We start from the raw sequence: 136,909 nt of genomic DNA, 5'->3' as shown, positions 1-136,909 counted from the left end.
GACTTCCCCCTCAGGTGGGCTGCACACCAGAGCTATGCTACGTCACCCAACCATCGGGGCGGTGGGGAACCTATACACTGTGGGCACTTATTTTCAATGTGAATAATGAATGTTTGGAATGTTTGGTTTAAGATTTAAGCGTTCTTCCATTGACTTGAATGCAAGCTTTGGGACTTGTATGCACTATTGTGGTGGCCTTAAATTCAAGCATTGCATTGGCATTCAAGGCTGTTGCTTGTTGTTCCGTTCAGGTGCACACATTGATAAACCTGACACATAAAAACATGCCTTGAAGGAGGGGACATGTTTGTTAAGAACTTGGGTCACTTTCCCGGAACTGAACCCTACAAACATGGCCAGCTTAACCCTCTCTCCATGGGAACAGTTCACATGCGGCACAATAACAATAAACACAAAGCATATATCCACTAATGCATAAAAATGTTCTGTATACTGTTGTTGAAATAGTTTGTACTATTGTTTGGACCAGTGCCTGGAGTGATAAGCTGTTTATAGCAGTCCAAGCTGCTTCAGTCTGCTGTTTACTGCTGCATTACAGAGGAAGAACCATACAAGGTAAGGGAATGAACAGGACGTCGACTCCTTTTATTCAAATCCAGAGCTGCTGCAACTGCCCTGGCACATTGAGACAATGAACTTTTGGTTGTGGTGCGGTTGGGGGCTCTGCACTCTGTCCAATGTTTTCTTTGGCTGGAAACTTGGCGGCGCAAAAAGTTTTACATTTCTGCACTCCAAAAGTTCACCCTCTTCTTTGGTCGCCTTCAGCCCTCACTTATGAGTCACGTTGAATGAACGTGTCTTTAAAATGATTTAATTGTACACTCAAAGTTGTTTAATCATTCTGAAAACCCTGTCCTTGTGCGGCATTATGGGGACACCTCATAGTGTTGTGTTATAGAGATCCATAAAATGTTAAATGTGTTTAAAGGACTTCAACCCATTCGTTCTTATCCTGATTCTTAGGTTGATGGGCAATTGGACAGGGGATGGAAAATGCTGAGCCCTGAACGGCTCTGTGCGGGGGGATGGGTTAGTGTCTGATGATGCAGTCCTCCTGTTCCAGGAATGCTTCTCGTGCTGGTCTACGCTGCTGTGGTCGTCCTCCTGGGATCGTACGGAACAACATTGCTTGCCACGACACTACAGAGCTCTAGTATCCTAGCTTTGATTGCTAGCAAGGTAGTCTCACAAGTCAGACTCCAGATGAATTTGTTTCGACCAATCTTGTTGCTGGAGGTGGGGATCTGTAAGTGTGTAATTGGCAAACACAAACTCTGCCAGCAATTAAAAACTTTCTGTGTCAAGGTTCCAAAATGTACACCGTGCAGAGTGGTCACTACGGGTTAGAAAACAAGACGTAACTCCTCCCCTTGCAATCTTGGTTTCCGGCCCAGGCACTGTGCCCTGTTCCCCCAGAATTCTGCTACAACATGGTAGAACTGCTGCATCCCAGATTACAAGAGAGGGAACCGACAAGAAAGGGATGCACAATTTATTTTTTCTGGTTCTGTTAGGTAGGGCAATAAGAAAGAAATTATAACTTTTGGTAAATAAACTAGTCAAGGCCGTAGCCCTTAATCAGAGTTACAGTCTAAAAGGGCTTAACTGGCCACATTACATGTCACTCCTCTTAAAGGCAAACCTTGCCTAATTATTAAGGAAAAAACACGAGGAGAAAGAAGGAACCCTCCTTCCAGGGTTGGTAAGGAGGGCATAGGAGCATAAGAGCAAAATGGTATCGGCAAAACCTTTTCCATTTTTTCTGTTGTATCAACAGGCTGTCCAGGCTGGCACCAACTTCTCCAGCGGTCAGACAGGAGAGCTGTCCCGTGTGTCCGTATTGCTGGTATGGGCGGGCTCCCTGGCTCTCATCTTCGTCTCTGTGCAGGTGTGGATCTCTCTCTGCATCATCGCTTACCTCTAGGTGTCACAAATACACACATCCTGCCCAACAAATGTACCACAAACTCCTCTTCACTGACTGTCTCTAATCTCTTCCCCCCCGCCGCCTTGATTCAGGAGAAGGGCACCATTCTGGCTCATCTGGCCCACATACTATCTGCGTGTCTGAGCACTGTGTTACTGGCCCAGGTCCTTCGATATGGTCGGAGAATCAGTACCAGGAGCAAAGCCAAGAGTGAGTAGCCATCGGTCACATGGACACTGCTGCCATTCAGCTCGCATGCCCATCCACCCCTAATGTCTTATTCACTTCATACTGGTTTTGTGTGCGCCAAAGACCCCAATTGAGGTTGTGTGTTATTGGCAACAAGGTGTATCGTTGGTGGTCCTACAGCGCTGCATTTGTGTTGAGAGGAGAACACCCAGCATCTGTGGAAGACCAAGACAGTGTTGTTGGGAATATTCAGATGTTGGGTTCAGCCTCTGATGTTGTGCTCTAAGGGTTTCTGACGGTCAGCAGTGCTGTCTGTACGGATAAGTGTACCGTGTAAGTAGTAATACGGTTAGTTTAGGAGTGGGAAGTTTCAGCAGGCCTTGATTACACTGAGGATGTACTTGCAGCTATGTCACTCCAACATGTTTGAACTAGATATTTGATATAGTAATTTATCTCTTTCCACTTTCAACCAGTAATACCACTACCTCTGAATCAATTATGTTTGAATGTGGATGTTTTACATATATTATATTATACATATATTGCTTAGGTTAAAATTATCTTCACAAAGGAGAAGCTATTGTATTCATTGGCATGTGGGAAATTCAATGTGTGGTCTGGTATTATTTAAATATTATTTGACATGTTATGTACAGTTTGTGTTTAAAGTATTGTATATTGGAAAAATCAAATTAAACAATACCTTCATTGCTATAAGTATAACCATATAAAAAAAACATTCAACCAATTGGTCTTAATTGCTTATACACAAAAAAAACCTCTGTTCATCTTCTGTTCTGATTGCATGGTAGTCGATTCTGTAGGGGATTAGCTGAATAACTTCGTTCCTCTTTTCAACACTCACATGGTGATCTTTGACCAGAAACAGGGTTTAACACAGATGTCTCAACATATCTGACTCATATCTGAGGAACAACATATCTGAGGAAATTGAAAAAATAAGTGTTCTCTTCTGAACACATAGCTGAATGTGAATCATTCTGAAGGTTTGCTTGGTAGGTTATGGGATACACCCAACTTATAGCTCACCCAGAGCGCGTAAAGGCCTACCTACTAAGGGCGTGCGGGCGACATATAGAGTGTATACCACAGACTCTGTTGTTGAATGGTCTACAAATTAATTAAAATACATGTGCAATAAACATAGAGAAGTTATCATTCTGCAACCTATTGATTTGAAGCTAAATATATCTGTGATTTCCTAACCTATTGATTTGAAACTATCTGTGATTTGCTCAGGATAAAGCCGTCCACCAAAAGCTCTATGCCACTTGCCTATTAAACAATGATTCTAAATGACATATTTATTCAGTAAGCCTATTTTATGAATACTATTCATCGTTCTGACATGATTTTCCAGAAGAGGTAGACATGGAGACGGAGACATGCCCAGAAACTGACCAAATAAATAGCAAAAACTGCCTACAAAAGCGTCCTGGTGATCTACTGGTGTTATGAGAGGAACACACAAAAACAAATGCTACTCATGAAGCAAATGCTTAACATCTTAATAATTGTCCCCACTACCCAGCCAAGATATTTAGTAAATCGTTGTTTTTTTAATATGTGTATTCTAAATGTAAATGTGTCACATACATGAAATACCTCAATGTCTGCTAAAACGGTAAACAAATACAAAGCCGTGTACAGTAGAATTCCCTTCAGATACATGTAATTCATAAGCAGGTAGAGGGCTAGGGTTCTTACTCTGATACTTCAGCTACCACATAGGGCCACCCAGAGGGCTCAAATGGCACTACTAATCAAAACATAGTTGAATCCCCCACACAAGTCATGCAAAGTGTACAAAATACCAAAAGTATGGTATAATGATCTTCACATTTAAAAAAATTCTGAGACGAGAACGAGTGTTACAGATGGAGTATTCATTGGCATGTGGAAAATTTAATGTATTGATATTATTTAGAAAAATAAATAGAAAAATAAAATATTACACCAATTGATCTTAAGTGCTTAAAAACTCTGACATTCTGTACTGACTGCATGATATTCGGTTTGGTGGTTGATAAGCTGCATCAATTGTTGCCTCTTTTCAACTCTCCCATGGTGACCTTTGACCTCAAGAAGGGAGTAACAGATGTTTCAACATATCTGACCAAGGAAGAAATGAAAAGAAAACTAGTTCTCTCTTTTGAGCTCAGATCTACCGTGGCGCTGAGCATTCACCAAATAAAAAAAAGTTTCACACCTTATGTAGCCGTTAGCACACCAGGATCTTGTAATTACGACATCAGTATCTCGTAATCACGAGAAAAGATCTCATAATTACGGGATCTTTCTAACACGAATCCTTACACGAAACTGCATATGTCCGGATAGATTTGAAACCACCTCCGAGGGTGGTTTCAGAAATGTGCGGTTTCGGGCACCGGATTTGCCGGCTCCGTCTGGACAGTCGGCCGAAACGCACAAGACTTATGCCCTTTCACCAGAAAATCATCTTTGTGTGGACGGGGCCTTATTACTTGTGTTCCTTTTCAACCGATGACAGCATGTATTCCCTGGAAACATTAACCTTGAATGTAACAGAATGTCCATAAAACAAAATAAAATCTTGAAGTTGAAGACATTAAAAAGTTCAAATAGAAATATGAAGTAAGAAAGGTAAAAATATATTTTTATAACTTTTGGTAAATAAACTAGTCAAGGCCATAGCCCTTATTCAGAGTTTTACTCTTTATCCAAAGTAACTTCAAGAGGAATTTTGAAAGTGAGCCCGTAGGTTTTGAACCTAGTACCGTTCTGCTATGATAGCAGAAAGGGGGTACCGAAAAACGTTATATTACGAAAGTGCAACCGCACTTTCGTAATAGTGAGAATAGTGAAGACAGGAGATCAGAAAACTGCAGATTGTTCACAATTCTGCTATTATTACCAGGCACTTGTTCTTGAGCAAAGCTAAATTGCCCACTGTCTCTACGAGTTTGAAAAAAATAATCGACTGAGTTGTTACTAGAGTATTAGCAGACTACATACTTTGAAATAAAACCTCCTTGCGCGTTAAGGTACTGAATATTCTCAGTTCCTTCGAGATGAGAAAAGGGCATGGAAAACGAGACAAAGGGGAGAGGTAGTTGGAAGGTTTCAGCAACCAGGAACTGTTGGTAACTGACGCCTCATCCAGCCTTACGCCAATCATTGTTTTTAGGGTAGGGTTAGACAAGGCATTTCTTGTCAAAGCATTCATTTCATGCCAACCTAAAACCACAGTGGGCTTGGCTCAAGGCTAACCGTCTGAAAGTTCCATAACATCTTTCCTTGAAACATCTTGTGGGAATGAGGAAGTTATCATTAGAGGATGATTCATTAGGACCATGAATCATCATTTATGATGAGGACCTCATCATAAACTTTTCATTTCATTCAAGTCTCATACATCTCATTGTAAATCTTATTATCTTTGTCCTCCCATGTTACAAGGAAGACGAACAACGCAGGCTTTCTAGTAACTTCATCTATCTACTAGTATCAATCTGGCTTGCCCCCTCTTTGGCGATTAGTGATTCTGGTAGAGTTTGCGGAGTTCCTCCCAGAAGAACAGACTGAGGACAGTATGTGGTCCAAGCCTGAAATAGGACGCCCCCAGGCCTTTGTAGAGTCCGGTCAAGCCCTCCTTCCTCATTGTCTTTGAGAAGCAGTCCACGTATCCCCGGTAGAGCTGGCCCTGAACCGTGGACGACACACATTTATTTGAGTCAGCCCGGGGGGGTGGCATACCTTTTGATTGTTCTGGGATTTGACATTTAACATACTTATATGACATTAATAGTAATACATTAGATTTGTATAGCAATTTACAGCTAAAACATGAAAACACACAAAAAAAAAAACGCCCTACGAACTAACAAAATGTCAGCCTGCTCACCTTGCCCAAGTGGTCCACCGGCTGGTTGTAAAGGCGGGTGCTCACCACGTCGAAGGGCGTCATGGCAAACACCACCACCACGCCGGCCACCATACTGGCACTAAGCGACACCATCAAACTGTCTTTGGAGAATACCTTTTGAAAAGAAATATATGCATCAACATGTACGTAACCTTTAGACATTCATCCTCTAGTGACTGTGGAGGGTGAAGGGTTGCACGTTGCTTAATAAGTGAACAAGGTGTTTTTCTTTTAACTCAAGTCAAGCAAACGTCACTTATTATATGGCAGATTGTTTTGTTAGTCTGACCATTGTCTCATGCTGGTATTATAAGGGAAATAATACGAGCTCTGAAAACCACTTCATGTCATCCAGGTCATTGTGCTGAAATAGGAGCATTATTTTAACTGGCGTCTATTTTTGTATGAGGTCATATTGTTCACTAGAAATAACGGGTGTGGTGGTATTTTGGACCACGTCAATTGCTTCTCTCTCTAAACTGTTTAAGAATAAAGGGTCATCCAAACTTTAAGGTTTATATAAGTAATAAACATAACAACATACAACAAATACACAATAATCAAAGGCCTAACATACAATAATCCGAGACTCTAGATGGGAGTTCGCCCTGCGTCTCTCTAGGAGCTCCACAAGGAGAAGTCCAATTCATTGGCCAAAGCAAGGACTTCTTATACAGTGGCAGACGGGTCTCAAGATGCTGAGAACAGCTCTGGTTAACCAGATGGTTTACTACCATCTGGTTAACCAGATGGTAGTAAACTATCGATGACCTCCTCAGGATGTCATAAAGGGGGACGTAGCCAGGCCTTATCAGTTGGAGGCCTTGCTCTTCGACCTTCCCAAGGGGGTCAGGGAGCAGACCTCACCTGGAGCCTTTAATCCCAAACCAACGAAGGGCAGTTAGAGAAACAGAATGGAAAAATATAATTTTCCCATTACACGGGCAAACACAAAGAGCTGAATATCAGTGCATTGATTTCCCGCCAGTGCAGACAGAAGTGCAGACAAACTAAGCTGTGGAGGAAGTTTAATTGATTAGGATGAGTCGAGTAAGGATGATGAGTTGCATGGATGCCATTTGCTACATAGGCAAATTTTGAGCACATGAATGCGTGCCAACCTTGAGATCGACCACCAGCTCCTTGATAGCAGAGAAGGAGGAGAGCTGGGCAGCGGAGCCCACGCTGGTCCTCGGAACCGCCGCGAAGGACCCCCTCCACAGTCCCATGAAGCCGTGCTCCCTGCAGATGGCTGCGATGGCGTGTACCATGCCCTGGGCAACAGATAGGGGCCGAAGTGTGAGGGAGGATACACTGCAGACCAGTGGCGTAACATCAAACACAAACGTAACACAAACACACACCTAAAAAGGCTACATATTTACCCGGTGCTGGTACTGATGACCAACCGCGATGGAGGAGGTCGCCTGGGACTGAAGATGGGTCTTCACCTATCAGTTTGGATGTTTTGTTTATTTAAGTGACACCGTTTAAGGAGGGCGGGGCCATTCGTGCATTAAATAACATGAATTGAAAATCAACAGCAAAAAACTCGGGCAATATCTGGACAATGAAATGTAGTCTACTCACCAAGTATAAAGGGCTTCCCGTGACACCTCCTGCCACACCGGCTGCTGCCCCTGCTAACGTGGTCTTAAATGTGCTGACCCTACCGTCCGTGTATATATACCCGCTGGACTCAATGAGGGAGTAGGAGCCCAGTCTGATACCATTCATCACGAACTGATACACGAGTCCCGGTGCGAGTCCCCTCTGCAGCCCGGCGAGTCCTTCGACTTTGCCGATCGTGTAAAAGGCATGAAATACGTTCCGATAATGCACTTGGTACGACCCCCGGCTTCTGAGTTCTCCTTGTAGTTGCATACGTGTTTTCACCACCTCAAGCGGATTGGTGAACACACACGCACCGCAGGCTGCACCACCGCTGAGGAGGAAATCCATCGTCCACTTGTCACTTTACTTGGTGGACGGAACCTTGTTTTAAACCTGAATTGGACGAGTTGTGGTACCGGGTTGTGACCTCTCTTTGCGTCGAGATTTTCCGGCTCGCAGCAATTGAGTGTGTCCATTGTATGACGCTAGCTGCTGCTCGGCCAATGGGAGCAGCGATATGCCCCTCCTTTATTAAACAGAGACGAGCGGCCGCTCCTCCATCAATAGGCTGCTGTTCGCTGCAGAGTCGATGCGCTCCACCTCTAGGTCCTCAGGTCCAGACCCACCCCCAACTCAATTAAATTCAATATTAAATTCAGTTTTATTTGTATAACTCTTAATCACCAGTACAGCCCCTAAGGCCTTAACAGGCCATATTTATGACACGTCCCCGGCCCTCAAGAGGGCAAGAAAAAAGTCTTGCCCTCTTGGAGAAAATCTTGAGGAAGAACGCAGAGTTGGGGATCCCTCCTTCCAGGGATGATCAGGAGTGCAATGTAGACTGCTGCTCCTTTAGTCACAACATAAACAAGAATGAGCAAACACGCATCGATACAATCAGAAATGATCAGACAGACACTCACACATCATCCACGCATTCTGTATCATTAACGACATCAGCGTCATTTTGGCACCCCTTTGTTACAAACGCTTGTCCAGACTCTGGCATGATGGAAATTCCCCTGCCGTGAAGGAAGTACGAAGTACGAAAAAAACAACCATATTTGTTTAAAAAAATAATAATAAAAAAGGTTGGTGTCTCGTGTTGCACCCCTCAAAAGTGAAGCAACTATTGTGGGACAATTTTTACTCTACCCGTCGAAGGATTATGATGGATATCTTGCTTTATTTATATGCTATATGTTTACATAAGAGTGGAATAACACTGAGAGACTTCTGAAAAGACTATTGCTGCTTAAAAAAAAGGTCATCCGATGATCTGTGCCGTATGTACAAATATTTAGGGCTGGGAATCTAGGTGACACAATTGTGTCACCTTGATCTGGGTGCTACTGTCTTAACCCGAAGAGATTCAGGTAGACAAAGCATCCATACAGTTTGTGAAGCGTCTTGATTTGCACCCGACACCTGCATGGCAGGCAGTGTCTGATACGAGTAGGTTTAAACTTGAGGACTTCGATAAGTAAGGCGACAATGATACATGGCTCTAACCCCAGGATAACGAAAACAATGGAAGTTGGCGGGTGGTAAAGCAATTAATTGTTTGATCAGATCACTGGCTTGGAGCCTTTGTTAAACTGGTATGTCTTAAACTATATGTGGTTGTTTCCTGCCCTCTTTCCTGGTTAGAGTTGAAAAGTGTGGTACTTTCTACAACACTATCTCGTCCAAACTAAGGGGCAGCGGTGGGGGAAAATTATCTCACACTGTAATTCTTTGTTAAGGGAATGGGAGAGATGAGCACAGGCTATTTACACTCTGTAGATTTTTTTTATAGAGGTAAATAACTGATATTCTTCTCAACACAATATCCTTAAAACACATAGTTCTTAAAGGATAATAACAAACCCAAACCAAGAACTTTATTATCCCACGATAAAGCATTAGGTGGAGATATAGCCAAAGTGTAATTACACAATCCTTGCTTTTCTTAGCAATAGGTTCCAAAGCAGTAGTCACCAGCAATCAGGTTCAGGAATACAGAGATCGAGATCTCGGATTCTTTTCAAATGGATCAAAGACATAAGGCCTGAGACAATAACAGAAAGGGTAAAACAAAACTAAAGTGGATATCTACTGGTCTTGGTGCTGTGGGAGATGACCAGCCGCGTTCCTGTGTCGAAGCCACCACATCCCAGTGCCTCCAAGGATCACAGGCATTGACCTCCCACATCATGTAGACCCTGGGGAGATCCTTTCTGAAATCCAGAAGATGTTTTCTAACCACACCAGAAGAACCAATGTCAATATCACCTGTTAGTAACCTACATGAGTGAGTTTTGTGTGTGTGTGTGTGTGTGTGTGTGTGTGTGTGTGTGTGCAGGGGGTGCATGCAGCAAATGTAAAATAAGGCCTGCCATGGCATGAAGTCTTACATTTAAAACCTTACTTTGTTTCCTTATATTGGGTTAATTTAACAGTAGATAGTGTGGACTTGTTTGGGTCACCAGAGGGAGTTTCATGAATAATGGCCCTTTCCTCATCAGTGTAAGGCAAGGCATGCATTTCCCATGAAATGTGAAACAACAAGGCCTGCCATGACACGCACTCAAACGTGGAATGTCGTTCCTTTGTTCCCTTGCATCAGATGAATTAACAGTATAGGTTCAGATGGAGGTGACACTTTCCTAGTCCGAGTTAGGCATTTCACATGCAAAACAAGCCCTGCCCTGACATGCTCCCCACCCTGTTATTGTAAAGTGAACAATGGCATACAATACTATGTTGATGATGATAAAAGACAAATTACCACTTAAAAATAATAATAATTGGGTTTGGGTTCACTGACTCTTTAACAGCATGTTTGAAGCCAATACATGTATGTGTATTATTTTATTTATTTATGCATTTTATTTTCTTGAGCAACAGGATAAATATTTAATATCTAGTATTTGATGGTGAGTGCATGTCCTCTGATGTTAACAATAAGTAGAGCAAAATAGTAGATGACTGTCTAGTAGCCATTACAAATAAAAAGATGTTAACTCACTCGTCTATATCATGCTATAGGCGTGTGAAATTCTTTCACATTCAACCACATGACCTTTTCAGGACAGATGATATTGTGGATTAGAGGTCTATTGTTTTCTACCTATTGCCTATATACAGGCTTACAAGTCAAAGTTTTAGCAAATATCTACCTTATAGATATTGAGGAAATGAAGCACATGATCAAATTTGATTCATAATATTGTTTATTTTATTAGAATACCAATGCATTAATGATATAGGCTTAATGTGGAAATGTCTTAATCAGGGAGAAACACAATTTCCAAAAAATCTTGTATGGCCAAAGGCAAAGGTCAATCAGTCAATAAAGGGATGAAAAGAAAAATAAAGTACAATAGGCTACCAATATTTGTGAAAGGTGAACCTGTCCCCTACATCAGAATGGAACATCCAATTAGAACAAGAACAGAGCACACAACTTAATTGAAATGATTGGGTGACTGGAAATTATCAAGGTTTATGTGGTTGATATTATTGAATTGATTAAAGTCATAATTAATAATAAGTATAATAGGTATCCACAGATACTCTGTGAATACCTAAATAACAAGCATTTATTCCTGAAACTATTTTTCCCCAGTGATGTCCAAGTGAGGGTCTGGTGTTAAGGTATCAGATGTAATATCTTACTCTGTCCAGTAGATGTCCTGCTTAGTTTTGCTTTGCCCTTTCCTGTAATGTCTAAACGCCTTATGTCTGTGATCCACTTGAAAAGCCTTGAGATCGAGATCTCTATATTCCTAAACCTGATTGTTGGTGACCACTGCTTTGAAACCTATTGATGAAAAAGCAAGGATTGTGTAATTACATCTGGGCTATATTTCCACATAATGCTGTATCGTGGGATAATAAAGATATTGGTGTGCGTTTGTTATGATCGATTAAGAACTACGTTTTTTAAGGATTCTGTTAGTGATCAGGTATTTACCCTTTTTAAAAACCTTCAAAAAAAAATGCAAAATCCCTTAAAGTTAATATATCCTTTATAATTATAATACAGCCAGTTTGATTGACGTGTGATGAAAGATGGCAGAATTCAGAAAAATGAATATGAAATTAAACAAAATATCATCCAAGAAATGTACAGGAGACGGATGTCCCTCCCTCAGATGTCCCTCTATCTCTCTGGCCAGTATCCACACACTCCCAGCACCCTGTTCCAAGCACCCTATTCCAGGCATTCCCCTTTGTGAGATGAGAACGGTAACAAGATTAAATTATATTTCATTTTTGCAGCCCTTAATCACTGGTACAGTCTCAAAGGCCTTAACAGGCCATATAATTATGGCACCCCCCTGACCCTCGCTCGCTCGGTCAAGTAAAAACTCCCTGAATTAGCAAGGAAGATCCCGTCGTCCAGGGATCACCAGGAGGCAAGACATCCCTGGAAAACCGAGTCCCTACCTCTGTACATTTCCCTTGGTGACTTCAAACATGTTTCCTCTTGTGTCACTGTGACAAAGGTCCACATCTACAGAAACTGTGGAACCTAACATAAAAACAATAACAATAATCAACATGCATATGCATAAAGAAATACCAAAATAACCAAAATAGCATAACAAAAAGCGGACTAGTTCTACTACAAACGACCACACATCAGCCTTTATTCTACCCTGGCTGTCGTATTGCCTGGAGGAGTCAGCATTGGTATTAGACGCCCGCCTTCCTTACATGTGAGTGGGTAATCCAGTGCTTAGCCAGGCCATCCCTCAGACAGATGGTCCTGATTGGTTACTCCTCTGTGGCATTTCATCCATGCAATCCACAGGCCTTATAAACCCACAGACATGCTGCATGCATTTCTGCAGAGGGACGTTGCTAGGATTTAAGAACATTCAGGGCTGAAGCCCGGATCTCATTCACATCCAAAGTTCATGTCTTCATCATTGAAAAATTGTAATGTGTACCTCAATAATGTGACATGAATTGTGATGTTAAAAATATTAGTATTCGTTTGTAATAGTAGTTTTGAGTAGAGGCAGAATTGCTCTCTTTACTCATGTATTGACATGCAACATTAAAAGACAAGAGAAAATGGTTAACAGCACTTGTTACAATTATATTAGAATATTAAATGTTACACAAACATGCACACACAATTCTCCGATACAGTTGATGCAGTGCGACCTGTAACCTGTGATGAATAGATTCCAGCTTCAGATACGGGGCTATTCATGAAAACTCCTGGGCTGTAGCCACACAAACCCAGGCATCATGACACTGCTTACTTAGAGTTGCACTTGGCTTTCATAGATAAAGGCAAAAAAAAAAGAAAGAAAAAAATCATAAGAAATGCCATGGCTGTTTGGTTTGAATCGTATTACTATAGTATTCTAGTCTGATTATTTTTATGGTTATGTTTGTGGTTTCCTTAGGTTTCTTCGGCTCCCAGCTCAAAGGTTCTGGGTTCAACCATTAAACCAGCCTGCCCTCCAACAGATTAGGTTGGAGGGCCTAATGGACTGTTTAAAGAAACAATCATGCAACAACAGTCAAGTATGTCAAGGTTCTGTCTTGCCAAACCCCGATATTGGTTTAAGTCTCAGTCGAAAATGCAACATTCTTCAACATTCATTCTGCAGCAAAGTTAATTTTGAGAAACATTTCTGGCAAAAAATGTGAATTTTCTTTTCGTAATCTTCAGTAATTTAATGTATATGATGTTAAGTATGTTAGTTAATGCAAAGATTTCTATCGTTGCCATGGTGATTCATATGGACGTTCTATCCCTGAAACCACTAGTTTGTATTGTCTCTGCGTTGTCTCTGTGTTGTGTAGTCATCTGAGCGGTTGTGTTCAATGATATTTTATGTTTTTTTTGAGTTTCGAATTTTTTTGTGCTAATTTGGGAGGTTAAGAATGCAGTGTTTTTGTGTGGCAGGACGGAAGTCTATGTTCGCTTTGCTTACACCGAAAGAAATCCATTTGTTTAACAAGATAATCATGACACAATCATACCGCTGTTAGACGATATTGTTTCAATGAAAACATAGATTCCCCCATTGTATCCAACCATCGCGAACTAGACTCTGATAGATAGTTTGCCTAACTAAGGGTGGCCATGGCTGCAACTATGTGTTAACTTAGCAAACCAATTCTCCAAGACTTCCAAACGAAGTAGTCAACTATATTTCATAATGGATCATGAGCCGGGAGAATGGAAGATAGAGATCAGAGGCTGACACGTGACAGTGTCTCCCATAGGCTTACTAGGTCACCAGACTTGTGGACGCATTGATTTTCATTAGGGGTAATTGTCTGGCTGGAACAGCGGCTTCCGAGGCTGTTTTTAACAACATCTCTCTTTAATCAGCTGATGGCGACTTATGGCTAAGCACCTGGCAGAGGTCCCTGACATAGTTCCACCTTTCAAACGGCCCCATGACGTGAATGTAAATAAAATGTCAGCCTCTACTTCAAATTATCGCCAATGTGAGCGTTGGAGTATTCTAGTAGCAATGCATTTGTCAGATGGTAGCTTCTCTGAAAGCCCCCAGACGCCAAGAAGGCTGTATGCTTTAAATTCTGTTGGGCAAAAGGAATTGGCAGTTAGCTGTCTCATTTCCAGTAACATCCATGGCAGTGTTGTTCATGGCAGTGTTCAATCATGTGCCCCTTATTAACTTTGAGCATATGCCCCTGTAAAGGTCTTTGCACGGCCCGTTAAGAAGTCACATTTGTGTGAATCTTTTTAATCTATTAAGTATCAATTATGTCAATCGTTGTTTTAAGTGTTGATTTACATGTTCTTAGACTATATTAGTTAATCCCCTTTTCAGATAAACTATTATCTCAAAATGAACCAAATCAACCAAAATATATCCTTGCTCGTTGCTCCATATATCAACTTTCCGAACTTCGGCTGTAATCATTACCAGGTATTGGTACATTTGGAAATTGTATCAAAAAACATTTTGGTACCTCTGACTTTATGGAAAATGGTACGGTACAAGAGATTTTCTTCTGTACAGTAATCACTCCCACTGATCATTTAAACTAACAGCCTGAGACAAGACGCTTTCATCAGATAATTGTAATCCTCGCTCGCTAACTGAATCTCAGGCAGGACTTTAAGCTGACCCACCAACCAATCCCAACTTTTATTTTACGCACACAGCCTTTTCAGGGGCAAGAGAGGAAGTTTTGAAGAGTCTTTGATATACAAAGTTTCACAAGGACTCCCAACAGAACAGACAAGATGTGTTTGTGTCGTAATTGATAAGAGACCTTTACTCGTGGCAAAAAGGGATGGAAGTATATGGTGGATGCTAAACTTCTGGATTAAATTGACTCCCATTTGACTTCTTGCTTGAAAGAAACAAAGGTAAGTAAGCCTCCATGGGGCGACACTGTTCATATGAATATGCAGTAGCAAAGCAGCAAATAAAAAAGGATGCACCAATACCCCCATTTGCAAACAGATGTTCGCGATGGCTACCTTGCTGCTTTATCAGCGATCTTTTTTGCATCCAACTTTTTTTATTATCAGACTTTGAACCCACATTAGTACGTAAGCGTCAAATAATGAATCTTCTAATGATAGCTTATTGCTTCTATTGATTATATATGATTCTATTAGTATAATTTTGTTTTTAATCTGGTTTCATTCTTTGTTAATTATTCCCCAATAATAATAAAACATGCTAATAAATCAATAACAAACAAATAAATCAATAACAGTATGTCTACTAGTCCGAGTAATGTTTCAAAGTCCTTTGTTGGGAAAATTATTTAATTTATTAAATATGACAACATGCAGTACCTTTGATCACAGGTATTGGACAGAATAAATAATAATGCGTTTTCTATATAAATATATATATATATTATATATGTCTTGTATTTATGTGCTTTTACATATTATTTTTTTTATCTATTTGTAAATTACATTCATCCAGCTAAAAAAATAATTGTAATAATAATGGTTAAGATTAAGACTTCATAACACTATATTTTCTTATAAAGAAAACAAGACATGTTCATGAGTAAAAGTACCTTTAGTGTAAGTCAATCTCCTGTATTCAGGAATCAGGAAGTGAGTGATTCAAACTGCCTTATCACTTACAGTACTTACACCCTGACCAAGCAACTGCTTATCTAAATATTACAGAAACGGAAGGTTTCAAATCAGTCAAGCACTCTATTCACTTTGAAGCTAAGGTAAATGTACAATAAAGAATGCCATTTAAAGTCACAACTTATAACCTTGGACCAACAAAAACAGATGTGTTGTGTCCTTAAACACGGTACTGAAACCAAGATTCTGCCCTTCCAGGACCTCGTGAATCTCAAGGCCCAAATCCAACCATGGACATCGGTGGCTTAGAGACGGTGGTGGCCAACAACGCCTATGTGTCGGCCCGCGGCAGCGTCGATGGAGCTTCGGCCGCCGCCATGCGAGACAAGAAGATGCGGGCAAAGCTCAACCTCCCGCACATCAGGAATTGCGAGCAGATGAAGACCACGGTGGACTCTTCGTTCGACTCCATGTGCGTGGCACAGCCCATCGGCCAGCGGCTGTTCCAGCAGTACCTGGAGAGCGAGGAGACGCACAAGAACGCATCGCAGCTGTGGAAAGACATGGAAGACTACAACACAGCCCAGGAGAAGGACCGCCTGCAGAAGGCCCAGAGGACGGTCAACAAGTACTACGAGTCTGCGGCCAAGACCTTCTGCAGCTTCCTGGAAGAGAAGGCCGTCACCCGAGTAAAAGAAGACTACAAGAACATCCGAGGTGACCTGTTCAAGGAGAGCGAACAGCTGCTGCTCAAGCACCTGGAGGCCAAGGCCCTAGAGGGGTTCAAAAACAGCTTGTTCTTCCAGCGCTTCGTGCAGTTCAAGTGGCTGGAGAGCCAGTCTGTGAATGAGGACTGGTTCAACGATTTCAGAGTGCTTGGTAAGGGAGGTTTTGGAGAGGTGCATGCCTGTCAGGCAAAGGCAACAGGAAAGATGTATGCTAACAAGAAGCTTGATAAGAAAAGGCTGAAAAAACGTAAAGGATACCAGGTAAAGGTTTTTCTTCACACAGAGCACACACCTCCATAACCAAATGGGGTCACCTAAAGCGATTATAAAGATTGAAAGGGGCGGCCCCGAGATATCTCTAATTTAAAAACGTTGATCACATTGATCAAAATGGGAAACTAATAAATATTTAAATAGCTGACATGACGATGCAGTTTGGCTTCAACCCTCATCACCCACATTAATTAAAAGAGGCTTGTGACTCTCCCAAAGGTGTGAGAGTGGCTCTGAGCCAAACACAGGGCAAGTTCCACATGCTTGTCACTAACTTGATTAGCACTGGTGAGCACCATGGGATTACACTCCAGTGAGCCACTGACTCTCGATGGTCGGTTGCCAGTAGTGTGCTTGGCACTATTGCATTTAAAATGAGTCGCTATGACGCATTATTCTACTACACAAGCACTGACTGGAGAAATCCTGCAGTACAGAAATCTGTATACATGTTGCTGATACACACATTCATTTGAAGATGTTTTTGCATGTCTATGCAACTTAGATTAGAGGGTTTCATGCTTACATGCTTTTATTTAGGGAGCCATTGTGGAGAAGCGCATTCTGGCAAAGGTACACAGTCGCTTCATCGTGTCACTGGCGTACGCTTTCCAGACGAAGAGTGAGCTTTGTCTTGTGATGACCATCATGAATGGAGGAGACCTCAGGTAATTTGTGCAAAAAACAAAACTCAGACATCTCCACAACAGTATAGTTCTTTCGCTTTTGCTTAGCTGAAGTGTGCTCTTTGGTGCTGCTTCCAGCCACACCCCTAACGAGCCTAACATAGATCAACCTCACAGCTTATACACAGGCAAGCCGGTTGGTAATTCTATAAGTCTGACAATCACCTTTACACAAACGTCACTCTCCCTGAATATCCAGACATACTTAGACTTCGGTCAATTACAGGATTTTCGACCAGTATCTCCCATCGTCTTAATTGGGTTCAACCTGCTCCCGCATCGGTTCTAGGTACCACATGTACAATGTGGATGAAAAGAATCCGGGTTTTAACGAGATAAGAGCATGCTTCTACACAGCCCAGGTCATCTGTGGGCTGGAGCACCTTCACCAGCATAGGATCGTCTACAGAGACTTGAAGCCAGAGAATTTATTACTGGATGATGCAGGTAAGACCACTGAAATACCACTGTAATAGCATCGATTTCCCATCTAGAAAGAACATATCATATTATATAGATAACGTTTAGAAATAATAATCATATATTCCATCTTATAGAATTCCTTTAAAAGGTTCTTGGTCCCAGTTGTCCCGGGACTGGGAGGTGTCTGGGACCGCACCAGTGAGATTCAGTCAACATCCAGCAGGATAAACCACATTGTACAGCTCTCTCTATAACTAGACTTCTCAAACCAAAACCCAGTGTAGCACTGTAGCGAGTTCTGCAACCTAAATGCCACCTTCGACCAAACAGCTTTATTCCCTCTGTCATAAGACTCTATTACACATCGGTTATGAAATATTGTGCTACCAAAAATCTCTTCACCTAAATAATATTGCAATACTTGTATTTGATAATGTGCACTGTCCACTGTGCATTTGTGACAAAGTATTGATTCTGTAGTGAGGCACCTCTTCTAATTTATTGGGTAGCTCATTGGTGTGTGCACTTTATGCCATTATGGCATGACATTGTAATCATTGTGTGATTTATTTATATTTATATTGCATTTTATTTTATTTTGTATTATCTTATGTATGTATGTATGTATGTATGTATGTATGTATGTATGTATGTATGTATGTATGTATGTATGTATGTATTGTTGGATTCTTTATACACTTTATTTTATTATTGCATATTTTAGATTCCATGGGCTGTTGTAACAAGTACATTTCCCATGTATGGGATGAAATAAAGTTCTTATCCAACCATCCATCCATCCATCCATCCCTCCATCCCTCCATCCATCCATCTGCTAGCGTGAGGAACGAAGATGGCCAATAGGTAAGGCCTATTGTCTATCCCCTGCCTCACTGACAACTCATTGCATTTCAACACAGGTCACGTCCGACTGTCCGATTTGGGTCTTGCTGTGGAGCTTCCACCAGGAAAAGATACAACTACTGGATATGCAGGAACTCCAGGTGATTGATAAAAAAAAACATGACCTGTCCTTAGCATTAGCAACTATTAAAAGGTATTATCATTTCTGCCACTAGGCCAAACGTGGCACGGGCAACCCTCCCGTCTTTAGGGATTCTCAAGTATTTTATAATAACAATTTAAAAAAAGGCTGGCAGTGCGCTAACGTTGACGGTAGACATAACGATGTGTTTGCTGCCTATTTACCTCCGGTAGGGAATGTGGCAGTAGGAAGAATACTAGCTGTGACAGCTAGTGAAGAGAAATCATTCAATCAAACGGCACCACCAAAAAACAAGAAAAATAAGCGGGAGAACAAAATCATCTGAGGATTAAAAAATGGCTTAACGTGACGGCTCTGGCTCACCAAACGCGTGGTCTCTAAATGTGTGGCAATGCCCCGGCCCCACTCGAGTGGATAGAAGTGCTGAAAACCAGGAAATTAAATTCACCACGACTCTGTATGGTCAGCGCGTACCTATGGAAGCATATATGTAGCAAAATTCAAATGGCAATGCAATTTGCAATTTGCAATTCAATAAGTCATTACATAATGCAATTGACAATTCATTACGCAATTAAATAATGTAATTTGTAAATACGTTATTCAAAGTGTATTTTAATATGCAAAGTGACAATGAAAATTTGCAAAAGTTATAACAATAAAAATAGAATAACATTTTGTCAATTTTTTTGAGTTCCTTTATTCTAATTGAAAAGCTATAGCGTCCCCGTGATTGCAATGCACTTCGCCACGCTTCGTGTGTTGCAAAATTCAAATGACATTTCAATCCGCAAAACACTTTGCAAAAGATTTTGCTAAACGTTTTGCAAAAGATAATGCAAAACGCTTTGCAAAACGTCAGCCAATCGCGTCTGGGCGGGAACTACGTCCCTTCCTCGTCAGACCAGCTGATCATCCACGACCTAACACTTGGCACTTTCTTTTCTATGCCTAGCATTGGGCCAGGTTTGGCTGGGTTGACGTATATAGTAATAAGTTGAAAATGGCGGAAAAGACGGAGCGGAGCTGCTGCGGGAGGCCGCTGCACCTCTAGATAAGCAGCGGGATGCAGGGTCCGAAACAGCGACCAACATGCCTGCACCGGATCGCACCGGAGAAGGGCGTGCAAACCGCGTGTGCCACTTTTCTGCTCGTATAGGCTACTTTACTGAAATAATTGAAATAATTAGTCAGGGGCGTTATCTCCCTTGGACGATCTGTAGGTATGCTTTGTTGATCTGAATAAACGTTGTGTCTCGAGTGATACTGCCTTGTCTTACATTGATTCTCGAGCTCGCTGCTTTGCTTAGAGACGATCCAGAGCAAGAGACTACACCACATCAGGCGACCGAAATGATAGCGAAAGAGCGAATAACAACTTTTGGCTGGGTTGTAGGCAGTTGAGGGAAACACAACGTTAGGTTTTGAATAACTGGTGTAATGGCCTATTCTTTATGGAAACGAGACAAATACCATGGTCTATAATAACATGGACAGTCGGGTCACAAGTTGACCTGGCTGCCTCCTGGAAGTCTAGTTGTACTTTTTAGTACTGCAGCTGATTAAGTCTCTCTGGCTCAACGGCACAATGTAATGGAATCTCAGCTTGAAATAAGTCCCCCAATAAATGGTATGAGTTCGAATCCCGTATTTATTATAAAAAAACATTTTCCATTTATTTTGGCTTAAAATTTCCTCCAATTAGAATGAGACGGGTATGTTTCTGACATTTTATTGAAAACAAATCAAGAGGCATTGCAAGGACAGCTACGAGTCTTTTCCCGATTTCCAACCATGGACCTATTCCAACAGCTGCCGTAGCCACGACAACAAGCGACGCATTCGGCTGATGGTCACCAGTTAACACGGTCACTAGTCGAACTGAAACACCGGTTTGCGCACCCTCCGGTGCGATCCAGTGCAGGCATGTTGGTCGCTCTTTCGTACCCTGCATCCCGCTGCTCCTCTAGGCCGCAGCAGCTCCGCGACCGTCTTTTCCGCCATTTTCATGTTATTACTATCAACCCAGTCAAACCTGGCACAATGCTAGGCATGGAAAATAAAGTGCCAAGTACTAGGTTGTGAATGATCAGCTGGTCTAACGAGGAAGTGACGTAGTTCCCACCCAGACGCGATTGGCTGATACGTTTTGCAAAACGAATCTTTTGCAAAGCGTTTTGCTAAACGTTTAGCAAAATCTTTAGCAGAGCGTTTTGCATAATCTTTTGCAAAGCGTTTTGCAAAATATTTTGCAAAGTGTTTTGCGGATTGAAATGTCATTTGAATTTTGCAACACACGGAGCGTGGCGAAGTGCATTGCAATCGAGGGGAGCTATAGTTTTTCAATTTGAATAAAGGAACTCAAAAAAATTGACAAAATGTTATTCTATTTTTATTGTAATAACTTTTGCAAATTTCGTTGAGGATTTCATTGTCACTTTGCATATTAAAATACACTTTGAATAACGTATTTACAAATTACATTATTAAATTGCATAATGAATTGTCAATTGCATAATGTAATGACTTATTGAATTGCAAATTGCAAATTGCATTGCAATTTGAATTTTGCTACATATATGCTTCCATACATACTATCCACTGAGTCAATTGTCCAATCACATGGCCGAAAGCGTGCTGCACTACGTGCTAATTTGCATAAGTTAACTGAAGTTCAGCTTTATCCAGCCACTTCAGCAAAGTAATCGACGGCACGAGGTTCTTCAACAAAATAAAATAAAAAGATACCTTATTGTCAAATCCCAATGTTGACAGGTATGCGCTAGCGTCTCTCAATCAAATCTAGTGTTGAGCCCGATATTCATATAGTCATATATTCATTTGTTAGGTCGGTATTCTTATCTCAATTCAGTATTTTAATGCTTCGTTTTTGTTTTTTTTAAAGATGCAGTGGAACTCAAATCGTTTTATTTTGATTCAAACATGGTCATATTTCAGATCTTTCAGAACATTGGGTTTTATCTCACCCAAACATAAAACATGAACATGTTTTATCTCACCCAACCAGTTTGTGAATGTTCTACACTGCTCCGAACGCAGGTAGAAACATTTCTGTGACCTCCAGAAGTGCCTTTTAGTATACTTAACAACGTCACAACAAAGACGCACAAACAGACACACGTTGATGGTGGTGTTCGAAGGAGGGTAATGCTTTTCGGCACTCAAAGCACAACGCCATGGTGTGTGTGGATGTGTGGAGCTCGTTATGGCCAGCACTAGATTTTGATGTTTGCATCCAAGAGAAGGTTCTGCCTCTAGGACACTTGAAGTATAATTCCACAATGTGTGAAGATCCATTCTATGGCGGTCCATCACCCAAAATAACGCTTGTGGGATTTCTCTTCGGATTAATGCAATTTCGTCTTGTGAATTGCAATTTCATCAAAACCTTTTACAATGTTCAAACCCCCTATTTTTTGTGATATTTGGAAGTAGGCCTACTCTCATACAGAAACTCTCATTTCCCTAAACCGAGTCAGACTTGGACTGATAAGTGGCTCTGAAGGCCACTCGCGTCCACACAGCAGTCCTACAGTCCTAAATACTATTGTAGTTTTGTTTTTTGTGTTAAAAATAGCGATTTTATCGCTGCGTAGAAATGCTGGGCTGTGCAGGCCGTAGACGGACTGTAGTCAATGTATTTGTTAGGGAAAGATAGTGAATACAATGAAATAAGATTCTACCCATTTGAAATAGTAAAAAATAGCAAATGAAGGTGAAACACTATCAATTGCGGGTGGCATCGTTGACATTGTGAGCCAGACGGGCATAATAAAAGATTTAAATGTGTGCTCTGAACGCAGGCTTCATGGCTCCAGAGCTGCTCCAGAAGAAGGCCTACGACTACTCAGTGGATTACTTCACGCTGGGGGTCACGGTGTACGAGATGATAGCAGCTAAAGGACCCTTCAGAACCCGAGGAGAGAAGGTACTGACTGTGCTCACACTAGCAGTGGATCACGTCATTGAAAGATCCATAAACACATGAACACTTCTGACCGATCGCCGTCATGTTTCCCCAAATGTCTACTTCAGGTCGAAAACGAAGAGGTCACTAGGAGGATCCTCAGCGACGCAGTAGCCTACCCTCCCACCTTCAGTGCGGATTGCAAAGCTTTTTGCGAAGGCCTGATGGAGAAAGATCCAGCGAAGCGCCTGGGCTTGAAGAACAACGAGTGTGCTGAGCTCAAGAGTCAACCGTTCTTCAAGGAACTCAACTGGGGCCGCCTGGAAGCAGGTGAGAGGCCATGAAGCCCGCTATAATACATCAGCAGTAATACGACTATGGGGATAAGGATGTATCCATAGCCCTTTTAGACACCGATAGTGATTCTTTTTCAGCATTAGTGGACCTTAAGCATGTGAACACATCCACAAAGGCCAAAATCAATGATGTAATAAATTGAACAATATCTGCCGACGTACACATATATATTGCATCCACAATGAATACAAATAATAATAGTAATAGTATGTTATGGTCAAACTATAGTAATAATAAAGTCAAAAAACATTATTTTTGAATTATCTATTAAACATTTATTGAAAAAGGGAATAAAATAAAGAGAAGAGAATGAAAGAGACAGTGTGTGGTACGGTACCGAGGGGGTTGTTCAAACGACATGTGCGTTTCTCTCTCCCCCAGGCATGCTCCCTCCGCCCTTCGTCCCGGACCCAAAGATGGTGTACGCCAAAGACATCGACGACGTGGGCGCCTTCAGCACCATCAAGGGGGTGGTGCTGGACGCCACGGACACCGAGTTCTACGACGATTTCTCCTCCGGGAACATCCCCATACCCTGGCAGGAGGAGATGATCGAGACGGGAGTGTTCGGGGAGCTCAACCTCTGGGGCGCGGGCGGCAAGCTCCCCAACGACCTGGACCCAAACTTTGTGGAGGCCAAAGGGGGGGGGTGCGTGCTCCTCTGAGAGGGGGAGACGGAGGCGGGCCGGGACGATGAGGGAAGGCTGGACGAGAGAAGTAGTGCAAGCAAAAATATAGATATATTTCGGAAGAAAATTGCTCATATTGTAGCGTTGACATACAATGTATGAAACACTTTGTAACTATTGAGAGGATATTTATTTTATTTATAGCGATGATCCATTTTTTTAAGTTTAAAGCATTTAGAGTGGATTCTGTATGTGTTTATTTTTGTCATGTAAATATTATAACATTAATAATACTATATTGTGACAAAGGGAATATCAGGTATGTCAGAGATACATTTTTGTGAACAAATGTAAATAATAAAAAGTAATAAAAGCAATCGAATTAGCAAAAATGTATGTAAAATTCTAAGAAATTCTGTTTAGTCTTAAATTGCTTGTATAGATATGAGTCAAGTTAGGCCTATGTACAGTATTTGCAAACTATGTAAAGGACATTGATATTATAGCTTAGAAATTTTGAGAAACAAATACCATGCTCAACTGGTAGAGCATGGCATTAAGGGTAAGGGATTTGATGCCCGTGGAGACCAACCATGCTATTAATAAAAAAAAACATTCACGATAGGCTCTGTGGTTAGAAAATGACCTGACTGCCAACTCTCTTCCTATTCTGAAGGTGTTAGTGAGTGTGGTAGGAGAAGAGTTCTGGAGAAAGAGGGAGATTGAGTGAGGTACAGAAGAAGCCTTTACTTTCGGACGACATGTATATACATATATACATATAGATAAGAATATGTTAAGTATTGACTCCGTGACCCGACCGAAACTACATCATGTGTCACAAACTTCAACACAAGGCAACAATAGCAGCCATTGTTAAATGTTCATGGGATTTTATTTAAAGCACACTAAAGCACCTATACATGTCATCCCTCAGGTACGTTTGTTTGAACACAGGACCAAAGCAAGAAGGTATTAATTATTTTGATACCACATTGATAAATACTTAGTCAATAACGTTCCGAGGGTGTGCATCATTTTTCCATAGCGGGATGACTCTGCCTTTTATAAGTCACTGCCATACAAATACAACGTTAATAACGGTGAAATACAACTTTCGACCAGATTTTTCAATGACAAAACAAACAAATCTATCTAAAACAAAATGGCCTCTGATTACTTATAAACAGGGTTTATATCTTTGCTATGCTCCAAATTCAGTTTGGATGTTTATTTTATGGACCTATGGATTCTTTCCTGTGTTTGGTGGGGGGGTACGATGGAAACACAAACCTTGAAATAAAATCAACTCTGGGCAAAATTCACCCAAAAAAAGTAAAAATTCTTCTCATTTCAATTGACTAAAAAATGCTGTAACATAAGTAAAACAAGGCTTTCTGAAAACAACGCTATTCTATTACACTTAGAAGGGCGACATCGAACAGCATTATTTTCCTCGTTGAACATTTGCAGTGAGCTGAAGAGGTGGCAGTGAGTAGGTACCAGTGGACCATATCCAAACGATCCTGGGTTCGATCAAGACTGGCGTTATTATCTGATACATTTGATACTAAATTGTTGCCAAATAAACTTTAATCGTATCACGTTTATGATTTTGTATAATTCTAACTTTAGATTTGCAAGTCGAAGATCGAATCAGGAGATATAGTATGTTTGATTTTAATTGGCACTTTAAACTTTGTTACTGTCCCTTTAAGAAAAAGCCAGGTCAATGGGGACACGCTCAAAAAGATAGATAAATTGACCGAGGTAAGGGAAATAAAACATTAACAGCGTCAAGAACAAAGCGGAATATCGGTTTTGTACGCCGCAGAACTTTGTACTGGACTTGTGATAGCTCACAGGCAATACTAAACTTGCATTTGATAAGATATTAACTGGAATATGCCAGGTTTAAAAAAAAAACCTGTAATAACCATCAAACTACTTCTATGAAGAGGATATTTCCTAATGAACGCATCTGCTAACTTTAAGAACGTCAGTTGATGCGTACTATGCCAGGCATGGGTGCCTGAAGTATGGCTTCTAAAGGAAGACATTTGCAACAGGGATTTAAACAGACCAGAACTATTTCTTAGTTGAGTATCGCTGAGGTGTTTCAGAGACAGTTGTTCATGTTATGAACAACTTAATCTTGTTATGAAAAGAAAACTCTTGATTTGAAAAGCATTCCTTAATTAAGCCTACCAATACAAATATTACATTATGCCCTCAGAGGGGGGTGATTTAAACAAAATAATTGTTTCCCTTCAAACCTGTTAATGCTTAACCACTGCGGCTATAGACACTTTCGATAAATCACACACAAAACGCTTTTTATATGGTCAGCTTTCCAATGTTTACTCTGACCGCAATTCGGTATTTCTTCAGGAGTAATAACTTATGACACTGGGAGTGACTTACCTGAAATAAAAGCTACCCATTCTTGAAGAGAAGCTGCAGCCTTTTGTTATAGCAGCAAGGTAAACCCTGCATTATGCTGCGTCATCCCTTTCCCATAGGATATCTATATACACACACACAGACACACACATTTATCAAATATATATATATATATTATATACATATGATCTATTTTATCTATGTACGCGTGTGTATATATACATATGTGAGGTGGCTGACAATGATATATATGAGGGTTCAATTACCATCAAAACAAATCAAAGACCAGATAACATTGACAGGAATCATATGAATCTGCTGGTCACCAGAGGGAATAATACGTGCCAAAGGTACATATTGTAGATAACTCATTCAATGCCCATCCGACATTAGGCCGTTGCAAACGTCACGAACCACTAGGAATGAACAGCGCATGCAGAGCAGGTATACTTACATTTCATGGTAACTTGCCAGTTATATGAAAGGCCATCTACTTTGGGCGGGTTTGGCTTACTTGCAGATAGGATGTGTGGCCTACAAATTAACTGTTGAATATAGCTCAGGTGGAGTTCATTGCTAAAAGGTCCAGGGGTTACTCCTACTTATAAAATATATCTGATATCAAAGACACGTATCAAGCTCCTCGCAGATGCAATATTTAATAGTATTTGCTAATAATTAATATTATGGAGACGATTGAGATAGTGCAGGTAATTGGACTTTTCCTAGGTTTTGGAGGATGGATAGCTATCATGGTGTCACTGCAGGACCAGTATTGGAAGGAATCGACGACGGAGGGGAGTGTGATCACCACATCCACCATTTATGAGAACCTATGGATGTCTTGTGCAAGCGACTCCACTGGGATCTATAACTGCCGGGATTTCCCCTCTCTTTTTGCACTTCCAGGTAAGACGCAGAGCCGCAGAACTTCTATTACGACTGAAATGTATGCATTATGTGTGAGGGTGGAACAAGAAAACAAACCCATGCTTAACTATTTTAATAAAAAGGTATTTAAAAAAAATCCCTAGGTTGGTGTTTTTTATAGACATAGACAGACCCATATGCTTTACATTGATTAGGGATTATTTTATATGATTAGGTAATAAGGCAAAGGTGCTTGGCAAAATAGCTGAGTTTGCAGTTTTTAAATGCAATTTATTTTCTTATCTTTAAGTCCCTGTTCAAAAATGATTACTTTGAGTATTAACGAGAGTACTGCTTTGATGATATTTAATAGTCAACATAATATTTTGGTATCTATTTTGTTTTGATTTCTAACAGGCTGTATCTCGTCCAATACCAAAACTGACCTACATATCCAACTGTTTTTCAATGATTCACTTGGTTTATATTTGTGAAATATATACTTGTTTAATAAAACATCTTTAGGGACAAACTATTGTAAAAAAAAATAGTGGGTGGTTAATCATCAAAAACCCATAAACTTGACACTTTGTTGACTTTGACTCCGCTTAGACAAAACTATTGTTTGTCAAACTGCAAAATCCTCAATGCCAACAATACTATCCTGACGTCAGTGACATAATGGGTTTAGCCATCAAACCAAGACACAGCTTTGGTCCTAAATGCCGTCATTGATGGATTTTTAAGGTTGGCTGAGGCATCAGAAGTGCCGTACCTGCTATTCTGTACAAACTATTCCGGTTCCAGTCTCTATCATGTAGTAGTAAAGCTTTTGCTATAAGTCACCAACACTGACACAATGATGCCTCGTATTTAGTTGAGGGGTAAGAAGGAAAGTTGATTCCTCCCTAAGAATGAGTTAATAGTCACTTGCCGTCTATCTGTCATGTAATGTAATTCTTCATATGCTTTAATAGTTTTTTCATCATTTTTGAATACAGAAAAATTACACGAAACCATCACTTTGGGGCTGCAACTGGCGTAGAAGATGATGAATTATTATACTCCTAAATAGTCAAATAAGAATACAGAGTTAATTCCTTTGTCATTATTAGTCAGTAGTCACTTGCTGTGTCTATCTGCTCTGACTGGCCTGTGATGTAATTATTCCCAAATTAATTTCAGCTTTAATTATTTTTTCTAAATTGTTGACTAAATTACAAGATACATTCACCTGTATGTAACAAAGGCTTGAACTAACGTGAACAATGAATACTGATACTTCTAAAAAGTTTATGGTAAAGAACTATTCTAAATCAAAACATTGCCATTACATATAGATATGATTTTTAATTTGGAATTTGAACAGTGCATATAAAATTATTTTATTGAATTAAATAGACAATTTATAATAGATTCTTAAGGGTTCTTACACCTGTCGTCATTGACATTAGTCATTAAAAGACGTCACATTTCCAGAGCCACCACTAGTCGACGCAATGACCCAAGTGTTACGAGGTGGTTTTTCTGCTCACTCATTATGCTAAATCTGGGAGGTCTTGCTGAATGGCATCGCTGGGTCTAGGTTCAATGCCCTCTGTAATCCTTAAACCCACTCATCCTCCCCCAAGTGATTAAACAACGTCCAAGCGTTTCTTTATTGACGCACTCCAAACTTCAGAGGGGAGACTGTCATGGGGTAACACATCGCTGGGGTTGATTGAGGCACGTGGCAGGTCTGAGCGATGGGCCTCTTGGTCGTTCCCTGGATAAACAGATGACTCAATTTGTAAACCTCTAAACAAAAGAGGGTACAAAAAGTAATGAGAGCCCTTGGAGATTAATAATTTATAATAGCTGGACTACCTCGGCATTTAAGGGGAGACTATGGGTTTATTCCTTTGTCAGTTTTAGTTAGTTGTCATTTGCCCTGACTGTCTGTTTGGCATGAAATGTGATTATTTATAAGATAATTTCAGTTTTAATTATATATTCTAATTTGTTTACTCGATTAAAAGATACATTCACTAGGGCTTCAACTAACATAGACTACAAATGATTCTACTTCTAAATAGTTGATAACTAATTATCCTAAATTACAATAAAACACTTGCATTAAATATAGATATGGTATAACATATGGATTTTGAACAATTAAATACACAATTAATAATACATTCATTCATAAGGATATGACTAACGTCATAATCTGTACCGATAGGAAGAAGTTACATTTCCAGAGCCCCCACTATTCGACGCAATGACCCAAGGGCTACGAGGTGGCCTGCGTCTTTACTCACTCACGATGCTACATCTGGGAGGTCTTGCTGAATGGCATGGCTGGGTCTAGGTTGAACGCCCTTTCTAATCCTTAAACTCCCAAGTGCCATGCTCATGGGCAACATCACTCACTCACTCATCACACACAAAAAACGCTGATCTGCGATACAGAACGTGATTTACAAGATCTTTCCATGTGACCCCCCCTCTTTTGTGACCTCCACTGGCTCCATGTAGTAGCTTGCATCAGATTTATGACAAGGGTACTGGCCTACAAGGCGGTCAACAGAGCTGCCCCTGCCTACCGCAGGTCAGTCTGCACACCCCAGCTCAAGCGCTCCGCTCAACTACCTCAGCTGGACACCTGGCACCGCCATCGCTAACAAAGTCACAACAAAGTCACAACTCTTCTCTGTTTTGGCATTGCACGTGTTCACTTATTCCCCCCTCCTCGCTTAGTCTCCTAAAAACATCCTTCTTACCCACTTATTGTATGTTGTACATCGTAGCACTTACAAATATAATTTAGCATGGTGTAGCCTCTTAGGCTGAGTCTCTTTGTTTTATACAGGGAACGGGTTAACCTCGTAATTGTTAGTGTTTGGCACTTATTCTATGAACATCCTTATTGTACCAAAGGTATACTTTTGTTTCTCTTTTCTTCTGACAAATGTACTTATTTTAAGTCGCTTTGGATAAAAAAGTCTACTAAATGCCCTAAATGTAAATGCAAATCGAACAACTTCCAAACGTTGATGCTTTTATTGATGCACTCCAAACTTCAAGGTAACTGTCATGGGGTAACACATCGCTGGGGTTAATTGAGGCGCGTGGCAGGTTTGAGCGATAGGCCTCTTTGTCGTTCCCTGGATAAACACCCAAGTTCTCTTTGTAAACCTCCAGAAACGCTGTCAACAAAAGAGGGTACAAAAAGTAATGAGAGCCCTTGGGAGATTAATCATTAATAATGCTTTTATTACCTCAGCATTTCGACGCATGTGTTGCGCAGTGGTAGTTTCACTGAGGGTGTCAGCCAACGACAAAAAAAAATCTCCACACTTGTGTACACAAAGGTCTTGGGGAAGTAACACTATTTTCTTTTACGTTTTAGAGGTTCGCGCTGAACCACCACAACGGACAGCTCCACACAGGTTTTGAAGTAACAAAAAAGCAGGAGAATGAATGCGATAGTGGAAGGTTTTGCGCTGTTCTTGGGATTCATTGGCTGGTTGATGGTCGGCGTTGCGCTCCCTAACCGAAACTGGAAAGTCTCCTCTGTGGACGGAAACGTTATCACCACGTCCACCATCTATGAGAACCTCTGGATGTCCTGCGCCACTGACTCCACAGGGGTCCACAATTGTCGCGACTTTCCTTCGTTGCTTGCCCTTAACGGTACGTGACCTTCGGCGCATCAAATGACATTGTTTTTGAAACGCATAGATAACCTCGGCTCGGCAGGTGGAAATCTATTCTATTCTAATCTATAGTTATCCTAGAAAAATATTGTTTTAAATACATCTAGCCTACTGTGTAAAATAGCGTATTACAACATGGACTTATTAAATTCAATTTTATTTCATTTATATAGGCCTTAATCACCGGTACAGTCTCAAAAGGCTTAATAGGCCATATATTTAGGACATTTATTCTAAGAAAACTCACCTTACGATGAGGTTAAAGAGATATTGCAAAGAGACAGTTTAGGGGACCATCTCACTAACTGTACGATGAGAGACGCCCTCACCAGCCTCAGATAATCTCTGGTGGATCTGATAAGATAGAGAGATAGGAGGATAGTAGGGCTGAAACCAATCAAACAATAAAATCCATTCAGTGCAAACTGATAATAAGGGATGCCTGACTTTATGCATGGGGTGTGACCATGTTACTGGGGAAACTGTGGTGTTTACCCACATCTTCAAGACCAGTGTTTGTTTTTTTCATGAATAAAGACAGCCCAAATCGTATTACATTTATGACTTTATGTGGGCACTCATTTCCTAGTCACATGCTATTTTACAAGTAGCTTGTCTCCGCCCTCCCCCAAGCCCTTTGGTTAGTTAATAGTGAGTGCCAAATCGATCTTCCTGTATCGTAAAAATGGTTTCATGATGTGATTAGGTTGTGGCAGAGAAGCTAGATCAGGATTGTTCTCTGATTTCAACATTTCAATGTCTTGCATTTAGGCCTGCCTTCATACGCAAATATAACTACAATTGTATCATTTCAATCAACTTGAACAAGTTAAAATCCTGACAGACAATTCTAAGATCCTTAGATTGTCCATTAATGCCAAAAAAGCAGAAAACATAATTCAGTGTTGTTAAATGCAGTTCAGCATTAAAGGATCTGTAGGTATGACTTAAGAGCTATTATTTAGGTAGAACTTTATAAAAATGGCATAGCCGTCAGTCAGTGAGTTTAATCTCCTGTGATGTTTGTTTTGAGTTGACTGTGCCTGCCTCTGTGATGAAAAGTTTGATTTCAGCGCGCTCCCGTGTCATTTTTGGCCAATCAGGGCAACTTTTCCCTGATTGGTACGGATAAATCATTTAGCCTGACACTTCTCCATGGTGGAGAACTGTTGGGTAGGTGGGAACTTCTTGTTGGTTAAATCTCTTTTGTTCTTTACCGCTCTCTCTCTTTACAACTACATAATCATATCTACAGCGACCTTGTATGATGATAGGGATGTACACATCACTTTGTTTTCATTGTTAAACAAGTCATAAATAGTAATTTATAATTAATTCAGCTGGACTGGGTAGCACCAGCTAGTCTGTTTGTTATTTCCTTTCTAAGTCCTTAGTAACCGCTAGTTGTTTTCGAAGAAGCAGTTTACACAATTTGGTTGCACCACTAATATGCACGTCATAACTAGAAACAACTTAGTAATGTGTAAGTTGAATTCAAGCAGTTTGTTGTCACTTCAAAGTGACAACACCCAAGATGTAACGGATCAACAACAAGCTACAATGTTAACCAGGAAGTGCTTGAGAAGTCTGGAGAGAAAAATCGATGTGCATGGCCCATTCAGAATTAACCACGTTTGCTTGTACTCGTGTACTCTAGTATAGCCTTGTGTTGTAATAGAAAACGAGTAAAACAGCTAAACCGGCACATTACCCTGTGTAAAACAGGCGATCGCTGCTGGGCTCTGCACTTTGCACCCAGAGGGCCCCCAAAATTGTATGCATACATAAAATTAAAAAAACCGTTGATTTTTTGTCACGATCTGCCAGCATATACACCATTCACACCTGTCTCGGGTCGGGTGTAAACAGGAAGCTTCCACTAAGCGCGATTGTAAGACATGTTTGTGGGGCGCAACCCATTTTTATTTAATAATGCGTCTCATCAGGCACTAGTCTGAACTCACACCAAGCGGGCACCTGATTCTCTCTTCTAACAGGATACATACAGGCGTCCCGGGCGCTGATGATCGCGGCCATCGTCTTCGGGACGTTCGGCCTGGTGGCCTCGCTTGCAGGAATAAAGTGTACCAAAATAGGAGGGGACAACTACGCCCTCAAAGGACGCATCGCTGCCATCGGCGGCGTCTTCTTCATCCTACAAGGTATTGTAATGGAGGCGACTACACTTAGCCTTACTCCACGAAGCATTCCCATGCTCGATGACTAGGCTCTCTGGAGCATTGGTTCTCAAACGGTGGTACGCGTACCACTGGTGGTAGGCATGCGCTATTTAATGAGGTATCTCAAAAAAAAAAAAAATTATATAATTATTTAAAAACATAATATCAAAATACTAGCAAGAATGGAAATACATTAAACATGAGATAATTCAAATGGGGTTTAAAATGAACTGTGCTTTGCTGAATAGGGCAGGCCTGTATTTTGTTATACTGTATGGCATCGGTTATTATGGTGGTACTCGGGGAGACAAATATTTTCTGAGGTGGTACGCGCTATAACAAGTTTGAGAACCAGACTCTCTCATCAGCCTTGCAAAACACGGAGAGAGAAACAATATTTCTTCTCAGGGGCGTACTCACACACAGATGTTATTAGCCCAAGTGCCACCCCTACTAAATTGGTCAGGACACAATACTCTGTTGTTGTTGTTCAAAGGTCAAGAGGATGTCATGCTAGCATGAGATGAAGGCCTTGCTCAGGGAGCTGTACCTGCCACTTCTGCACATAAATGACAGATTCTGCCTAACTGTTACCTACAGGACTATGTACCATGATCGCGATTTCCTGGTATGCAGCCAACATAACACAGCAGTTCTTTGACGAGTTCTACCCAGGAACAAAGTAAGTTCACAAAGTAACAGCAAACTAATGCAATCCAATAAAGAAATACTCAATACTGCCTGAGTGTTATAACCTGTATTATTATACATATCAAAGCCTAAACATTAACCAACAGTCTCCGTGTCCAGGTATGAGATCGGAGAAGGCCTTTACATCGGCTGGTCATCAGGCATACTGGCCCTCTGTGGGGGGGGATGTTTAATGTGCTCTTGCAAACTCGACACGCCCGAGGAAAAAAGGTAGAAATCGCACGACTCTCCCTTTCTCTCTCCCTCCCTCCAGTGGAGTCCGATACACTGAGGCTCATAATTTTGATGTCACGTTTTTGCCCTACCTGACGGGTGCGTTTGTTTTGCATCAGAGCGTACATCTACCAGCCGCCTTCCGGGGGGAACCCCCGCTCTGCTGTCGGGTCCCCACAGCACGCCCCCGCGAGTAACTACGGACGCAACGCTTATGTCTGAGTGGTCAAGAGACGAGGAGGAGCTGAACCCGTGTTGTTTGTTTGTTGGCTGATCAGGGATATACCAACATGTTTAATTAATCCACAGGGTTGGTCCTTTATTGTTTATTGTGGATTCAGGTGAAGCGCTAGCAACATAACGACTGTTCTACTGTTCTCTGTTCTGTTGACTATTATTCCTATCAACAGTCATTGATCTACACTTTTTTCATTGATCTACACGCTCTTGCCACTTGTAAACCTTGGCTATTTGCTAATAAAGCGAGGATACTGCTTCATATGTAGTCCCAGTTTGATAACGCAAACCCGGACCCATGACGTCAATGGTCCGAAACTATTTTCCATTTTTTTTGTGGGAATATTGGGGAATCTGGGATTCCCGCAGCACACTGTATGAAGCAGTACTCTCTGCTATTAGAAAATAGCAGAGCAGGACAGTTCGCCTCTAGGCTGGACATGATGTGTGTTGGGAGAAGTTTTGTCACACTCCAATAGGTACATTTGAACCACTTCAAAAGGTATTCTGTCCTTAATGTCATTAACGGATTCTGAATGAGAACCACTGCAACCGTTTGTGATATTCCAACTGAGAGAGATCTATAGGTTAGCCAGACAACATAGCATTTGTCAGCTTCATGCATCCGGGATACCACCCAACGAAAGGGGTTGGACCCATGCATCCACCAGGTGGACCGTAACACTGGCTGGGACTTGCCCCAAACCATCCTAGGTTTCGCAATGAAGGTTCCCCTAAAAGTAAATTTTAGAGGACTGGCCATCAACTTAATATTCTTCTGGTCTTTGAAATTGATGCGCTAAATTCTATATTATGGTTGTCTAGCTTCCATGAAGCCATAATACAAAAAAGATGAGAATACATGATACATAGCTGGCTGCACGTCTCTTAACTGCTGTTGACTCCCGGTGCAGCAGAGAGGAGCAGGTTTTGAATTTTAAAAATGTTTCATGCAAGGAGAGATGTGTGTGTTTTCTTAAATCAGCTCTTTCACTAGGAATAAAAAGGTATATTAAGTTTATATTGCAGTGGTTCCTCATGGGAGTCCACTTTGTATTAAATCTGTACTGAAGCCAAAACGTGTACAATTTGCTGTTTTTTTTTTTTTTTTACAGTTGTAGAAGTTTTTTATAGGGTCAGAAGAAATCAAATACAAATAAAAAATGATATATCTGGTTTGTTTGAAATTATTCAGAAACAAAACGTGATTTATTGACACATTATAGTATGGCTTAATCAACATGAATCCTTTGCACATTTTACACATATTTGGAAGCACAAACCATTTAACATCATTAAATAAATGAATTACTGAATAATCCTTTGATTTGTAAACAAGGCATAAATAACCAGCCATGGGATGAGTAACGATGAGTTATATTTGTTGATAAAAGGAAACAGATTGACGAAACAGACATTAAATCAAAAATTAGATAGACATTAAAACTGTCAGTTACAGTACTGATTATGCCAAGGACCGATGATTCACAGATCTTTATTATTTTTCCAGATACGCCATGAAATTGCTCCAAACTCCCTGACCCTCGAAACCAGTGGGATTACGACCCTCGTGTAATGATTGACGAAGACGATTAACTTGCTGGCATGCTCCACCGCCATTAGGCATTGATTTACTAACTGGCTGTCTTGTGTAGTAAACTAGCACATGCCAGTTTAAAGTACCTCATACGTCAATAACTCTCAAGATTCCTTGTACACTCACACTCTCACATTCACACACTTACTCTCACACGATTCGATAGTATTGCAATACTTGGCCCACGATTCAATATATTTTGGAATTCGATTCTGCGATATATTGCGATTCAGTAGGCCATCGCCTCAGGGATTTTCTTAGCGCTTTCAGAGTTTAGAGTTGACTTTATCATTTTCGTTTGGTCCAAGGTGCGTTGATTTGGGGATAGGACAACTACTTTGGGTCATTTCACCTCTTCAGAGGCCGCTAACTCCAGATGGTACCTTGTGAAATGGGCTCTCAAGTTGGTCTTATTCCCACAGAGCTTAAAGGTGACATATTATAACACCAGGTGTAAGTGTGATTAGCCGTTACAAGCCGTTTTGAAAATCTGCCTCTTCTGACATCACAAGTGGGCCTGTCCACCTAGATGTGTGCTGGACAGATCAGTCTACCAGCCTAAACAGTGGACTGTTGCAAACATTGCTTATCTATCCATCCTACATCTAGGTGGACACCCCCACTTGTGATGTCAGAAGAGGAAGATTTTCAAAACGACTTGTAACGGCTAATCACAAACCTGGTGGTATAATGGGTCACCTTTATTTTCATGTGGCATTCTTCAAGGTCTTTACTATTTTCTTTTTGATGAAAACCTAAATTTACCCACTCTTTTGATTTGCAACATGCGGCAAATTGTGGATGTAAAACTCAAATGTCAATTATCAGAGTAAACAAAATGAAAAAATTAATAATAATAATAATAATAAATACTGCAATACTTTGTGCTACTGTATTGATATAATTGCGTGCGTAAAATACCGCGCTACTGAACAGAATCGATTATTCCCCCACCACTTACTCTCACAGTCTCACACTCAGTGAGTGAGTGAGTGAGTGAGAATACTCCCTCTGTGGACTGTGCGATTTTTCTCTCGGTGGGAAACATTCATTTCTTATGCATATACATTTTGATTTATCTTGATTCAGCCAATCCAGACCTCTGCTGAGATCTGAACCTGGGAATGCACAGGAGAGGCATTAACTGGAAGAGCGGGAACATCACTTCAGTGTGTAAACGCTAGTAAAGAAACCTTGACAACACTACATTAACATCTAGCAGCCGCCGCTGTAGCGAGGCAACACACCACGTTGATTTTTTTAAGGACATGACAAAGAAAGGGTCAAAGGATCATGGAATGGCTCAATTGTGTTGTATAAAAAGGGGTGGGAATAAAAATACAACAATTAACACAATTAAGGCTTGGGTGGTATGAAAGTATTAAAGGGATACCAGGGTATTGAATAATATCAAAAGTATGATTCTCAATACCATCAAGAATACGAACGCGCCAACCCTTTCCTGAGGGTCCAGGTTCTGTGAGCCAATCGGGGGTTGAGCCTGACCTCTCTTCTGACGCCCCAGTACTGTGAGCCAATCGGGGGTTGAGCCTGACCTCCCTTCTGACGCCCCAGTACTGTGAGCCAATCGGGGGTTGAGCCTGACCTCTCTTCTGACGCCCCAGTACTGTGAGCCAATCGGGGGTTGAGCCTGACCTCTCTTCTGACGCCCCAGTACTGTGAGCCAATCGGGGGTTGGTAGCAAAAATATATATTATTCGTTATCCCAAAATATTCGTTAGTGAGAAAGGTATTCTAATCTCAGTATACACACAAACCTCATATGAATACTGAGACATTTTTTCAAACCAAATATCTCAGTATTCAGATATTTGGTTTGTTTTGATAAACAATGCAAAAATATGAATTGTTTAACATCTATGCATATTAGGGGACTGCAGGGAAGAAGGCTGGGTCACATTTCGTCTGAATATCCCAGTGATGAAAAATTATGGAAGGGCCCTAGACGTTTTCACGTCAACGCTTCAGGTGGGGTAATGGCAGCCATCGTCAGGAGGGCCAAATTTGGGCTGACCGAAACATAATTGGTTGGTTTTGGATATTCAAACATTATTTGAACATTCCATTCCAGTCAGATGCTGTGTGAAGGACTGGCAACTGAAGCTCTGCCGAAAAGAAGTGGGACTCTGACCGAGGAGCGGATCTGAAAGACACTGACGTGATCTTGTTGTTTTGCTATTTTACCTTATTAGAAAGACATTTGTTTAACCAATTCATTCCACTTCATACAAACAAATATAATCATTTGATAAAAACTTGATTCTGCAGCAGTCTCCTCTTGCTACGTTTAAAGGCAGTAAATTATTCTCACTATGAATGGACTTTCTGTTTTTTCTTTACCGTATATATATTTGGATAATTGTTTGGAAACCTTACGAATAACCAAAGCTTGAAATCCTGTAATCGGGCTGACACCAGTTGGTAGAAGAGACCTGAAGCATGGAGTTTGTCACCTCCTTTTCTAGTGTACTGCAATTTTGAACTCACATTACATTTTGTCGTCTGTTGTTTTAATGTTATGATGAATGTATGTATTTTTAGTTTATTTGTGGGTCCTGTATTGATGTCCTGTTTTTGATGTCCTGTCCTTGGCCCCGTTTCCCGAAAGCATCGTTAGCCTTGGTGGATCATGAAGTGTGTCGTACGAGCATCGTACAGTTTTCACACCGTTTCCCGAAAGCATCGTTGGTAACGAACGTCGTGATGACGCTCGTAGCTAACGAGGACTCCAGGGGTACTCGTAGGGTGCTAAGAGCATCGTTAGCCTACTATAGCCTCAGTGGCGTCACCAGGGGACATTCCGTGTATTGGATGCATTTTATTAAAACACATCCAATACCACGGAATGCCCAGCTGGCGCAATTTCGAGCAGCACTTGCTGTCTCCCTCTGATTTTAATTCAACCATCGTGGTTAAAATGTCCTCATATTGATCAATGACAGAAGACATAGGCTACTGTAGACATGCATCATGCTGAGACCAGTGGGTGTCAAAATTTTTTTTGTTGTTTTTTGTTGTGATTGCTTGCATTAAGCACTGTAGGCGCTTCGGTGAGGCTGTGATGAAGTTCACCATTTATTGGACCCAGTCTAGACAGTAACGAACATCCCTGACCACAGTTAATCGCGTTTGTAGTCTACACTCAGACGTGAACTCATTATTGCATGCGGGTGTCTTCATTCATAAAAAAATGAAAACATTCGCGAGTATGCAATAATACAAATTATTTTTAAGAGGTCAGAGACTCCGTGCGCAGCCCCGCCTTCCCCAGTGAACCAAGAAAGCCCGCGCCGTGACGAACGGGGGATTTGACCCCCTCGGTTTTACACAGGAAACTTGAGATAAGAAGGTGAAATCACCGGGCATGCCAAGCAGCGACCGAACCGGCTTGGCAGTATAAAAAAGACCCATAGCCTACATCATCCTGCCCAACAATATGGGCAGGATCTAGACCAAGCTCTCCTAATCGGGTCAGCAATAGCCGTGTGTCAATGCCTAGCCTCTGCGTTTGAATGATAATAAATGAATGGAACATTGCATTTTTAATGTCTACAAATATTCTAGACTAGAGAGTGCGCGCCAATCAATGAAACCTTATGCAGAATCAGATAAAGTCGGCTCTCTTTGCTGCACAAAGTATGTTTCAGATATCAGCACATTAAGATAAATGTAGTTGTCACACAAGCTATTTTGGATTTTTGTAATATGGAATTATTTCAGGGGGGGAAATGCCGTGGAAAAATGTATGCACAATGCGTTCAGGATTAGGACTGATATAGCATAGGTCGGCCTAGGCCTAATCAATTGTGTTTTAATATCTTTAGCATTTATATTATTGCAGTCTATTGTTTTCGTAGGCTACTCTGCTGTTGGCCTTAATGGGGAGATATTTTAATCCTTTTTAACCCCATTTTCCTGTGACATTCCTGCGTCTCCCCACCCTACATAGCCCGTTTCAGCACCGTGTCAGTGGACAGTTACAATCCTATGAAGGTTGTGAGTGCAGTGAACGCGCGTTCATGTTAAGAGGAGTTTCTGGAAACGCTCCAAAGAAATTCACGATGGTTCACAAGATCCATCGTGAGAATGATCGTATGAGCGAAGATCCATCGTTATGGGGAAACGAGGCCCTGATGTCTTGTCTGTGATGTTTGTAAATAGAGGTGCTGGGATGCAAGACAAATTTCAGACTTGCTCTGACAATAAAGTATAATCGTATCATTTCGTACATGCCAGGTAGTATGGACAACATTTACAGACGCAAAAAAATAAAGTGTGAAAAACAAGGTAGAAACACAGTCTAGTCGGAGCTGGAAAACGGTGAGCAATTGTAGTGGCGCCATCTAAATTTGTGTCAGGAGTCTAGAACTGATTTCTAGTCTTTGGGGGCTTCTGCGGCCAGTTTATCCAGAGCTTCCCCGTCAAACCTTAAGGCGTGCCAGCCTTCACTCACAGTCAGGTCCCGAGCGCCCTTCTTAATGTAGAAGTCCAGCGACCGGGTGTTCCAGTCCAACACAGACAGCTGAAGCCTAGTACACTGCTTCTCTTTCCCCACCTAGAAACAGAATGTCACAGTGATAAGACACACACACACACACACACACACACACACACACACACACACACACACACACACACACACACACACACACACACACACACACACACACTATTTATTTATTATACAAAGTAAATTCATAAAAAATGCTTAAATCAACCACTGGGAACTGGAAGACAGCAGGTCTCCAATAAGCACTGTAATTTGCCGTTAAACCTCAACGGCCACAGACCTTATATGACATGCTGAACCGTTTTGCCTCAAGGAACCATAAGTACCCTGAAAGTTTTGGAAAAGCTTGAAAATAATCATTTTTATGAACTATAAATCAAAATGACATCAAATGTGGTGCACATGTTCTTTAAAAAGGGCTTGACCAAACAAAAGTAAAGAAAATTCAAAACTAGCTCGATATTGAATATACTGGCAAGTTAATAAGAGATTTACAAGGTTAATTTCTAACATTCAGCCCGACAGCATAATCTTCATAGAATGCCAGATTCATTCTCATTAAAAAAGGAATGGAAGACTCACCTGTGCGACTTTGCTCATTAAACCATTGCCAATGCCTTTTCCTGTAGAGCAATTCAACAAAAATGTTAAAAATTAGATATTCCTTCAGCGAATGTGTGTCATTGTTTTGATTCACATTGGAGTCATTCTATGTGGGTGTGCAATTCTTAACTTAGTCTGTTCTACCTTCTTTGCTTGGACATTAAAAAAAGTGTTTACCTCGGTATTCTGGCATCACATACAGGTCCTCCATAAACACAGTGGGCCCCATCCATGTGCTATAGGTGTAGAAGTAAAGGGTGTACCCAACAACAGTGTATCCTAAGCAGAGAGGGGGCATGTCAGTGACTTAAGAGCAATAGCACTATACTAAAACTCTCCATGTTTACTCAAAGGCTTCAAGACTGCAGGGCAGATTAGTATAGTGGTTAGGGGTTTGGATTTCTGGGTTCCATCCCCATGACCACAGCTTACCTCTAGATTAAATGGTCAGATGCAGTTTATAATACTTTATTACTAAGACATTTAACTGACACATGCTATACATCATTATGAGATATGCTTTGTTTGAGTGGGATCTAGCTTCCATTATTTCTGGTAAGTAAAACTAATAGTTTACTGGAGGCCGGAGAAGCGTAAGGAGTGATAACTCAAGACACCCTTATAGCGGGTCCCATTACACTGACAGTCAGGGGATCTGTTACCTCATGGGGGGGAAGAAGTCACAAACGTATACACACACACAAGCTATCATGAGACACTTTGAATACAAGCGCTCACTCATAGCATGTTTATAATGCATATATAATTTAATCGACAAAGTAAAATGCAGAAAAAAAAAACAATGCAGATGGCGTGATGAAGACCACGTTCTTGTTACCTTGGGATGACTTGTGCTCTTCAGAAACTTCTGCCACTTGACATTCAAAGCGAGGATTGCTGCAGAACCCATCGCGCTCCAACTCTGATTAAACAGAACAAGTGTGTCGCTTCAATGTCCTCCCCGAGGCTAATCAAATGTATATTAACCATGGAAATATTCAAACTACAGACGCTCACACAGCCAGAGGGGGACATCAATAGTATTTAATAAAGATGTGTTTTTGATGGTCCTTGTCTTAAACGCGTGTCGAACTGACCCACAGCCTCCCTATCCACGATGCTATCATGTGCATATATACACACACACACACACACATATATACAGGGTGCGATTTGTGAAAAAACCAGAGGGGGGGATAATTTTGAGAAACATTTTAAAATGTTTCAAAATGAAGACGGACCCTGTGTATTTTGGTTGTTAATTATTACGATGTAATGGTGAAAATACTTTGGGTGGGGGGGATCATTTTTATCCCCACCGAGGATAAAAATAATTCAGCAGAGGGTAGGACGTGTAAACCAGAGGGGGGGATAATCCCCACCATCCCCACCGGCAAATCGCACCCTGCATATATATATATACATATACACACATAAATATACACACACACACACACACACACACACACACACACACACACACACACACACACACACACACACACACACACACACACACACACACACACACACACACACATACATACATACATATATGCGCACACAAACCTCACCTTGGGTGGATATCTTGACCTGATCCTGCATCTTCTCAAACACAGCCAATTCCTCAAATACAAATGGAGAGGACATGTTAGGTGTAACCGTGGTCAAACTTACGGTATCTACCCGTGGTAAACAAGCTTTTATATATGTCATTTCATTATCAAAAAGTGCAGAAAAGAGTAGAACAACCTCCTTCTAATCACTTACTATTATCATCCTTGATATTTCTTTGCAGTCCTCTTGTTTAGCGGCGCGTATTTTAAAATTCATGCTTGAAGTCACTTCGAGAAATCGAGCTTAACGCAAAACTTATTTGGTAGTTGGGAGAGCTATTAAGAGGGTGACGGCTAGCTTAAAACTATGCAATTTCTATTTCTTCTTTTGATTTAAATTGGAAAAACTTTCCCAAAAAGGGTGCATACCGCCTCTTACTGTGTCGGAGTGGATCCATCTGGATTCAGTGTCCTACACGTAGATCCTCCAAATAGACGACACGGTACTTCCCGTCCATTTAGGGCAGCGATTCCCAACCCCCGGTCCCCGGACCGGATCGGATCCGTTAGAACCGGGCCTTGAATTATTTCCGCGAAAAAAGCTAAAAGCTTAAAAAAAAAGTCTAAGCGACCTTTCTTGTGTTTCTCTTATACAGTTATTATTTTATATGATTGCATTGTTGAATGCGGCCTGAGACTCAAGCATTGCATTGCTGTTGCTTTAGCTGTTGTGATTATGACAAATAAACCATCTTGAAAAACAGCCACATTCTTTGTTTAAAAATGATGCATCTTCAAATTAATGCATTAAAATAAAAAAAAATAATTAAAAAAAATCTACCGGACCTCCTCGGTTTTTTTTTATGAATATGCCGGTCCTTGGAACAAAAAAGTTTGGGAACCCCTGAAATATAGTACTACAAAGTCCATTTAGGGCTACTGGAGGTATACAATTATAGGCAGAACCCCACAACTATGTAACTTTAATGTTGACACACAAACATAATCATCAGAAAACACCAAAGCTGTGATTACTCATAATTAAGTTATCTATGAGTAATGGTATAGGCCTTGGAACGCCTCATCAGCACCCACTCAGAAACATTACTGCAGCTCCTTTCTGTTCATTTGTGAATTCATCACAGGGTGGTGATTTAGAAATCCAGTTTATTGTAACAATTAGTTGGAAACGATACATGGCCTGATGTTCAATATTGCAATCTAAGCGATCTCCCAGAGTGTGTGTGGTGATGGCTGGTTTAACCTGTTGCACATTGTTCAATGTGAAACAGGTCGGCAGCCTCACCCAGCCCCATCAGACTGGGCCGGGTGAGGCGGCTTCAACAAGCCGTCATCAACACAACTCCCACGCCAACATTTTCAACATCCACAGTAACTGACACCTGGTCAATTCCCGTTGCTTGTTCGAATGTGAGAATTTGAACAATGCTCACAGTGACGTCTCATGTCGAAATCGAGTGAGAATAGGCTCAAATCGTGAGCACAGGTACTGTAGGGTTATAGGTGTGCTGTATATCTGTGTCTGAGTGGGGATCTTGATCACTAAATAGATTTTATTCTAGACTGCATACTGGGTAGAACTTCTTGTGGCATGATGAATTGGTGAGGATGGTTTTCCGATGGATGTCTTTATGTGAATGATCTCCACTTTGCCGTTTCCCAGTGCTCAACGGCACTTGACAGAATGGCAACCAGGAAGTTAAGCGTTCTGCTAAAGTGCAACAACTATTACCAGTGGCCATTACCAGTGGAAACCCTGTCTCGTACCGGTGGAAGGAAAAGCTTTGTGCTGGGGTCCCCGTCTTGTATTGGCAGCAGCAGGTGGCCGCGGAAAACAAATTCATGAATTGGCCTGATGTTCAAGTTTAAGAAATTAAGCGCTGCTCTGTTGATGGAGGGAACATAGGATATACAGTACAGGTAGCATTCAATTCATTGAATGTTAATTTCCTTTGTTAATTATCTTATACATAAGATTACATTTCCCTGTTATCAGTGATTGGGGGAACGTTTAAATTAATGTTTTCAACGTTCAAAGACATCTTGATTGTTGGCACGATTGTGTTGCATTGGTGGTGTTGGTGAATTGCGATGTTTTCCCTTTCTTAATTTGAACAAAAACTCAAATACAAGCAAAAGTTCTTACAAAATCAGATTTATTTAAGAGTTAAAAAAGGTAAACAAAATCAGAATATCAGCCGAACCATTACAAATGTCCCATTGACCTACTGATTTTTTTTTCTTATAGAACATGAAGTTATTTACAATTTGTGTGTGGTTGTGTGTGTGTGTGTGTGTGGAGTTATGTATGTGTGTTTGTGTGCACGTGTGTGTGTGTGTGTGTGCGCGTGAGGGTACAGTCTCAGTGCGTGCTCGCCCCGGGGGAGTCGGACCTCTCCAGCTTCATGCCGGCCTCCAGCTGGGCCGTGGAGGAGGAGATGGCGGTGAGCCCGGAGGTCTTGCTGTCCAGGGACGCCGAGGAGGGGAGGGACACCACGATGTACTTCTGCATGGGCCGCGATGCCGCCAGGCCCGGCCCGCCCCCGGACTCCAGCTTCACCAGGGGCTGCAGGCCCGAGGTGGCGCTCTGCACCGTGCTGGTGCCGCCCGACTGGGAGGAGCTCAGAGTGATCACCTGGAGGGGGAACAGAGGCCACGGTTCATGTTTGCTTCTACCAGTGCATACTGATGTTGAATAACACACGGCCGGACCCCCCTCGTTGTGGTAGGAAACTTTGTATGACATTATCACACCTTGGGGCCTTAAGGCTTAGTTATGGTTGGACGGCGACGCAACGGAAAGGGGGTTTACGGCCCCAGCACGCCCTTGCGGACCCTCGTTGCGTCCACCGCAAGGGCCCCGACGTGCGCCCCCCCAAAAATGTTAACCTTGCGGGGCCGTTAATGGTCCGCTAACGTAAACCCGACGCAGAACCAAAACAGGTTCACTGCGTGGTCATTGCGTCGACGTACAACCATAACTGAGCCATTAGTCACCATCTCACCATCTCGTTAGCGGCCATCTTTGCCTAGACCAAGATGGCTGCTAGGTGAATAAAGCCCATGAAATTGCCTGGAAGTGGCAGAGTGTGTGGACTACCAGCCGGTGGATGGACAGGGGCCTAGATTAATTGTGGTCAAAACTCCCACATTATTCAAGATTCTGAGATGGCTTGTTAAACTTCGCCACCTGATGGAAACATAGGGGCAAACTCTTTTAAATTCACGACTTCCAATACAGAATTGTTGATCCTCCTTTTAAGTCCTCAACAATCATTTTGACTCAAACCCTTCATAATAAAATGACTGCACATAAATCTCTTGCTTAAAAGAAAGCTCCAGACTTGAGGGTTTGATGGTGTTCTGGTCTGAACTGAAAACCCGCCGGTCACCTGTTGGGTCGACGCCGCTCCCGAGCTGGTTGCCATAACGATGTACTTGGTGGCCGGTGGAGAGGGCTGAGTGGGCGTCCCCGGGCGGGGGGACATCAGGGTGAGGGAGCTGGGCACCTTGATGATGCTGGGGGTCCGAGGCCCCCCGGAGCCCCCGAGGCTGCTCTGGGAGACCGTGAGGGTGGGGCGAGGCTGCAGAATAACCACACACACACACACGCACACGCAGCACGGTCACGCATCACAACATACACCAGGCCGCACTGCGCACATTTCAACTCTCCCCGGTACTGTCGTTACAACAGTGATAGTTATCCTGTCAAAATCCAAATTAACTCTGACCCCGCGTACAATGTTGTCCATTTATAGGACCACCAAAGCCCCGGACGCCACCTTTTAAAAATGCTATTTCATTTTCCTTCTTCTGCTGCATTGCGGCCTGCTCCTTTAAACACTCTAATTCAGTCTCAATAAGTGGAGGACAGGCGTGGTTCAGCCACACTTAACCAGCAGGTGACCGGGTAACCATATCGCTCTATAAGAGGGTATGCATGCATTAGCATGCGTTTAACATAGAGAGGGAGTCCTCACATGCAAACAAACCTATAAGCGTTGCTTGTAGGTTTGGGTCTGTTTTTAAAAACCAAGCGCACAAGCAATGACATCCATTTCTGGATGATGGCGCAAAAAAGCAGAAGGATGGCGGTGCCAGTGTTGAACACGAGCAGTGCCCTACTGAACAATAACAAATTCAAACTCGGTCCATCGCGGTCCAAACTCCCTCCGTGAGCTCAACGAAACCTCCCGTGGCCCAGTACCTGTGTGATTGTTAAGGTAGTTCTGTTGACTTGCTGGGCCTGCAGCGCGGCCTGGGTGCGAGCCTTGACCACGTGGGAGCAGAGCATGGGGCCCAGGTAGCCGTAGTCCAGCCGGTACTGCTCCACGTTGTCCGGAGGGTTGCGCGTCTTGGCGATGACACTGGCACAGTGTTTCTTAAGAGGGGGGGGGGGGTCTTAATTCAGGTGTGTAACAAGGTCACTTTCTGTTATACACCTGAATTAAGGCAACTATTTAGCAACTATTTTTATATACTACATTTATATTTTGAATGCAATACAACTATCCATCCAAAGCAGATTGATGCACAAAAGACGGACTGCTTCTTTACTATCAAGCACTTGACTACTAATGATAACAAAGGATTCCAGTTTCATTACTATAGCTAAGTTTTTAAGAAAGTTTCAAATTTAGATTGAATGCTGCCTTCGTCCTCAGCCTCACTAAAGTCACTTCTGGCAGACACAAGATGCCCTGTGCCTCACAGACACAACCGTAGAGACTTTCCTGGAGCTCTTACCAACAAGAGGCTCTGGACGTGGTCCGCGCCGATCTTATCGATGTTGGAGACCACAGGCCCGTCCATCACGGCTCTGATGCGGGCCCCCTCGATAGTCAGTCGGGGGAGAATCAGAGTCTTTATCACCTGGACGAGACGAAACGGAACGGGTGTAAAGGGGCTATTGGGGCTATTGGGGCGGGAGTGCAGGGAGGAAGGGGAGGTCAGTGACGGCGGCGCCCACTCACGTCAGCGCCGAGCTCGGACAGCCCTGCGATGCAGCCGTAGCGAGTGGTCCACTGGGTCCTCTCGTCCAGCCAGCTCTGCAACAGACAGAGAGGGTGAATGAGCTGAGGCCACCATTATACAGACAGCAGTCGCAGTGAGATGGTTACGGTTGTTCCATGAGGAGTAGGCTACGGGATTGGGTGCAAGCTTTTGAAAAGTATGACAAAGCAACGGCTTTCTTGTCATTCCATTGGGCCATTCTTTTTTTTTATGTGACGTTACGTTACTGGTGAATTAAGGAAGAAACAGGGACTGGTTTGAGGGGTGTTAGGCTTCGAAAGATGAATAAATGAACATGACTACATGGCAACATGACAGACTCAAGGCACCGTACCTTAGTGAATGTCTTTGTGATACGGGACTGGATGTTGTTGGTGGTGGTGCTGAAGGTCTTGCAGCTCTGGGCCATGAGGCGGGCAGCAAAGTCCCGCAGGGCCCAGTGGTTGTCCACATCTGGCCGCAAGCACAGCTGCTTGCTCACGATACAGGTCACCACGGCCGGGATGAGCTCGTGCAGCTGCACAAGGGGAAGAAACAATAGTTTTATATTTTAAGCATTTGAACAATCCTCAGGTCAATTGAATAACTCATCATTGAAACTCTACATTGAAAATATCTTCACATTTCATTGGCAGGAGTTGGAGGAGCAAACTCTGCAAACTACTTTGGGATTTATGCATCGTTTGGCTGACCTGGGAGTCCAAACACCCTAGCCCTAATCCTATAACGCTGGGAGAGCAAAGGAGATGTGCGACCTGTGCGTAGATCTGAACCATCACTCACGTATTTCTCCAGGTAGAGGGTGGGGTTGTCCATCAGAGCCTTTACCATCCGCATCAGATAGATGAGCAGAGCCAGGTTGTTCTGCACCACATTCACACGCACCTGGTGGGGAACAGAACTGGGCGATTAGTACTCAGGTCACAAGGTACATCAGACATATATGCTGTAGCACATCAGTGTCGTTATCTACAGGCTTGAGTTGAAAATATGAAAAATAAGCAGCTCACCCCCTCAGAGATGAACGTGCTGAACCTGGGGAGCATCTGGTAGAGCCCAGGGTCCGTGGCGATACTCTGCAGTGCCTCCTGGAGGTGGAAAATGCAAACAAACATACAATATTAAAGAGTTGAAAAACCTCCATATCCTTCACTTAAAATGATTCATTGTTCCTTTCCTTGAGGTCTTTAAAAAAAATAAAGAGCACATTTCAAATGTATTCATCAGGTTCATGGTAGAAGCTTTCACTTGACGGCCCCGTTTCAAACCAATTCTACCACTAGTTATATAGACCGACTAGGGATTAACAGTTTCAGGATAGGAAAGAAGATTTATTCATTAAATGTCTACAAGTTGAGTATCGATTTCCATCCGTCTGGGCCAATGTGAAAGGTGATTAGGTCAAGCGATCTGGGTGCCTGTTTGAAACGTAACCAGCATACAGACAACACTTACGGCTCTCTTGGCTTCGCAGGAGCCCACGCAGGCCTCTGTGATCTCCTTGTAGTACAGCTGCTGCTCCACAGAGAGCTCGTGGGTGCTGCGCGGCTTCAGCCTCAGACCCTTATCCTTTCCTGAATTGGCGACAAAATTATCATCATTCATTTGGAACATCCTCTGAGACAAGCGCACAGTGTTTGAGAGGACCACAACTAGACACACTTGCAAAATGTACACACAACACTTGAAGTTGTGAATTTGAAGTCTGTATTGGAGCAGGATATGATGAATGCCAGCTGCTGACCTTTGCTTTCTGCAGAAGTTGCGCCCTGGGTCTTGTTCTGTATGCCATCCTCCTCTTGGCCAGGCTTGACCACTTTCAGAGGCTCTGTGGATTCAGCCTTTTGCTGCTCTTTAGGAGCTGTAATACAGAAAGAACGTTTTTAATGGCAATTCAATTTAAATTAAATTTCTTTGCAAGAGGTCAACCCCGAAAAGAGCTCAAAGTCTCACCTGGCGGTGGATTTTCAGGTATCGCAGGCTGCACACCGTCAATGCTTAACCAATGGGCTGTGGGGATCAAAACAGGACGGAAGCGTCAACTCACCCGGCTTACAAATTCAGGCTAGAACCTCTCGTTCGGCAGAACTGAACGGAAGGAGAAGGCACGATGAGCACACGTGGGTCACCTTTGAGGGAAACGTCTAGGGGCACACGGGGCAGGGGCGTGTTGATGATGTCACTCAGGTCCACTTCTTTCTCTTCGTAGAAGTGAAGCTCCCTGCCGCCGCCGCTGGCGAAGCGGAAGGGGATGAAGTCCTGGGACTGGAAGCCGTACAAGGGCTGCAGGCGAGGGAAGCAGGAGGGCGTCTCAGGGTTAGTGAGAGAATGACACCCGGGACAGAAGGAATACTACCACCAGTTTGACATCACTTCTTTGTTTACAAGTACTTGATATGGACAGGTGTTGGGACCTTTCTCACCTCTACATTTTTTAGCTTGAGCGCGTTATCGATGTCACTGGTTGTTAATTTGCGCCGCTTTCCGTGGTGCATGAACTTAAGAGCATCCTGTGAGAAATATATGGAAAAGGGGTTTGGGTTTACGTTACAATGCAACATCACGGGGCAGTTTTATTAGAAGTAGCTGCCGCTGCCACTGCCACTTACCTGGGCAATTTCTTTAATTCTGTAGCTGACCTCGTCACTGAGGGCAACGCAACTCTCCTCTTGCAGCTGGCCTACACCTATAGACTCTGCCATGGCCTTCATTGATTCCGTGGGCACGACCACAGTGCACTGCTTTGGCCGACGCTCCTCCGCCATGGCTGCTAAGGATCACAGAGTATAGCACCCAGTTATGTTAGGTGGGTGCGTCAGAAACACTTACAATTTAAATGACAACGCATTGTAGAAGCAGACTAGTACACTTAAACACTGCTTGGTTTGTGTATACATGCATGCTGTCCTAGCAACTTGCCCTAAGAAGCATCAAAATACTCGGAATACTCTTTTGTGTTAACAGTTAACTGAACTTCTACTTGGGTTGCGTACCATAAACGGAAAAATAGTAAACATGGAACTTTTGCGTTAAGGAACATGCCAAATTATATACAGCAGTTTATACAATTTGAAATAATTGTAATTTGACAAACAGTCAAATTAAGATATCGTGCAGGTTTTGTGATTTTTATGTTTTATTTGACCATAAAGTGAGGCGGGATTCTTTTATTATCGATGCTATTTCAGCGCTTACTGACGGAGGAACCAAACCATTCGTGTACACGGACGGCGGGGTTTCTCACTGGAAGACGTGTATCCCACCCACAACCCAACACAACCCACTATTCGTGCACAATTTCTCAACCAAAATATATATAAACATGCGAAAGTATTGTTCAGGTGGTTATACAATGCATGCAACAATTTTGTGATTATGAAGTTTCTAGATGTTTAGCTTGAATGCTAGTTATTTAGCCAGCGTTAGCGCTCTTACCCGTGTTGTTGTGATATTGTATCCCAATCAAAGCTGCACGGAAACGTATGCAAATAAAACAAATGGTGCTAATATTTTCAAAAATATATCTGGCCAGAATAATTTCGCAGGATTTATATCCATATTTTCATTTAACTATTTAACTAGAAACTGCTCCGACCTCTTTTTCGGAAATAACGCCATTTTGATTCACGTTGAGCTGTGTCATGTTATCGCGATAACTCGATGCATAAGACAACGAACGCCCTCTACTGGATGTTCAACCACTCATCAGCAGATGTTCACCAAATACTGAAATAAATACTGTCTTTGTTTTATGATATTTGGCGGTTTTTATGGCTGGCTGTAAAAACCCTTCTGGCTGTAAAATCTTTTATTTTTAAATGATGAATGTTTTTACTTAATAGTTGATGGAAACCTCCTTGCGTTTCTACAGTGGAACTAGCGTCATACCCGAGTAGTTCAGCGCCGGTGACATTTTCCTGCCGCACCCGAAGGAAACGTCAGGAACGTGCATTGCAAGGACACTATATGACTGCCGGGGTTGTTGGGGTTATAAAACTTACTGATTTTGTGCTTTGGAAATAGCAAAAATGTATCGGGGTCTACTCCGTACGGCTCGTCAGTGTGCGTTTAGTCTTCACCAAACGGGTGCTTTACCACCCAAATGCGACAATGCTGCACTTCCAGTGTTCAGGTGGGATATTTTGATCAACTGTTGACCTGCACTGAATGGATCATGTTATCAGTTATACGTTATGACCCTAGTTTATTCATCCTGAATTAAATTGTACTTAGTTGTTTCTCTACTGGATGTCAGCCTTTCTCTGTTATGCAGCGTTATTCATTCATTTATTTGGCCCATTACGCGAGGTGGCTTTAGTGCCTGTGTTGATGATGCACTAGTCGCTCCTTTCAAAGTGACAGGTTAGTACCTCTGACCTTGAGCTTTTCCAAAAGAAAGAAGAATCGTAGCAGGAGGCCGTTCACTCCGGATGTTGTTCCATACTGAATTTATTGTAGATCGCTATTATTTAGCAAATCTGCTATCATTGGGTGTGTATTTGGTCGTATACCCTATGTTTAGTTATATCAAGTGTTGTGTTTGTTATTGCCTGATCATATTTGCAGTCTTTGACGTTGGTTCAGATGTCAATGGTGAACATGACAATGTATTGCAAAGTATTTCAGATTGGGAACAAATATTTCAGAGTAATGTAAAACATAAACGCTAGACATTAGTATCATCTTAGCTGCTGCTGTCCCTATGTTATTCCCCATATAAGATGTATCCAAGTAAATAGCTGCCATTGATACATTTGTTTATCACCAGGCTGGGACGCAGCGTGGGAATCCACCCTTTCAACACAAGTTCAACCAGCTACTGTGAAAACAAGGCAAATGCTCCAGCCCCTACTGAGCTGAAGGACAAGGAAGATGCCCACAAACACAGTGACTCGTCGGCAACACCAACCGACCAGGCAAAGGTGGAGATGGCAGCTGAGTGCGAAGGAACCAATCTGCCAGACAATGCTCCACCTCCGCCTCAGCCAAAAGACAAGGAAGATGCCCACAAACACAGTGACTCGTCGGCAACACCAACCGAACAGGCGAAGGTTGAGTTGGCAGCTGAGTGCGAAGGAACCAATCTGCCGAAGCAGGGCGAAACACTGTTGAAGACGCCATTGAAGACCAAAGAGGGAAACCAACAGAAAACAGAGGAGAGGCAGCCGAGGGTGAAGACTGGAAAGGAGAGTCTGCTAGACCTTCTGGTAGCCATGAAAGTCGATGTCACCACCAGTAAGAAGCGATCTAAAGGCACGAAGATCCCGGCCCGCCACGAGCCCACGGTGACGCCCAAGCCAGCCGCTATGGAGAGCACCCACAGCATGTTCCAGAAGGCTACGGTGGAGGCGTCCATCAAGAGGTGAGACGGGAGACGGTGCGGAGTCACAGAGCCTCTGCTCAATCAAACCGCTCCTTCTGAAACACAATGTAATACAGTCGATACCCTGGTAGTTGTACTCTTACTGTTGTGTTGTTTAGGATACCACTAACCGAAGCTATTTGCAGTGATTTATTCAAGCTGACTGAAATTAATGAGCAGGTATACCTGTTCTGCATCTTTCTCAGAGACTTAATCAGTGGATCTTTGAATATCAAAACCAGATCCCTATGGCTGGGAGTTTACACATCCTATCCCTAACCACATGCTCTCCCTCAAAGAATAGCCCTACTTTGATTTAGTTATTTACCAGACATGTTTTTCATCTGCAGTGATGCACAGCCCTCAGTGGCCAGCGGGAGCCTTAGTCCTGAGCTGGTTGCGGCGGCCTCGGCGGCGGCCGCCTCTCTGCCCGACCCCAGCCGGGCCGAGTCTGAGCTCCTGCAGCAGCTGAGGCAGCACGAGGCCGTGCCCGAGGACCACAAGAGAGGAGAGGCCAACAATATAGGGTATGTTGGACTACAGAACACATTCTACATGTGGCCACATTAAATGCACACACTCCTGCAGCCAATGTAGATACAAGAAAACAGTAAACTAAAATGTCATATATGATTTGAATGCAGGTTTATTCTATATTTTTTTCTTGTATTCCATGTTGAAAGAGATTCATATGTCATCATTAACGTTGAGACTATGTTCCTCTCAGGAACATCATTGCGGACATGAAGGTGGGCAGGCCGACCCCCAGACAGCACGCGCGGTCTTCCAACACAATCCACTTTGACGAGGACGGCCGGGGCTACAAGTGATTACTTTACTTTATCATTGAATTGTGTTTTGTGAATGATTTCTATTCAGACTCCTCATATACATGTGTCTTCTTTTTTCTTAGGAAGAGCTTATTTGAAAGGAAAAGACTGGGCATCTTCAACCCTGCTACTGATGAAGAAAGTACAGACGCAGCAATAGGTATGCAATATGGGTGGTACCAATGTCTGGTTGAACCTACATTCAGCTCTCTGTCGATTTATGTGACTTAAGAAATGAATATATGCATTTTGAAAGAGGTTAAATTTTCATTAGCTTACAGATTGCTATGCTAAATTTCAAAAGTAAATTTTGTATAGCGGCCTTCCAACGTTCTTCTGACTTTAGCAAACCTTTGATGTCATATTTACAGCAGGGCCAAATTTGTGGGACACAGAGTTTGCCAATCTGTTGGTCCGGACAGCCAATCATATGCCGAGGAACGGCTTTGAGGAGATGATCCAGTGGACCAGAGACGGAAAACTTTGGCAGTACCCGATCGACAACGAAAGTGGTGAGAGCTAATAGCTTTATGCTGCAGCATACTTACATTTATTAATTTAGCAGATGCTTCTTTCTAAAGATACTGTAAGGAATCACATATCATCAATGTAGGGGGCGCAGCATCTTGTTCATGGATGTTTACAGTCGGTCTGCCGATACAGGGTAGCAAACCCAGAATTTTTTGTTGACTCTCCTGACCCTCCCATTACATTTACATCCATTAATTTAGCAGACATTCCCTGAAGTGTCTTCCAGGTTAGATAGTCAAATTTGAGGAACTACAAAATCAAATTGCTACACGTGGCACATTTCCAAAAACAACAAAATGGATGCAGACACAGACTTTCAAATGTAATGCGAGTACATTTACCCTCACCAAGTTGAACATTTAACATGGATTTAAACCAAGAAGGAACAATCTCAGCGCTACACAAGGCAATACCTCACTGAGGGAGTTTCACCCTGTTTGAGGGGGCTAGGGTTAGGGGTGTCATCAAATATGGCCTATAAAGCCCTTTGCGACTGTTCCTTTGATTAATTGCGAGCCACATAAAATGGACTCTACTTGACTGCCCAGTACCCACAGAAAGCAACTTGAAGGAAAAAGTGTATTCAAGACTTGATTTGTTTTGTAACTCCCGACCCGTCCCTCTCTCAAGGCCTGGAGGAGGAGGCGGCGGTGGCGTTCCACGAGCACATCTTCCTGGACCGTCACCTGGTGGAGGGCTTCCCGCGCCAAGGCCCCGTGCGCCACTTCATGGAGCTGGTGGTGGCTGGCCTCTCCAGGAACCACCACCTGAGCGTGCGCCAGAAGACGGAGCACATCGACTGGTACCGCACCTACTTCCAGGAGAAGGAGGATGTGCTCAAGGAGGCCGCCGCGTTCCTCAACTAATTCGTCTGTGAACCTTTGTCTTAAAACACGCGCAGCGTCGGATGTGGGGACGTACCGTGGAGGGCCGCACTGAACTGTCCCCCCGGAGAGTTTGTTAGACTGAAGACGACTCGGTCAATCATTTGAGTAAATGTCATCACAAAGACTGCCGTTATGAGAGGATGGAGTTAGAAGGCCCTAACCGTGTTTATGTTACGTATGCACTGGTATCCAATACATGTTTGTATGTTATTGAAAGAAAATATACTTATTTTCCAACCTTTTTGTTCTAAACACGGAAACCGAGATGGATCACACCCAAAAACACACAATCGCCTTGTATTGTTTATTTAATGACTTCTCCCGTTTGTATGCTTATCCTCGTATTCCCTTATCATAATTCTACCATGACAAAATACAGTTGGCCTGTCATTTCTCCTTATGGCTCCAAAAGTGTGTGTGTGACACAAATACACACACACATACACTGTGTGAGCCAGCGCTTACTGAAAGCTGACACGCACTTCACTTTGATATTCATTTTAATTTTACAAACGAAGTCTGTATGTACTGCATCGTATTTGTGTAGGTCTCAGTGGGCCCAACAGGCTGACCGTCCAGTCTAACTTTAAAATGTTTAAGAAAGTATGCAGTATTAGTATGCCCACTAGTTGCCGCCATTTCACACGTGCAATGATAGAAATCGTAATATAGTGTACAGTTGTAGATTATCTCAGTAAATTCGACTTAATACTCTGTTATGGTCTGTCTATTCACATTGTATTAACCCAGTGACTACAGAAAGGATAATCAAAAAAAAAAGTCAAAGACAACAAATTACAGCGAACCTTTTTAACTAATATGAGCTATAGGCTATAATTTATTTCATAAATCAAAAAAGATATCCGGTATCCTAGGCTGTATGCTATAAAAGGGTGGGCTATTTTACAACCAATTCTATTTCATTTAAACAATTTAAATGTGTTATTTATTACGTATTTAGTTCGATAGGGAAACCCAGCCTACAGTGTGATGTTTAGCAGTCATTGGCCACAAGTTGTCACTCCAGGACAGTCTGGGTGTCTACCGTGATAACAGAGCTGCCCCAACAGTCACAGACTAGGCGCTCCACGCAGGGTGGATGTGGACCAGAACAGCGTGTGTTCAGTTTGACGAGGCTGCAGGAGCATGCTGACACCGGGATGCCGCGCTTCTAAAGAGTCTTATTGTGCGATGCCTGCTGCTCGAGTCCAATCCATGTCATCGTTGTTTTTTTTAATCGCAAGCTATTTCTCACTCGCCGTTTAACAACACGAACAACAGACATGACTGAGATCCCGCGGCAACAATTACTCGAAATCGACCCGGACTTTGAACCGCTCTCTCGTCCCCGGTCATGCACCTGGCCCCTGCCCCGTCCGGAGGTCCCCGAACCCGGGGGATCCTCCAACACCTCTTCCCCGGATCCGTCGGTGAAACAAGAACCCGGGGGGAGGAACGCGGATTTCATCGGTAACCTCGCTCTGCTGGAGGAGACCGACGACTTCGAAGATGAGCAACAACCTCCCAACCAGAGAGTGTGCACCGAGTTTCACACTCTGGAGAACTCGGCGGCGGCTCACGTGCACCCTGCAGGGCGGCAACATCAGAGTCACCGCGCGGGGCTCCAGCCGCCCCGTCCACAGGTGGCCGGGCTCGCGCCTCCCTCCTCAAGCTGTCCCTCCATCACCTCCTCGGCTCTCGCGCAGCGGAAGAGCAGCTCGTCTCGTCGCAATGCTTGGGGGAACATGTCCTACGCCGACCTGATCACAAAGGCGATCGATAACTCGCCCGACAAGCGTCTCACCTTGGCTCAGATTTACGACTGGATGGTCAAGAGTGTGCCCTATTTTAAGGATAAAGGAGACAGCAATAGCTCTGCGGGATGGAAGGTGAGTGTCACTGAGTTTTGCGGAACATTTTGACTCCACGGGGGTGATGGTCTTATTGACCCAGCATAGTTGTGTATAGTCGTCTGGGATCTGTGTAGAGGTAGACATGGTTATCTACCATTCAAACAACTAATCAAACTACAAAGATATTATGCTCTCGAAGGTACCGTAAGGTTTTAGTCTCTTTCACTATAGGAAATTATAGTTTTCATAGTGGGGCTGCTTGCGTGCGCGTGTCTGCGTGTGTGTGTGTGCGTGTGTAAAAAAGGCCATTCATGACATTGACCCCGACGCCCTCAAGCGACATCTGATGGTTTATGTACTAAACACAACAGTGTCACTCCAGCCTCAGAGCTGGCTGTTGCGTTATGACGTGTTGTCTTGTAGACTCTCCCATGCTCAGCAGTCTCTTTAGGCTCTATGGAGGATAAGAAAATGACGTCTTTAAACATCACAAAAGTCCAGCCCTTTGTTGAGTTTATCAAACCTTTCGACGCAGAATGGTAACAGGTTGATTTCGGTGTGGATTAAAAGCGGGGTGGGATCAATTATACATTTTCATAAAGTTTTCTTTTCGGTAGTCAGGACCTTAAACTAGGAGCTAAACGGTTCAACAATGAGTTTAATATTTAAAACAATTTTTAAATCATTTGTATTACTTATATCGTTTCTGTTTTGGTCATATGCTTATTATCATATTCTTTTAGTTATTTTATTAATAAATTCTTCTTTCTGCTCATATGATCAGAGAATATAGTCCCCTATATATTCCCGAGCCTGATTATTTCTAAAAGACATGCATCTAAAAGCAGCATTGTGGTGTCAATGAACAGAGAAAGATCCATGCGCTCCTAGCTAGGGTTAATAGGGTTCTATGTCTAAGCCTATGCTATATATATATATATATATATATATATATATATATCCTATTTTCATAAATACACATGCAATAGTTATTTATGTTGAAAAGAATGTAAATCCCCCGCCCCCTTCTCACACTTTCCTCCCCCTCCTCCCCCTCCCCTCCTCCCCCTTTTTCATACTTCCACAATCCACTGTGAATGGAACGTTTGCTGCTCCCATGACAATAACAGGAGGTGACATTAAATTCCTCCAATCAGTGTGTGTGTGTTTGGCGGCAGTGGTGGTGGGGAATGGAGGAGGAGGGGAGAGGAGGAGGAGATGTGAAGGAGCGGGGGGGGGGCAACACAGCCATGATGCTGAGGAACCGCGTCACACATCCTCCAATTCCAAACCGTGCGTTCCTATCTCCCTGTTCCTGTCTTCTAGAATTTCCGCACCGGATACCTCAGACTAGTATGTGTGTGTGTGTTGGGAAGGGGGTGGGGGGTGGGCAGAAGGAGGAGGTGTTTCTTTTGGGGGTAGGGGGTGATGGGGGCCCTTCCTTTTATCCTCTGCAAACATTCCCTTTCATGCCGAATGGCTACCTTTATGTTTTGGGTTTCTTCTTTTCTCTCGTCTTTAAAGATTTGCTTCTGGGGTTTTGGGTCTAGTCGAAATACCCTGTTCACCCCCGGACAGCACATCATACATAACATTTTCTTAACTGGTAAGAACACCCCTTTAAAGCGCTTATTAAAGCAGTTCGACATACTTTTATTATTTACTATTTGGTCATTTTTCAGATGTATTTTTCCTAAGCGACTTTAAGTTAAGCAACATGTCGCTACACATTAGGCAGCAGGTAGGGGTTAGGGCATCGTGCTCAAGGATGTGGATATTGGGGTTTGAACCATCAACCTTTTGGCTGGTACTGGAACCCTCCATGATCACTAGACTATCCCTGTTCCAGTCAGTGGGATACTTAGCTTATATAAGAAATAAGAATAGCTGTTGGGGATTACACATTTTGTGACATCTACGACAGCTACAGACTATGAAGACTTAACAACCACACTCAATAAACTCTCTCGGCACATAAAATGTGCTGAGCAAATCAAAATTGTCCTCAGTTCAAAACATAAGGGTTGCGGAGGCATCGTGTCTACCCGTGGGTTCAAGTCTGGCGGGCGACTGTATCGGCCTGCTCTGGTCAAATGAAACCCCTTGCTATGGGATGTATCACACAGGACAGGTATTAAAGAGAATAAACCCACAGTCCAGCAGTGGGTCAAACCTGGTGCCCATGAGGTTGACTCCCAGATCAGTGGGCCTTGGCATGGCTTGTTATTAAGTATTTTTACTCTTTCCTGTCCCCCTACAATGAGCTATGATGCATTTCCTGCCCGCTGGATGGAAACAGCGGCATGCGCTAACATTCCCGCCCGGAAAAACACCAAGGGGTCATGGCTGGAAAAATAAAATGAAATAAAGGAGGTCAAGAGGGTTCACCGCAGGGGGCTGGGGGGGGCTGCCAGAAACAGGCTCCATTCTCCACCTCTGTCACCGCACCGTCACCCCAACATACACTGTGGCCAGCGCCGTGAGCCACCATCTCTGGGGTCTATACATGAAGGGACGAAAGTTGCTGATGGGTGTGTGTGTGTGTGTGTGTGTGTGTGTGTGTGTGTGTGTTTGAGGGTGTGTGTGTGCTTGTGTGTATGTTTGTGTTACTATATATGTGTGTTTGTGTGTGTGTGAGTGTGTGTATGTTTGTATGTGTATATATGTGCGTGTCTGTGTGTCTATATATGTGTGTGTTTGTGTGTGTATATATATGTGTGTGTGTGTGTGTGTGTGTGTGTATGTTTTCAAAACTGTGATAGCACTACCCCACCCCGAGGCCGGAGGAGGGGCCGCAAGCGCCACACTCCCTCTCCTTCAGTCCGCCCTGGGCCCCGTGAACACCCCTGGGTGCACATTATGGCCTGTTACCAAAAATATGTGTTGCAGCAGCAGCAGCTCTCAATGTTTATAAAGCCGGGCCCTGCCCAGTGGGAAGCCCCGAGCCCCTGGGGGAAAACTGCAGGGCCGCAGGGTTCGTCCAGACGCAGAACGCCTAACGCCTAACTGGAAAATAGTGTGTTGTTGTTGTCTTTCACTGGGCTGTGACCCCACACAGGAAGCACAGTCCCCTGGGATGTTTGTGTTTAAAACTGGGAATCAACCTGGCTATGGAGACATCTTACCACAAACTGAAAGAGATATATACTGTACACGTTAAGTGGAGGGTTGTGTTAGGGAAGATTTATTTAGCAGGGACAGAACACATCAATCAACTCCATTATGCATATTTATATACAGTATATATATACATATATATATATATATATATATATATATATATATATATATATATATATATATATATATAGTTTTAACTAGAAAAAGAAAAAAAAAAAAACCTGTCAGTGTGCAGCTTAGAAATACAGTAGGGTGCAGTAAAGGCGTAGGTCTTTATTTAATATCTTATGGGTTCATTATGTTTGGCCTGTTGCTTGATAAGAGAGGAGGTGTGGAGGCCAGGGTGGGTCGGGTTCATCAGCTGACTGGTGCCGTGGCTGTAGAGGGGCCCCTGCAGAGAGGCCCCGGGGCCTACTGGCTGGCCCTCTCTCTCTTTCCCTGAGGTCAGTCCACTGTCGTCAGAGTATTGTCTGATTGTGTGTGGAATGTGGGCCATGTTATGTGAACCCTGGTGCTCTGGTCTACACAGGACACACAGTCTATCCCTCTATCGGGTCCACACGCACACGCGAACACACACGCACACACACACACACACACACACACATGCACACACACACACACACACATGCACACACACACACACACATGCACACACAGCTCTCGTTAGAGTTGTGTCAATTATTAGCAGCAAGGGAGCACTAAGAGAGAGAGCGAGAGAGGTGTTACGTGATATGGAGAGAATGAGAGAGAGAGAGAGAGAGAAAGAGAGAGGTTGGTAAGGCAAAGCAAAATGAACAGAATCCATGTCAATCCGAGTTTATCTTTCTTTTAACCGAATGAGTTGTGCAAAGAGTTCTACAAATTTTTCCAGATTAGGCTCTGAATGACTACAGAGTCAGACCGAGGGTTAGGGTTCCCCTTGGAGCGTACAGACTTTCTAGTTTGGGGACGTAGACTGCAGGTGAAGGAATGATACTCACATTTGTTGTTTTTTTATTTCAATTTACTGCACCGTGACATTTGTGAACAATATCATCAGTAAGCAGAGGTCTTTCCTCACAGTCACCAAACTCACCTCGTTTGTCTCTGCCAGGGTGCTTCCTGGGCCAGGGGATCGAAGGATGTAGCCGTGCACAGGAAGAGACAACCAGGAAGTGGTTGTTGCTCCCCTTGCTCTGTGTTCTCTGCAGCGTGTTCCTGAAACTAGTGACGACTTCGAAAAACCAAATGTCACCCTTTACATAAATGTAACCGTGGTTCCCCTGTCGGGTTATGTTACGTGGCACTCCCCCTGTCTTTCAATGATGGTGGCTGACCTAGCACGTCATTCCCGTTCTGAAGGTTAACAGTACCGTTTTAAAAGGGAATTTTCCTTTATATTTAGTCCTTTGGTTTTGACGCTTTTATCTGAAGCGACTTACCCTTCAGAAAGCTTCATCCACCCGCGCAAATTAGCTTTTCTTCAGACGAATATCTGAGTAACGAAACAGGAAACAAGGCGCGACTCCGCTCTTTCAAGTTTATGGTGTACCGCCCAGAGCTTTTGGCTGTCTCCCCCCAGAAGCTCTGCTGTAACATGGTAGGAATGCTGGCTCCCAGACTAACCTGATACTAATGTTGTAACCGTTGACAAAAATACTTTTAGCCCATGCAATCCTATGACTGAATAAATAACAAGAAATAACAACATATCATGACATTTTATCTCCTCCCAACTTTGAAACATAAATTTTCATTCTTGGTTCATTTAAGATTACAGACCCCCACATCGAGTCTCCCCAGAGAGGCTCCTGCCTAAGTAGCCTCCGCTTCCGACTATGAACACAGCCCGCCCCAGTCTGGGGCCACGCCCCTCCCTGCTGCGCATCCACATGCAGTCAGCCGGTGATCACCGCGGCAACACCTGGCCCTGATACTGGACCTTGTTTGTTTGCTCTTCCTGCGACCGTTAGAGTCTGCTTCAGGACGGTTACAGCCTGCCCCACGCTCCACTGAGCCAGCAGCCACAGCTGTGTCAAGTAGTTTGTTTTGGTGCCTGGAGGAGCCAGGGAGCTGATGTCGGCAGTAGAACACCTCTCATGACAGTTTTACTTTTGCTTTTATTTTAGCCTGAGCCTCCCCACTGGATCTGCATAGTGATTCCGACTCCTCTGCCGACAAACCGTTTAATTGCTCATAGGTAGTGTCACAAATCAGTCTTTGGATTCATTCAAAAAGTCTGATAGCCCATGAGCTCAAATCTGGGTGAACGAGAAGCCTCACTTTGATCTGCTTCGTATTTGTTTCGACCAATTACGTCTTTGGAGGCAGGGATCTGTAGGTGCGTAACAGGCTAGTGCGTTCTCCCCCCGAAAACAGACTGCTGGATCCAAGAGGAGCTCAAAGGTGATCCCTGGATGCTGCAGGACAGAGTAGTGATAAGGAATATTGGACCCCTCAGCCGCAAGGTTTTGGGTTTGAAACCCCAATGGCTGCACTCTACCTGTAGTCATCCTTTAGGAGGAGGAGGCAGTTCCCTGACACGAGGCGTCCGCAGAACGACTGCACAGTGAGAGGGATTGGGTGTTATGGAAGGCATGGAAGCAGTTGTTTAGGTGGACTCACAGCAGCAACAGGCCGCTTTGGAGACGGTCGACTTGCTTTCGGCTGCGTTGCATTTAAAGCATGCTGGCCACACACAGTGCAAGTGCATGCCAGAAATAGACCAGTGTTGGCAGTGAGGTGGGGGGGGGGGGGGGGGGTGGTGCGAAACCTTTGACACATTGCCATCCTTGCACGTGAAGGGTGTTTGGTGCCGTTGCGGTGATAAAAGGCCCATATTTCAAAACAATAAATAAGTTTAAATTTGACTACCCTCCCGGGACTACACGTCGCCTCAGACAGAGCCGGAGAGCGAGAGACAAACAGAAAGGGAAGCCCTCTCTCCAACCGCCCTATTGTACTGGTTAATTAGGCAAATGACTGAGGAGATTTACAATCCTTTTAGCCGGCGATGCCCGCTGTCCCAGACAATTCACAGGACTGTTGTTCCATCGACTGGACCTTTTTAGGGATTGTGTGACTGTGTGCGTCTGTCAATGGGCATGTGCGTTTGTGAATGTCTCTATGTGTGTGTGTGTGTGTGTGTGTGTGTGTGTGTGTGTGTGAGTCTGTGTGCATGTGTCTCAGAGTGTGTGCATGGCGGTGTGTTTGCTAGAGAGTGCGTGCATGCAAGCGTGCGTGCATATGAGTCTGCCCTCATGCGTCCGTGCGTGTGTGAGTGCGTGTGCATGTGTCTCAGTGTGTGGTTCCGGGGCTGTGTGCTAGTGAGGCTGCGTGCACGCAAGCGTACATGCACATGTGTCTGCCTTTGTGTGTGTGTGTGTGTGTGTGTGAGCGTGCGTGTGTGTCTGCCTTTATTTGTGTGTGTGTTTGTGTGAGTGCGTGTGTGTGTGTGTGTGTGTGCGTCGGCCCCTGCTTGTGAGGGTCCCCCCTGAGCCAGTGAAGCAGGGAGGCCTTTTGTGTGTCTGGGCCGAGGTGAGGCTCGTCTGGGCCGAGGATTACCCCAGACGCCCCTCTCATGAGCCCCTCATACGCCCCCTTTATAGGCTCCTTACCACGTATACTTTGTATACCCTTCACATAGCGTTTAAAATAGTTAATATATAGTTGTTACCTGACTGTATATTAGTTCTATAGTTAGTAGGTCTATGGTTGATATATAGTGTACATCGTTTATTATAATTAATATATAGTTAATGTAGTTATGTATAGTATGTATATCCTTTATAAATAGTTTATATAAAGTTTATAATAGTGAATCATTTGTTGATGTTGTTTATATATAGTATGTACAGGTACATAGTTGATATATATAGTTGATGTATAGTTTAAAATAGTTTATATATACTAAATATGGTTTGTATATAGTTTGTATATAGTTTATATATACTTTTTATATTGTCTATATATAGTTTACTGTCAACGGTGGGTGAAAAATAAGGGTGTGGTGCACTTGTATGTGGTTGGTTTCAGGTTGTGTGTTTCTTACGGTTTTGTGTAAGTATCAGCCCGCCCTACTAAAGCCTCATTTCTTAATTCTGCATGTGGGTATGAGCGAGCGAAGGAGCTGGCTGAGAGGCTGATGTCAGGTGGAGGGCTCACCATCTCCACACCAGGACAGAGTGTGTTCCTCTCACCTTACTAAGCAGTGCATTGTGTGGCCAGGAAGGGCTTTCCCTCTGCCTTTCTTAACCCTAACCCTGTAAATGAGGTCAGTGGGATGAATGTGCCTTCAACTGTAGACACAGGGACGTGTTTTGGTGAGCGAGTCGATAGACAGTAGGGAAGACCTGCGCGTCACATCAGACAGATTGTTTTCCTCCTTCTCCTCCTCCTCCTCCTCCTCCTCCTGCTCCTCCTCCTCCTTCCTGCAGTCTCTCAGCAAGTCGCTGTGGCAGGCGGTGGTCGAGCTCATGTTCAGATCTCTGAACTCATTGAACTCAGATTCCGAGAGCAGAAACATGCTCACTGCACTCTGTCACCTCCCCCCCCACACACACACACACCCACCCAGGCCCTGAACTCCATAACCCCCATCCCATACTCTTCTTCTCTTTTCTCCGCCTGAACACAAGAAGAAGGTGTTAATTATGCACAGCACCCCCCCCCCCCCCGTCTGAACTCTGTCTATATGTTCCTGCTCCACATATGTTGGTGTGAACTCTTATAGTGACCTTTGCATGGTGAAGCCCCAAATAAAACATTGTTGTTGTAGTACACAAGCTCATGACAGACGGCAATTAGTGTTGCACTCGCTAAATGATGTAGAACTGTCATATTCCATTTACATGTTAACTAAGAATGTGAACTTAAATGAACTAACCCCCCCTCTCACCAACACACTCACTCATTTATATGTGGGTGTAGGAATGAATACCCAACTGTCTGCCGATTCCTTCCTTCTCCCATGCTCGGACTCACAAAGTATCATCCAGTCCATTATCTATCTTACTTTTTTTTATTCTTTAATACAACTGCCTATAAGAGTATCCCACAGCCTGACTCACTATAAATCACAATGACATCATTAATGAGCAGCGAGACGCGGGGCTGGCCGGCGGCCGCGAACAAACCTCCAGCAGACCCTCTCAGACGGTCCGGCGGACAGTCCCTCTATTGTTGGTCACTGTGTGTGCGGCTTCATCTCCATGCCTTGTATACCCTTGAAGAATTCTGTGGTTTGAGGACATCTGGCTCGGCTCACTCATGGGACCCGCCGCTCCGCTCACATGGGCATTCAAGGGGAAATTCCCCCCCCCCCCCCCCCCCCCCCCCCAAGTCTTTTTTTTCTGTCTTGCCTCGCAGCTCTGGGTGTTTTTGTTGATATTTTTGTGTTGGTTTGGTACTTGGGACAAACCATATCCATCAGAACAGTGGGGGGCGTATCGTCTGGATATCAGGAATGCGCTGTGATAAATGTAAGACTACATGTCTGGGACTGATGGATGATAAAAAATCCTTGTTGTTACTGGAGAATTGTGTTAGCTTTAATAAGTGTTTGGTTATTAGATGCTGATACATACTGAGGCAGGTTGATTTATACACACACACACACACACACACAGACATGTGTGCTCATGTTGGGACAAGTTTTCATGAAGGTTCTGCAACCAAAAACCCTCTCATACCCGATGGGGTGAATGCGTTTATCATTAACTGGGCTGAAGGCTCAGCCTCTGGACCTCAGACAGGGGGATTCCTTCTATGTAGTCTATGCATCATGCTGATGTTGAGGAGGTGAAAGGATTTCTGTGAAAAGGGGATTTAATGCACGAATCTATGGATGAAACGACGTGTTGTTCATCATGGGAAAATCTGATAAGATGTGGTGTGAGACAACAATGATCGCTTTAACTAACCGCTCATGATCTCAAATGAATGCCTTAATACAGAATAAAGATTACATAACAGTCTGTTGACTAAAGGGCTGGTTATGGTCCCACGTTCACGCAACGCAAAGGGGTTACGGACCCCTTACGTCCTTGCGGACCCTCCTTGCGTCCACCGCAAGGGCCCGACGTGCGCCTCCCAAAAATTGTAACCTTCCGTCGAGGCGACGCAGCAGCAAGGGCTGTGATTGGTCCGCTCACTAAAACCCGACGCAGAACCAAAACGGGTTCCCGACTGCGTCGAAGCGTCTGTGTGGTCCTTGTGTTGCGTGAACTTTGAACCATAATCGGCCCTTTAGAGGGTCTTCTCTCTAGAGAGTTGAGTCTGGTTTTGTAGCTAGTAGCTTCGCCATTGCCGCCCCTACCCTCTGGAACTCCCTCCCTCTGGCCATCCCAAACTCCGATACACTCCTTTCGTTCAAAAGTCAACTTAAAACCCTCTCTTCAGGACCACCTACAACATCTGACAAATCCTCCCTCTTCCACCCTCTCTCTCTCTCTCTCTCTCTCTCTCAATGTGTTGTCTATTGTTGTAGTGTTGTTTATTTGCCTTGTGTTTGAGTGTCTGTACTGTCTGTATGTATTTCTTTTTATAAAGCGTCTTTGAGTACTTTGAAAAGCGCTGTAAAAAAACGATCTAGGATTATTATTATTATTAGCATGAATATGAGTGAACAGCGGCGGTACACACATAGGCCCTTCATGCAGCGTTTCTCTATGTATCCTGTCCAGAACTCCATCAGACACAACCTGTCGCTGCACAGCCGCTTCATGCGCGTGCAGAACGAGGGCACGGGCAAAAGCTCCTGGTGGATGCTGAACCCCGAGGGCGGCAAGAGCGGTAAGTCGCCCCGGCGGAGAGCGGCTTCCATGGACAACAGCAGCAAGTTCACCAAGTGCCGAGGACGGGCCGCCAAGAAAAAGGTGGGGGCATGGGTGTTGTGCTTCCTAATACCACGGCCGAGACCGACGGTATCTGAACACTATGGAGGATGAGAGTGGATTCATTTACATTCAGTCATTTCTAAAACACACGCTTTTATTCAGGGTAAGTGTGTTAAGGCTGAGAAATGTTTTGCGTGATAGAGAAACACCAGGCTTTGGGCATCAGGTTACAACAGACAAAGTCCCTTTCAGCAAAGTGAGTTGTGCGTGTCTCCGTAGTGATCACCATGTCTGTGTGTCCGTCCGCAGGTGTTGCTGCAGGAGCACTCAGACGGGGGTGTGACCAGCCCGGCGCCACCCTACTCCCAGTGGATGGAGAGCCCCAACTCCCACAGCAACGACGACTTTGACACCTGGGGCGCCTTCAGGACTCGCACCTCCTCCGACGCCAGCACCCTGAGCGGCCGCCACTCCCCCTTCCTGGCCGAGCAGGACGACGCGGGCGACGTCGACATCCTCCACATCGGCTACCCCGGGGGCCCCGGCACCAAGCCCGCCGCTAGCCCCGTGCCCGAGCTGCCCGGACCCATGAGCCAGCGCAGGTCCGAGGGGGGCATGGAGAACCTTTTGGACAACATGAACCTTTGTCTGTCTCCTAAGATCCCTCAGCTGACCCCTGAAGTCCCCCGCTCCCCGGCCGGGCCCCTGCTGCAGAAGGGCCCCTATGGCGCGCCCACATCCATGCCCCCCCGGCTGCAGCAGGACTACCTCAAACGCGTGGCGTACGGCCAGCCGCAGATGACCTCGCTGTCCCCCGTCCTCGTGAACGCCGCTCCGGACGCCCAGCCCGGCTTTGGGCATTTCGACAACCGTTACAGCGGCCACCCCGGCCTGCTGAAGGACCTGCTGACCTCCAACGCCGAGCGCGGCCGGGGGCAGGCCATGCCCGCCGCGGAGATGGGGGTCAATGGAGGCTGCTCGCTGCCCAGCTACAGCCGGCAGGTGTATGTGGGGAACCATCCGGGTCTGAGTCGATACACGCCTCCCATGCACCAGCCCTGTCGCCCCCAGGACCTGAACAGCTGCAACATGATCCCGCTGACTAGCATCAGCCTAACCAGGGTCCCTCCGCGAATGACCCAGCCCAGGACATGCATGCAGACGCCTCTCGGCCTCTCAGGACACGCCGGCGCTGTTCCGGCCACCTATGGCAGTTGCAATGGGGGGTATGGGGGACCTGTGCCCGGACATCTCCGGGGGCAGTACCCCGAGAGGCTGCCCAGCGACCTGGACAACATGTCCTTGGAGAGGTTTGAGTGCGACATGGAGTCGGTCCTCTACGAGACCCTTATGGACGGGGGCGCACTGGACTTCAACTTGGTTTGACCCCACCAAAGCCCCCGGTCGTGTGCTCAGAGGGTGAGGGTAGCTCCCCCAGCTGGGCGTCTGGCTAGGGGCGGGCTCTGCATCCAGCAGGGATAGAGTGGGAAAAGGCTCTTGGTTTGGATTGAGGAAGATGTTTTTTATGGAGATGTCAAAATTCATCTGGAGGTCAATTCAACTCAGCATTATGTATAAATGGTTACATATTCACAAATGACTCCACAGAAAAACTGCTGAAACTGAAGTCTACGTATCCCACTTTTACCTGCCAGAAAATTGGAACGTTGAGTTATATTTCAATGAGCTCATCTTGTGTGTTTGGGTTTATCTTATTCCTTTAGTGTCAGATGTCCTGGTGAGCCATATGGTGGTCTTGATATGTTATTGATATGTTATTTATATGATATGTCAATTCATGACAAGAGAATGAAAACAAAAACTAATTGGAAAATCAGGAAAATAAATCAAGAAACAATTGAGACATGTGGATGCTTTGTGCGATATTTATATTTGAAATACTGTATTGATTGATGATCATTTTCATTTCTGGAGTGTGATCGTGTCTTAGGGAATAGGGGAACAATTGAGTCACTGTGGATCGACAAAAGGGGACCCATCTTCAACAACGCAGCAATAAAAACGGTGCTAATAACATGACAGGACAATTGTGCAACTCCTCCTGTCCCACAACATGTGATTTCTAACCCTCACTTTGGCACTTGAAATCATTACGTTTGATAAGTTTAAAAATTAAATAGTCAAATTACGTAAATTTTAAATCTATTATTAGATTAAATTAGCATGTTCCAATATAAATCAGGAAAGGGGAGGGGAAATAGATTAATCAATGGGTCACACAGGACACACACTGTGGAGCTCTGGAATATGGAGAAGAGCTTAGCCGATGGGTGACTCGTGATCAATTAATATAAATGAAATATCAAGATGCTATCGCGAGTGGTTCTCAACCGACTAAAGTTGAGCTGACACAGGATTTGTGCTGACAACTCCACAGCCCTACTCCGCACCAAAGAGTTATCGGCCGGACCTACAAGCAGTTTGAACTCCCAATGCATTACATAGAGACATGTGAAGGCGTGTGTAGCCTACACAGCGAGAGTACTTCTGTACGTTTTAAATACAGCAAACAACACACAAATAACTTCAAATGGACATTTGATTTGATGCTGATGTTTAGACCAAATTGCTGTATATGAAGCAATGTTGCAAGTTTTTTTTTATTCCACTTTAGTTCTTTACAACGCTCAATGTATATAATGCAGTAAACACTCTCATACCTCAAATGTATTACCTCTGGAGTGCTAAGGTGAATCTCAACATGTCTTAATTCTCCATAATGCATTAAATGTTAATATGTTTTCATGTTATAATGTAGATATATTTTGTTATTTGAAGTTTAAACGTTTTATCTTTGTGATTCCAGTTTATATCCTGTAAAACGTTGTTCAAGCTTTTCCTTTGTTTATGGTTTTGAAAATTGAAATCTCATGTATGTGAAAATTATTTCAGAAATGTTGAAACAAATGTATTATGATAATTTAAAAACAGAATATAGCATAACATTGGCAACATTTTCAAGTACAATTTGTAAAACCTCCTAGCACTTGCAAGATGTTGATATTACTCAAACTTTCCACATTTTCTCTTCCACTTATTATTATTTGAGCGAAAGTAAATGTTTCTTGTGAAATTTTGAAATAAATGGAAGTTCCTGTATTCTAAATCAGTTGTCGATAATATTTAACTTACTGTATCTGTATGTCTCATCCCCAAATATTAGCCAAAACACACCGGCTATGAAGCCACTCTCCATTCAAACAACATATCACCAGGTTACACCACTTTTAGGTTGTCTTCCTTAAAGCCACATTTCTCAGACAATAAGCCTGACGATTGTTCAGACACACATCCTCATGAGTAGACCCTCCGGATCTTTCTTTAGACTACGCGTCTGGTGTTGTTAATCTGGTTTCAAAGTGAGTTATGGCGGTGACCGTGGAGCGACATGTGGCTCATGTTGGAGATATAGGCAGCGAGGGCATCATGACCCACAGCACATGGGCTCCACATGTCTCCCTGGCCTGATCTCTACAGAGGTCAAGGCAGGACATGCAGCCTGAAAGCATAGGTTCGCAGAGGCTCAATGAAGGGCAGATAAGCACCCAACCTCACATACAAGATATACAACTGTGCGCTCGAATGTGCAAACATGATGAATTGGTCCATTCTACCCATCTGTTGTTAGCCCAGATTAACACAGCGGCAATATTTTGAACGGATTGATTGTTTCATTGGCTATTCAGATTGTATTATTGCAGACACTATAAATCACCCAGGACGAAAGTAGGCCTGTTGAATATCTGATATGTTATGTCATTGTAGGCTTTATCATTTGATTGGCTTTCATCCAGCTCTCATCCATTCTCAGCACGGGGGGGCCCAAGAGGAATTTGATTGGCCACTGGTTAGAAAAGCGCTGTATAAATTTGGTCCATTTACCAGGCTCTAGGTTTCTCTCCGATCAATGACTTAAACATTTTACATGGAACATTGTTGTTTGAAAATATATGGGATATAGGAGATAAAAACACTTTTGATGTGGATTTCGCACAGGATGACGAGATAAAACGACATGTTGATATTTACAGGAAGTAAGCTGAAGCACATTGAACCATCCGAAAGTAGACGAAGAGGAAAGTGGAGAGAACTGATTGTTGTGTTGAGCATGGATCGAATTGGCCAAGCTGCCATAGTTAAACCATCCATGGTTTAACTAGAACTTCTGATGTTTTGATGATCCGAAACAGAAGGCAAATGACAAAGATTCTGAAAAAATGCACTTCTTAAGGACTCTTACGTTTCCCTCCGTTACATCACATCCTATGTAGAAGACCTAGGTAATGCCTAACATGAATAGTCCTATGGTATTATGCCATGACGATGCAAATCACATCACTTGAATGCAGAGGTGTTGATATGTCAGTATTCTGATGCACTAAACAGGAATGTAATGTTGGGAGATGTAAAATTTAGACTAGAGGATAAGTCAGTGGTTAAGGGATTTTGTATCACCTTTTGTGTAGGCTACAAATGTGGAAAACGGTTTCATATACAAACATGTATACCTTTGTCTATGAATCAGATGATAGAATGTAGATACAGAGAATGAGAGAAACATGTATAGTGCAATTTGATGCCTTAGAGTCCTAAAGCAAAACGGCCTAAAGAGCTTCATTGTTGTCGTTTGGGTTTTCCCCTATTCAATAAACGAGATAACGTGGTTTGAGGGTCCCCTGAGTCAGCTCATATGAGAAGCGAACGCCACAGATAGAGCTATAAAGTCCTCTTCCTGTCACGGTGTGGCATGCAGCAGAATATGCTGCGATGTTCAGTCTCACGCATCTTTTATAGAGAGACATTGACCTCTACTGGTAAATTATCCAAACAGCAAGCATCATACCGAATTATTTCCTCTGCCAAACGGAAACAGCGTCCATATAGTATCACTAATTTAAACGTACATACAACATATATTTAACAATTGATTACAGAGATTGTTAAATACTGTATAAAGTTGTTGGTGACAATGGTAAACGCAGTGGGAAAATGGTTTATTTATATAGCAGTATGAACACATCCCACGTACGGCCAAAGTAGTCCCTTATAAAAAGTTGTCCCTTTTCCATTTTACAAGGCATGGAAAATGTTTATTCTTTAATTTGTAATCAAGCTTATACAATGTGAAGAAGAAAAAGAGAAAACACTACATTATTGTCATAATATATTTTTTAATTCATAACTACTTTTTTTGCTGCAGTGTTTTATTTAACTTCGGTGGAAGTAAAATAATTAAACACTAGTAACCTACTCAGTTTATGTTGGCATGTTGCCACACAAACAAAAGGCTACTAGGATTCAAAATGAACTCGACACAGAGCTCGACTCTGGATTGTGAGAGATAAACAGAAAGTGAGACACACATAAACCCAGCACATTGTGTCTGTCTACAGTGAGTCAGTACCCATGCATACTAGGACAGAAAGGACTGTAAATTACTGCTAAAGTGCTGTATCTTATCTCCCTCACTACAACTTGCTACCTACGATACCGATGTGTGAAATAATATGACAGTTCTTTGAAACATAATTTCATATTTTTCTTGCTTGGACGACAGCAATACGGATACTTTGTGTAACTTAGTATACTGAGCAGTCTTGGGACATTCTTATAATTCAGCAAGCAAAGTAGCATCACCATACAACTTAACATTAGCACCAGGACATTTGAAATGAAGTTCACTTAGTTGAGGAAATGTTTTGGGTTCCTTCCTCCCTTTTCCTCAAGTAGTACTGGAAATACTTCAATGTAATGTTACTGTCTCCTTAATTGGCAAAAATATGCCAAGTGGAGCAGCTTTGATGGACTAAAGGGCTCGTTAGGGCTGGTTAAACCTTGAGAGGAGAGGGTTCAGGCAAGAACATAATCCGAGCTGGGATTTGATTTTTGAAAATAGACTTTGGTTGAGGCCTCTGGATGCCAAAACAATCACATATGAAAAAGTAGACACTAATACAGTTTCACTCAATACATGTGTAAAAAAAAAAGGTATGATTAAACGACAAATTCCACGTTATTTGAAGAAGCGAATAACTATTTGCAAGGCAATGCCCAAAAGTTAGAATAATATGTAATTGTAATGACCCAGTAGTATACATGTTATTGCCCAGAGTATTTAGTGTATTGTGTATAATAGGGGATTATTAATGTGTCACAATCACAACAGGATAACAACCAAATAATAATACAGAATTGCTAAATAATAATGGTAATTAAAATTATAATGGTAATTTCTTTTGTTAACTGATTAATTTCCAACAATGTGACAAACTTTGTCTGCATTGTTTTCACTGAAAAAGGTAAATACAATGTTAGCACGTTTATTTTGGTGTTAGATAAAAAGTATGAAATTAAATAAAAGTTTGTACTTCCTGTAGGCATTTTGGTAGTCTATATGAGGAATGAACATATATCACAAAATAAAATACCATTATATCTAATTACCTTTTTATATACAGATATCGTGGCAATTATTATCATTTTGTCAAAGAAATCCAAAAAAAATGATGTAGAATCATTAACCACACATTAGTAATGCTTGTCACAGATAGACCAAAAGAACAACAACCGACAACTCAACATTGATGTTATAGAACACCAGAAAAAGTGCAATTTGAAAGTGCAATGTCAAAAAACATTTCCTTACCAGCATATTTATTTTATCGACTACTGTTTACTTTAATTTGCCACTGACTCGGAAACAGATATAATTCAACATTAGTTTCAATGATTAATGTCTGAAAGCAGCATTCTTGCCAATGTTTGAGGTTACCATAGCCAAATCTGTTTTGCTATCGTGTTTACCCTGCATATGCATTTTAATACTTTTTGGGAAGTGAAATTGAAGCCCAGAAATTAAACCAATATCCTTTTCTTCAACCTGCAGTCAGAATCTGGCCGAAGAGTTAAAGATATGTTTCCCAGCTTGAAATTGTGTAGTGTCCATTTTTTCTATCTAGCCATGAAGGAAAGTTGCCACTTTACTCAGATATAAAAAGAGATCGAATTGTCCAACGCTATTTAACTAACGGTCTAATTCTTAGGTTGTGGAGAGTGTTTCAAAAGAGTTAGTTTGTTTTTCTTCCATGTGTTGGGGTGTGGATGTGGGGTTGGTCACTGCCCCAATGGGCCCAGGATCATGTGTAAGGACAGCGCCAGCAGCAGGAGCCATGGTCCACACCTCACGCTGAGAGCTGAGCAGATAGGAAGGAGCCCTGAGAGAGAAGAGAGGAGGAAACGATGGTTTCTTCAAGGTTACCTTGGTGAAACACGATAATCAAAGTTAAAGGCGCTGTAGGTAAGATAAAATGGAAAATACTTGGGGACAAAGAGGCCAACCTCCTTAAGATCTGTGCAAAATGTTGACTCACAGGGTCAAATTTAATAAATGCAAAGCTTATTCTCTAAATCAATCACAAGTCCACTTTACACAGAGGCAGGAACTGGAAACTTGTCAGGCAGATAGAGGACACCCCTCTGAATATGTGTATGAATTATGGTAATTCATTATTATATCTCATTCCATGACGTCACAGGGTCAATTACTGTATATCACTGTTGTTATTAATGTTAGATCCGTACCACATTGATTCTGAACTGATTAACAATGCACACCATTGGAACATTATTGCCCAATCAGGATCAAGTACTTAATAATGCTTTGCTGCAATCTCAAACAACCGCTCTCAAATCATATACAGCACACCGACCGGAGTCGACACTACTAAACGCCTCTCTACATGAGGATCCTCCTGACTCATGTACACATTACATGCAGAACCAGGGCCCTTACGTTGATGAATGGCCAGGCTGTTCTCCTTCCAGTCCAGGCCCTGGTACACGCGGCAGGTGAAGGTGTAGGGCTTCTCGTCCGCCATCGGGGCCCAGGTGAGGCGGCACAGGGTGGGGCTGACCAGGCTGACGTTGGAGCGCCGGCGGTTGTCCACGGACACCAGGTTGACCATGTTGGGGTAGGTGCTGCCCACCAGCCGGCTGTCCTGGCGGTACTCACAGTAGGGCCCCGGGAGCTGCTCGGTGGCCGGGAACTCACAGTCCACCCGGAGGTTCCTCTCCAGGTAGGTGAGGCAGGGGTACATCTGGGGCCCACGCGGCTCGAACAGTAAGCCCCCGGCGGAGGTCACTGGAGGACACACACACGTTTACCACACTGCTGGGATTGTTACGAGGGGTTTCAGGTCAGGCTTGAGTGGAATTCATTTAAAATATTAATCAAAATTGGAATGATTAGCTAAATAATTAATGCCACTGACCATCTGTGAACCTTACAGCACAAGGAGTTGTTTGTGTTGCTTGGGTCTCCAACAATTCTTTAAATACCTTACATTGTGTTGATAGCGTAGACTTAAAGTCTGGGTACATTTTTGATGTCAACTATTCCTCTGTCACGTTATATTCCGTTATGTTTCATATGATGTAAGTCCTTCCGGATGCAGTATGTGTAACCGATGTGTTTCTGCGTTGTGTCTTGTATCTTTGAGTGAGGCACACACACAGGAGTCGAGTGATGGAGGTTTATTCTTTCAAAAGGAGACAAAACAACACAGGCGTCACACACAATCCGGGATATCTCTCTCCACTCAGCTCCGTGCATCAGCGCTCACTCCCCTTAGCTTAATATATCCTGTGACTTTAAATGAATACATGTAGGGGATAAATTATAAAAATGTAAACAAAGCATAAAATGATCTTAAATAAAAAGACAGTATATAGAATATATACACTGATAAAGGAAATAAAATATAATAAAGAATTGTCATTTTCCTCTCACACTCATTTTACATATTATACCATAAACAAAAACACATAACAGGCATACCTTTCAAAAGGAGACAAAACAACACAGGCGTCACACACAATCCGGGATATCTCTCTCCACTCTACAAAATAAAGGAAGCAAACAATTGACCACACATACTGGATCACACAACTGCATTTGTAATATCAACGCGGGAAATACAGCGATCTTCCTCCCATGCCGAATCTCACGCGGCCGGGAAACCCCGTAGAAAGCTAACACCAGCTCAAGCTAGTTCACGAGTTAAAAGTTAAAAAGTCCACCCTTCCAACAATTCAATGACTAAAAAATTGTCTACGAACCAGGGAGTTTCTCCCGCGTGCCTAAAAGCATGTCGCAAAGCAGTGTGAACCACCACAACCGTTCAAGGGCAACCAACAAGGGGTTAACATAAAAATCTAACGGAGAGAGACACAAGCGCAACTCACCAGCTCCGTGCATCAGCGCTCACTGACGCTAGACACACAGGTGCAACGCCAAACCACTCCCCAGGGAAACAAAAGGCATGCCATAGGAAACAACGAAACCAACTTACTTAGGAACCAATATTTGGTGGAGTTCACAATAAAAAAGGTATGAACAATGATAAAAAAAAAATAAAACAAAATCAAATTAAATTTAGCTCGGCTACATATGTTTGTAGCTTGTTTGTAGGTTGTTGAGAACCCCCTGGGAATATTATAGAAATGTCCTACAGCTTCCCCCCTAAGGCAGCAGATTCGACACTAGTCGTCCATTAAAGACATCCCATCACAGACAGCAATGAATCAGTCCTCAATACAATGTAACCTCATTCTGACGTCTATATAACACTTGCAATCAACCCTTTTTCATGGTTAGTATTATAAATTCAGACAAATAATGCCCATGGTTCTTTTTTGAATTGTTGTCTTTTATTGACTTAAATGCATACTTAAATGCATCACATTGCAGTTATGTAAGAAACATCTTCAATGATACTACATTCTCAAGTTGAATTCCTAGATCCGAGATAAATGCTTCACTGACCTTCTGCAGGTCTACTTACATGAAGGAGCCTATACGATGTTTAAGGCGTAGGCAATTATTTACAACTAATATAGGCATATTAGTTCCTAAGCATGTTCAACCTAGAATACCATTGAAGAAAAACGCTCAGAATCATTGATGCGTTACATAATTGTACATTTAATTGTCGATGGAAAAGACGAGTCATACCAAAGAGTAGGAGCGCCGTGGCGGACAGCTGCAGATCCATCGTGGACACAGGAGGAGCTCCTCACTCTGCTCAGTGCGGGTTCCTGGCCGTGACGCCTGACAAAGTTGAACACAGGACACCGTTACTTCCAACCATAACTCCCACTATAAAGAACGATACAAGTCCACATCTGAGAACTGAATCATAGCATCTGACTGGAATAGGACATCATACCTAGAACCATGGAAATATATTTATAAAAGAATGAGAAATCTAAATGATGATGATGACGTGTGTGGCAGGTGCTGCAGCGGAGGAGGGTTACAGAGAGCAGAAGCAGGCAACGCCCAATGCGGCGCCCACACTGCGACGGGTGGCGTGCACGCGGTCTGCCGGAGCAGGCGGAGGGGAACGAAAGGCGAGCTGCCCAACTAACGCACTGCCTCCACTGAAATTCCCCCCTCACGTGTAATCGACGTATGATTAAGGCTAGCCGAGAAAAAGGTCTCGGAAATGACCTATTGAAAATAAAGGATTGATGGCTTATGCAAATCGTTTTTTCCGGAATCCGGAGTGCTCCGGGAGAAACGGAGCACTATCAACGGAAATCGAGGCGGCAGTTTAGAGTCAGAAGTCCAACCATTCGCGCCTCTTTTTTTTTTTTTGCCAATTTTGGATGACACAAAGCAAAATCATCTCCTCTACAGATGCCATGTTTGCGATTGTCAATGCCGGTAATTTGTGGCACGACAGTCACTGCCCTCTAGAGGATGTATTGCGTAACATCCATAACAACGCTGAAACCGGACAGAGGTATGAAGGGTAGTCCCGGAGGCAACGTTTGGTACGGACGGACTAATTCCGTCCGGATCCGGAGGTATGAATCAGCCTTACTGCTGTGAAATCCGTTTGATCACGTTGGTGCAATATTAAGAAAGATTATTAAAGCACCGTGCACCTTCATCATGGGTGTGTCTGGTAAAACAGATGTCTCTAATCTCTCCCGGGCAGCAGTAGAATACAAGCTTGAGAGGAGAATCAGCCGAATCACCCAAAATGAGGAAGGGGTTGGAGATAGGCATCTTGTGTTCTCAGACTACCAGAGAAACGATTGCTACATCAATCACACAAGCAAAGTGGCATCAATTTTGATGGATGGAAATTACATGAAGACTGTTTCGATGGAAACACTGAGAGGATATGACGGCATGTGTGTGTGTTTGTGTGTATGTGACTGCACGGGCGTTTCTCTCTGACTATCTCTGTTTATGTGTGTGTGTGTGTGTGTGTGTGTGTGTGTGTGTGTGTGTGTGTGTGTGTGTGTGTGTGTGTGTGTGTGTGTGTGTGTGTGTGTGTGTGCGTGCGTGTGTGTGTGTCTCTCTCTCTCTCGCTCTCTCTCTCTCCTCCTCTCTCCCATATAACTTCTAGAAGTCAACCCTGATCCAACACTGAGATCTTAGTGTTCAGCGCTGAGCATATATCCACTTGCATGGAAACGGGTGAGTTTATTAGCAGTAGGCTACTGTACAAGAACTGTACAATAGAACAAGGAATTGTAATAAGTGTTGTCATTGTATTAGTGTCGTGCAACTTATTCAGAATAGAATGGTTACTTTGTAAAATAAGTATATGGTCATCTATTTTAAAAAGGGGAACATCTTACAACTTAAAATATGTTGTTATATTTTACTCTTGCCTTTTACTCTGCTTAAACAAATGACTAACTAACTAAAATATTGTAGTTAGGCTGTAGCTGCTTCAATGTGTTATGTTGTAATCGAAGTGACTTTGCATACATTTAGGCTGTAGCTGCTTCAATGTGTTATGTTGTAATTGAAGTGATTTTGCATACATTTAGGCTGTAGCTGCTTCAATGTGTTATGTTGTAATCAAAGTGACTTTGCATGCATTTAGGCTGTAGCTGCTTCAATGTGTTATGTTGTGATCGAAGTGATCTTGCATACATTTACGCTGTAGCTGCTTCAATGTGTTATGTTGTAATCGAAGTGACTTTGCATGCATTACAATGACTCAGTAGTTTTGCTAGACGCTGCATTTCCGCTGTTCAAAACCTGACCCCACTAATGTCTCTTGCAATCAGGTGACTTGTAATGAATTAAGCCGGCAATGGCTTGTTTTGATGTTATTCGATTTCCTCTGGATAATAAATATATATTATGATAAATACCAAATGTTTTTTTTATTTCAGTGGTTTTCCTTCAAGACAGTTGAGAGGATGTTGCTCCTGGCTACAGTTCTCCTTTTCGGTAAGAAAATGCAGTTCATCTAGTTTCCCCAGTAAACAGACAGCTCCTTACCCAATAAAAAGCTGAGTGCGTGTGTGTGATGCTAAATGACGTCTCCCTTCGTTGCATGCGGCACCCAACGCAGGCCTCGCCTCCGCCCAGAAGGTGACCAAAATGACCTCCTGCTCGACGGACACGAACCAGCTCCGGATTGATTGCAAATACGAGCCGGCAGGGGAAGCCTCGTTGTGCAAGTACACACAAGGTGACCAGGAACTGGGCGCCAGCAACGGCACCAAGGACGCCGCTACCAAGAGCCGCACCACGGTCAGCTTCGTCGACAAGAACAACTGTCTGCTCATCTTCGACAACCTCCCCGATGGCAAAAACAACTTCACCTGCAACATCGTACTGAAGGAGACGGTGTCCATGACGACCGTGGTCGAGAAGAGTGAGTTGGCGGGGAAAAGGACGACTGAAATTGGAGGGTTCATTACATTAATGCAGAGCAGTGTTCAGGGACGCCTCTGATCTGTGTTCTCGGCCCGCCTGAGAACATGGCTTAAGAAAACCCAATGTGCTTAGATTACGACTGGCTCTGGGTTTGACCCTGTAGCCTACTGAGGTGAGGCTACAGGGTGAGGCTTCCTGAGGTGAGGCTACAGGGTGAGGCTTCCTGAGGTGAGGCTACAGAGTGAGGCTTCCTGAGGCTCCAAGAAGCCCCTCCTCCTGCTCATTAATCACAGCTCATCCAACTCACTCAGGAGGAAAGCATCCGCTAGATAATGTCCGAATTAATTATAAAATAGCAAGCAGGCTAATAGCCATCGGTAATGACTTCCACACCAACCCCATTTGAACTGAACGAGCACTAATCAACCCAGAGTTCCCTGCCTCCTGTCTCTGTAGCTAAACAAACACGTTCTTTCCCCTTTGCAGAGTCTCTGCCTCCTTGCTCGGCGGCATGGAGCACCTCACTTCAGAGGTGTACAGGGGTCCTGCTGGGGGTCTCCGCCCTGCCCCTAGTGCTGCAGTTCAGCGGGCTGCTGTGAGCCGCCGCCCCCGCCACGCTGCGTCCCCTCGACATCACAGCCTCATTGGTTCGAAGATATCCGAAATATAAATAGACCTCTCTGCGCGCAGCGCTCCATGTGCGATGTGAAGGCACGCGGGAGTAGGGTCGCAGGGTCGCAGGGCTGTGGACGTGTTGCTGCATTGTGTGGGCCCGCGGCCCGCTACGCACATAGTCATTGTGCTTGTATGCTTTGTGTTGGCTAATACGTGGCGCTTGTGTAATCTGCCTTTTAGTATTTTAATAGAACAAGAAATATAGGTGTTGGTGGTGAGTGGTTAGAGGGGTTCACTCCCAGCAGAAAGGTTCAGGGTTCGATCTGATTTATGATTTGGATAAAAAGACTTACTATAAAGGAAGGGCCTTTGGGTATTTATGTTCATTGCAGTTATCTTCACTGCAATTAACATAAATACTAGGTTAGGCTATAGGCTCCCCTATAGCCTAACTTCCCCTGCTCCCCTCCTAAGAGCTTTATGTGAATAGAAACAAAATACAGTGCACAATGCACATTGGCAGAATAAATGTAAGCAGAACATATGATGATAAGCAACCCTCTGTATCAAAAAAATATTGAAAAAACATGAAATAGCTCATGACAAAGTGTGTACATTCCAAACCTGTTTATATTGCTATGAAACCAATAATAATGTATATTAGGTTATACATTGCATGTATAATGTTTTATACAGCTTTGTTTAGAATTCCTTGGTTTGGGAAGATAATAGCTGTCTATTGAAACGTTTTCATGCAAGTCAAAGTTGAGTAAAACGAGATTCTAGTACAATAAAATGTTAAACGCATTTACAGTGAAAGAAAAACATTAATTTTAGTAAACTTGGCCATTAATAATTTAAAGATACCCTTAGACACAAAGTAATATTTCACTGTGTGGTAAAGTACAATGCTATACTCTGTCTAAAGTATGTTAGTCAAAATGCAAGTTGATTCAAGGATACCGAAATAGGCCTACTGAATAAATCGAAATACATATAGGTGTTTCCATTAAAAAGATGTTTCCAACAATAGGCTTTTTCATGTTGTGCAGCACTCACTTTAAACAGATTTTGGGTTCAATTATAATTGCTTTACTTTTTTTTGCTTTTCTTCCTTATTGTAAACAAAAAATGTGATGTATGACCTGCTCAGTGCTGTGTTTTTCTAAATGAACAGCAGGGGGTGCCATGTCAGGAATTGACAATATCATGACAGCAGTAAAACCATGGAAGCCTGAATTCCATTTAATAGTAATACGCCTGATTCGTAGGCCTATCAGGTGACGTTTAAAAAGTTCACGCTGATTACCATTGGATGTTGCTCAAGACAAGTGACCTACCTCACCATTATCCAACATACCACATATAGTCACATAAAATCTAGCATTAGCGATTTTTCCTAAAAAACAACAACAATACAATCACCAAGTCGCTTAATTAACAGTTGGTCAACCATCCTAGGTATACAACCAGACGAGTTAAACCAGTTCTCCGAAAGGTACGCTGACGTCATCCAGGTAGTCTACCGCTGGCAGTGTTGCCAGATTGATAGACTACCAGGCAACCCTGGCTTCAGCGCGCTACAGCCAGGGTTGACAGATGGGGAGGAAAATCTGTCCCAATCTGGCATCAATGCCACTTGGTGGGATCATATTACAGGGAAGCACACTCACACACTCAGCAGAAGGTGAGGGCGTAGATTCTCTTAAATGCGATATCTTCATTTTGGGTGTATTTAAAATCACCTTTAATTTCAATCGAATTCTTCGGTCTAGTTAATTCAAGGACGACGTTGACTTAGTATACTTTTACAACTTTAAAGCGTCGGGACCTCTGTGTGTTTAGCTGAACGCAACAGGTTGTTGGAGAAACCGAAGGATCTAATTGACGAGGCCGATATGTTGGTTTCGGTCTTCCTTCTCGCTGTGTTGGCGACAACAGGTGAGCATTACTCATGTGAATCACTATGTATCTCTTCACTCATACCCACCATACACCTGTTGACTATAGACTCATGTCTAATAGTCAACAGGTGTATGGTGGGTATGAGTGAAGGTTTCCACACCAGAAACCAACCAGAATGCAGAATGCTAAAGAAAACCGGTTGTTTGTGGACTAGGACTGAAACGTAAGGCCTAATATGCAAACTTGTGTTGAGTTTCTAGAGAATATTCTACCCATTTATTATTACGTAGACCTGCTTTTCAACACATTCAGAGTTTCAGTCATAGCCGTGCAGGTTACAGTTTATCATTGTATGTGTTATTTATATGTATTGAAATGTTGTCCTGGTTGTTTGACCGACTCTTTATATCTATTATACATTTGTATTTCTGTTTTTCTTTGTTTGTAATCAGACGTCATTGAAAAAGAGAGCCTGCTCTCAATAGCCTTCCCTGAATAAAAAAAAATAAATAAAAAATTGAAATGACCCGACACAAACTCTAGAGTGGTATAAATATGGTAGATGGTAGATAGATCAGTGATATCTAGTAGGATTCTCTAGTAGGCTAGGTGCACCCTACAATAGCATTTTGCTTCATGTTTTCAGACAGTACATCAGAAGGATTCAGTCTTGAGATATGTTTACTTCATTCAAGTCATTTATGATAAAGTGAATTATTTTGAGGAAATAACGACTCAGCAGGGTGGTTGTCTGGTTTGAAATTCACACAATTTTTGTGTCTCTATCGGCCTACTTTCTGAATAGTTCTGCTTTTTTGTGACAGTTGCTCCTGTCAATGTGCAACATAGACATAAATATATATAAATATAGCTCAAACGCAGGATTCGGCGTAAGTTATTTTAGTTAAGGTTACTGCTGTACCTTTTGAGTGGCATATTCACTGTACACTGCCTGCGTAGTTAATGGCTTACCTTATCTTACCCTTTCAAAACCTTTCTCCCCACCTCCTGAAACTCACAGCTACCCACGCAAACAAGGCACACACTCAGTTATCTGGTTTTTATTTACGCTGACTCGCGAAGGCCTTTTTCCCGACCTCAAACTCCACTGTTTTCCTTTGGTCAGAACAGTGACCTGGAACACTGCCTGTCCACCAGTCCGTCCGAACGGACCGCTGACTCATTCGGACTATCCTCTTATGTCCTATTGTGTTCTCTTATGTCCTATTGTGTTCTCTGGTGTATTCTCAACTATGCTGAAGTATTAAGGACATCTTTCTGCTACTACTGCTCGCTGTAACACTCTCATCTGTTATTGGTAAGCTCAAAGGTGGTTTTACCAGTGATCCTGTGCACCTTTTTTATTATAGGTCATTATTATGATAAATATTATAGTGCTTTATTTATCCAGAAGGGTAATTAAGGCGTGACAGCAGCTCACATCAAAAATTAACATGGTAATAATAAGTAAGTGACAATAAATGTGCATTTAAATATGCCATTTGATGGAAGCCTTTATCTAAAGACACCATTATTGCAACACTTTGAGTACATTGATCCTTTCTTGGGTGGAACCCAAGCTCTCACCCTGGCAGCGGTAATGTCGTGCTATACCAGTTAAGCCACAAGTAGAAGTACGTCGGTCAGGGTTTTTAAGAGCGGGCCTGACTGGAAATTGTCATGCATTGGCTCATGGGTGAAGAATGAAAGACATGTTGATGGATCAGTTCCCTGAAGGCGCAAGCTTGCTGTTAGGCTCAGAGTGTCTGAAGGCTGCACAGAGTGGTGGGGCAGGCGAATGAAAGGCCTTTTATGATGTTGTGGCTTCAGTACAAACTGTGGGGGACATGGAGACAACCTCTCTTGTGTGGCAAAATAATAGCAAAGCTACTCTATAGGATATTATGAAAAGGATGTTATCTTCTCTCTGGTGTTGCCTTACTGGAAATAGCGCAACACTTAATTTACAGCCTATATGTGAGCTTGGCCTGATCAGTCTGTTGTTTACACTGGTTTCCCTTTGAAGATTGTACATTGGAAAATCCAAAAGTTGAAAAATCTTGAAAGTAACAATTATTACTTTCGAGTTATCAGCTCATTATGCTGAACGTTTTGAAGCATAAAATGTGTGTGCAGTTCAAATAATGAGAGAAAATTCAGTTTATATGTTTTCCTTGGTATCAATGTTTTGATTTGTGACAGCCACTCGCACACAAAAAAAGTGAGTGGCGGAGAGGTAATAATACTAAAGAAGTATGCGAGAGAAAATTAGTGCCCTGCTTGCAGCAGTACAAGTTATTAGCGATTAACCCAGGTTGGAAAACTGAGGGTCCGATTTCTTACATCAAATACAATTTAAAAACCGTGTGTGTGTTGTGGTAGAAAATAACCGCGTTCTATCACTTCAACTAATTAAGAGAGCAAAAGAAATCGAGGGGTCCGGAGCAAGTATGACAAAGTCTTCATCGTTACAAAGACAACAACAAAGCCGAGTAGTTTGCAAAGCACTGCCGGTCAACCGATCCCGGCCTCTTTTTTATCCTCACATACAAGGTTGTTTCTTGTTTGAGGTGTCAGCCCACGGTCACCCATGGCCGATCAGTCATAAATTCCTTTAAGCGAGTCGCTGGCACCACTAATCTAAAACACCTGGCTAACGTCAGCATGCATTGACCCCATAGCCTCTGGTGACGTGTTGGCCTCTAACTCACGCTCAGACCCCATCATACCTAGAACCATGGAAATATATTTATAAAAGAATGAGAAATCGAAATGATGATGATGATGACGTGTTACACGTGACGCGGGTTACAGAGAGCAGAAGCAGGCAACGCCCAATGCGGCGCCCACACTGCGACGGGTGGCGTGCACGCGGTCTGCCGGAGCAGGCGGAGGGGAACGAAAGGCGAGCTGCCCAACTAACGCACTGTCTCCACTGAAATTCCCCCCTCACGTGTAATCGACGTATGATATAGGCTAGCCGAGAAAAAGGTCTCGGAAATTACCTATTGAAAATAAAGGATTGATGGTTTATGCAAATCGTTTTTTCCGGAATCCGGAGTGCTCCGGGAGAAACGGAGCACTATCAACGGAAATCGAGGCGGCAGTTTAGAGTCAGAAGTCCAACCATTCGCGCCTCTTTTTTTTTTTTTTGCCAATTTTGGATGACACAAAGCAAAATCATCTCCTCTACAGATGCCATGTTTGCGATTGTCAATGCCGGTAATTTGTGGCACGACAGTCACTTCCCTCTAGAGGATGTATTGCGTAACATCCATAACAACGCTGAAACCGGACAGAGGTATGAAGGGTAGTCCCGGAGGCAACGTTTGGTACGGACGGACTAATTCCGTCCGGATCCGGAGGTATGAATCAGCCTTACTGCTGTGAAATCCGTTTGATCACGTTGGTGCAATATTAAGAAAGATTATTAAAGCACCGTGCACCTTCATCATGGGTGTGTCTGGTAAAACAGATGTCTCTAATCTCTCCCGGGCAGCAGTAGAATACAAGCTTGAGAGGAGAATCAGCCGAATCACCCAAAATGAGGAAGGGGTTGGAGATAGTCATCTTGTGTTCTCAGACTACCAGAGAAACGATTGCTACATCAATCACAAGCAAAGTGGCATCAATTTTGATGGATGGAAATTACATGAAGACTGTTTCGATGGATATCCTATATGTGAGCTTGGCCTGATCAGTCTGTTGTTTACACTGGTTTCCCTTTGAAGATTGTACATTGGAAAATCCAAAAGTTGAAATATCTTGAAAGTAACAATTATTACTTTCGAGTTATCAGCTCATTATGCTGAACGTTTTGAAGCATAAAATGTGTGTGCAGTTCAAATAATGAGAAAATTCAGTTTATATGTTTTCCTTGGTATCAATGTTTTGATTTGTGACAGCCACTCGCACACAAAAAAAGTGAGTGGCGGAGAGGTAATAATACTAAAGAAGTATGCGAGAGAAAATTAGTGCCCTGCTTGCAGCAGTACAAGTTATTGGCGATTAACCCAGGTTGGAAAACTGAGGGTCCGAGCCCAGACTCCCTGACGATGTGCCAAGTCCTAGATATGAGTCCAGAGACGTTTTTAGATGCTTTCTACCATTAGATATATAGGCCTAATTATAATCAAGGTTTGCCTTAGAATATAGTCATTAATGTCTTCCATAGTGTCAAACAATCTTTTTTTTATTCTTAGAATATCCTTATTAAATGCATGTCCTTGATACTTTTTAATCATTTCCTCTCCAGGTGTAGGAGGTGCCTTTACTGTCGGGACCGATAACCCAAATGTGATGGTTAGAGAGAATGAAGGTGAGCACTAAAATGCATTTATAAAAGTATACAATCTAAATAAATAATAAGCTTAAATACATTTCTTTTTACGATATTATGCCGGTAGCATGCATAAACTTGCTATAAAAAATGCAAAATGGTTCAAAATGGTTGATTGCATAATAACAATGCTATTGATGCTCATTATGCGGTTGACATGTGAACAGTGTTTGCATTGTGGGGTTGACGGCGTGCTTTAACTGGTTTCAGGGGCTGACCTCACCTGCAAACCCTCAGGCGACTTCGGGTCGACACCCCGGGTTGAGTGGAAGTTTAATGTCTTGAATACGCAAAGTTTCGTGGTTTTCGACGGGAAACCCACAGGTAAATGACTTTTGACATCATCAAGTGAACTTGATGTTGTAATAGCTAGAATGTCTGAGTCCAAGTACAAAGGTACTAGAAGCTTGGCCTCCCAACTATTAAATGACCTGTCTCTGAATTAACTGAATGGCTCTTTTGCATTAAACTAACTCAATCATTAATCATCAGAATTTGATTTCTTTGAACTTTTAATGTAAAAAAAGTTAAAGTTTTTTACGTTTTAAAGTATTAATAAAAAAATAGCTTCAGACAGACCACCATTAATATTCAATATTGTACAATATGTTGGCTATTGTTCCTTTTTTATTTAGTAGTAAAAAGACATTCAATGACACTAGGATCCCAATTCAAACTCGGACTGCGTGAGAGTGTTGTAAGTGTAAGGAGCTTTAAGCCATTTTTCCCACTTCCTGGTATGGACTTTAGCGACATATAGCTGGATTAGGTCCTGGGAATGACAGCAACGCCAACCTGTTTCTTGATTTAAAAAAAATGCATAGCTGTGTGTGTGTAAAAATACAGATTTGATTCATTGAAATGTTTTGTATTATCTTGTACAGGGTCGGGTTGCAATGAGGAAGCCCCACTTGTAATTTGACTCATCATTCACTTTCATTTATAGTTGCCAAAAATGCCCTGACATTTTGACACTATTGAAGCAAAGGGTTGCCCACTGCCCATCACCACGGCGACGTAATGCCATGGACGTGTGGGAACTGTCCGCCCACTTCCAGAACGGTGCATCATGGCGACTATAATTTCTCTCTCTCTCTCTCTCTCTCTCTCTCTCTCTCTCTCTCTCTCTCTCTCTCTCTCTCTCTCTCTCTCTCTCTCTCTCTCTCTCTCTCTCTCTCTCTCTCTCTCTCTCTCTCTCTCTCTCTCTCTCTCTCTCTCTCTCTCTCTCTCTCATACTTGCAGCAACATATGCCGACAGAGTCCAGTTACTCAATAATGCTGTGCGCTTCAACAAGGTGACCCGCGCTGACAACGGAGAGTACGTGTGTGAGGTTTCTGGCAACAACAATTTCGGAAACGTCATAGTGAAGTTGACCGTTCTGGGTGAGGCTTCGTTCAAGTGACTGTTGAACATCCGATTTAACCCATTGTATGTTTCCATTCAGACTGGTCAGCTAGGCCTGTTGTGAAGTAATTGCGATATTATTTTCATTGCAGACACATTTTTGCCACTGATATCATGATAAGATAAAGCATAATAATGCAAGGACACCCTGACAAAGAGCAATTACATTTGAAATCTTAGGAATATTCATACATTGGAATGGGAATGTCAAATCTTATATTTTTGGCAGCAATTGTAACGTATTGGTATTATGCTGTCTTGGTGAAAAACACCTACATTTAAAGTGCCTATAAGGCGCAAGTAACATGTTGACCTTACCTCTGGCTGTCTGTTCTGTGTGGGGGCAGGTGCTGCCTGAGCCTCCGACACAGAGAGCAGAACAGATGTAGCGTGATTGGCTGAAACGTTGTCGACATGTGTTCTTAAGGTCCTTTTTATATTAGGCACGTAATAACAGATAAACGACATTAGAAGTTCAGACAAACTAAATGGCGCCAACTATTATCATAACATTAACAAACATAACATCAACCAAACGAAAATGCCTCGCTCCATTATTTTAAATTGTTTTATGACATGGGAATAAATCGTAACAAACAATTACATTCAATGTAAAAGAACCTTTTGCGTTAACAGCAACGCATATAGCACCGAGACGCCCAGGGGCCACATCTAATATTGTGTGCATGTTTGTATGTCCCCAGTCCCCGTAGAGGCCCCAGTGTGCAAAATCCCGACCTCGGTGACCACCAACGGAAAGGCCATCCTCCGATGCTCCGACAAGGTTGGCTCCCCGCCGCCCACCTACAGGTGGTACAAAGGCGACACCCTCCTTCCGGAGGACCCCAAAAAGTTCCCAAACTTCAAAAACTCCACCTATAGGATCAACCCCATCAACGGCAACCTGGTGAGACATGCCCTTCCTGGGCTCTAATATAGGGCCTGTCGATGAGAAGAATCCATCCTCAAATCCGTATGCTGTTTGTCGTCCCCCCGCCCCCGGTAGGAGTTCTCCCCCGCGACCAAAGCCGACTCAGGGGCTTATTACTGTGAGGCTTTGAACTCAGCGGGCCCAGCGAAGAGATGCAAGGCTGTGAGGATGGAAGTCGGTAAGTGGTGCACCCTGATCCATTTCATTCAAATCTATTGTAGCAATTTTTTATATTTAAATGCTTGAAAAGGTTTGGAATGCAAGTACAAGTAGGGATTTAGTTTAACAATTCTAAGCCCCCATTCTTTAGAAGCAAGTCCTTTGTCAATGACGCTTTCTAAATGGTTCCGTCGGTGATGCGTACCACAAATTGGATGCGATGAGGCAAATCACAGCTTTCCGTTTCTAGAGTTGAAAACGAGGTTCTCTTATTAACAGATTCAACTGCAGGTTGTTCTGGTAACAAACGTATTACCGTATGCAGTGGGAGACTTTTTAGAGCTCTCTAAACTGCAGCAATTGTGGTTTGGTTTTTGGCTTCAGACCTGATTAATGAACAAAAGTTTAAACCTTTTCAGTTCTACGTGGTAAAATTTGAATCGATTTTTAAGCCACATGTGATGCACACAATCAACATTCTACACATGTTTTACATCATTTTCTAAACAGAGGACGTGAATACTGGCGGTATTGTTGCTGCGGTGATTGTGTCTCTTCTGCTGGTCGCCTTGCTAATAGGTGGTCTTTGGTACGCTAACAAGAAGGGATACCTACCCAGTAAGTGTGAAACCTGTCTTTCATTCATATATTGACAAATGATACTTGTAATTGGAAGTGCTTTTGCATATTGTAACCAGGGAAAATTTCTCCTCCTTCAAATTTGTCCTCCAAATAATACCTTAACAAACAAAAAATCTTTATTTATTAGGTCAGCTATTATCTGGTGTCTGTCGCCCTCAAATGTTCAACTCGGTCACTGCACTTTCTACTTGTTATAGTGAACAAGATGCCAGGCAGGGGCTTAAGTTAACGAGTAATGTATTTCTTGAAAGAAAATATGAGTCTTATTTTTTTTTGTCCCCCCCCCCCCCCCCCCCCCCCCAAAACATAATCTGCACAGCACGGAGCCAAAGGTGAGCATAATTTAATTAGGGTCACAACTGCCATTCTAATCCATTCATTCATCCATGCCTGCATATTAACTTGGCTGCTACATGTGTAGAATATGGGTCATGTCATCTTCTTTCCAGTCCACTATTTCATTAATGTATTTATTTATTTGCCCCAGCAAGCCTAAACCATCTGTCATCTACCAACCCCCATCCTCACAAGGCGGTGAGAATGAGGAAGATGTAAGTATCCATCCCAGTATTCATCATTGCTTGCTGTCAGTTCCCTCTTTCCATAACCCTGACGATTCCATTCTTTCATTTCATTAAAAAAATTCTAAACAATTCTTTTGATGTTGTTATTGGTCCTGATTGCGAAATGTCTTTGCAGGGAGAATTCCGACAGAAGTCCTCTTTTGTGGTGTAGTCTGGCAGCAGGTCGGTTCTTTGGAACATCGTCACCAACGAGCAAGGATCCCGGTTTTTATTCTCTCACCTGCACATTATGGGAATGGTTGCTTGTATTCGTCCTGCTCTAAACATCTGGAAAAATCTGGCGGGCAATTCACACCCCTTATTCTTAATCTGAAAACTGATCCAACTTTGTGTGTGTGTGTGTGTGTGTGTGTGTGTGCGCGCGCTTTGTATTTGGGTTTTATTAAGCGATTGGTTTTGAAGTGCCTGTCGTGTAACTTTGAGACGGAGTTGTAGTTCTAGAAGGATCCATGATGCAATGTTCTTCATTCAGGTCATTTTAGATTACTCAAGAGTCCTTATTGAGACTTGTTTCTTATACACACTAGTTTCTATTGCAATATAATCTTTGTGATGTTTTTTCTGATCGTTTTTTTTACTCTTTGTTTTATTTCTTTTTTATTATGTGTCCATTCAATGTGATGAACTATTCTATTAATTTGTTTTACTTAAGGTTGATTGATTAAAAACATTTGAAAGTGGTATAACGCATACTTTTTCATCAGCTCAATTAAAATTTGAGTAGTTTGATTTCACCCATGAGATAATGCAGAAGATGGTGTGCTCAGGAACCAAATACAACGGCCCTGTTAAATGTGTGTAAGAGAGTCTGTAGTAAGCCAGAATGTACAGAGGTATAGTCTTTAGGATAACGATTATGTAGTTTTTAAGTGTGACATGAATTTCTCACAAATGTATGACCCATTTACCAACACCTACCAAAAATGTAGTTTTCAATAGACGTAGCGTTTTCCATGTGTGGATTAAATACTTAATGCTGAATTTGACCGGTTGTGATGCTTTCGCCTTGTAACATATAAAGGGACAACGTTCTGGGATTAGTTTTAGTTTGCACTGCTCTGAATCCAGATTTATGTGAAAGCATGGGTGTGATTTCGTCTGCTTTGAAAATAATTCTATAGACTGGGAATGCAATGATACTGGTATTGATCTTGATTTGATACCATAAACATCCAAAAAAATATTTTAGATTTTCTGACATTTGATATTCATGACAAATCTTTTTTCTTATTTAGAATCATTGATATCTGCAGCTAAAAATCGGTGCATCCCTCGACAGATTTTTTTTGAGCGTTCTGTAACCTTATTGGTTTGCAAAACAGAATTTTCTTGTGATAATTGATAACTGCTGAACTGACAGCTGAACTGTCTTTAAAGTTTGTCTTATAATTCTTATTATTGAAGCTATTTTATGTAGTGCGTTCGAAATGTTCACTCAATTTGTCACCTTTTCACTATTTTAATGTTATCTTTAATTGCTTTAATCTGTTAGATTTTCATTAAATGTCCCACTGAATCTTGGCGTAAGTTAACCTATCGTGATGTACAAAAACGCGTGTCCTCGCCTACCTATATCAATGAAGAACACAGAACATAATTAAAAATGAAACTTGATCAAAAACCATTATCACTCATGGTAGGCTGACAGTTTGGTTGCTATGGTAAGCATTGCAGTCCTCTGATTGGCTCATTGGTACGGCGCATGCGGGGAGCGATCACGCCCACATTGAACATCCAAACAGGAAGTTATGGCTCTTAATATCCAGTCAGTAACGCTACAGTGAGGCAGTCGGTCAGACAGTCAGGGGGTCTGATGTTTATATATACAGAATCATGGATATAAGGATCTTGGAACTTTTAATATACACTTTTGCCTCGAAATAGTGGCTGACACCGGACACTGTGTCTTTAAAGGAAGGGGTTAGGCGATTGGAGCGGCCACCTTCCATGGGCTGAATCTCCTCTCACTCAAATTCCATTCATAAATAAGATATTGTGGAGAAAGGAAGTAAAGTCAGATCCAGAACTGTCCATCCAGACCAGTTTACCGGATGTCATGAGCTCGGAGTAGCCCAACTTGTTCACCTCGCTACTCGGGAGAGGAGAAAAACGATTCGTGGCTTGTGATGGAGCAAAAGTGAGCCTGTGAGAGGCAGCTTGATTTTTGGGGTTCAGAGCATTTCACCAAAAATGTTCCTGCCCTCGTTCAGGGCTTTACGTTGTTGTGTGTGTATGTTCGGGTTAACCAAAGCCGCCCTGGTCTAAAAAACAACATCCCAGCGTTCATCTCTCCGATCTGACCAGAGATAGGACTGAGTGAGCTATGGCAGCGAAAGACGACATTTACACCAAAGTGACCCCGCGGAGGCAGCGGCTGACCCGCCCGGGCACTGTGAAGCAAGGGGCGTCCACCCTGGACGTCCTGCTCTCCATGGGCTTTCCAAAGACCAGGGCGTGAGTATACACAACGTTTGTACACAGTTATTAGTGAGACTCATAGGAACCGACTAAACACACTGTTGCGGCTATTCTTCCCCTTATGTGTCTGTTATTTGCCTAGTGCTATACGTGGTAATTTTAGAACATAAGCGATTCAACACCATCTATACTATGTATGGGCACTGCCTGAGCATGTGCCACATGGCCTGTTGTTGACCTTGTTGGTTTCCCCCCCACCTGCCAAGCTTATGGCATTTGTTTAACATGAGTTTCACAGTTGTTGCTGTAAGTGCTAATGGGGTTTCCTGATTGAAAACTCGCGTTACAGCTCAGAAGGGGATGCACTTGCCAGATTAATAGAAAATGGATCAACTATTCATTATTACCAAGTGTCTATCACTGAGCGAACGTGCAAGCTCACACAACATTTCATTTTGATATCATAGGCTGTGTTTTAGAAAATCCAGCCTCAATATGGGCCATACTGTGGCCCTTTCCACTGTCGATGTCAGAAATGATCATACGTTACTTGTATTAAAGTACCTCAAAAACATCTAATTCAGTCATTCAGTCATTAATCATGTTTAAAAAATGTAAGAATTCAATCGAGGCAAAAAAGCATTAATGCCGGAAGGAAATCTTTCACGAAACTGAAATCTTTCACGAAATCGACATATTGCAAAACATATGCATTATGTAATAAGTGAGCTCCTGATGCAGCCAAAGGTAGCATGCAAACAAGTTCATGTTTGGGTCAAGAAAGCCATTGCCTAGGTTCCCAAAAGGACTACGCTTTAATAAACACAAATGCAACTTTGTACGCTAATCAAACACAACTGAAATGTTGTTAAAGTCATGTGTTTTGGAGGTGGGGAGTCCTATTGCATATAGCCTATAGCTGGTCCATGTCTCCACCACTATACTAGTGTTTACTATTGCCTATTATACTATAACTTATTTCTTATTGCTTTTAAGCATACACTTTTATGCAAAGCCATCTACAGTCAATTCAAATATGATGTTATTAAGGAACAGATAACGGTGACGGCATCTTGCTTAACGATGACTATAGGTTGACTGTGGATGGGGAACCAACAACCTTGGTCTGGGACCCTGCCTATTATGCTATCCTCCTCATACAAAAAAATATCCTTCTCAGACCAGTTTGTCTTGACACCAGTAAAACTCCTCCTTAGTCAGTCCTATAGTCAGTGCTCAATAAGTTTCCAGTGTGGAATGTATGACCATGTACAGTAGCTTGGTTTTCTAGGTGTGTGTGTGTGTGTGTGTGTGTGTGTGTGTGTGTGTGTGTGTGTGTGTGTGTGTGTGTGTGTGTGTGTGTGTGTGTGTGTGTGTGTGTGTGTGTGTGTGTGTGTGTTAGGGTTGACGACCGTAGCCCCATGCCTGTCATTCTGGCTCCACGCTGAGGTTGCTCATATAGGCCACACAAACCCCAAATGCTCCCCAAACATAATTGCATGAAGCCAACGTGATTGGCCTTTTTACATAGAAGTACGTCCAGACAGGGCATAGGCAGATAACTCTGCACTGCATTTTTTTATGTAGTGCTAAATATATATTAAGGCCTGCTGATGTTGGTTTTATATTTATAAGGTGACTATAGGCTATATAAAGGTTAAAAAGGTGTATATTTATATATAAAGGTACCTATATAAAGGTTTGTTGACTCACCCTCTATTTGCCACTATACCATATGCAAACTTATTATCACCCTTAGAAAAGCTATCCCCATTTTATTTTGTATGCAAGACCCTTAGTGTGCATGGCAGGGTTTGTATCGGTAAAACATGGTGGAATATTCCAGAAGAGAGATTCCTTCTATTCTTCCGTTGGACTATTATGCTACGGTTAACCAACAAATGGACTATTTTTTTTTTTCTTACTGCATATTTATTTCCATTGAGATGGTCATTTGTATGTTATTTTATTGTTAGGTGCTGGAAGCGATACGTTTATGTCATAGCTTAAGGGGACAAGGGGTTGGATTGTGAAAAAAATAGGGGGTTGACTGTTCCAATGGGGAGAGTGAGTCACACCATGCACACACAATCAGGGTTTCTGTTTTTGGGAAGGGAATTCGGTTGGGTTTAGTATTTCATGCTGAGTCATTCATGATTCCGATCGGGTAATCAATTGGCTGGTGGGCAGATGGCACTCTCCTTATGCTCAGAAAGTGTGTTGTCATCCAAAAAGGTCAAACTCACCTGAATCACAACGATGCTACAACACTATTTAGATGTTTTCATAACAAGAAAGTCAATAGGGTTTTAATATTCACACAAGTTAATGGAATGAATAGCCTATATTCATTATTATACTTATATATACATATACAACAAATGGATGTAGATTTTTGATACATTTTTGCTAAGAAATCTCTATGCTGCTTCTTAATAACTATTCTTGAACTATTGACAATTTATTTTCTCTTTCTTTCTTTACCATACTGTAGGGATTAAATCACTAAGGATACGCCAAGAAACTCTGTCTGTACACACATATGTATGTGTGAGTGGAGGCTTCTCCATTGAGGAGAGGGAGGAAGATCCTCCTTAACATTGTTGAGAATACAAAATGTAGATTGCCCAGACTACTGTAATGAATTAAAGCCTTTGAATATATAATGTTTGTTTCCCTGGGTAAAGGGACATTGCCCCCTATCGCCTATTGACAATTACTTCAGGGAGGACGTTCATCCCTCAGCCTCCATTGGCTCTCATACATTTCCCCGAAACTAATGGCGGCCGGTGAATAACATGGGTTTCAATGGGAGAGAGGAGGAAATTCCTCCTCTGAGTGGGTGTGACCTTAAGGCGTCTGATTTGTGCAAAAATCTATTCGCGCTGCGCTATTAACCAATAAGCAGGATCCATGGTTGGTGAGCAGTGTTGCCAGATTGGGCAGACTTCCCACCCAATTGGGCTACTTTTAATCACGTTAGGCTGGAAAAATTATCATTGGGAGGGAAATCTGCCCAATCTGGCAATGCTGTCGATAACAAACCCGCTCTGCCTGCACTGCCGTTCAGTCTAAGAGACGCAAAGCAGGTAAAATCATCTGAACGATAGCGAGATTCTAACATTTGCAAATGAAGTGTACAATGGAAACATTGGAAACAGAGGACATTGTTCATGTTTTATTACACAAAGCATTGCATTCATTGAGTTACAGTGCTAAGTTAGCGACCAAAGAAAAAGGTAGACCACTTCCCAAAATCGAGATCACCAAAAGTAATGGCAACGTCAGTGTTGTGAGTGCTACATGTGGTATAGGTACTCATGGCTTACTGGTATCATTACTAGCAATCGACTGTATTGCTGGCCCTGTTTGCTCTTGAATAATGGCAAATCTCCAACGTGGGCTGTTCATGGTTTCACTGATGTGAACAATCTTGATAGGGCAACCAAACGCCACGAAGTGTCAAGATAACGTTGGTGCTGCTATCCGACTCTCCTTGCTAGGCACCATGCTTATAGATCAGGTTGTTTGAAATAATGTTCTTGTTCTTTTACTAGTTTGTTACTCTGACTGTTCTGTTTGGTATTGTGGAAAGGGTGAATGATTCAGAGCATGATGCATTTTAAATGGCATCACTTGATCTTGAGTCTTTTTTTAAAACAATTGTAACTGAAAATAAACATAGCTAAAAAAACAACCAATAAGTTCAGTCATTGCGGGCAAAAATAGGCCCAATGAAAGGCCCAGATTTTTTTATTTACTTTTACAAATCAAGAGTAGGCCTGATTTGACTAATGGGCTTTGCATCCTTTCCTTCTGCCCTTACAGTCCATTTCAAAGACATACTGCCTACCACCTTTCAAATGACAGTGATGCCCCTGGTGGCTTTGTATCAATTTTATTCACATAACTATCCCTTCCTACTATTTTGTAGTTCACCAAAACACCCTGAAATCACTTTCTTATACCACCATACACCAACAGTGCAAGCAGGCCAATGGCAACCAAGCGTGCATGCCTTCTTCCCTCACTTTAAAAACCACCAGCCGCCACTGGTGTGAAGTCACACACAGCCTCTTGCAGAAACAATATCGGTTAGCTTGTATTCGTAAGGGGCAGGAGGAAATGGCTTATTTCAGGAAATGGTTTGTGACCTTTACGCAGTGATTGTGCGATTGAACATTAGTTGCCGAAATGGTGAGTGTGTGAGTGGGTGAGCTCAAGACATTTCATACAGGTAGACAAAACATTTGCTGTGACGATTAAACCAAACACAACACAATATAATGCAGAAGTGTACACAGGATATGCTGTGGCACTCAAAAGAAGGCTTTTCTGGACTTCATGCAGGCGATGACTTGCTAGCCTCACCTCTTTTAGAGGTGTTCACCTCTAACACCTCAACATGTATCTTTTCTCGACGGCTATCCCCTTGCTGTCTGGTAAATATTTCTGTTTGGGATTTCTACAAAATACTCAAACGATTATTTTGCTAAGAGGTAGAGTTTTGGTTAGCTGAACGTATTTTGTTATTCCTGACGTCCCCAAGGAAACAACCAAAAGCTAGAATCAAGTCATGTATTTGAAGCAAAAGGAACATTTGCTTCTCAAAGGAAGTCTTTGTTTTTTTCTGCATAATCCAGCTGTAATTATTAATTTGTCTATTCTACCCTTCTGGAAAACAACTGTTAACAGTCAGTCAGTCAGTAAAGTCACAAGAGGAAGCAAACGCTTGCCCATTAACCCGTAGTGACACGTAAAGCACACAACTTGTAGCATAAGGTAAGGGTTCAATCGGGTGGACAATAATCTCTCACACAATGCTTACATTTACCTGTTGAAACTGAGGCGCTGTGAGTAGGATGTCTTTTAGGGTTTTATATATGTAACAATAATCATTGTAATATCAGATTTAAATGTCCATCAACGTCATCTGTTGGTCATTAGGTGAGTGCTGCATGCAGCGCTCAACTATTGTTCTTCATAAGTTGTATTCTTTCGTTCCTCTTTATTATTCTCTACAAATTTTGGGACCTATGTCCTTCCTTAATTTTTCACCTAGAGACTCCATTCAAAATTTAAAATGTTCAGAATATCTTGGAATGGCTCGCTTCTTTTCAGATTTTTAAATATATTTTATACTTTTTAAGGTATTCTACTTTTAAAATACTATCTTTTTTTTTAACATGGGAGTCAATGTTTCATACCGCTTTCGTTTTTTAGCTGTTTTCATTGAAGACATCTGCCCATTCTGACACTCCTGCTTCTTCAGACGTCGTAACTCATTTTTCAACCGTTTACCCTTGTTCAAACCATTTAACAAATGAAACGAAATTTCGATATCATTTAAACTTTATTCAGAACCACAGTTTTAGTTTCATACCGGCTTCGTTTTCAGTTGGTCTCATTGATTTGCGTGAGGACGTTCAGCAGTGTTGCCAGATTGGGCGGTCTTCCCGCCGGATTGGGCTACATTTGGAGGACGTTCAGGCAGTGTTGCCAGATTGGGTGGTTTTTCCCGCTCTATTTGGCTACTTTTAATCACGCACCGTTTCGCTATTCTCTTACACACACACACACACACACACACACACACACACACACACACACACACACACACACACACACACACACACACACACACACACACACACACACACACACACACACACACACACACACACACACACACACCAGCAGTGCAGGGCAATACATTTGACCTTTCAGATTCTTCAGTTCAATTCATTTTACATTTCTGCATTTTTAGCAATGCTTTGCGCTTTTCATTCAGCTGCCTCTTTATTTATTTCCAACCATTTACATTTCTGAAATGGTGTGCATGTTTACATCGTTTACTCCATTTAGACTATTGAACTTTTGTTCAAATCCCTTCACTTGATTTAAGCCATTTAATGTTTCTTTATGACTTAATCTATGTGGCTTTATTTAAAAATACTTTCAACCTCACTGTACTACAGCATTCACCACATTTTCTTCAGGAAATGCATTTTCTAGTTTGATCTAATGTTTACAAATCGAATATAGGACTTCAATACAGTTGAGTTCTATTCTAAAGGGTTAGATTAAACACGGCAGAAGTATTTGCATTGAAGTGAACCTGGTATCGTAGATCAGCTCAACCTGTGATTTTCTTGTCAAACTAGGATCTGTTGGCTGAGGTCGTATTGCCATTTTGCGAATTTCCCTGTCAGGGGAGGAGCTTTGTGTGAGTGGGACTTATGAAGGAAGATGGAGAGGTGGACAATTCACATATTTGTTAGAGTGACCTGTAACAAAATACCTTGAAAAAAGGAAATACTGTGATAGAAACCACGAAATAAGAACTTCCATTTAGAGAGCTCCCTGTCACTCCCATGGCTAATTTCTCCTTCTCACGGTAATCCACTGGTTCAGCTCCAGAGTGCCATGAATATGAGCAGGGGCCCCATAGGTTCAGTTCAACGTGTTGAATACACAGCGCTTCACCTCCAGAGGCCACACAGGAACGAATCAACCAATATTGTCAATTTAAATTTTCTCCCCTCAGTCTGTGTGTTTTGCCAAGGAAGGGCCTCACAGTCCCCCCCCCCCCCCCCCCCCCCCCCAAGCTTATATCTGTGTCGTTATAAGGCGGGTCTCTACATATTATCATGAAAAATGTAATTTCACCCAACCCCACCCCCAGCCTACGTCTGTGCTGTAACAAGCTAGGTCCTCACTGCCAGAGGTCTTTAACTCTACGACGAGTGCAGAGGGACGCAGCTTAATAGAGGGCATTATGGTGATATTGACACGCAATACTTTATATTCTACCATAAGGCTAATACTTCCAAAAGTGTGTGTGTGTGTGTGTGTGTGTGTGTGTGTGTGTGTGTGTGTGTGTGTGTGTGTGTGTGTGTGTGTGTGTGTGTGTGTGTGTGTTCATTCAGAGTGGAGTCCATCTGGTGTTTGAGGAGAACATGTTCCACGGGGCTCCCCCAAGAATATGACGTTGACTGCGGTCTCGATTCGTGCACGAGCACACTTCTGTTGCTGTGATACGTGTGCACGCCGCTGGCCCGTAAACAGGAAATGTTGATTTCCACAGAGAGAGCGAGAGGGAGCTGGCCCTGGGCGGGGCCGGCTGGGAATACAGGGCTCTTGGAGTTTTAACACACAAACACACAAACTTTGTGTCTGTGTAAGAATTGAGATGTGACAGGATTTGTTAGTTCCTGTTCATTTACTACTACTACGCTAACTAAACTACAAGGCTAAACTTCCTGTTGGATAAGTGAACACGCAATTATGCACTTCTGCATCAGCTCTTTCAATGCAACTTCCTGTTACCATTGCTAAGCTTCATGTATAGCAGAAGAGCCGAACCACAGACCTTAGCGTTTAAACATCTTGGTTGCTCAGTGTATAGAATAAACTTAAACCTGGTCACACCATGAATTAATCAGTTAGAACAAGGTGATGTTTGTGAATTTCCGGTGTTGATCAAAAACTTGAATGATCACGTACTCACTGAGGCTTTGATCAGGTTACGGCTGATATTAACATTTGCTGTTTTTAATTCGAAGAAGCCCATGTGATTCGTTGGGGGCCGAATCACATGGGGACCACCTTTTGCCACGCTTGAAAGCGTTGGCATAAACGGAGGACCGTGATCTGTTTCTCCTCTATCGCTCCCTCGCCCAACCTTCTCATCCTCGAGTTACACCGAACAGGAAATGCAGTTTATAAATAAATCACTCAGTTCCTGCTCGGAGCCAAGTGGGGACATTATGTCTTAGCCGCACACTTATTATTTAGGGGAAAAAACGGTTTTACTCCGACCTTGTGCTCTCAACCTTCTGCTGCGTTGTTGCTGTTCAGTACAGAGGACGAACAGTGGCCTGTCATAGGCTTGATTTGTAAATAGCTCAATAGTTGAGTCTAAAAATTGCTGAGCCATTGACCTTTTTTAGAAGATGCGGTACGATTTACTGTGAAGTGTTAAGTTAACAAACATCAATGGAAATACTACAAAGTAACAGCGCTAATATAATGCATTACAAAATACAGATGGAACTTTTAGTCTTCTTTTGTGACATAAGGACACGTGACGGAGAACAACGGATCAGAGCAGAGCACCGTGTCGTCTTCTCCATCCCCCTTTAGACGAGGTGGGGGGGTATAAGTCCCAGCTGTAGCCTTGTAATCCCGTCCAGCCCCGTCGCCCCTCTGCACTGCACCGCCCTCAGTGACTCGACGCCGTATCCTTCCGCTCACTTATTTAACCTTTTCTTCTTCTAGCTCTCGAGCCCCACTGTGGCCGTCCACATCCTGTAGCAACACTCTGAGTCTTCACACGTGCTGAGACAAAAGCCGACCAAACCGGAGTGACGCGGTCTGCTGTAGGACTATGACAGCAGACCGCGTCTAGCAACATGTGGTAGTCTCGCGGAGATGGTAAAATAAACGTGTCCTCGTGCGGGCGCGGGGCCAACGGCACTCCGGTGTTTTCTGTATTGTACAGTGGAGAGGATGAATCTGGGTGACCCATCTGGTGGTGGCGGGATTGAACCCACGCTCTGCCGGCGTCCAGCATGTGTTGCTGTGTCGGGGGGGGGGGGTCCCATGTCCCCGGGTGGAGGCCACTGTGCTGTATCTAGGGCCCTCTCACTGGGCCAGATCTAAAAATAGGTCTGTGGCAGCAGTGAGTGTGCATGACACCCATTGCTATCTTGTCAGAAAGATGGTTCAACCGTCGGTAATGTGCTCCGCGACCCAGACAGGAAAAGGTAAAGGTTCTGATCTCCAATGTCCGCAACCTATCTGTAGGAATCCCTAAGCCGGATGCTGCCCTACCCACTCCCTGCTCAGGAAGCACATGCATCTGCAGGATTTCACTGAATGTCACTTTGGAGGAAAGAGGTTTGACTAGAACTAGAAGTGGAAGTATGGCCCAGAGACGTGATCGCAACGCCCACCACTTGACAATGATTCCTGTCTCACGGTGGGCTTGTGGGGAACACTGCGATCACTTCCTGCTGTTTGTTCGACTCGTAGATCATTACCATGTGCTCGCTCGTCGTGGTTTGAGCTGTGGCGTGAACACAGCGGCTTTGTTTGCAGGCCGCGTGGGCGTTGAGCCTGTGACTTACCTTTTGTGATTGGCTTGGTCAAACAGAGCCCCTCCGCTGTTGCACTAACCTCATTACACGTTTCCAAACTGGGTTCTGTTGTGTGAGTGAGATCCTGCTCTCTTTTCAGCAGCTATACTCGCTCTGTATGCGTCCTGAAGCCTTTCGCACAGGGCTGACATCGAACTCTTAAAAAATCCTATGTAGTCAAGTCTTTTGCGAATAGAAAAATGAACTGTAGCCCACAGAAATTCAATTGAAACCCGTTGAGACCCTGCTAAGCTGGCCCCTCTCCTGTGCCTCACTACACAGCTCTATACCGGCAGGTGTTGAGACACCTTCTCCAGGCTGTTAGCGTCTCTCCTCCTGGATGTCTGTACTCATCCCGGGGAGAGGCAGGTCGGACAGCCTGTCATAACATGGCTCATATAAAAAGGATCTCATTAGATTCAGAGCTCTCATTAGTAGAAATGCAATCAGCACGGGGAAGGGAACTTCGGTAGACAAGTGAACAGGAGGTATCGATGTCTTGGTGGTTATTATCAGGAGGGTTTCATTTCTCTGGAGAATACAGGGCACAAAACAGAACAAGCCAAGCCCTGCTACATCTCCAATGTAAAGATGGTATTAGCATTTATTGATTTGTTGTCTAATATTTTTGACAGTGCTATTTTTTGCTATAATCCTATTTTACGTGGTCAATGTAAACAGAGAATAGACTTACTGACTGGTATAGTTGGCTAGTGTTTGTGGTAATGCTCTCTTTAAACCACCTTACCTACTGGGTGATGACCTGGATGATCTCAGGTCCTCTGATGCTGGCTTGTTGGAGGGTACCATGAAGAAAGTTGGTCATGCATGTTATTAATCATGCCTATAAACCAGTGGTTCTCAAACTTTTTAAACCGCGTACCACCTCAGAAAATATTTGTCTCCCCAAGTACCACAATTATGACAGATGTTATAAAATATAACAACATACAGTAGCGTAGGCCTGCGGCCCTATTCAGCTACACACAGCTACACACAGAAGGCACATTTATTCTTAAGAATAATAGTATTTATTGTTAACTGTGGTCAGCTGTACAAAGTGGTAGCACTAGAACAGACAGACACACACGCACGCACACGCACCCAAGTGAGAACATTAAGAATAACAACTGTGTACCAACAACCTGTTTGAAAATTTTAGGCTAAATACAACTAATATTAAAAGTTGGCCTGCCCGTTGATAACTGAACTTCCATAAGCCTCATGAGACGGGCGCGGCTGCCTCTGCGAGCACAGTCCTGCGATATCTGGATAAATTGAGGTCAGCTTCACTCCCAGGTGTGACGCAGTATCAATCCTGCTCCTGTGTTTCCTTTTTATGATGGGAAGTGAAGACAAGCCTTTCTCACACTGATATGTGGCCGGCTGATATTGCAACAAAAATATTACAGGAAAGTCTTATTTTTTAGACTTTCTTTTAAACTTATTTAAACCCCATTTTTACTGATCTCATGGTTTATGTAATTCCATTCGTACTAGTATTTTGATAAAATGTTTCACAAATAAAAAGTAAAAATCGTATATATATGATGAATGGCTTTTAATTAATTTTCTGATCCTTTTTCTTTGCTAACCTTGAGCTGCGTTCTTATTTATGAAAGGTGCTGAATAAATCAGATCCTTATTATCTATGCTGCTATGCTATTATTCAATGGTAACTATGGCAAGCACACCATTTCTCTATTTCAGGTACCAAACGTTTGTCTGTTGAGACATCACACACCTGCCTTCAGTCCTTCAATAAACGTGCTGTAGTTTGATTATAAATGTCATCATTGACTGGTGTGTCTCTCTCTGCAGGCTGAAAGCTCTGGTCTCCACTGGGAGCCGCAACGTCCAGGCAGCGTGTGATTGGTGAGAAGACACACACACATGCAAACGCGCGTGCATGCAAGCAAGCCACATCAGTCAGTCACACTACAGTGCCTTTTGTATTGTAGCCAATTTGCATGCTCACCTGTCTTGTAATTTGTATGTTTTGAATACAATATGCATAGTGACATTTCAATCATCTCACTTTTTGATGGATGGTAATAGCAATAGCCATGTCCTATTTTAGCACACGTAATATTTGGGGGTTCCTGTGACAAAAGTACCTCCATGGGTGGGTTAGTTTGGGTGAAGACCCTCTGCGTGATGACCCGGTGTGTTTCCCCCCTCCAACCCAGGCTCTTCTCCCATGTGGACGACCCCTTCCTGGACGACCCGCTGCCCAGGGAGTATGTGTTGTACCTGCGCCCCACCGGCCCTCTGTTGCACCAGCTCACCCAGTACTGGCAGCAGTCTCGCCTCACCTGCGGCAAGAACAAGGCTCACAACATCTTCCCCCACATCACCCTCTGCCAGTTCTTCATGGTCGGTCCCATGTGTGTGCGTGTGCGCGCGCGTGTGTGTGAGCATTTGTTTGCGTGCCGTTAAAAAGAATCATAAGGCGGACACCATCTGATTCTATTGATTAGCACACACACAAGCAGAGAGTCACAGATGGTGTGTGTATTGGCAGGAATGTGCCCGATTTTGACTCGTACATGGATGCATGCTTCACAGCACATGACCACACAGATGTCTTAGATCTTGTTGCAGTGAATTGGAATATTGGTATAGGAAACAATATTTATTGAGTGGTAAAACCTCAAAAGTCGGTATTCATTTGATTGCATTTGATCAAGCAAACAAACTACCCATAAACAAAATCCTATCAAGCAGCAAACCATGCATCACTCCTTTCCTAATCACAAGACAGGCTCAGTTATAACTATAGACTAGCTTTAGTTGTTTAGTGTCCTCTAACCCTGTTTGCTCGAACAAAGAGTTAGCAGTTAAAAAAAAAAAAAAAAGAAGTGTACAAAATGGCACCAAACGGTAAACCGCTTACAACATGTCCTAAAATGAATCCTTGATAAAGGCTTTATTTTAGAAAATGTCCAAGACAAGATGTCTTTAGATGGCCACTTCATAGTTTAGTCCATGAGAACCATGGACTTTTTGTTGAACATTTCACTTCCTTCATTTATATCAGGCCTACCGGTAAATGCTGCTTGTGTGTTTCCCTCGGTCAAGCTCCCATAAATCAAAACACTTTGACACGGGAGTGCCCCTTAAGAAATACTTTTTTTTATCAATAACTAATCTAGAGGCCACCAATCCTGTTGCTCGACCACTATGCAGTGAACGGCCCCGTTCACTGCCTTGAGGTTTGATCTGGGTTGATAGGTTTCAACCTCAGGTCTGACTCGCGGGTCGGTTCCTCAGCGAGCGTTGGTTTTACTTCTGTCCGGTTCTTGTTCCACCCTGGTGCTCAGTGTGCGGACGGGAAGGTGGAGGCGCTCACGGAGGCGCTGCAGGCCACCATGGCCACGTGGAGGGGCCGCTTCCCCGCGCCCCTCGGCCTGAAGCTCTACACCTCCTCCAACTTCATCGGCCTGTTCGTGGAGGAGCAAGAGGCCGAGGTGCTGAAGAGCTTTGCCGCCGAGTTTGCCACGGAGGCCGCCTCCAAAGCAGGTGCGCCCCCCCCCCCCCGCCTCGTGTTCGGTGTCGTCTGGTCTCTGAGAGATCCCGTCGTCCTACTCTTGAGGAGCCATGAGCTTCTGGGGAGCAATGTGTGTTTGATGTGTTCAGTCATATCTGAGACACTTTTACACTTGCATTTAGGGGATTTCGCTGACCAAAAGCGACTTACAACCATTCATTCACATGTTGACACACCGACGGCGACGGCCCGCTCGTCAGCAGCAGTCAGGGTGAGGTGCCTTGCTCAGGGACACCTCGGCACTCAGCTAGGAGGAGCCGGGAATGGAACTAGCTACCTTCCGGTTACCAGTCTACCCGCTCTACCTCCTTAGCTACTGCCGCTCAACATGCAATTAAAGCGCATTGAGTTGAGATGCACCTCATTAAGCAATAAAGCAGGCCGGTGTGTCTCGTTTTAATGTACTCGAGGGGGGGTGAAGTCCAGGTTGCTCACAACCGTGCAACATATTATTTCCATTAACAGTCCAACCCGGAGTGGTTTATTAATTATTATAATTATTAGATATGAGATAAATTTGTCTATTAGATTTTTGGATTAATCACCCACCCATCAGCTGAGATAAATATATTCTTCTTCAGCCCTTTGAGGATATTGTTCCTGCGTTATCAGGACACATCTGATCAATAGTTGTATTTGACGGTTGTTGGTGTTTCAATTGAAACCCAATGATTCAGGGTGTGCAGATAATGCACACCCTTGAAATGTTATTGACCAATCGGGATCCAGAATTTAAAAATGCTGTAGTATAAGGAGACAGTCAAGGTTCTTTGTTGTGAATGCTCAGAGTTAGACATTGGGGAGACCTGGGAATGAACCCAGAAACTTTTGCTGGGATTCAAACCCCCTAGTCACCACACTATCCTGCCCCCGTCTAGTTCTCCTAGGGACACTTGTAGAGTAGAGCTATTCAACAGCGTTTTAAAAACTGGCTTAAGGTTTATAGTTGAATATTGCTTGATTTATATATTTTTCCAGACGTCCACATCGAACCGCACAAGAAGCAGCTCCACGTCACCCTGGCCTACCAGTTCCAGGCCAATCACCTGCCTGTTCTGGACAAGCTCGCCAAGAGCATGGACCCGTCCGTGGGCTGTGATTGGCTGGCTGTCATGTTCTCGCGGGACATCCGATTCGCCAACCACGAGGTGAGGACCTGCCCCAGCCCACTCTGACTCTGATTGTTTTCCCTGTGCTCACCGAGAAGGGGTTCTGGTTATCCGATGGCTTTCTAACCTCTTATTACCACATATGAAAGTAGACGGTATGTGACCGGTGACTGTACTGGGTCTGCACACAGAGGCCACATTCAAAGTGTGGGGAACGTTTCACTGTGATACAATACATGCAGGGTGATCTTGCAAAGCCTGAGAACTCTTTAAACTCAGAAGTCTCTCAGCAGTTGGCGGCTTCACGGCTCACTGCGCTTGTGCGATAACCACGTAGGTAGAGGGCCTTGTAGCGACGCCGCTTTCGATCCGACCACTACCTGTCTCTCTTCACTGTCCTGTCAACGAAGGAACAACGCCTGTGAAAACAATGCAACGATAAGAGTTTTGCAGCGACATCTCATCAGCAGAACGCCTGCTAGATCAGAACCAAACCACCGCCTAACAAGCACGCGTGTGTCTGCCGGACCCCCAGACGCTGCAGGTCATGTACCCGTACGCGCCCCAGAACGAGGATGAGCTGGAGCTGGTGCCGGGCGACTTTGTGTTCATGTCCGCCGTGGAGCAGGCCAGCGCCAGCGAGGGCTGGGTCTACGGGAGCTCCCAGGGCACGGGGCTGTCGGGCCTGCTGCCCGAGAACTACGTCACCCGGGCCGACGAGTGTGAGACCTGGGTGGTCCACGGGTGAGGGCTGTCGAGCACCGCGCTGCCGGTTCAGTCGCCTCTCTGTCTCCCTGCCAGTGTCGGTCTCTGTCTCTCGATCTCTCTGTCTGTTTATCCGTGTCTCTGTCCATGTCTCCGTCTCTCACTGTCTCTCTGTCTGTCCATGTCTCTTTCTCTTTCTCTCACTCTCTCTCTGTTTATCTCTCTCTTTGTCTCCGTCTCTCACTGTCTCTCTGTCTGTCCATGTCTCTTTCTCTCACTCTCTCTCTGTTTATCTCTCTCTCTGTCTCCGTCTCTCACTCTTTCTGTTTATCTCTCTCTCCGTCTCCGTTTCTCATGCTCTCTCTGTCTGTCCATGTCTCTGTCTCTCTCTCTCACTCGCTCTCTGTTTATCTCTCTCTCTGTCTTCGTCTCTCATGCTCTCTCTATCGGTCTGTCCATGTCTCTTTCTCTGTCTCTTTCTCTCACTCTCTCACTCTGTTTATCTCTCTCTCTGTCTCATCTCTCATGCTCTCTCTGTCTGTCCATGTCTCTTTCTCTCACTCTCTCTGTTTATCTCTCTCTCCGTCTCCGTCTCTCATGCTCTCTCTGTCTGTCCATGTCTCTTTCTCTTTCTCTCTCTGTTTATCTCTCTCTCTGTCTCCGTCTCTCATGCTCTCTCTGTCTGTCCATGTCTCTTTCTCTCACTCTCTCTGTTTATCTCTCTCTCCGTCTCCGTCTCTCATGCTCTCTCTGTCTGTCCATGTCTCTTTCTCTTTCTCTCTCTCTGTTTATCTCTCCCTCTGTCTCCGTCTCTCACTCTCTCTCTGTCTGTCCATGTCTCTGTCTCTTTATCTCACTCTACTTGTTTATCTCTCTCTCTCTGTCTCCGTCTCTCATGCTCTCCCTGTCTGTTTGTTCATGTCTCTGTCTCTTTATCTCACTCTACTTGTTTATCTCTCTCTCTGTCTCCGTCTCTCATGCTCTCTCTGTCTGTTTGTCCATGTCTCTGTCTCTGTCTCTCTCTCTCTCCATCTCTGTCTGTTTTTCCGCTCTCTCTGTCTATGTTTATCTCTCTCTGTCTTCGTCTCTGTCTCATTCTGTCTCACAATCTCTTTCATGTTTTTCATTCTCTGTCTTTGTCTCTTTCTTTCAATCTGTGTTTGTTTTTCACTCTCTGTCTGTCTGGCTGTCTCCGTCTCTGTCTCTCAGTCCTTCTCTGCCTGTTGGTTTCTCTCTCCGTCTATGTCTCTCTATCTCTGTCTGTCTCTGTCTCTCATTCCTTCCCTGCCTGTTTGTTGCTCACTCTGTCTATGTTTAACTCTCTCTGTGTCTGTCTGTCTGTCTGTATTTCTCTTGTTGTTGTGTGACTTCTCCTTCTCTCACACAACATGTTTTTCAAAGACGGATAACTTTGAACATAATCAGGCAGGTCATATTTTATGAAGGTTAGGCAAAGCATTGCTGCAACATTCATTAGTTCTTAATTTTGCAAACCACTGCAAATTACCCAAAACATTACACAAAGGCATTGCTCAGTCATGGAAGCCATTAAGGCAAAAAGTAAGCATGGCAAAGCGCAGTTATTTCGCTGGAAAACATTGAAAGAAACACTAGAGCACTTATTAAGCGGCATTGCAATCCTCCCTGGAGTTACGTGAGCCATGTTCAAGGCCATGGAGGTTGACTACCTCTCTTTGGTTTGATGTTCACCAGGTCTCATTCGTTCCTCAACGGGGCCTCCTCCCCAGACCCAGGCGGTCGGGCTGACAGCATGCTGTTAGACGGACAGCTGCTCGACAGCCTGGGACACCTGGCTGGCCTCAGCGTCCTCACTACACCCATGCAGGTATCACTTCCCTGCACTCTGGGGCTGTTTGCTGTTAGCATGCACCTGCTAGCATGTCGTTCTATGGGCCTTTTAGCTGTTAGCGTGAGGCAGCGTGTTATGTTATAATACTGTGGGCCTTGTAGCTGTTAGCGTGAGGCAGCGTGTTATGTTATAGTACTGTGGGCCTTGTAGCTGTTAGCGTGAGGCAGCGTGTTATGTTATAGTACTGTGGGCCTTGTAGCTGTTAGCGTGAGTCAGTGTTATGTTATAGTACTGTGGGCCTTGTAGCTGATAGCGTGAGGCAGCGTGTTATGTTATAGTACTGTGGGCCTTGTAGCTGTTAGCGTGAGGCAGCGTGTTATGTTATAGTACTGTGGGCCTTTTAGCTGTTAGCGTGAGGCAGCGTGTTATGTTATAGTACTGTGGGCCTTTTAGCTGTTAGCGTGAGGCAGCTCGTTATGTTATAGTACTGTGGGCCTTGTAGCTGTTTGCATGAGGCAGCGTGTTATGTTATAGTACTGTGGGCCTTTTAGCTGTTAGCGTGAGGCAGCGTGTTATGTTATAGTACTGTGGGCCTTGTAGCTGTTAGCGTGAGGCAGCTCGTTATGTTATAGTACTGTGGGCCTTGTAGCTGTCAGCAATACATGTGTGTTTATGAAAAGGTATTATATTATTAAGGTATTATCCTTTTTACAACGAAAACGAAATTGATTTCTGCATCAACTGCTCATTTGCTCTCAGCCGTGTTGTAAAGCTTTTATGACACTGTGTAAATGCATACCTACACAGTGTTCCAACCGCACATTATATTGATTCTGACGCCGTGCTAATCAATACTATTCCCTTGACGTTTCCCCTCCCATGTCTATTCACAAACCTAACATCCTGTTGCATTCGGAAGCAACACTCATCCTCTCACTCCCGCTTGTCCTAAAAAATTATAGAAATACAATATTCAAATATAACGTGTTAGGTATATTTCTGTGCCTCCACTGGATCCTGGGTGGTCGCCATGGCAACCGGCCCATAGGTACTAGTCTCGCCGAGGTTTTTGAGCTAGCGGTAATCTCGACGTACCAGTGCCTTGGGGACTTGCTGAGGCTGAGTGCTGGCGTGTCTGCGATGTACAGCTGGCTGCTGTCAGTGAGGGTGATGAGCGTTTTGTGCCCTCTGGTAGCTGCTAAGGGCCGGCAGTGAGCAGTCCAGTCTGCCCAAGAGGAGCCTGTTTGTCTGTCGCCATGGCGAGCGTATGGACGTGGTTTTCGGCAAACACTGGGTCACTCAGTGCTTCGACAACAAAGGTCAGTCGGAGGGGCGTGGTTTGCATGCGACGGCAGTTTACTTAACATTCACATTGTTATCGTGCTCCTAAGAGGTTATTTTCAACAATATAAGAAAAATATCACCTTTTAACATTTGGATCTTTGTCGCTCTAATGCAGTGAAAACCAATGCGATAAACATGAAATAACTTTGGAATAACTAACGACTTTGGAGCATTAAGCAGTGTGCAGACTCACTCTACTCTTTAATGTTTGTTATTAATTGCACTTGTCCAGCACCTGCAGAGAAAGCTAGATGTGTGTGTATGTCTTTACATTTCTTTATAATTTCTAAATGTCCATGTACTGCTTGTGAGGTTGTGAAGTCATCACATCTACCAGTCTTAAGTCTTCATAGAAAACATTTTTTTTCCACATTTTCTTTTAATAGGTCGATACGTTCGCTGTAATCTCAACATGCCGCCCAGCCTGCCAATCAGAAGCGGAGGATACCGAGACTACGATAAAGATTGTCCAATCACTGTGTTCGGTGGGACACAGGCCCGCCTCGTAGGTATGTAGCATCACAATGCTTTTAAACTTTTATTTCAAGCAACAAAAGGTCTTTCATTTTACAGGAATGTAAAATAACCGCTACAAGCCAGAATGGCTGTAATTATCATTATCATAATATTTTGCGTATATGATATTGTGATATATCTCAACATACTTGTGTGTATGATGTGTCTCTGAGCATGTTTATTTCTGGTGACCAGGGGAGGCCCTTTTGGAGAGCCACACGACAGTGAATTTCATCTACTGCTCTCCCTCGCTGCGCTGCGTCCAGACGGCCCAGAACATTCTCCAAGGTGGGCACCAGTACTCACACACATTTCTATCTTAAGGTTGGCTTGTTTCTCTTTTTTTATACAACAACATATGCCACAGTATCCTTAAGCCTCTTTTACACATAATTACCTGTCAGCTACTTTAGTAATGGTATAACCTTTCAGGCCCCGCTGTTGATGCTCAATATTCACACACACAGCGAGGTTCTGGAACAAAGCAATGCTGGAATAGATGGGCAAGGGGACGTTCCAGCAGAAGGTGGTAATGTAACACTTATGGACGCCAACCGACGTGAAACTCACAGAATGAGAGTTCCCTTGTTTCGGAGTCCATCCAGTTTCTACCCATTGAGAAAATTAACTTTTGGGGAAAATCATCTGAGTCTTGTGATTGGTTCGCTTGCTCAACGTGAGAGCGTCTTATGTCAGATGGACATAGCTGTCTCTCATGGAAATGTTACTGCTTTTTATACAACTACCGACAGTGTTCCGGAAATGTAATCAGGACTTGAGGGGGGGAAATTGGCGGTACTGATTTTCGTGATTCTGATCCCTGTTCCCATTCGCGAATGACCCCATGTAGGAAATGTCCCAGAACATGACTGTGGTAGACAGCATGTGTGAAAGGGGCTTTGCTCCTATTTAAAGAAAAAAAAACCAGAAATCATCAGCATCTGACTGTTCTGTCTCAGTTAGTTCTGTTTCTGATTGGCTCAAAGTAGTGCCAAAAGTGTTTAAAAGTTTTGCGATGAAGTCTGTGGTGAGGTTTTTGGCGGATCTTGCATGCAGACTGACTTACTGACCTATGTCCCCCACGCCCCACCCACACAGGTCTACAACTGGATGGAAAAACGAAGATCCGTGTAGAGCCAGGCTTGTTCGAATGGACCAAGTGGGTGTCTGGCACATCCCTCCCCGCCTGGATCCCCCCTGTGGAGCTGGCCGTCGCCAACCTGAATGTGGACACAACATACAGGTGCTGGCTCAACCCTGTGGTTCACTGGGTCCTTCCCCTTATGTCTGCAGTCTCACTGTAGGCATTGATCAGCAAGATCCTAACCCGGCTCCTTTAAATATGCTATAGGTCTTTGATAGGGCCGTCCCCTGAAAGTCAATATTGCAAATCATCAGTCGGGAAACCCGCAGTCGACTCAGAGAATCTCAGTCGACTGCGGGGTTTCCCGCCGTTTCCCGACCCAATCTATAGTGTAGACGTGTCAGACCATATGCATGTATCGACACATTTATTGTGACTTTTTATTATTCTTCTGCAGCGGCAGTTGGTGCTGAAAATAAATTGTAAACTGCGCGTACAGATGCCACCGCAGGCTTAATATTCACCATTTGCATCATAGCTCTGATGATAATAATAAAGAGAAGCTTTATTTAGACACTGTCCATGTCACTGTGGCGATTGATTCGTTGTAACTTTGTTTGACAGAATCTCGCAGAGGGAAGCGGCTGTCTCCCCTTACATTATTGCTACATTTTCTCTAGGAGCGCAGTCAGTGTGGCGACGCAGCGCTGTGTATCCTCAGGGCTCAATAAATGCAATCAGATCGTGAACACGGGGCTCATATAGTGGATTATCCACTCCACTAGCCTATAAATGAGCCCCGTGTTCATCATCGGACCGCATTATGGGCAGGAGCTGAATTAAAACCCGACAGGAATAAGTTGGCTACAATTTCAACGAGTTTTATTTGACCGAAAACTGTTCAGGTGAGAACGTAATGAGTGCAACGCGCAAGCATACATAAAAGGCCTATAGCCTACCAAAACAGAGTGTTAATAGAAAGAAAACTCATTTTTTAAACCTCCAAAAGACCTGCCCCGCACGGCCGCTGAATAGTCGAATCTCTGGACTGAAAAGGCAGATCTGATTCGACTCAGAAAATCCCGAGTCGGGGACAGCCCTAGTCTTTGATGTGTTCCAAATGCCATAGGCATCCGTCAATGTCTGTGGTGTTGGGCCGCACGCCTGCCTCTGTATGAGACCATTCGTTTTAGACCGCACATGGCTTATTAGTTAAGCACCACCTCTGCACCTCTGCATCTTAGTAAGGGAAATCCATTTTGTCTGTTCTCATGCCACCCCTCTCTCCCCATAGACCTCATATCCCCATCAGTAAGCTGGTGGTGGCAGAGTCCTATGACACCTACATCAGCAGAAGCTTCCAGGTGACCCGGGAGATCCTGTCCGAGTGCCACAACCTGGGTACGGAAACGCACTACAAAGCCACAGCCATTTAGTTTTTTCCTTCTCAGTGTGGATGACACCTTGAGCGTTTCAACGCTGCAGTCCCTGTTATTACCATTCTTCCACACTAAGTTGCCGCTTTCGCCACTGAAAACTGAGCCTTATGACAATGGTTGACAGCGTATGGGTCACAAAAAAACCCTTAAATAAACGTGTTTTTCGATTTAGCCGGCCTAGCAGTGACATTGTGTGACCTTCTAATGGGCTGATCTCAGTTCCGCCCCTTGCCTGCGTTTGGCTCATCGCGATGGTGTCCTAGTGTCCTGCTCTTCAAATACGTGTTCTTCCTCGAATCTTTGGTCGCTAGTCGCTCGATCACAAAAAACATGCAGATATAGTAGAACGGCCTTCTTAAACAGACCTACAACCTTGGTTCCGGTATTGAAGTCCTGTCTCCATTGTACATAAAGGAGAAGATAGGTAGAAGGGTAAAAGTGTTTGAATGGCCCTGTGAGTGCTTTCTGAAGGCATGCCTCTGTCTGACAGGAGATACGGTGCTGATCGTGGCTCACGCCTCATCCCTGGAGGCCTGTACTCGCCAGATGCAAGGTCTGAGTCCCCAGAACGCCAAGGACTTTGTCCAGGTCGTCCGAAAGGTCGGTGTGAGAGCATGCTCCTTCCACTGTTTTCTTATAATTTGTTTTGTCATACTTTCTCATTTATTTAAAAGTCTGTTCCCCCTCTCTCTCTCTCTCTCTCTCTCTCTCTCTCTCTCTCTCTCTCTCTCTCTCTCTCTCTCTCTCTCTCTCTCTCTCTCTCTCTCTCTCTCTCTCTCTCTCTCTCTCTCTCTCTCTCTCTCTCTCTCTCTCTCTCTCTCTCTCTCTCTCTCTCCAGATTCCATACCTGGGCTTCTGTGCCTGCGAGGAGCTGGGGGAGACGGGGGTTTGGCAACTGGTTGACCCACCCATCTTGCCACTGACACACGGACCCAATCACAGCTTCAACTGGAGGGAAATGCTTCTGCAGGACTGAGAGGAAGAGGCCGACAGAGAGGTGCTGTGTGGACACCTGTTGTCCAGGTGCTCGTCTGAAATGAATATTTATTATTAGCCCTCAAACGCTTTATCCGCTCACCCATCCAGCCACCCGTTTCGCTGAACTTAATGAACTGCTTGTGAATGAGAAGAAGGTACTGTATTTATGAGGAAACGGCAAGAACAAATTGGACTACGTTACAGTCCCTATGGCCATCCGACCGTTCAAGCACTGAGCAAAAGAGAGAGAGAAAAGTGAGTGGGAGCTTCTAGGAAAAAGGCGAGCAAGCGTTATTACTGGTGGCTCGCCAACGGTTTGATGGACTGTCTGATTCTCTTTCCGCGGGGTTCTTGTTGAACACTTGTGTGTGCAGGCTCGCGGTGAGCGTTAAGAACGTTCCCGAACAAGAGATCCTGGTGACCACTGCCTCTTTTTTTATGAACACTGTGACAAGCAAAACAAAGCAGAGTCAAGAAGAAGACAGAATATATTTAATTGAAATAGTCAGAGGTTTGTTCAGTATCCTTAGATTTTAAGAAAAACAACTATTCCTGTTGAAATGAAGCACAGTGGAAACGCAGTCTATCTGACAATCAGACGGCAGCAGAACTGGCGTCGGTGTTTGGGTCATAACACATTGGGACTCTTCCTGCGAGTCCTACTCCATGAAGGGTTTTCGTGTTCGTATTTACACAGATTTACCAAAACGTAACAGCTTTTTGTAGCCTTTTTCCGCTAAGGCCCCCGTACACAAGCAATATTTCCATATTGTATACAGTGGATGCTAAATGTAGGCAGTGGAGCTACGACTTTGTTCTAGAGCTTTAGTTGGTGCTTTCGTTGACTAAATGGCTTACCTTCGTCGACGTCGTGTCTCTTCTGCATCACAACCTCAGTGCGGTTTCCCTACCTGTGCTTTGTCCTGGTCAGTTTGAACCGTTCTTCCTTAATGTTTGGTGCATTTTATTTCTATGAACAGAACGGATGATGACAGTAAGTGTTACGCTGCCTGTTGTGTGTTATGATGTATGCCACAGAATAATCCTATTTATATGATTTGGTTAGAGCCGTCATGAAGGATAAGTATGTAGTGACTGGATGGACGAGATCGAAGATGTGACTGATTGAACATGTGTCTTCGGCATTTCTAACCGTGCCATCGGCTCCTTGGCAAGATTACAGAATCATTCCTTTTAATTTGTCTTTGAAGAAATCCCTATATCTGGAAAAGATTTGTTTTTAAGTAATGTTGGTTTTGTTGAAAACAAAACAATTATTATTTTTTTGTTTGCTGTCCTTTACATCTGAGTTTCACATTCAACCCTGTGTGAGTTTGTCCGTTTCCTTTCCTCAGTCAGTCAGTCATGTTGACCGGAAACTCTTTAAGTCACCAGGACGACGGATGACACCCATCATGGGAACACCGCTCCCAGTGGGGACGAGGTACCATGGCCTCCACCTATAGCAATAATTGTTGAATAGAGGGTGTATTTATTTATTGTTATTGGAGGTATTTTGGAACTGCATGTAGCTAGATAGGGCTAGCTATGAACAAGAGCAACACCAAAATACCTACTGTGAGGAAGGGTCTCTCCATGCTATTGATATTAAGTTCAGTGGTGCAGAAAGAAAGTATATCTATATTTTCAGAAACGACAGCCTTAAAACAAAATGCTACAGGAAGAATGATCAAAATTAAAAGCCCTTACCGTTCAGTCAAACTCTTCAATGCGTAGGCTGTCCCTTAGTTTGGTTTTATTTGTATTTCTCCATAAAGATGGGGATTGTTAAGTATTAATCTTCTGAACATTCCTACACACGTTCTGCCCATAGAGGCTTAAAGTCAGAACATTGCTGTGTAGATTTACTTAAAATTCTGATTTATCGCTTGCTGATTTGGCTTTTAATATAGGTTCTAGCTATGAATGTATAGCTCATAAAATATTAGATTTTTTTACTGGTTGTGTAAAATGACACATCGTTTTTTGGTGTTACTATCATTGTTAGAGCTGAGCATATATTGTACCTACTCTCAAAAAGAGCAACAATATCAATTTCATAAATGACATGAACATTTGTGCTTTTGACATGCCTGCAATGTGATAGTATACAAAGTGTTAAACAAAAATGAAAGAAAATATACACGATGAAAAGTGTGCTTCCCTTGCACCTACTCTCGAACAGAGCATGCACTTTTTTCTCTTTTTAAATCAATTTGCTTGGTTATTTTCGATGCCGACAAAATAAATAAAATAAAAATACATGTTTGTGATATTAATGTGTGGTCAAAAATCAGTTCCTGTGATTTGTGATGAGGCAATAAGCTGGATGGTATGTAATAATTTTTATTTAATTTGTTTGATTGGCCATAAAAAGTCTGCAACTGTCAATGCTTTAGATGTTTTATAATATGAATAGACAACAATAAATTCGGGCTGTTATGTCGACCAACACTTGTATAGGCCACTAGGTGGCCCCACAACGCCGCCATTATATTTTATCCAAGTTTTTGGACGTTCATTTGGCATCCCATGTTTATCTTTTTATTAACGAAGACGTAGCACTCGACCGACGATTTTCAGTAAGGACCCATTCAGCGTTTTCTGTCCCGGGAAGGTCAAAACTGACGTAAGCTATGATTTATAATTGTACTATCCATGGTAAGGAGTTGAGCGATATGTCTTCTTTAAAAGTCTTCTTTTAAAATATGGATGTTGGGAGTTTGCACTAGCCTTGCCTATGAGAATTGTAGGATGACTAATAATTTATAATTTTCAATGTTGTGATTAACATGGCAAATGAAAGATAAACGGGGCTATTGGCTACTTTAGGACATTTTTGTCAGCTTGTCAAAATGTTGCTTTGTTGATTATTAATATGCGACTGCGAGGCCTAAAGTGTGTCACCGGTATCACCTAAACCTACACCCGGTGGAGTGTACCGGCGCTGGGCTTGAGCCCGATAGGAGGGGGAGTGGCTAACTGTCAATATCATGTGCGATCAAACTTCGTGCACGGGTGGTGATGATGAAGATGTGATGATCCGAATCGAGATGTAAGATCACGTGTGCAGCGTTGTGCATACTGTACTTCCTGACTTGATAGGAAACAGGTCAATAATTGTTTGATTTAGCCATTATTAGTGCCATATAACTACGACTTGATTCATTTATGTGAGGACTTTTTTGTATTGTGCCAGTTTTGGGTAGAATTCAACCGAATTTGAAACGAATAAGTTAAATGAAAGACTGCTTCACAAAGAAAAAACATAGAGAAGCATGTGTCAAATACAATAGTATATGTATGAGCAAATATATTGAAGTGATAGTAGGTGTACATTAGGTGAAAGCGTGTGAGCGTAATGTTATGTTTTGGTATTTCAATTATTATTTATTAAGCATACCCATATCCCCCAAAAATACATGCATGCAAAATTGAAAGAGCATTTTGGGGCGAGACAGAGAGAGAGAGAGAGTGCAACAACCTCGTCTCAAGATAGGTTAAATGGGGGTGGGGGGGGGGGGGAGGGAAGGGAAGGGAGAGAGAGAGAGAGAGAGACGGAGAGAGGGAGAGAGGAAGAGAGAGAGAGAGGGACGGAGAGAGTTAGAGATGGCCACAACCTAGTCTCAAGATAGTTTAAAAAGTAAATGATCCTAGAAGAGAGAGGCATAGATAGAGGGACAGAGTGGGGGAGAGAGGGCTATTACCTAGTCTCAAGATAGCCTCAATTAGTCTAGGAGACGAGACAGAAGGGGAGAGAGAGCTGGAGAGAGAGCGAGAACAAGGGAACCAGTTGAAGGCTCACACCTATCCACAGGAACGGTTGAATTGGCCTGGGAGGGTGACAGGGTGCGAGCGAGAACAAGGGTCTGTGTGTAGTAGGACCACAGCACATGTCTTCTATGGTTGTGATGTGTGTCAGCCTGTGCTTACCTGTGTGGACGGCTGGCTGTTTACGACATAGCCCTAGCCACTGTTTGTGTAATGGGCTGCTTGCTTTAATGTGACATTTGTGACAGGAGTCACAGTGAAATGACAGCAGGCCCTTTGCAGAACCGTGGGGATCTTCACAGCACGTGTTCACTTCACAATGTTTACTTATTTGATTGTACATTTCGTAGGGGTGGGCCCATACTGGTTTCTTTTCATCCCAAACCCACTCCTGGAAAGACCCTGAGTGGTAGTAGTTCCACTTGATTTATGGATGCTGCGTTTACATGGGTTTTGATCTGTTGAGTGTAAGGAGCACAAAATAAAGCAAACGGAACAAAAATATATTCTTGAATCCTTCTGAATATGCTTAGAATATATTCCAAATCAATGGTATCTAAGGCACTTTTGCTGCCAACCAACACATAGATATTGCAGCAAAAGTTATTTAAGACTACGTTTATGTCTGGAATGTTTCCTTTCAGTAAAGTTTATTCTTGTTGCCTTCCTGTCACCAATCTCAGCATTGATTGAGCGTGGCAATCTATACAACCTGTTGGTTATGTTATTTCTTGTTATCCTCTGTGGAAAGGGCTTCTGAAGTTTTCTTTGGATTTCAAGTTCAAGTTTTAGATCTCATTATAGTTGAGCGATCAAGTTTTCTGAAGGGGTTGCACTCACCTGGTATGACATTGATCTGACAGTGGTATTGAAGAAAGAAATGTTGGATGTTGGTATCCAGCTGAATAAAATTAAACACAAATATTAAAACATTTGCAAAACCAAGATATCAAAATGTAATTGTCATCATAATTTCAATTAGATCTGGTTGATGTAATTTATGTAGAAACAATGATCATATGCCCATTTTACAAACAAATGCTATTTGCAAATCGAAACCAAAGTCCAATAGAAGGCAACCAAAAAGTAAGAAATTTACCTAAAATCTAGAGCTGCCGCCAAGAAATTATGCATCTTCATTCAATCAAATACACAATGAATGTCTAATGAAGTCAAGTAATGATTTAAAAGATCTTCAGTTTAACAGGAGCATTAAGTGTTAACAAAGTCATGAATGCTCTGTTGGATTCTTGAAAGGGGGAAGTCCTTTCAAAAGAAAGACTTCCTTCTTCTTAACCCTTCATAAGGTTTTATTTTAAAGAAGAGTGTAGATAAATCATCACAATATGCAGCTTATAATTAAGCTCTCTGAGAAAATGTCACAGCCAAGACATTCTTTTTTTATGATTTCATTATCAAGGAAATGCATTCGAATGTGAGAATAGTGTGGAAACTGTGATTCTTTCAGTTGGACAATGGACCTGTAGCACATGCCCTAGCACACATCTCAGGAGCAACTAGAAGAAGGAAGCGGGAAAGTTTTTGAGAGGGGGAGAGAGGGCGGGAGGGAGGAAAGGAGAGAGAGTGGAGGACGGACACGGGGAGCAGGAGGAGGAGGAGGAGGAGGGAGGTGCAGTGAGTTTGGAGTCCCTGGTAAGCAGGGGCCAGTAGAAAACAGACGGCGTCGGTTTCATACAGGGCTGCAGTCTGTCTAAGGCATGCTCTCTGTGTGTCGGCCACTCATTCTTTATTTGCAAAAAGGCAGCGTGCACCTGCGTGTTGGAGCTCTCTCTCTCTCTCTCTCTCTCTGTCTCTGTCTCTCTCTCTGTCTACTCCCTTTCTCCCTTACTCTATCTGTTTCCCTCTCCCTTCTCTCCCTACCTCTGTCTTACAGCTCTCTTTCCCTCTCCCTCTCTCCCATTCTCTGTCTAAGTTTATCTCCCCCCCTCTCTCTCTCTCTCTCTCTCTGTCTCTCTGTCTCACTTTATCCCTCTATCTCTGTCTTACTTATTTCTCCCTCTCTTTCCCTCTCTCTGTCTTCCACTTTCTCTCCCTCTCTCTCTTCTCTCTCTCTCTCTCCCTCTCTCTCTCTCTCTCTCTCTCTCTCTCTCTCTCTCTCTAACTCACTTTATGTCTCTCTCCCCCTCTGGGTTCTCCTTCATTGTTTACCAGTGCTGTCACGTTAGGAACTCCTGCAGCAAGCAGTGGAACCGAGGCTGTTCTGCATCGAGACGGACGACTAGCAATAACAAATGCCCGCGCAGAGAAACTGTGTGTGTGTGTGTGTGTGTGTGTGTGTGTGTGTGTAAACTGCACGCGTGCACAAAAAAGTTTAGCTTGTGTCTCCTACGGAGGATTTGTAGAGCTGAAGGAAGAGAGTGGAGTGGTCAGAAACAGAGGGGAGTTGGAAGGAGTTGCAGCAACTCCGACACACAAAGGAAGGTGAGTCCCTCCACTGAACAGCTGAAGTTACTGAGTAACAAACCCTGAGCTGCCCGTCTCACCGCCGTCGGCTCAAGAGCTCTGTTGATGGCACCGTTGAGCTCTAGACATACGTGTGTTGCTGTTGTGCTTTCTCGTGTGTGTGTGTGTGTGTGTATGTGAGTGAGTGTATGCTTGTATTTTATGTGCATATTTGGTGGTGTGTGTATGCATTTATGTGTTTTCTGTTGTGCTTGTGTGAAAACCAGTGATCCTGATTGTGTGTGTGTGTGTATGCACGATGGTATTGTTTTATATTTGGTTGTGTGTGTGTTTGTCTGTGTGTGTGTGTGTGTGTGTGTGTGTGTGTGTTGGTTCTTCTGAAAGGTTGACTGGTCTAAATCCTTTTCGGAGGAGATTCGGCTGGTTTGGTTTTCTCATGGTACGTCTTTTAGTACAGATGTTGACGTGTCTCAAGTGTCTACAAACAGACAAACACGCTTGCATCAAAATATACAAACTTACACGCGCAAACGCACACGCGCACAGGCACACGCACACACTCAAAAGTACCAAAGGACAAAAGGGTACATTTTATCCATTGCATAATTCCTTTGCCTAATTCCAGTGGAAGGTGATTTTGTTGCTAAGTAACTATAGTTTAACTTGTAATTGACCAAATTATAAGTTACACACTGACCCTCTGAATAAGGATAATTACAAATAAATAGATGAAAAAACAGCAGTAGAGTTTCAGGTATTGTATTGAAACCACTTGTTGGGATAGCTTGAGCGACATTGCATTGTGCATGTTGTCCACTTACTCTACTCTATGTTGACTACTTACTCTAAGCCCCTCCCTTAATCATAAGAGGACCGATCTACATTAGCACTGAATGACAAAAAGTGATGGTTAAATTGTAATATGCCCAAACATAAACAGTGAATCATCATCTTATTAGTGTACCAATGTAGTCCAAATTCCAAACAGTTCACCTCAGTCTTCCCTTCATGGTCTCTTTTGACTTTTGTTTTAATCCAGACTGACACGCATTACAGCATGAAATAGAACCATGTTATCTCACTCAGTAATCGAATGCCGTCACACAGCTATTTGTTTTTCAACGAGGCCAGACTGTAAAGTAATCCTCTTTCCTCAACTCACACCTTCCTCTTGGGCAATTTCAGCAAATCGATGGGTGACGTTTTGGATAGTCCAAGTGATGGTCATCTAGTGGCCGTTTAGTGAGTTGTACCCATGCCACCCACGCAAAAACAAGTTTATCCTACCATAGAGAGAGTTCACTTATCAGTGGTAAGGAGTTTGAGGTGGGGACTGAAGTTTTGAGGGTATGGGGAAGGGGAACCCTGTGTGTTTTCAGAGCACATCCTGCAGGGAAACCGACAGAAATAGAAGCCCTGTTTGTTGTCCCTTCGCAAAAGCTGCTACAAAGATAGTGTTGTTTAAAGATGTTGGCCAATGTTTGTTTCACGTAGCAATTAACCCTTATCACAATATTAGGAGCCAACAAATTCTTAATGAAAGGATAGAGCAAGTATTCAGGCAACAAAAACAACACTTATAGGACATGAGCCACAATGGGACTTAAATGGCCTTAAAGTGACCAGATCTTAAAGTGACGTAAAAATAACAAATTCCTGAAATTCAGGGTTGTGTTAAGTTACATTTTCCAGATAACGTTGAACAAATTGGAGGACTGCGCTGAAACTATGAACAAAGACACACAGCACAGGTAAGCATTTCAACATCACAGGAGTAAAAAAGTATGGGGTTATGGCGATGAGAACGCCAGGTTCCGTCAGCTTCGAATGCCTCACATTCTTAGCTGCTGCCCTCTGTGGGAAATTAGAACATGCCTGTTTGAAGGTCACTCTTCCCAGAAGCCAGGAGCTCTGACATACAGGTCGCTGCCGCCATGGAATATAATGTGGAGTAATCCTCCACTACACATGCCCTTACACTTACCGATGATTAACCTGACTGGGTCGTAATCATCGTTGTTGTCTGGGATGTTTTATCGACACTAGGTGACTTCGGAAGTGACAGGTGAAGTGGCTGAGGTTCGAGGTATGCAGACAATGGTACGCATTTCAGCAGCAGAAGAGGGGGGTGGGGGGAAGAAAAAGTTGACCAGCGTTGGTTCCTTGCCAGGTTTTTGGCTGTCTCCATGATTCAATGGTTTGCCAACATATCTTATCCCAAGGCTGTGTTTTTAGTTGACATATTTTAACGTTCTGAAGAGATGCGAGATGGCTGTAACTGATACTGAGATTACATTTATTAACAGACCATTATTAACATCATAAATCGGAACATGCCGCCATGAATACAGAATCCAATGAGAGGACTTAGTGTGTTGTTCCTGGTGGTACACTGTCCATACCAAGATAATAGCTATTTATTCACAAAACAGACACTGTTTTGCTTTCTACGATGTTGACGTATAGCCTTGATGGGAACAGTTTGCTGGAACAATCAGGTCAAAACACCAGTGCTTGAATAACAGCCATGTTACTAAGATAATAACAATGTTTTGTGCATACTGGCCCCCAACAGTGGTTCTGCAGAGGGGTAATTACCCCTGAAAGCAACCAAGGTCCAAGGCAGCAATAGCCGCCATAAATTCAATGCCCATACGGATATATGAAATGCTTTGATTTGTTCTTTAATCGAATAGCGTTTGCACAAACTGCCTCATGCATCTTTATGCAACTTTTTTTTTTGTTGTGTGTGTGATGAACGTTAGTAAGCTAGTAGGTAGGGAACATAGTTCATTTGTAGATAAATATGTGTAGGACATTGTTCCACAATCCCACTTATATGTGCAGAGCCAAACCCAGCTATGTCGCCCATCCAGAAATATTATCTTAAGCACACACACTCATACCTCATGGTCCCAACATACAATACATATATGGGAGGAGGAAAATACAGCCAAATCTTGTGCATAAGCTAAGCAGAGGCCTGCACTCAATCACCCAAACAACCACGCAAAAGCTGCGGAGAACGACAGTGTTTCAGAGAGGTGTCATCAGATCTGATTGGTGGTCCGAGGCACTTCTTAGTCTAAGAAGGGGGGGCCCAACTGTAAATGTCAGTATCGCCTTTAAGCATCTGACAGCAACGAAGAACAGAGCCGGTTCTTATCTGATGACCTTGTGATCCCGGAGGGGGGGGTGGGGTGGGTGGGTTCACGGGTATGAGCGGTAGCGAGCCAGGCTGCAGCAACGCCGCAGGCTTCTCCCCATTGTGGAAGAGAGACATTATGTGCCTTATATTTTATCGGTTGTTACGATAGTCCAAACAAAAAGCCTTTTCACAAGTAATCTGCCGTTGTGAAAAAGTGATCTGCTGCGAAAATATAACTTTTTAGTTTTTGAAAATCTATACTCAGCCTCAGGGGATGTTATATATTGCTCTATCTAATTTTTGTATGCTTGTGCACCCCAATAAACTCTAATGCTTGGGAGTACACTACCAGCATTATTTCTGGAATACTGAGAGCCATTGCTCGAGCCATCGCTCAGACCTCATGAGAGGCTCCTGAACAAACCTATCTATATATCTCTATCTCTATTCTCAACCACTTACATCACAGCTGAAGTATGTACTCGCGAAGGCGGTAGCACAACACAGGGAAAAACAGTCTGACGTTTTTCTGTCTTAAAGTTAGCCCGTTACAATCAACGCGAAGGTTTTTTTGATCTTGCCACGTTTAAGTTTAAACAGCTTTCATTTGTAACGGTCAAACGCTTTTCGACCCGGCCAACTCCACCTCTTTCCTTTCCCGCTCTGTGGCCGTTCAGTGTGTCAGACCCATCCTCCACATTGCACGTGTGCCTCTCCTCTTGTCCCGACGTCGATCAGCCCTGCTTTGGGAAGCGACGCTTGGGGAGGAAGCAAGTTCTGTGTTGTCCTTGTATGGAGCATTGTGCCGGTGGTGTCTGGACCTGTGTGGAGGGAGGGATTGACCCTCGTAAAAAAAGAAAGTCCTTTAAACTCTTTGCCCGCCTGTCAGACCACACGCTCGCTGTCAGCTGTGAAATATGACTATCCCACTTCTCTCTGGGCCCCTGTCACCTCTCGACCTCTCGCCGTTGCTTCTTCCTCTTAACTATGCCCTTCTTTTCTTTTCTTTTTATTCTTTTACCAATTTCCTCTCCTTCGTTGTCTTGCCAACATAATCCTTTTGATCCTGTACTTCAGGTGGTTTTGGTCTTACCTAAACATATGAGGTTGTTTCTTTCAAATAAAACTGATAATCATACAAATGAATGCAGAATTTTTGCGACGTGACACATTTTGAGTTCATAGGTCGCCAAGGACTTGTAGTCCTCAGATCATATTGGGCTCTCTTGTTTTAGGGAGTGTTGAGTGATATGATTGTATATTACTGCGCATACAATGATAATATGATACCTGTAAGTTATGGCAGAATCTTATTTGTTCACACTCTCTTTTGAGGCACAAAATAAATCACCTTGGCAGTTGGACAATTATGTAATTCTTTGCTTTTTCACCAAATATCATTATAGAAAGAACTTCCATCATTATATCATGAAGGACGGCATTAATTCATAACTTCTGTCAGTATTTTGTGAAGTCTAGTGGTTGCATCAAATTCAGGCTTTAACCTTGTGTTGTATTGTATACATGCTTAGAAAGCCTGCTCAGAAACAGAAATATTGAGTTTCAACATAACCAACTAGGTCAAACCTTTTAAATTGTGTCCACAACCAGTGGTTCATCTACAAATTTAAACAAATGGCTCTCTTGTCTACTGGCGTCTAGTCTCTGATCTCGTAAACTGTTGTCTACAGGTCTTTAGTGTCTGGTCTTTACTCTCTTGTCCGCTGGTGTCTACTCTCTGCTGTACTGCTCTCTGGTCTACTAGTCCCTGGTCTCTGGTCTTTGTTCCGTGTGAGGTGGATGGCCCTCTACCCTGCCAAAGGGCCTCACGGTGTCGGCCTGGGTTACCTGGTTGGCCCTGCTGAGGAGCTGGGTTATTGACCGAGGAGGGAGAGCAAAATAAACACAGCGCTTAAAGGGGGATTAAAAGTGTCAGAGAGCCTCTAGGATTACACCCCTCAGAACATATCCAGATGTTCTCCCTCTTCAGGTAGTGCACGTGAGCCGTCTTCAGGTAGCACACGTGACAAGGCTTTGGTACGAACCACCCCCCACCCCCCCCGTGGTGTGAACAGAAAATGTGAAGGGAAAGAGAGAAAGGGAAGGGAGAGGGAGAGGGAGAAAGAGAACAAAGGGGTGTGAACTTAGTGATAGAACGGAGAGATAAGGAGAGAGAGAGACTGGAGGAGAACCAGGGTGAGAAAGAGAGAAGAGAGAATAAGAGAGATGGAAGGGACAGAGGCAGTGGAGGGGAGTGCGGAAGGATGGGTTAAGGAAGGGAGGATTAGAAAAGGAGGCGGGGAAAGAAAGAAAGAGAGAATGCAGAATTGAGGACAAAGGAGAGAAAGAAGTAGAGAAGGAAGAGGAGAAAGGGAGGGAGTGTGTGAGAGAGCAAGAGAAAAAGGAGAGAAAGAGAGTGAGAGTGCTGCTGAACAGGTCTTCTGTATTTGATCTGGTTTTCTCCAGAGGCCAAAGCACGTTGGTGGGGCCTATTGCCAGGGGCAAATCCGCCGTCATCAAGAAGGACTGTGAGGACAGGAATCGGATATTGTTAAGCGCTTCGAACACAGAAGAGAAGTCTCGTATCCTCGATTCTTTTTCATTCACATTATTTACACTGCTTTAAGTGGCATCTGTAACGGTGTCCTTTGCACCAGGAAAAACAAGTTCTCTGCATGACAATACGTGGGAACGTCATGGTCCCCAAGGTTGAAATGCACCCTTTTCTTATTTTTTTATGAATGGTGATCGTCAGGGCTTCGGGCTAAAATCCTTGGTAGACGCGCCAAGCCAAATATTAATCTAAAAAACAAACAAAGCTATTCTTGATAAATGATTGCTCTGCCACTTTGTCTTTTCTAGGAGAGCTTCTCTCAGCATGTAGTTCATCTGCCAATGCCCCGAGTGTAGTTCAGACCAACACACTCACACCTGGGAACGGCATATCAAACACCACTCTTTCTACTACCCCAGAGCAGCCACAGCTCACGTGTGTGTGTGTGTGTGTGTGTGTGTGCGCTGCTCCACTCTCTTTCCATGGCTTTTTTCATGATTGTATTTTCTTCACCCTTCTCGATGTGTTGCTAGCACATATCTGACAAAGCTTTGTGCTTTTGAACCGAATATTGGAAATGCAAAAAATAAGTTAAAAAAATTTTTTCCAGTTGGAATGTTGGAATAGATAGAACTTAGAACTACTTTATTAAAAAATCACATCCAATCCGTTTGTTAACAACTGTCAACCAATTTTGCAGTTTGAGTCAGGCTGGTGGTTTCTGTTGTAGTCGCTGCCCTTTGCCGGTTGTCAGCGGCCTTCCCTTCAAGGATTCTATTTTGGCCTCCATTTTAGACAGCTGATCCGAGGCAGGGAGGGTTCAGGGAGGCTGCAGGCGAGGGGAGGATGTGGATCTGTAAACGTCGGGTAGAACTTCACGAATGACCAGGAATATTTTCCTACCAATGGAGCTAGCGATGTTTGTGTGCCCGATGTAGAATTTGTTGATGAGTGATATTATAATATTACTGTAATAACTTGACCATTTGAGCTATAATAAAATGTGCTCTAGTCTTTAGGAACTGGAATAGTTATTTTGATCAAATCAAGTTTTCATTAAAAAAATTAAGGAAAATGAAGAGGGTGAATGAAATCTTCTTGATTTTTTATTTATCACATTTTATGCTGAACAATGCAGTCAAACCATTGTAAAGGAAGAGTTATTATACTGTATATTATTTAGCAATTTGGTAGTCTTCGATAAAACTAAGACAATTCCTTGTAAAATTGTTGCTAGAAGATTCAGGATGATAGTGTACTCATTTAGAGGTGCCATTTAACCATTCATGTAGTCTCATTAATATTAGAGGCTTTATTATGGAAATGCTGCTAAGCAGAGCAAAGCTAACATTTTTGGATACTGTAGTAGAGCCTAAACTGAAATCTTTCACCCAGAAACAAAATATTAAGCTTACACTGTTACAGGTGGTTCTTGTTTGTTTGGCTTTTAAATACTTAAATCATTATGCTTTTTGAGCGTCGGTCGTTAGAATGTGACAACCAGCATTTATTTTAGAATGAACCGATTCAAGACTAGAAGACGAGAGAACAGCCTTATCTTCAACACCCTTTGACACTCACAAATAAACTCAAATACTTAAGGGAAAAAAGGGAAATACAAATGTTGGATATCTACACGTGCATCTACTTCTACTGAGCATTTTATAGCAATTTATAGTAGTCCGATTTTTTTGATACTTTTTGAGAACGAGCCTACGGTTTAAAGCATTTATTTCACATCATGCTATCTATACAAATGATAAAGCATACGAAGGCTGAGAATCCACAGAATTCAGCAGTATCAGCCATATCATCCTGTGACCTATACTCCACCTAGCCGTTAAAGAATAGAAACAGCACCTTATCTCAAGTTACAAACACAAATGATGTCATAACGTTGCTATTATAATAGTACTATATATCGTACTGAAACTACATATATACTCCTGCTACTAATTATACTATTAGGCCTATCATACTTCTCGTACTAATTATCCTTCTCCTTCTACTGATACTTATAATAAGTAAACGTATACTACATATCATGCTTATATTGGTTATAATACTTACTACTAATACTTATCATACTCTTAAGCCTAGGTTCAAACTATCACTTTAGTTAAGCTATTTGTTTAAAGCTAGGGTAGGCAGTTTGGAGAAACCACACAGGGAAATGTAGATTGTAGAACCGACTAAATCCAAACCCCTCCCTTCAGATCTCCCTTCGAAGCCACTCCCAATCCTATGACATATGCCTTCACAAAAGGTCTGCAGAGCCTTCTTGAAGACTGCAGTGAGTTCAAGGGCAGAGTATGTGCCGGTTACCAGGTAGGTAGGTAGGCAGACAGACATGCAGGCCATTCCTATCATTTTATTTAGGCCGAATAGATTCTAGAATGTATTCTATCAGGATTTGATTCTTCTAAAATAAATTACCTAGCCTTGCCTGAAAACTGACTTTTTTCAGCTGTTGGGAATTATTCAGATGTTTTGTTCGTTTATACTCTCACTCCAGTCAGACTTTATCTTTTGAGCAATGTTAAAATATTTCACTTGAGTTCAGCCAATCGTCTAGTTTTATAAACATAAATTGATGTATTTTCGGTACAGAACTCACCCATTAAGAATGCCTTATCTATTTACACCTATTCTAATCACAAATGCAAGGAAGGAAGGAAGGCTGTACATTTTAAGCTGCAACTACGGCTATGTGATAACATTTGCTTTAGGCTTAAATATCACTCTTATTGCATATACATTAGCTTATGTTTTCTGTGAAGTCAGAGACAACGCGTGTGATCCTAGAAAGATAGCCTTTCAAGTGGGTTTGTGTTGGTGTGCATTTAATATATTCTTTTGATCATCCTGTGAGCCTGAGGGGTTATATTAAGAGTGATGGCGGGTTAGTGAAGGTGACTTTTGCATATGTACTATCAGTGGTACATTGGTTTCGTAGGCTACACAGTAACAGGTGTATGTTTGCATACATTCCAAGATGCGGATGTCTGGGGGTTTGCGTGTGTTAATCAATCGACAGGTATGTCCTGTATGCTCAACAGAAATAGTCATACCTGTATGGAGGCATTGGGTTGGATATTCTGTTATTAGCAGTGGCGTTGAGCATGAGTTAGAGGGTATTTATTCAGTCCACTTAGTGTTTTTTGAACGACCATCGCCTCGACATCTATCCGAGGGCCTCCTAATGGTTCGTACTATTTGACACATCTGCCAAGGTCACCACAGTTTCGGCACCTGTGTCTGCTCAATGTGCCATTGTCAGCAGGAATTTGTTGGAGTCGTTTTTAAAAACGGCTGTTTTCTTCATTCTCTGCCAGCTCCCGAAATACTTGCATGCAAAATATATCGCCGGTATTTGTCCTGTGTTTCTAGCTGCAGGAGGCAGACCTGCAGCAGTACTCCTCTCTGATCAATGTGTTCCGCGCAGCTTAACTATGAAATAAGATTTGATCCATTTCAAAAAGTCAAACATTTTCAATGTACGCGGTACAAAATCGATGAACTTGGGTGCTGGCATGGGCCACTTGTCTGAGTACCACATTGTGTTAAACTACAAGAGACTTGGTCTCACCTGGATACTTTCGTGTGTTTTACATTTTTTGGGGGGGGGTAAAGGGGATATGACGCCATTGACCTGGGGCCTCGACACATGTAACGTCAATTATCTTGATTAAAACTATGGATTTTTCTGAGTTAGAATTTTGTTGGGCAAATTAGAATAATCTAAGTATACCGTTCAACAACATATTTAACATATTGGTCAAATATCTCTTTAGTTTTGAGATATTTGAATGCAGAAATTTTGCGCACTGTACCTTTAAGAGTGAAGGCAGGTTAGGAAGGGGGAGGTTTACATATGTACTACCAGTGGAAAACTAGTTTAATGTTATGTTCATAGAAAGTAGTGGATACTTTGTGTTTGCTTTCGTTACATGATTGTGCATGTCTCTTTCTTGGTGGATTTCTTGGTGTGTATTTTGAACATTTCCTTATGTTCATGGACTTGAAGGAATTTATTACCTGCGATTTGATCCTATTTTGCCATCAACATATCCTATGACCCCATTCGCCAGGTGTCAATTGTATATTGGCCAAGTTGTACTGTAAACTTACAACATGGATTTGATGTAAACCAATGCCGCAGCAATAATTTTGAATAGCTCTTAATAAAGTTGCTGTTTGAATTTGAATTTTTTTAAAGGAATAAATATGAATTATCCTCACTATTATTATCTCAAAATAAATATGCATTCCTGTAAAAGATATATATTCTGTTATTAGCATTGGCATTCAGTGAGTCGGAGGGAATACCAGGGAATAAAATAAGGCCAGAGTACATTTTCATTATTTTTTTTACCACCATCGACTCAACACCTATCCGAAGGCCTCCTAATTGTTCGTAATATTTGACACATCTGCCGAGGTCACCACAGTTTCTACTCGGCACCGGTGACTGCTCAATGCGCCATTGTCAACTGTTAGGAATTCGTTGGAGTCGTTTCTGAAACGGCCATTTTGTCCATTCTCTGCGAGCTTGCGCGATACCTTCAAGCAGAGGGGCCAATAGTGATACAGTATATTTAGGATATATATTTTGGAGATTTTCTTTATTTGGAATAGAAAAAAAGACCAATAGAATAGTTGTCATGGCATTATGCACTTGAAGGAAGGCACTCACTGTACTATTCTTGCTTCTAGTAATTCAGGTCAAATGGAAACCCTGGAGAATGTCTCAAATATCACCAAGAGATCTTTCCCTCAGGGAAATGTGCCGCACTCCAACTTCACACATTCAACATTTTCTGTCCACTTCACTATGTGCACTTTCATACCGTGACATAATTTTCATCAATCGTCAGTATTTGCTTTGTTATCATTGCTATTTGTAGATTGTTATTGTTATCTGAACACTTTAATAGGTAAAGCACATTTTGCAAAAAGAGAAATAATATTATCATTATTATTTGTGTTTTCAATATTACGTTTAAAGACTTCTTTGTCACACGGACAGAATAACCTCGATTGGGGGGAGCACAGTTATGTGTTTCTTTTCACGTCGGGAACCCAACGGATCGTCTTGTGAAAGAAACACGAGTGGCGCCGCGGCACTGCAACAAACCAGTTCTGCAGCCCGGCTGAACCCGCTGACACGGCCTCATCATTTACACTACTTTGCATTTAATTGTCTGCAGCTGTTTCCCCCTTTGCTGCAAAGCAGAGGTGCCTCTGGGTTTCACAGTCCCGTTCTCCGCGCGAGGGTCAGTGAGGTGATACAGCATGCGCCGGCAGTGGGCATTCCCCAAAACATTTCCGTAGCCTTTTTTTATGCAGTTATTTTTCTCGTGGTCATAACTGATTTGGCCTCACGTCCCCGCATTGTCTCTTATATAGGCTCTCCCCCTATATGTGCAAGGGATGCACGAGTCGGTGCGCGTATAGGGTCCGTGCACGAGTGCCGGCACACTCACAAGCGGTGGCGGCGGCTGGGCACCTTGTGCACGGCGCTATATGGATCATAGTCGGACCACCTGGTTCCTGTGTGGTTTCTGGGAGGCTTTACTTATAGGGCGAGTCCCTGCACTTAGTTCAACAAAAGGGCCCCAGCGTTGGTCCTCTGGATAAACACACTCCTGAGAAAACATGGCATGGTTACACTTTAACCTGCCGGCGGAGGCCTCCTGCCTGCGTCCCCTCAGCGCCGCAGGGTCAGGCCGGCCTCGCTCTCCGGCGGGGCCCACCGAGAGAATCACGCGCCGCACGTGAAGCTGCCCCTCGCCCCGGTCCGCGCGGACAATGGAGCCTTTGACGGGCCGTGGCCTCCACCCTCCGCCCTCAACCCCTCAACCCCCACCACCCCACATCACCACCACCACCACCGCCGTCACCCCCGTCCGTCCACCCTGCAGCCGCCCCACCTCTCCGCCCGCCCCCACCGCCCGATCTGGTCCTCCTCAGTACAGTCGGAGCACTGTCTCCCTGGGCCCCCGACGGTGTCACTCCCCCCTTTCTGTTGTGCTCCATCCTGGACACCGGCAGCAGCTGGCCGGCAGCCTTTAGAGCCCTGGGGGGGGTCGGCGGCGTAGAGGAGAGAGAGAGAGAGAGAGAGAGAGAGAGAGAGAGAGAGAGAGAGAGAGAGAGAGAGAGAGAGAGAGAGAGAGAGAGAGAGAGAGAGAGAGAGAGAGAGAGAGAGAGAGAGAGAGAGAGAGAGAGAGAGAGAGAGAGAGAGAGAGAGAGAGAGAGAGAGAGAGAGAGAGAGAGGCTCCAGTCAAAGTTCAGACCAAATTAGCCCAGGTCAGAGCAGAACGGAGCGACCGAGCAGAGAGAGCTGCTGAGCATTCCCTCCCAACAACCCCCCCCCCCCCCCCCCCCCCAACACACACAAACACACACACACACCAATATCCCCCCTCACACCGCACACCACCCACCAACTTACACACAAGTTCGACGCCAAAGTCTGTACAAAAATAACACTATGCAGATAAGCCTGGTTCGTTTCAAACCATGGGATTAGACAGCTTGTTTTCTTCCTAAAAAGTCCAAACTGCGTCAAGGTAAGACCAGTAGACTAGGCCTCTGGCCACGTTGTGACCGCTGCAACTAATACAATTAATTGTTTTGTACTTGGACTTGGTGATATATGGTATGTTTACTATTAATAGTTAATAGTGCAACCTTACGACAGGAGACGTGCCACAGAAAATTTTGTAGGGTACGTTGGTATGGTAAAACAGCTATATCCGTCTCATTTCCCAGCACCCTGGAATGAGTTAAAATGCTTCTACTTATTAGCGTATGCTTGCTACTTCGCACCGCACCTAGCTAGGGTGGGGTGTATAGCGCGAGTGCCAGATGCGGTCTTTGAAACTTAGAGTCCCTCAAGCGTAACCCATCCGATGTTTGTGACGCGCAAGCTGATAAAAAAGATCACGTATGTTATCCGCATGGGCCACTGTCCCTGTAAATACGAAGGAAAAGAAGAAAGAAGAAGACACACCCAAGGGTGTGTTCCCACTCTCACAGGCTGAGAGGTTGCAAGACTTCGAGCGACTATTGGCTCTACGGACGTGGGGCATGTTTGTTTGTGTGTGTGTGTGTGCGCGTGTGTTTGTGTGTGTGTGTGTTCAAGCGTTTGTGTGTTTGTGTGTGTTGAGAGAATGGCCCGAGAGAACAACGGAGAGGTCCGGTTATCATGTACTCTTCCACACACACTAACCCCCTCGTATCAATGAATAAAAGGGCCCTTATCTGGCCAGGGCCCCTGCGATGCTACATTAATGTGGAGCCATGAGTGTTATCTGATGTTGTAGTCATGAAGTAAGGGCCGCCGTCCCTCTCTGCCTCTCCCCCCTGGCTCCCTCTCCTCCCTCTCCTCCCCCCTCCTCCCTCCGCACAGCGGCAGTCGTGTAAACAGACGAGCGTTCTGGAGGAATGCTGGACTCTGTGACCTCACGCCCCCGAGCGCTGCCACAGTGCACTGAGTTCAGCTGGAGCCGGCCCCTCCCCTCCTGTAGCGCCTCCCTTCCTCCCCCTCTCCCTCCCTCCCTCCCTCCCTCCGTCCCTCCGTCCCTCCACTCCGCCGCCTCACCCTATTTCCCCAGCTTGAGGCCCCCTCTGGGTGGAAAGTACACACATCGCTTTCACCCGACACCACAACCGCCACATATGCATGCACCTACGACACACACACACACACACGCACACGCACACGCACACGCACACGCACACGCACACGCACACGCACACGCACACGCACACGCGCACACGCACACACACACACACACACAGGCAGGCAGGCACAGGCAGAAACGTGCACAGCCCATACACAAACGCGCGTGCGCACACACACACACACACACACACACACACACACACACACACACACACACACACACACACACACACACTTAAGTGAACACAAAGCCATATGCGCGCCACCGTTTGAGCGCTGCCTTTCTGTGAGCGCTGCAGCTGTCAGCGAGCCGGGCCTCTGCTGTGATAGTTTCCAGCCATCTCTGCAGGGCGGCGGGGTCCGACGGGAGCTCTCAGGGCGTCTCGCAAAAGGTGGTGGTGCGCAAAAGGACTCAATTCATCCTCTTTGTGTCTGCCCGGTTGTTGCACTGTAACATTACACAGTCAAATACATAACAACTTTACATCCGAGATAAGAGAAAGACCGAGGTGAGGAGCTGGGACTAGGTGAACTGGGGAGTGTTTAGTTGTCTCTGCAGTCCTATGTGTGTCGATGTGTGTTGTAGGTGAGAGCATCTGTACCTTTTTTTCCCAACTATTTTGAAGCCATTTATATCATCGGAGGCCAGTTGTGTATCGGAATAGAATCGTAGCAATAAGTTCTACCCATACTGCCACGCTGTCAAAATGTGTCTCCTCTTCAGATCAGATCATCATTTGGTTTTGATTTCCTGCTTGCAGTACACTGAAGATTGGAATGATGCTTACATTAATCTGACTTTCACTGATGAATGGCAATTGCATCTCCACATTGGTATGTGGTTGTTTTAAAAAGAAAAAGAAAAAACACACAAGGACAAAAGACGGTATGATTTCTTTGACAATCTCTTTGATACATTTTTCCCTCATATATTTGATGTGGAACAGATGAGGCAAAAACATCGCAATGTCATGTTTCACAGTCTTTCATTGTCATGCTTGTCTTGATCTTTTTGCCAGATTCACTAACGCTCCCTGCAGGCTGAGCCGAGTTCCCCTTGGCCTCAAAAGCGAAGCGACTGAATAAGTAAGCTTTAGGCCAGCAGCGCACCCTACTGGAATTTAAACATCACAGAACCACCAAGTCCCCCAGAAAGCATGTCTGCCTCATAGCTTCATAGGCCCATTGAAAAGGTACTACAGAGCGTGTGTACAAGTGCACCTGTACCTTTTGTGCACGTGCACACACACACACACGCTGCAGTTCCTTTGGAACACACCACTTGTAATGCCCACAGTGCTAAGACAAAGGCAAATAATTAAACCACGATAGGCATGTAAATCTAGGATTAATATCTCATTAAATTCGCTAATCGTACTCTGAAGGTTATGTGCCAGCTGCTAGCTGATCTGCAAATCTCATGAATACGATGATTAAAGGCGAATGCCTTCTCACAGTACTCCCTCTCTGGTTTTAGGTCGACGCGACTCCAGTGAGTGTGCGTATCCTCCGCAGATTGTGAATGTGATCATTGACATCAGTAGTAGTAATCATCGTACCACGCCTCGGAGTGTCTATGCAACACAGTAGGAGTCACACATCTGGTTGCACATGCAGACAGACAGACGGACGCATGCGCGCAGCAGGCAATCCCATCTAGCTCTTGTCTGAAGAAAACATGGAGCTGTCTGGTGCCATAGCAACCAATGCGGACATCCCACCCTCTTTCAGAGAGAGAAAGAGGTGGAGGGAGAAAAAGGAGAAGGGGCAATGACACGTTTGACAAGAAGCAATTGAGACGAAGGACACAGAGAGAGAGAGACAGAGTTAGAGGAGAGTCTAATATTGGTCTGTCTGGTATATATCTGTCTGGCTGGCTGTCTGTCTATAAATATAACAAGTAAATGTTGGTCTGTCTGTCTCTCTGTCTGTCTGACTATCTTCCTACCTGTCCATCTCTAAAACGTAATATTAACATACATGTCTCAGTCTGTCAACCTGTCTGTCCAGTAACTATCTCCCCATCTGCCTGTCTCTGTCTGGCTGTCCGTCTATAAGTACGGCATTAACATGTCTCTCTCGCCGTCTTTCTCTGTCAGTCTGTCGGGACCAACGTAACATTACCATGTCTGTCCGTTATAGTAATGTGAGATTATTAGAAGTGTGAACACAACAAGGTCTCTAACGGTCGGAGAACCAAGATGAATATTGTGCAGCTGCTGAAATGAAAGAGCAGAACCAATAGAAAGAGAGTACAAAGAAAGAGAGAATAGAATAGTAATGAGAACTGTTTCCTCCGCTGTCTCCAGTAATGTGTGCAGAGGCCACTCTGTTAAAGACGCCATTCCCTGCTCCAGCTCCATACTTGCATGTAGCACTGTTGTTCTGACCTACATACAAACACACACGCTCGCTTACGCAACAGCATTGGACACAGTCTGCCCTAAATTTAGCGAAAACTGACTCAACCGTTTATTTTTTTGTATGTGCCTGGGTCACTGAGAGGACGATGCAGAAATGATACAATGCCGGAACAGTGTTTCCCCAAGAATGTGTTTTTGGACGTAGCGGCCGGGAATTTCATCATCTGCTTTGGAACAATATCGTCCAAATCTCGGGCTCTCTTATGGACCTTAATGTTATGGTTGTGTTATTCCCTGTCTCCCTCGCTCTCCCTCTCTGTCGCTCTGTCTCAGCTTCGGTTGGCCCCGGGTACCTGTCACAGTGGAGGGAGAACCGAGCAGCCTCCAGCAGTATTCAGACAACGGTGAGTTCAGACAGTGTCATGCTGCACTTCCAGGGCTGGCCTGCAGGGGGAGGCCAAGCTCACCCCTGTCTCACGCTGTCCTTATTATAGGACGGCAGCATCACCTGAAAGAGACAGGGCACACCAAATACACCACGTTCTTCATCAAGTGTTGGTGTGAAGATGCAGTTAGATTATCAAACACTGCTGTCAAGACAGTTCCCCCCCCCCCCCCCCCCCGACTGCAGACGAACAGCCAGACTTTACAGACCTGCTCCTCTAACTGTGTCTGACAAAAGGTGTGAGACCGAACCTTAAGAGCCTCAATAAGAGCACTGACGCGAGAAATACGGTGTTGTTTTTTGTTCTATTCTCTGAAGCCACGTGTCGTC

At 43.4% G+C, this 136,909-nt stretch overlaps 12 protein-coding genes across 16 annotated transcripts in view; 8 read left to right on the top strand and 4 right to left on the bottom strand.

The window, feature by feature from the left end:
* The window catches only part of LOC307076806 (mannose-P-dolichol utilization defect 1 protein-like), a gene marked incomplete at its 3' end in the record, with an annotated part of 18,404 nt that extends 15,981 nt beyond the window's left edge, over positions 1–2,423 (top strand). Inside the window, exons 3-8 of the mRNA XM_079737958.1 lie at positions 1–14; positions 491–576; positions 1,085–1,200; positions 1,799–1,909; positions 2,041–2,158; positions 2,338–2,423. The exon at positions 1–14 is cut by the window's left edge and continues 119 nt beyond it. Of these exons, the coding sequence (XP_079594084.1) occupies positions 1–14; positions 491–576; positions 1,085–1,200; positions 1,799–1,909; positions 2,041–2,158; positions 2,338–2,423 (531 nt within the window). The remainder of the gene's footprint in view (positions 15–490; positions 577–1,084; positions 1,201–1,798; positions 1,910–2,040; positions 2,159–2,337) is intronic.
* Positions 2,424–3,783: 1,360 nt separating this feature from the next.
* slc25a35 (solute carrier family 25 member 35) lies at positions 3,784–8,104 on the bottom strand. The gene is made up of 5 exons (XM_079737957.1): positions 7,659–8,104; positions 7,454–7,519; positions 7,190–7,342; positions 6,048–6,182; positions 3,784–5,846 (listed from the first exon to the last, which is right to left on the bottom strand). The coding sequence occupies exons 1-5, from the start codon at positions 8,028–8,030 to the stop codon at positions 5,679–5,681; spliced, it is 894 nt and encodes a 297-aa protein (XP_079594083.1). The 5' UTR covers positions 8,031–8,104; the 3' UTR covers positions 3,784–5,678.
* Positions 8,105–16,022: 7,918 nt separating this feature from the next.
* Positions 16,023–23,798, top strand: grk1b (G protein-coupled receptor kinase 1 b; the record flags this gene model as incomplete). Its single annotated transcript, XM_079737954.1, has 7 exons — positions 16,023–16,721; positions 17,274–17,401; positions 17,709–17,866; positions 18,763–18,846; positions 22,673–22,797; positions 22,905–23,106; positions 23,515–23,798. 7 exons carry the CDS (start codon positions 16,023–16,025, stop codon positions 23,796–23,798), a joined length of 1,680 nt encoding a protein of 559 aa, XP_079594080.1.
* Positions 23,799–26,851: 3,053 nt separating this feature from the next.
* LOC307076807 (claudin-15-like) lies at positions 26,852–35,058 on the top strand (the record flags this gene model as incomplete). The annotated part of the gene is made up of 5 exons (XM_079737959.1): positions 26,852–27,074; positions 32,731–32,895; positions 33,514–33,595; positions 33,724–33,834; positions 33,957–35,058. 5 exons carry the CDS (start codon positions 26,852–26,854, stop codon positions 34,057–34,059), a joined length of 684 nt encoding a protein of 227 aa, XP_079594085.1. The 3' UTR covers positions 34,060–35,058.
* A 274-nt stretch (positions 35,059–35,332) lies between these two features.
* LOC307076808 (thialysine N-epsilon-acetyltransferase-like) lies at positions 35,333–42,709 on the bottom strand. The gene is made up of 6 exons (XM_079737960.1): positions 42,576–42,709; positions 42,380–42,431; positions 41,644–41,727; positions 40,983–41,084; positions 40,785–40,825; positions 35,333–40,247 (listed from the first exon to the last, which is right to left on the bottom strand). The coding sequence occupies exons 1-6, from the start codon at positions 42,636–42,638 to the stop codon at positions 40,068–40,070; spliced, it is 522 nt and encodes a 173-aa protein (XP_079594086.1). The 5' UTR covers positions 42,639–42,709; the 3' UTR covers positions 35,333–40,067.
* Positions 42,710–44,521: 1,812 nt separating this feature from the next.
* Positions 44,522–51,014, bottom strand: taf6 (TAF6 RNA polymerase II, TATA box binding protein (TBP)-associated factor). 2 transcript variants are annotated; one of them, XM_079737951.1, is made up of 15 exons: positions 50,834–51,014; positions 50,008–50,168; positions 49,822–49,908; positions 49,528–49,681; positions 49,352–49,408; positions 49,143–49,259; positions 48,854–48,972; positions 48,409–48,486; positions 48,182–48,283; positions 47,733–47,915; positions 47,359–47,433; positions 47,132–47,257; positions 46,593–46,766; positions 45,775–45,966; positions 44,522–45,017 (listed from the first exon to the last, which is right to left on the bottom strand). In XM_079737951.1, the coding sequence occupies exons 2-15, from the start codon at positions 50,161–50,163 to the stop codon at positions 44,745–44,747; spliced, it is 1,893 nt and encodes a 630-aa protein (XP_079594077.1). In that variant the 5' UTR covers positions 50,164–50,168; positions 50,834–51,014; the 3' UTR covers positions 44,522–44,744. The 2 variants fall into 2 exon arrangements, with proteins under 2 accessions (XP_079594077.1, XP_079594078.1); XM_079737952.1 differs by having other exon boundaries at positions 50,008–50,165.
* Positions 51,015–51,371: 357 nt separating this feature from the next.
* Positions 51,372–55,404, top strand: mrps31 (mitochondrial ribosomal protein S31). The gene is made up of 7 exons (XM_079737955.1): positions 51,372–51,530; positions 52,167–52,760; positions 53,111–53,287; positions 53,488–53,586; positions 53,674–53,750; positions 53,962–54,102; positions 54,752–55,404. The coding sequence occupies exons 1-7, from the start codon at positions 51,427–51,429 to the stop codon at positions 54,985–54,987; spliced, it is 1,428 nt and encodes a 475-aa protein (XP_079594081.1). The 5' UTR covers positions 51,372–51,426; the 3' UTR covers positions 54,988–55,404.
* Positions 55,405–56,152: 748 nt separating this feature from the next.
* Positions 56,153–69,926, top strand: LOC307076801 (forkhead box protein O1-B-like). The gene is made up of 3 exons (XM_079737953.1): positions 56,153–56,897; positions 66,647–66,838; positions 67,109–69,926. The coding sequence occupies exons 1-3, from the start codon at positions 56,292–56,294 to the stop codon at positions 68,183–68,185; spliced, it is 1,875 nt and encodes a 624-aa protein (XP_079594079.1). The 5' UTR covers positions 56,153–56,291; the 3' UTR covers positions 68,186–69,926.
* Positions 69,927–73,124: 3,198 nt separating this feature from the next.
* Positions 73,125–76,923, bottom strand: LOC307077365 (uncharacterized protein). Of its 4 annotated transcripts, XM_079738768.1 has the most exons (4): positions 76,064–76,074; positions 75,091–75,717; positions 74,613–74,960; positions 73,125–74,034 (listed from the first exon to the last, which is right to left on the bottom strand). In XM_079738768.1, exons 2-4 carry the CDS (start codon positions 75,197–75,199, stop codon positions 73,934–73,936), a joined length of 558 nt encoding a protein of 185 aa, XP_079594894.1. In that variant the 5' UTR covers positions 75,200–75,717; positions 76,064–76,074; the 3' UTR covers positions 73,125–73,933. The 4 variants fall into 4 exon arrangements, with proteins under 4 accessions (XP_079594894.1, XP_079594895.1, XP_079594893.1 ...); XM_079738769.1 differs by lacking the exons at positions 75,091–75,717; positions 76,064–76,074 and adding an exon at positions 76,833–76,923; XM_079738767.1 differs by lacking the exon at positions 76,064–76,074 and having other exon boundaries at positions 75,091–75,982.
* A 1,254-nt stretch (positions 76,924–78,177) lies between these two features.
* thy1 (Thy-1 cell surface antigen) lies at positions 78,178–81,605 on the top strand. Its single transcript, XM_079738058.1, has 4 exons — positions 78,178–78,311; positions 79,022–79,079; positions 79,204–79,509; positions 79,998–81,605. The coding sequence occupies exons 2-4, from the start codon at positions 79,049–79,051 to the stop codon at positions 80,108–80,110; spliced, it is 450 nt and encodes a 149-aa protein (XP_079594184.1). The 5' UTR covers positions 78,178–78,311; positions 79,022–79,048; the 3' UTR covers positions 80,111–81,605.
* A 138-nt stretch (positions 81,606–81,743) lies between these two features.
* On the top strand, positions 81,744–91,077 carry f11r.1 (F11 receptor, tandem duplicate 1). The gene is made up of 11 exons (XM_079738057.1): positions 81,744–81,813; positions 81,972–82,067; positions 86,287–86,349; positions 86,581–86,694; positions 87,613–87,753; positions 88,480–88,682; positions 88,782–88,884; positions 89,376–89,483; positions 89,827–89,839; positions 89,995–90,058; positions 90,207–91,077. The coding sequence occupies exons 1-11, from the start codon at positions 81,759–81,761 to the stop codon at positions 90,240–90,242; spliced, it is 996 nt and encodes a 331-aa protein (XP_079594183.1). The 5' UTR covers positions 81,744–81,758; the 3' UTR covers positions 90,243–91,077.
* A 793-nt stretch (positions 91,078–91,870) lies between these two features.
* On the top strand, positions 91,871–116,419 carry ubash3ba (ubiquitin associated and SH3 domain containing Ba). Its single transcript, XM_079737527.1, has 14 exons — positions 91,871–92,545; positions 103,471–103,524; positions 103,839–104,025; positions 104,973–105,171; positions 106,178–106,347; positions 106,844–107,052; positions 108,727–108,859; positions 110,019–110,142; positions 110,554–110,676; positions 110,879–110,971; positions 111,782–111,926; positions 113,062–113,168; positions 113,697–113,806; positions 114,045–116,419. The coding sequence occupies exons 1-14, from the start codon at positions 92,415–92,417 to the stop codon at positions 114,180–114,182; spliced, it is 1,923 nt and encodes a 640-aa protein (XP_079593653.1). The 5' UTR covers positions 91,871–92,414; the 3' UTR covers positions 114,183–116,419.
* Positions 116,420–136,909: the final 20,490 nt, after the last annotated feature.

The sequence above is a fragment of the Pollachius pollachius genome, assembly GCF_949987615.1.
Source record: "Pollachius pollachius genome assembly, chromosome: 6".
NCBI lineage: Eukaryota > Metazoa > Chordata > Actinopteri > Gadiformes > Gadidae > Pollachius > Pollachius pollachius.
This window is presented reverse-complemented; position numbering and strand designations above follow the sequence as displayed.

Coding starts and splice junctions, on each gene's coding strand:
- thy1 (XM_079738058.1), top strand. CDS start 79,049: ATGTTGCTCCTGGCTACAGTTCTCCTTTTCG. Junction 79,080..79,203: donor GGCTACAGTTCTCCTTTTCG/GTAAGAAAATGC, acceptor CACCCAACGCAG/GCCTCGCCTCCGCCCAGAAG. Junction 79,510..79,997: donor GACGACCGTGGTCGAGAAGA/GTGAGTTGGCGG, acceptor TCCCCTTTGCAG/AGTCTCTGCCTCCTTGCTCG.
- LOC307076801 (XM_079737953.1), top strand. CDS start 56,292: ATGACTGAGATCCCGCGGCAACAATTACTCGAAATCGACCCGGACTTT. Junction 56,898..66,646: donor ATAGCTCTGCGGGATGGAAG/GTGAGTGTCACT, acceptor TATCCTGTCCAG/AACTCCATCAGACACAACCT. Junction 66,839..67,108: donor GACGGGCCGCCAAGAAAAAG/GTGGGGGCATGG, acceptor GTCCGTCCGCAG/GTGTTGCTGCAGGAGCACTC.
- LOC307077365 (XM_079738768.1), bottom strand. CDS start 75,199: ATGTACCCAGACTTTAAGTCTACGCTATCAACACAATGTAAGGTATTT. Junction 74,961..75,090: donor TGCTGTAAGGTTCACAGATG/GTCAGTGGCATT, acceptor TGTGTCCTCCAG/TGACCTCCGCCGGGGGCTTA. Junction 74,035..74,612: donor CAGCCTGGCCATTCATCAAC/GTAAGGGCCCTG, acceptor CTTCTCTCTCAG/GGCTCCTTCCTATCTGCTCA.
- taf6 (XM_079737951.1), bottom strand. CDS start 50,163: ATGGCGGAGGAGCGTCGGCCAAAGCAGTGCACTGTGGTCGTGCCCACG. Junction 48,973..49,142: donor AACTTCTGCAGAAAGCAAAG/GTCAGCAGCTGG, acceptor TCGCCAATTCAG/GAAAGGATAAGGGTCTGAGG. Junction 46,767..47,131: donor ACGTCCAGAGCCTCTTGTTG/GTAAGAGCTCCA, acceptor CCCCCTCTTAAG/AAACACTGTGCCAGTGTCAT.
- f11r.1 (XM_079738057.1), top strand. CDS start 81,759: ATGCCACTTGGTGGGATCATATTACAGGGAAGCACACTCACACACTCA. Junction 86,695..87,612: donor TTTCGACGGGAAACCCACAG/GTAAATGACTTT, acceptor TCATACTTGCAG/CAACATATGCCGACAGAGTC. Junction 88,683..88,781: donor ACCCCATCAACGGCAACCTG/GTGAGACATGCC, acceptor CGCCCCCGGTAG/GAGTTCTCCCCCGCGACCAA.
- LOC307076808 (XM_079737960.1), bottom strand. CDS start 42,638: ATGAATTTTAAAATACGCGCCGCTAAACAAGAGGACTGCAAAGAAATA. Junction 41,728..42,379: donor GGTCAAGATATCCACCCAAG/GTGAGGTTTGTG, acceptor CTGTTTAATCAG/AGTTGGAGCGCGATGGGTTC. Junction 40,826..40,982: donor TGTGATGCCAGAATACCGAG/GTAAACACTTTT, acceptor ATTGCTCTACAG/GAAAAGGCATTGGCAATGGT.
- ubash3ba (XM_079737527.1), top strand. CDS start 92,415: ATGGCAGCGAAAGACGACATTTACACCAAAGTGACCCCGCGGAGGCAG. Junction 92,546..103,470: donor GGCTTTCCAAAGACCAGGGC/GTGAGTATACAC, acceptor CTCTCTCTGCAG/GCTGAAAGCTCTGGTCTCCA. Junction 113,807..114,044: donor TTGTCCAGGTCGTCCGAAAG/GTCGGTGTGAGA, acceptor CTCTCTCTCCAG/ATTCCATACCTGGGCTTCTG.
- mrps31 (XM_079737955.1), top strand. CDS start 51,427: ATGTATCGGGGTCTACTCCGTACGGCTCGTCAGTGTGCGTTTAGTCTT. Junction 51,531..52,166: donor GCTGCACTTCCAGTGTTCAG/GTGGGATATTTT, acceptor GTTTATCACCAG/GCTGGGACGCAGCGTGGGAA. Junction 53,288..53,487: donor GGAGAGGCCAACAATATAGG/GTATGTTGGACT, acceptor TGTTCCTCTCAG/GAACATCATTGCGGACATGA.
- slc25a35 (XM_079737957.1), bottom strand. CDS start 8,030: ATGGATTTCCTCCTCAGCGGTGGTGCAGCCTGCGGTGCGTGTGTGTTC. Junction 7,520..7,658: donor CGGGAAGCCCTTTATACTTG/GTGAGTAGACTA, acceptor CCAAACTGATAG/GTGAAGACCCATCTTCAGTC. Junction 7,343..7,453: donor GTCATCAGTACCAGCACCGG/GTAAATATGTAG, acceptor TCTGTTGCCCAG/GGCATGGTACACGCCATCGC.